The following is a 123742-nucleotide window of genomic DNA, read 5'->3' as shown; positions in this document are numbered from 1 at the left end:
TTTCCCTTTTCCCAACACACCTGATTCAACTCATCAGATAATTAACAAAGCAGACATGAGTGTGTTACAGCAGGAAAATGCTATATAAGATAACATTAGTCCTGTAGCAGGACTCAGAAACATGACAATAGGTGTGGGCCACATGACCAAAATATCAAATCACACTTCATACCATACATGAAGACATTTTCAGGGTACACAATATGTATCACTATATAAACACTTGCTAAGGAACTGTCAGCAAAATAGAAAAAGAAAAAACAAAAAAACAATGAAACTGCTACTACACTTACTATGGCCTGTCAGTCAGTCTGTGCATTACCATGGCAACATGCAGCCTTGGCTTCTTTGGGAACTATTTCTATCGAAGGAGCAAAAATAACCAAAATATTTGGCCATATTGTGTCTGACATGTCAGTTACTTGATATTGATTTCTTATTAATAGAACTGTCACACTTGCAATCGTGCTGTTTATCTGTGGCCTCGTGCCTACGGCCACATCACAGCCACGCCCATATTCAGTTTAACAGTTTAACACATTCTTGCTCATGTCTTATTGCTTAATTAATTTTAAAAATAATTATTTATCATTAAAGGTAAGGAAACAAAAAATATTAGTAAAAAATTGCAACATTTTGCCATTTTAAATATTCAATACAAATATTTTAACATCGAGTTTGAAATTATTATAAAAAGAACACAAAAAGCCACAATTATCTCAGACACAATTCATCATGAAATCAGTATTATATCCATAATTCCCAGCACAGATAAGCGATCGGTAAAATCGATAAAAGTTGCCAAAAGTCACGTAGTTCCCAATTTAACAACACAAACTACAACCGTGTTGGAAAAACAACACTGAGCCTCTCTATGTTCAGGAAATGTACATATACTGAGGAAATTTAGTAAAATATTAAACATTCTTACTGTGCCTTCTCGACCTTCATGTCCAGCAACCAAACTACGACTAAAGAAAAGCGTGAGAGAAAGAATGTGTGGTTAAGAGGTGTTGCTGATGTGTGTGAAAACACGCCTTTTTGTTTCCTCTTTATTGCTCCCTAAATATATTTTTAAGAAACCCTAAGAGACTAGCACTGAAGCAGAGAGTTTTCGCCTCGAGTAGGATGAAGTCATTTTTGGGTAATGTGCTGCGTGCTTGTGCATTAATTACCTCAGATGTTTGATACAAAAGCAAATTAATTACAATAGATTACTTTTTATTAATTAAGCCAAAAAAAAAAACTTTACTAGCATTTTCAAACATGTGTTATTGCATCAGCAAGACTGTCTTTGCACCAGAGTAAAAACTATGCATGCATTGTGTACAGTACATTTTAACACATCAGTCCAATGTGTGAATGAATCAACCCATTGCCATGCCAACTGAGGAAGTGAAACAACACCCCAAACCACAAAACACACACTACACAATGTTTAAAACTGTCTGTTTTATTTTTAAAATGAGTAATTTATAAATATTATGAGTATTTATCTAATTGTGTGGTATATTTTATCTTTCTGTCTTTCTTAGACTTTCTATCCTCCCTAATGTGATACAACAAGCATTAGGTATTTTTATCATCTATATCTAAATTACGAAGTAAGCCAATACCCTTTATAAATAAACAGCTTAGCTCATTGCTTGAAAGTGATCTAATGCTGATGCTAATCTTTGCTAATGCTAACTCTAGTTGAAATCTACTCTAGGGGCCTCCGTACATCCTGGGGCAGATCTCTGTGAACATGGGCAGGAATGGGGTCAGCTCAGGGGGAAAAAAAAAATCATTCAAATGTTGAACCCAGCTACTTAACCTTTAGACTCTGGACTAATGCAGCTTTAACAGGAAGTGTTGGTGTTGAATTGTCCTGTAGTGCAGTACCGCTGCTCTGCCACGGGGGCAGTCATGAGCAGTTACTTTTCTAAACACTAATCTCACGTGTCAATCCTGTCTTCAATGTCTCCCTTCATCACTCGGAAGTGTGTATCACCTACATCACATGTCTATGAGTGTGTAGTTTCGAGAAGATTTATAATATAATATTGAATATAATAGCAAAATACCAAAAGTAATACTGTAATACTGAATATTGCATCACTATAAGTTTAGGATGTTGTGACAGGAAAAAGTTCACTTCCTGAGAAGACAGATTTTTATTTAATAGTGAATGAATGTGTTGTGATATGAAAGTTTCTGAAATGAACTCAACAGCTCCTCCTTCAGGCCAAAGGAGTCACAGCAGGAGATGGTCATAGAGAGAAACACATTAACCCAGTGTTAATTATGGCTTTACAGGACTGTAAACACTGATACACACCGGCATGATTAAGTAAAATAAAAAAAAAGTAGATGGTCATTTATCATACACACTTCAAGTAAATGACCTCATTTAAAGACACACTGCACCAGTGTATACATGATAAACATTATACACAATTATCCATAACATTAAAACCACCTGCCTAATATTACGTAGTTCCCCCTTGTGCTGCCAAAACATCTCTGACCTGTCGAGGCATGGACTCCACAAGACTTCTGAAGATGTGCTGTGGTATCTGGAACAAGATGTTAGCAGCAAATCCTTTAAGTCCTGTAAGGGGCCTCCATGGATCAGACTTGTTTGTCCAGCCCATCACAGATGCTCGATCAGATTGAGATCTGGGGAATTTGGAGGCCAAGTCAACACCTTGAACTCTTTGACATGTTCCATAAACTTTTCCTGAACAATTTTTGCAGTGTGGCAGGGTGCATTATCCTGCTGAAAGATGCCACTGCCATTACGGAATAGAGTGGCCATGAAATATTGTACTTGGTCTGCAACTATGCACATGGTCCGTTTCAAAGAAACATCCATATGAATGCCAGAACCCAAAGCATCACACTGACTCTGCCGGCTTGTCTTCTTCCCATAGTGCATCCTGGTGCCATCTCTTCCCAAGGTAAGCAACGCACACACACCCTGCCATCTACATGATGGAAAAGAAAACTTGATTCATCAGACCAGGCCACCTTCTTCTATTGCTCGATGGTCCAGTTTTGAGGCTCACATGCCCATTGTAGGTGCTTTCGGTGGTGGACAGGGGTCAGCATGGGCACTCTGACAGGTCTGCAGCTACGCATCCCCATATGCAGCAAGTTGCTATGCACTGTGTGTTCTGACACCTTTTTATTAACTTTTTTCAGCAATTTGTGCTATAGTAGCTCTTCTGTGGGATCAGACCAGATGGACTAGTCTTCGCTCCCCACGCACATCAATGAGACGTCCATGACCCTGTCACTGGTTCACTGGTTGTCCTTCCTTGGACTACTTTGGTACACACTAACCACTGCATACTGGAAACACCCCACAAGACCTGCCGTGACCTGACCCAGTCATTCAGCCATCACAATGTGGCCCTTGTCAAAGTCACTCAGACTCTGACGCTTGCCCATTTTTCCTGCTTCCAACACGTCAACTTCTAGAATTGACTGTTCAATTCAATTCAGTTCAATTTGTTTCCAGAAATAAATACATTCAAATTGAATTAAATGATAATAAATTGTAAATATGTGAATTTATCCCTAATGAGCAAGCCAGAGGCAACGGTGGCAAGAAAAAAAATTCCCTGAGACGATATGAGGAAGAAACCTTGAGAGAAACCAGGCTCAAAAGGGAACCCATCCTCATCTGGGTGCTAACGGATAATGCAATTATAAATAAATCCCTTCTACAACTGTGTACTACATGGACATAGTGCAATTGTGCAATCAGTAAATTCATATTCATATTTCAAAATATAATTGTTATAAACTTATAAATGAGCAAAAGCATTTATTATCATATAGCATGTTGCATGTAACTGTCGTCGCTATTCCGTCATGTTGGTGGCTTTCCCAGACTTTGTAAGGAAGGAATTTTTGAAACTGGACCTTTATGAATTTTAATTGAATACTCATGCTTTAGAAGGAAGCTCTTTGGATTAAAGATTTTTTCTGGAATTATATTGATCTTTAACCTGGATTTTTAAGTAGGATGCAGAGTTCATAATGAGTCCTTCACATATCCAAACTGTGAATGGCAGCTAACAGATTAATCCTGACAAATGTTTACACTTTACACAATATTCTCCAGTTCTGTTGTTTAAAGTTGTCATGATTTGATTTCTTGTCGATTTCATAAAGCAAGTGTCCAGAAGACATCAGAAAGTCTAAAGACGGCTTTACACTGTATGATTTTCAGCCCGATTTTGCTGACACAGACAAAACTTACACGTTGTAAAAGAAATGTTTGTTTGTGAGCTGAGACCGGAGGTCTTACAACGCACAATGCGACACGCTCACCAGCGGATGATTAAGTGCCACTGGTCTGGCAGGATGAGATCTGTTAAAGCACTGCTGAAATCGTACAGTGTAAAACCAGCTTAATTTACAAATTAGCCATCGATGTTTCTAGAAGCTTTCCACTGACCAAGTAGGTGTTGTGATGAGGTTGAATAAACGGATGAATGGAAACTTTGTTGAGTACTTATCATTGTGCCTCGTGTCTCATGCGGTGAAATTAACGTTCTGCTGCAGATGTAGCATCAGATGGCTAAATGGAATACATTCACTTACCCTTAATGAGGGAGTTTGTTCATTTTATGTTTTTCTTATTTCAGTGGTTTATGTCTGCAGTGTTTTCACCCTGTCTAATAATACATTTTGATGTATTCCTCAGACACGATTATCATTGCTGCGGAGAATAAAAGAAGGAACAGACAACCAGATTATTGTGTGCGTCGTCCATTTAAAGTTTGTGACGGTTGTGTGGGATGTGTTAAGGCCACATTGGGGACAACAATCGTTACAGCAACACACCTGATTCAACTCATCAGATGATTAACAAAGCAGACATGAGTGTGTTAAAGCAGGAAAATGCTATATAAGATAACATTACTCCTGTAGCAGGACTCAGAAACATGACAACAGGTGTGGGCCACATGACCAAAATATCAAATCACACTTCATACCATACATGAAGACATTTTCAGGGTACACAATATGTATCATTATATAAACACTTGCTAAGGAACTGTCAGCAAAATATCAAAAAAAAAAGAAACTGTTTTAGAAACTACACTTACTACGGCCTGTCAGTCAGTCTGTGTGTTACCATGGCAACATGCAGCCTTGGCTTCTTTAGGAACTATTTCCATTGACGGAGCAAAAATAACCAAAAAATTTGGCCATATTTTGTCTGACATGTCAGTTACTTGATATTAATTTCTTATTAATAGAACTGTCACACTTGCAATCGTGCTGTTTATCTGTGGCCTCGTGCCTACGGCCACATCACAGCCACGCCCATATTCAGTTTAACAGCATTCTTGCTCATGTCTTATTGCTTAATTAATTTTAAAAATAATTATTTATCATTAAAAAAATAAGGAAATATAAAAAAAAATATTAGCAAAAAATTGCAACATTTTGCCCTTTTAAATATTCAATACAAATATTTTAATATTGACTTTGAAATTGTTATAAAAATACACAAAAAGCCACAATTGTCTCAGACACAATTCATCATGAAATCAGTATTATATCCATAATTCCCAGCACAGATAAGCAATCGGTAAAAGTTGCCAAAATTCACGTAGCTCCCAATTTAACAACAAAAACTACAACCGCATTGAAAAAAAACCAACACTGAGCCTCTCTATGTTCAGGAAATGTACATATACTGAGGAATAAATATTAAAATATTATTAAAATTAAATTAAAAAATTAAAATATTAAACATTATGTTTTCTTACTGTGCCTTCTTGACCTTCATGTCCAGCAACCAAACTACGACTAAAGAAAAGCGTGAGAGAAAGAGTGTGTGGTTAAGAGGTGTTGCTGATGTGTGTGAAAACACCCCCTTTTTGTTTCCTCTTTATTGCTGAATTAGTCCCTACGTCAGAATAGGAGAAAATATTCAGACAAAGAAAGATAAAAGATATACATTTTAAATGAATCTAAAGAAAATTCTCTATAGTAATCTGTAGTGCTTGTGCATTTATTACCTCAGAAGTTTTATACAAAAGCAAATTAAATACACCAGACTTTTTTTATTAATTAAGGCAAAAATAAAACTTTACTAACATTTTCAAACATGTGCTATTGCATCAGATTGTGTTTGCACCAGAGTAAAAACTGTGTATGCATTGTGTACAGTACATTTTAACACATCAGTCCAATGTGTGAACAAATGAACCCATTGCCATGCCAACTGAGGAAGTGAAACTACACCCCAAACCACAAAACATACACTACACAATGTTTAAAACTGTCTGTCCTATTTTTAGGTATTATGGGTATTTATCTAATTGTGTGGTATATTTCATCTTGGGGCAGATCTCTGTGAACATGGGCAGGAATGGGGTCAGCTCAGGGAGTGGAAAAAAAAACAAATATATTCAAATGTTGATCCCAGCTACATAACCTTTAGACTCTGGACTAATGCAGCTTTAACAGGAAGTGTTGGTGTTGAATTGTCCTGTAGTGCAGTACCACTGCTCTGCCACAAGGGGCAGTCATGAGCAGTTACTTTTCTAAACGCTAATCTCACATTTCAATTTCTGTTTGTGTAAGCAGAACTCAGATGGCAGTCCAAGTCCAAGATGGCGGCGCGGCAGTAGCACGCAGCGACCACTCCGGATACAAAATGGTGCTTTTTTCGTCCTTAGGCCGACTTTTTAACAGCACATGGACATCGGAGCTACCGGTGTTCGTGTATACCACCGCCAGACAGACACAACAATACAGCCACTCTGCAGGATGATCTGGTGGAGAAGCTAGGCGATCTCGGCTTGCTGCGGGGACCAGGCCTCCAGCCCTCGGCGTCGCCTGATGCCGGTGGCCGGGGGAGGGGACGTCGCAAGCGGTGCGCGAGAAAGCAGAAGCGCGACAAGAGGGCGGGGGTTCGTACTAGGCTAAAAACAAACCCTAGCCGTCCGGCTCTCCCATCCATCCTGCTCTCCAATGTCTGCTCCCTGGACAATAAACTGGATTACATCCGACTCCAGAAAACTACGTGGCGTGAGTTCAGAGACTGCTGCGTCTTTGTTTTCACGGAGACGTGGCTCAGCGACAGAGTTCCGGACGCTGCCATTCAGCTAGACGGGCTAGCCTCGTTTCGAGCCGACAGAAACACTGCTCTGTGCGGTAAGGCTCGCGGCGGTGGCTTGTGTTTACATCAACACGGAATGGTGCAAGAACTCTGTACTAGTCTCTAGTTACTGCTCATCGCTGGTGGAGTTTGTGACTGTTAGATGCAGACCTTTCTATTTACCACAGGAATTCACTATCATCCTCATAATTGGTGTATACATTCCCCCCAGTGCTAACGCTAATGCTAAGGAGGCGCTCTGTGAACTGTATGGGGCTATTAGCGAGCTGCAGAACTCAAACCCTGACGGACTGTTTATTGTTGCCAGAGATTTCAACTATTCAAATCTCAAGTCAGTGCTCCCTAAATTCCATCCGCATGTGGACTTTGCAACAAGAGGGAAGAACGTGCTGGACCTTGTTTACACAAACATCCCAGGCGCATACTGGGCGGAGCCCCGCCCCCACCTCGGCTACTCAGACCACATCTCTGTTATGCTAATCCCAGCATACAGACCGCTAGTCAGACGAACCCAACCGATTCTGAAGCAGGTGAAAACCTGGCCAGCAGGAGCCATCTCTGCTCTTCAGGACTGTTTTGAACACACTGACTGGCACATGTTCAGGGAAGCGGCAACTGACGGCGACTTCACCGACTTGGAAGAATACACGACATCAGTGACCTGCTATATCAGCAAGTGCATTGATGACGTCACTGTCTCCAAGACCATCACCTCACGCTCCAACCAGAAGCCATGGATGACTGCAGAGGTGCGCGCGCTACTGAGGACCCGGGACTCTGCTTTCAGAGCAGGCGACAAGGTGGCCCTAAGAACAGCGAGGGCCAAACTGTCCCGGGCCATCAAAGAAGCAAAGCGCGCACACGCTCAGAGAATCCACAACCACTTCAAAACCAGCAGAGACACACGGCGCATGTGGCAGGGCATCCAGAACATCACAAATTACAGGACACCACCATCTCCCTGTGACAGTGATGCCTCCCTCCCAGATGCGCTGAACGACTTCTACGCCCGGTTCGAGGCACAGAACGGCGTGACGGCGAGGAAGACCACCCCTTCTCCCAATGGCCAGGTGCTGTGTCTAACCACGGCCGACGTGAGAAAGACAGATCTACACAGAGTCAACCCACGAAAGGCTGCTGGACCAGACAACATTCCTGGCAGGGTGCTCAGGGGATGTGCAGACCAGTTGGCAGATGTTTTCACGGACATCTTCAACACCTCCCTGTGCAGCACCGTTGTTCCGACGTGCTTCAAGGCCACCACCATCGTCCCCGTGCCAAAGAAGTCTTCAGTGTCCTGCCTCAATGACTACCGTCCCGTTGCACTTACACCCATCATCATGAAGTGCTTCGAGAGGCTCGTCATGAGGCACATCAAGACCCTGCTGCCTCCCTCACTGGACCCCCTGCAATTCACTTACCGCCCCAACCGCTCAACAGATGACGCCATCACCACCGCCCTCCATCTGGCCCTCACCCACCTGGACAATAAAGACACTTATGTTAGAATGCTGTTCATAGACATTAGTTCAGCATTCAATACAATCATTCCTCAGCACCTGATTGGAAAGCTGAACCTGCTGGGCCTGAACACCTCCCTCTGTAACTGGATCCTGGACTTCCTGACCGGGAGACCTCAGTCAGTCCGGATCGGGAACAGCATCTCCAACACCACCACACTGAGCACTGGAGCCCCACAGGGCTGTGTGCTCAGTCCATTGCTGTTCACTCTGCTGACTCACGACTGTGTAGCAATGCACGGCTCAAATCACATCATCAAGTTCGCCAATGACATGACCGTGGTGGGTCTCATCAGCAAGAACGACGAGTCAGCATACAGAGATTAGGTGCAGCGGCTAACGGACTGGTGCAGAGCCAACAACCTGTCCCTGAATGTGGACAAAACTAAAGAGATGGTTGTTGACTTCAGAAGAGCACAGAGTGACCACTCTCCGCTGAACATCGGCGGCTCCTCCATGGAGATCGTCAAGAGCACCAAGTTTCTTGGTGTTCACATGGCGGAGAACCTCACCTGGTCGCTCAACACCAGCTCCATAACAAAGAAAGCCCAGCAGCGCCTGTACTTTCTGCGAAGGCTGAGGAAAGCGCATCTCCCTCCCTCCATCCTCACCATGTTCTACAGAGGGACTATCGAGAGCATCCTGAGCAGCTGCATCACTGCCTGGTTTGGGAATTGCACTGTCTCAGATCGCAAGACCATGCAGCGGATAGTGAGGACAGCTGAGAAGATCATCGGGGTCTCTCTTCTCTCCTTCTCGGACATTTACACCTCCCGCTGCATCCGCAAAGCCACCAGCATTGTGGATGACCCCACACACCCCTCACACACACTCTTCACCCTCCTGCCGTCTGGTAAACGGTATCGAAGCATTCGGGCCCTCACAACCAGACTGTGCAATAGTTTCTTCCCTCATGCCATCAGACTCCTCAACACCTAGAACTGGACTGAAGGAAGGAACACACACACACATACATATACACACATACACACAACTGAACATCTTCCATGCACATGTTTTACACATGTTTTGCACATGTTTTATGCTGCTGCTGCTACTATTATGTTTACACATAATACATTATGTTTACATTACTTCAGTTATTTATATCAAACTCTGTATTATTTGCACTATTGTCACTTGGTCAATTTCAAACAGAACTGCGTACTGGTTGGTGTTGTAGTTACTGTACTGTCTTGTTCTGTCTTGTGCGTCCGCACGTTTGCACTTGTGCACTTTATGTTCAATTTATGTAGTCCCCGTAGTTCTGTGTCGTTCTGTGTTGTCTTATGTAGCACCTTGGTCCTGGAGAAACGTTGTTTCGTTTCACTATGTACTTGTATATGGCTGAAATGACAATAAACTCCACTTGACTTAAATGCGTGTAAAGCAGTTCTTTCCACATGACTGAGTGAAATAAACTGAACAGCTCCTCCTTCAGGCCAAAGGAGTCACAGCAGGAGATGGTCATAGAGAGAAACTCATTAACCCAGTGTTAATTATGGCTTTACAGGACTGTGACACTGATACACACCGGCATGATTAAGTAAAAAAAAAAAAAAAAAAAGATGGTCATTTGTCATACACACTTCAATAAATGACCTCATTTAAAGACACACTGCATCTCAATGCACCAGGGTATACATGATAAACACTATATATTTATATATTTGACTGAATCTTGTAAGACATATTGAGGATGAGCATTCCTTTTTATTACGCTGAGTTACAAATAAAGGAAAAAATAAACCAACAAAACAAAATAATGCTAAAGTAACAGATATACACCAAACAAAGTAATAAACAGTAATAAAATACACTTAGGTTTAGGGGTAAATATTTAAAATATTCCAGCATACTCTATATGATAAACATAAAAAGATAAACTATAAAAATACAGTATAACCATATATTTATACATTATAAATCAACACAACAATTATCATATAGCATGTTATAGATAAGGGATTTCACCCCTGAACCTAGAGAAATGATGAACACCCCCTTAACATGAAATTTCAACTCGTTAACTTGGGGTAGTCTTCTCAAGTACCCGTTCCTTCCCCTTTTACGGAGTTACAGCACAACAACACGGCCGCTCGTTCTGTGAACAGTGTAAAGTTGGTCTTCTCTACTTTTAAATGAGTTTAAAGCAGTACTGGCTTTAGATCAGTTAATATATAGACAGTATAGTTTTGAGAAGGTAATCATCAACATTACAGTAATCACTAATGTACTCTAGCTTATTGCTAAGCTACTTACTGTTGTCTGCTGTAAGTGCTGTGATGCAATTTTAGTCCAAAATGTTGCATGAATGTTTATAGGGAACAGAACCAATAGTGCGGTTATAGTAGCTGTTTATGAGCTTCTGCTCTGACAGAACAAACAAAAGACACGCTTTTATGGAGATGTCCATGTTTTTTTTTTTCTCCACTTTGCGAATTGCAAATTAGCTATCGATAAATGAAAAACAAATACGTTTTTAGATTTCCAGTATGTACAGGCAGAAGTTTTATCAAAGTCTGGTGATGTTGATCATAATAAGCTGAATTTAACCAGGTGCTATATTTTCATTGGGCCTAACTGGATTTTGAGTTAGGATCCGCAAGTGAGTCACATTTACATTTACATTTATCTCATGGGGCTGAGGCTTTAAATATTCAAAATGTGAACGTTAGCTAACAGTTTAGTCCAAATATTTTTTTTAGTTATCCAATGTTCTCCAGTTACACTTGGTTGCACATGATATACACATCAAGACATCAGAAGGTATCAAAAAATAAAAAATAAAAAAGCTCATGTGGCATCTGGAGAGTTTCTAGAAGCTTTCCACTGACCAGGTGGGAGCTGTGGTGAGGTTGAATAAATGGGTGAATGTTGATTAATTCACTCTGCTGTAGATCACAGTGGGATCCTCAGCATTGGAAGGCCTGCAGAAAAAGAGTAAATGATCAGAGTAAGATCCAGCAGAAGATCATTTCCAGCTCTGTTGGAGTGGAGGAAACAGACGGGCTCCTCTCACCTGTAGTCAGCACCGGTGCGAGTAAATCTAATACTAGCGTACTGAACCTCCTTGTCCTCAGAGCCAGAAGCTTTCACAGCAGAACTCTCAGCGCTTCCGGGGTCACCGGCACTCCGGCGTACAACTCTGGCATACAGGACTTCATCCTGATCGGCCGAGGCTGAATCAGGTACAGTGTTGATTGGATTTGTCATTGCTACATTGGCATAAACATCATCCTGAGGTGGGAGAACATGACATCACAGAGACAGAGGAGTGAAAATGGTGAACATCTACATCACATTGTCGTTGAATTCTGGATTGTGATTGGTCAGAAGGTATTGATTAATTTTCTATAACAGCAGCTCCGACAGTAGGGCAGCTGCAAATCACAGGTTTATAGTAATGCACTCATTCGTTATACGTTATCGTTTCTATAGTAACGGCTCATTCACAGGGGTGTGTACAGTGGATGCTGCACATAAACAGATTAAAAAATGGGTATAATCATTGATATGGTTAAGTCTTCTGTAAGGAGACATGTATTTAACATTTATGGAAGGAGTCTCCAGTGTCATTGTAGCAGTCAGAGGTAAAGCTGTAACTTTAAGTTTTTTTGACATCTTCAGGACAGAGGAGTTTACGCTTTGCAGTATCTGAGGGAACGACTGTTTATAGCTGCGATAACATAAATGTGAACAGGAACTAACTTGTTTCACGGATGTCCCACAACATTAAATGTAACTATAAACAGATAAAAGTATGAAGTGTGGTACTGAAATAAATAAACAAGTAGAACTGGGGATGCCTCTGTTACATAAAGCAGGTCCAGGCAAGTTGAGATGGATGCAAATGCAGTAAAGGTTTTACTGAAGAGAGGCAGGCAGAAGAATCCAAAACGACAGACAGAATCAGCATCAATGAATATGCGTGGGTCAGACAATCAGCAAACAGAGAACGCTGGGCAAAGGCAGAACACGAAAACCATGTAATAAACAAAGTCGAGAAACCAGGAAAACAAACACAGAACAAAGGCTTGGTATGGATCAGGCCACAAAACACTGAAACAATACTTTGCAACTTTACAACGAAACACGAGGGTATAAATAAACAGACTAATCAAGGTCAAATCTATTTCAAGGTCAAATCAAGGTCGAAGCTATTGACGAAAACATATTTCTGACATTTGACCTTGATATGACCTTGACCCTGATTGGATCAATTCCAAAATGTATTCAAGTAAAAATCTATTCATCTACAGCTTATAATGTTAATGCCAAATAAACAAACACTCAACACTTGTTCTTGAGATTTTTTGCTTACAAGAATCTCAGATGTATGCACAGAAGGACCTAGTGGCGGGGGCAAAAAAATTGTAATCCCTGGCAAATCGCTGTTGTATAAGAGGAAAAAAACACTTAGGCACATGCTGTTATAGGAAATTAATCACAGTTGGGGTGGTAACAATAACTCACCACTCCGTTGTTGGTTATTTTGCTATAATAGAAATACACTGGAGTTTTTAAATGATAGTATAAACACACTTCTGAACAATTATCTGTACATTTACCTGTTTTGAACTTTGGTCTGCTGTTGAACCATTTCTTTTCTTTTTCCTGTTGAAAAAAAAAACAACAATAAAATATCTACATTGAATGAAATATAATAAATCCATTAGTCCTGTCACAGTAAACACTAAACATACACAATATGGCCAAAAGTACGTGCACCCCAACCATCACACCCATATGTGGTTCTTCCCCAAACTCTAACCACAAAGTTGGAAGAACACAATTGTATAGAATGTCTCTGTATGCTGTAGCATTACAATTTCCCTTCACTGGAACTAAAAGGCCCAGAAATGTTCCAGCATGACAATGCCCCTGTACACAAAGCGAGCTCCATGAAGACATGGTGTGTTAAGGTTGGAGTGGAAGAACTCGAGTGTCCTGCACAGAGCCCTGACCTCAACCCCACTGAACACCTTTGGGATGAACTAGAACACCGACTGCACCCCAGACCTCCTTGACATCCCAACATCATTGGCTGATCTCACTAATGCTCTTGTAGCTGAATGAACACAAATCCCCACAGCCACGCTCCAAAATCTAATTTAAAAGCCTTCCCAGAAGAGTGGAGCTTATTATAACAGCATAATAAAGATGTTCAACAAGCACATATGGGTGTGTTGGTCAGGAGACACATACTTTTGACCATGTAGTGTACATAAAACTTGGTCAATTAAAAACAGGAGTGTTTACTAGAAAAATATTCAAACGTGCAGAGCTGTACAACAGAAAATATTGTAAAAATTCTGACTATGACCTCACTCCAATTTTTATATTAAGGTGAAAAAGAAATCTTGTATTTTCTTACCTTATAAACATGAAGGTGATAATCAGACAAACACACACAAACACAACAGCCCCAACACCTGCGTACACACCTAAGCTCTGAAACCCTGTGTGGACGATGATGTGATAATGATTCAGTGTTAAATATTTATCAGTGTGATTCTGAGTTATCGATTTACATCATCGCTCTCACCGTTTAAAGTGACGGACACTGCAGCTGATCTCTCAGAGCCGTGTTTATTCTGAGCCTCGCAGTAGTACTGTCCACTCTGTAGAGCTCTGAAACTCTGTCCAGATCCTACAGGTGATGATTCTTTCTCCTTAAACCAGGTGTAGTTCTCCACAGGTGGGTTAGCATCACTGCTGCAGGTCAGAGTCACTGAACTGCCCTCCACTATCTCACCAGAGGAGTTGATGGACACTGAGACATTCTTTGGAGGATCTAAAATGGGTAGGGAAGTTAGACTTTAAATTAAATCTATGATAGTTTTATCTCTTATTGGCTGTGAGGAGATCTTCAGCTTTAACTTACACAGAACATTCAGAGTTACACCGATGGAGTCCTGATGTCCGACTTCATTACTGCACTTGCACTTGTACTCTCCACTGTCCTCAGTTCTGATCTTGGAGATGATGTAGGCCTTTCCTTTTCCTACTGATGTCTTCCCCTTAAACCAGGTGTAAATCTCAACAGGTGGGTTAGCATCACTGCTGCAGGTCAGAGTCACTGAACTGCCCTCCACTATCTCACCAGAGGAGCTGATGGACACTGAGACGTTCTTTGGAGGATCTAAAGTGTTCCATGGTAAGAGTGAGGAAATCAGTTCATGATCATAATCAATGTTTTTCTTGATTCCTTTACGTTCATTAAATATCATGTGCTTCATCATCAATTGAGTTACACTATATATAAGAAAAGATAAATAAAGCTCACATCTGACGCTGAGGGTTTGAGCAGGAGAGGGGAGATGTTCATATCCTCTTACAGCACAGCTATAACTGCCTGCATCCTCACTGCTGACCCGCTGCAGGTGGACTTCATTGCTCTTGGTGGTCTTTGTGGTTAAACCACGTCTGTTTTTGTACCAGATGAATGTGGGATCAGTCAGATTGCAGGTGTTTTTACAGGTCAGAACGGCTGATTGTCCCTCTGTCACTTCTGCAGGAGCGATCACCTGAAGATCTTAAACAATGAGAGAAACATTAATCTGCTTCAGTGAATAATCTACCAGCTCGTTTCCCTCAATCAGTCCTTCACAGTTTTTATGCAGATAAAGAAAGTAAACTCTGTGTTTTCCTCAACCATCAGTAAAGCTAAATGTTGTCAAACAAATAAACAAACAAACAAACAAGTAAATAAATACTAGGCCCTGATTTACTAAGTGTTTGTGCGTGTGTGTGTGTGATAACAATGGCAAATTGTCAATTTTGTGTTCGAATATGAGATTTGGAGGTTTTCTAACTAGTAAAAACTAGTGGGTGGAGTCAATGCAAATAAAATAATTTAGCACCTACAGTGTAAGTTATTGTCTTATAGAAATGAAAAACTGGTTTACAATTCTCACAGTAAAGTTTTAGATTAGATATTCACCACAATTTTAATCATATCTACCTTATTAACAGAAATATGCTAACGTCTATGCTCTTTCATTTTTCCTTCATATTGTGGTTTGAAGTTTTCAGCACATCATATGACTTTTTATTGACATTATACTCGACCCGTAATTACACATACATGTGGCTGATATTAAATATAAAACCAACTTTATCACAGAAATATAATCTTTATTCTGAGAATCTTTCTTACTGAGATTATTTCTAGGAAGTGAACATAAAGTCTGTATAAATGTATATTTTTCCTTTAAGTGGTGAACATGGGATGACATGATGAAGCTGTTATAATGATTATGTAATTATCTTCTTAAGCTCTGACTGGAACTTTTTGTTTAGCTGTTTATGTATTTGTTTTTGTTTTGTTTGTTTTAGCACTTTAATAAACTGTAATTAACATTTAATTCTGTCTTCTGAAATTTCATTTTACATTTCTGATCTAACAGCTGATGAGAAAATTTAACACACAGAAACTTTTGTAAATCACCTGTAAAACAAGCAGCAATTTGTCAGATCCATGACAAAATTAGTGTCTGAGTTTGTAATCTTAGTAAATCAAAGCTTTTAAGTGTTTAATTTTAAAAAATAATCATAATTCAATAAGAACATGTTAGAGAGCTTCATTAATCTGCAACAAAACTCTCACACTCCTGTATCTAAAGAGAGATTATGGCCTGAGTGATATATGTAGAAAATAAGATGATTTTATTTACCTGTAACAGTGAGTGTAACTCCGGGTTCACCCATCCATCTTTCTGTTTCTTTGTTTGTTCTGATTCTGAAGTAGTACTTGTGTTCATCTGTTTTCTTCACGTCACTCAGTCTGAGGGAGAAGTGTTTCTGCTCATCTCCTAAATACTTCACTCTGTCTGAGTAACCTGATTCCTTACACAGATCAGTCGGCTCTTTACCCTTAACTGGGTTTATTAACCAAAAACTGTTCTCCACTGTAAGACCTGTTGGGTGTGTGTAAGTGCCGTTCATAAACACTGTAGATCCTTTTATAGCACAGAGATTTAGTTGGCTGTATTTCACACTCCATTTATTCCCAAGAGCTCCTGAAACATGATATATGAAAGAGGTGATTAGAGGTCATTATCCTGAGCCCCATAAAACACTGAGTTAGCTTACAGCTTCACTTCTTTCCTCTGGAACTCCGGGTTGGAGAAATAAAACCAGTTCTTTACCACTGGAAGAAAACCGTGTGCAGGATTTGGACATAGTGGTGTGTTTTAAATTCAGAGCTTGTAATGTGAAATTAACATTTAACAGCATCCACTACTATTCAGTCGTCACTTACGTCTGTTTTTCTTTAAATCCAGCGTCACTGATAGACAAATTGTAACAAGAATATTTCACCTGGACTTCAGGTTTTGGGGGCAGGAGATGATGTTATTGTTTATTCCATTTTATATCTTACTAAGAGTTGAGTTAAGCACGCACACATCAGTATTCAGACCTCAGATTTAACTGCAGACTAAAACACTATTCACACGTTATGTGAGAGTTATGCACGGGGGCGGAGTTTTTCAAAAACACAGGCGTGTCTTAGTTAAACGTGATTCTGACCACGAACTTAATCCCATTTTTCTCACGTTATATCAGCTCAAGGGAGGAGCAGTGTTATATTTATAATGTTACAGTTATAACAAGTATCAAAATATACTGGTGGTTAAAGATTTATTTATTGTCTCTGGGGTGTGTAGTTGTGATGATGTTAATGTGTGACTCACCTGAGATCATGAACAGAAAGATCAGATAAAGTGGAGAAGCCATTTTGAGGGACATCATTGCTGGAAAGCTTCTATAGGAAAAAAAAAAAAAAAAATATATATATATATATATATATATAATCTGAGAATTGAAGGAGAAATGTTCTGGAAAGATGTCTAAAGTAGAATAGTACACAAAAATCACACATATTTTACAAACCAGGATGCTTCAAAAGAAAAAGATGCAGTGCTATCAGTTAAGATAAAGAATCGGGTAAAAAGAGAATAATTATGTAGATTTATTAGTTGTGCATGAAGCTAAGTAAATATTTCGAGTTTAAATAGTGCATGCACTCATGGGACAAACAGCAGTGATGATTGATTCGTGGTCTCGCTGGTTCATAAGTTTCAATATTGTCACCAATAAACTCAATTAAACAGCAGAAGATTTAATCAGAAACTAAGAATAGAAAGAGCAGGTATATAGAAGACAAACTGAACATGAAACTCTAGCTGTATGAAACACATTTGATAAATGAATAGAGCTACATGTATTGGCCCCGATGGCCTTCCACACTACATCACCACAGTACCACCTACAGCCACAGCTACATAATCAGCCTTTCTCCTCTCTGCTCCTGGAGTACTCCTGCTCTACTAATGTCAGTGCTTTCCCTTTTCCCAACACACCTGATTCAACTCATCAGATAATTAACAAAGCAGACGTGAGTGTGTTACAGCAGGAAAATGCTATATAAGATAACATTACTCCTGTAGCAGGACTCAGAAACATGACAATAGGTGTGGGTCACATGACCAAAATATCAAATCACACTTCATACCATACATGAAGACATTTTCAGGGTACACAATATGTATCACTATATAAACACTTGCTAAGGAACTGTCAGCAAAATAAAAAAAAAAACCCAAAAAAAAAAAAAAAAAAAAAAACACAATGAAACTGCTACTACACTTACTACGGCCTGTCAGTCAGTCTGTGTGTTACCATGGCAACACGTAGCCTTGGCTTCTTTGAGAACTATTTCCACTGACTGAGCAAAAATAACCAACATATTTGGCCATATTGTGTCTGACATGTCAGTTACTTGATATTAATTTCTTATTAATAGAAATGTTACATTTGCAATCGTGCTGTTTATCTGTGGCATTGTGCCTACGGCCACATCACAGCCACGCCCATATTCAGTATAACAGCATTCTTGTTCACTGTTACAAATATTTTAACATTGTTAAAACCATTATCTCAGACACAATTCATCATGAAATCAGTATTATATCCATAATTCCCAGCACAGATAAGCGATCGGTAAAAGTTGCCAAAAGTCATGTAGCTCCCAATTTAACAACACAAACTACAACCGCATTGAAAAAAAAAACAACAGTGAACCTCTCTGTGGTCAGGAAATGTACATATACTGAGAAAATTTAGTAAAATATTAAACGTTAATGTTTTCTTACTGTGCCTTCTCGACCTTCATGTCCAGCAACCAAACTACGACTAAAGAAAAGCGCGAGAGAAAGAGTGTGTGGTTAAGAGCTGTTGCTGATGTGTGTGAAAACACGCCTTTTTGTTTCCTCTTTATTGCTGATTCAGTCCCTACTTCAGAATTGGACAAAATATTCAGACAAAGAAAGATAAGAGATACACATTTTTAATGAATCTAAAAGAAAATACTCTACATGCTCTCTAAATATATTTATAAGAAACCCTAAGAGACTTGCACTGAAGCAGAGAGTTTTCGCCTCGAGTAGGATGAAGTCATTTTTGGGTAATGTGTTGCGTGCTTGTGCATTTTTTTAATAAAACTGATCCATTTCAAAATTAATTACACCAGAATTTTTAAAATTATTATTAAATAAGCAAAACAAAACTTTACTAGAATTTGCACACATGTGTTACTGCATCAGCAAGACTGTCTTTGCACCAGAGTAAAAACTGTGAATGCGTTGTGTACAGTACATTTTAACACATCAGTCCAATGTGTGAACAAATGAACCCATTGCCATGCCAACTGAGGAAGTGAAACAACACCCCAAATGACAAAACACACACTACACAATGTTTAAAACTGTCTGTTTTATTTTTAAAACGAGTACTTTATAGGGTAAAAATTATATGTATTATGGGTATTTATCTAATTGTGTGGTATATTTTATCTTATTATGAGACTTTCTGTCCTCCCTAATGTGATACAACAAGCATTAGGTGTTTTTATCATCTATATCTAAATTACGAAGTAAGCCAATGCCCTTTATAAATAAACAGCTTAGCTCATTGCTTGAATGATCTAATGCTGATGCTAATCTTTGCTAATGCTAACTCTAGTTGGAATCTACTCTAGGGGCCTCCGTACATCCTGAGGCAGATCTCTGTGAACATGGGCAGGAATCGGGTCAGCTCAGGGAGTAAAAAAAAAAATCATTCAAATGTTGAACCCAGCTACTTAACCTTTAGACTCTGGACTAATGCAGCTTTAACAGGAAGTGTTGGTGTTGAATTGTCCTGCAGTGCAGTACCGCAGCTCTGCCACAAGGGGCAGTCACAAGGGGCAGTTACTTTTCTAAACACTAATCTCACATTTCAATCCTGTCTTCAATGCCTCCCTTCATCACTCGGAAGTGTGTATCACCTACATCACATGGGTGTGAGTGTGTAGAAGATTTTTAATATAATATTGTATATAATAGCAGAATACCGAAAGTAATACTGTAATACTGAATATTGCATCAGTATAAGTTTAGGATGTTGTGACAGGAAAAAGCTCTCAATTCCTGAGAAAACAGATTTTTATGTAATAGTGAATGAATGTATTATGAAATGAAAGTTTCTGTTTGTGTAAGCAGAACTCAGAATAAATGTGTGTAAAGCAGTTCCCCTTCAGGAACTCGAGCTGCGTCACAAAACGCTATGGGAATGCCCCCGCGTGACCGCGCTCTCAATCACGTGTCTAATCCGTCCAATGGATGGGCGAGACGTCACGGGCAGGGTGACGTAGCGACCCGGAAGCATAATAGCCCGAGCGGCGAGCCCCACGTTAGCTTCCTGTTTTCAGCGAGTGCTCTATGTATATTGTTTGTCTTTGTTCTGTCTATTTTGTGTTTTATCGGCGGCATACCAAAGGCCAAAGATAAAACTAAGGGCGAGAGCGGGCAGCGCTTCAGGCTGTGTGTTCCTCCCTGTCCGCGATATATTACGGGCGGGGATACACACAGTCTGCGCGTTGCCTGTTTGGGAGCGGAGCACGCTCAGTTGGCTCTCGAGGGAGCCGGCTGCGCACATTGCGAGCGTTTACCGCTGCGCACTCTCCGCTCCTGCTGGGCTCTCTTTGAGGAGAGAGCCCTCACTAGCGTGCCTCGCGGTGCCGGCCCCGCTTCTGCCGAGGCAGAGCGGCGGTTGCGCTCGTGGGGCTCGCAGATGGACCTGGCGGAGGGAATGAAGACGGGCCCGTCCCTTTCTCCTTCCTCACCCTCCAGGTCCACTGTCCCCTCCCTGGGTTCGGAAGCACGCTCTGAGGTTTCTTCCCCCCGGGGAGCGGACTCTGCGCTCCACCTATCGTCCTCCGAGGAGGTCGATGTGGAGAGCGTCGACCCAGAGCCGCAGTCTCCTCAATACGGGGAGCTGCTCGAGGTGGTTACGCGGGCAGTCGCTAAGCTGAACATTGACTGGCCCACTGAGACACTGCCTGAGCCTCAGTGGTCTAAGCTGGATGAGCGCTTTTTGCGCAGTAGGCCGCCACCTCCGCCCCGGAGCCTGCCCTTTTTTCCAGACCTCCACACTGAGGTGTCGAGGTCCTGGAATAGGCCTTTTTCAGCCCGGTTGTTCAGCCCCACTCCCTCCTATTACGCTAATGTTGCGGGGCTGGACTACTCCGGTTACAGGGCGATGCCCAGGGTTGAACAGACGCTAGCCAGCTATTGGTCCCCTGCTGCTGCATCGTCCCTGAAGGCTCCGGCGTTGCCTACCAAGCCGCTGCGGACCACCGCTGGTCACGAAGTGCGAAGTGCGTGGATGCTGCCTTGGCTCCTATGCGAGTACAGGGCATCCGCATACTGAATTACAACACGACGGTGGTCTCTTACATCAACCGCCAGGGAGGTCTGCGTTTGCGCCCCCTTTACAGGCTGGCGCGCCAGATCCTTGTGTGGTCCCAAGGGAAGCTCCTCTCATTGAGAGCAGCCTACATCCCTGGTTATCTCAACGTGGGAGGAGACGCCCTGTTGAGGCAGGGGCCGGTGCCCGGGGAATGGAGACTCCACCTCGAGATGGTGGAGCTCATATGGCGTATGTTCGGCAGAGCCCAGGTGGATCTGTTTGCGACGCAGAAGACGTCGCACTGTCCCCTTTGGTTCTCTCTGACTCATCCAGCTCCTCTTGGACTGGATGCCATGGTACAGCCGTGGCCGAGGCTGCGTCTGTACGCCTTTCCTCCGGTCGCTCTGCTCCCGGGAGTTCTGGAGAGAGTGCGCCGGGACGGAATTCGCCTACTGTTAGTAGCCCCGTTCTGGCCGGGTCGAGTATGGTTCTCGGACCTGATTTCCCCCCTAGACGGCTCCCCATGGGAGATTCCGATCAGGAGGGATCTCCTCTCACAGGCAGGGGGCCATCTTCACCCCCGCCCGGAGCTGTGGAAGCTGTGGCTGTGGCCTCTGAGGGGGCACAACTCCGCGCTTACAGTCTCTTACCCGAGGTTGTGGAGACCATCCTCCAGTCCAGAGCTCCCTCTATGAGGAAACTGTACGCCCTGAAGTGGAAACTTTTCACTTCCTGGTGACCGCCGGCTTGACCCTGTTCACTGCCCAGTTGGTACAGTGCTGAAGTTCTTGCAGGCCCGCCTCTCTGTGGGGCTGACCCACTCCACCCTGAGGGTGTACGTGGCAGCTATTGCGGCCTGCCACGCCCCTCTCGATGGCCAATCAGTGGGCAGACACCCCTGGGTGACAGATTTCCTCCGCGGTGCGCTGAGGATCAGACCTCCAGCTCGATCTCGGGTCCCCTCGTGGGACCTGGCCGTGGTTTTAGAGGCTCTCTGCAAACCCCCCTTCGAGCCCATTGAGGAGATTTCGGACCATCTTCTGACGTTGAAAACTGCCTTTCTCTTGGCAATTTCCTCTCTTAGGAGAGTGGGGGATCTTCAGGCCCTCTCTGTGGCCCCTTCCTATTTAGACTTTGCGCCTGGGTTGGCCAAAGCGTTCTTGTACCCCCGTGCGGGGTACGTACCGAAAGTCTCCTCCTCGGCACCACGGCCGGTCGTGCTGCAGGCTTTCTGTCCTCCTCCCTTCAGGGAGCCCGACCATCGGAAGCTCAATTGTACCTGTCCAGTGCGAGCACTGGACGCGTACGTCCACAGAACTGCCCTGTGGAGAAAGGCGGACCAATTGCTTGTGTGCTTTGGTCCCCCTAAGAGGGGTTTTCCTGCTTCTAAGCAGACCCTCAGCCGGTGGATTGTAGAATCCATTTCTCTGGATTTCGAGTCCTCTGGTCTCGCCAGTCCCCTGGGGGTCAAGGCTCACTCTACCCGAGCGGTGGCAGCCTCTAAGGCCTTTCTGGCAGGTGTGTCCTTACAGGACATCTGCAACGCGGCGGGATGTCCACGCTCCTGACCTTTGCCAGGTTTTATGACCTAAATACGCGAGCCACTCCCGGCTCCTCTGTCCTTGTGCCTTAGGCTTGCCTCCTCCTGGAGGCAGGGACTTGTAAGTCTGGCAGCGTGGGTATACTCGTTCCCATAGCGTTTCGTGACGCAGCTCGAGTTCCTGAAGGGGAACGTCTCCAGGTTACGTATGTAACCATGGTTCCCCGAGGGAACGAGACGCTGCGTCTCGGTGCCACACTTCCGGCGTCCCTGCGGCGCTTGCTTCACTTTCCAGTAAGCTAACGCGGGGCTCGCCGCTCGGGCTTTTATGCTTCCGGGTCGCTACGTCACCCCACCTGTGACGTCTCGCCCATCCATTGGACGGATTAGACACGTGATTCAGAGCGCGGTCACGCGGGGGCATTCCCATAGCGTTTCGTGACGCAGCGTCTCGTTCCCTCCGGGAACCATGGTTACATACGTAACCTGGAGACGTTCTTTCCACATGACTGAGTGAAATGAACTCAACAGCTCCTCCTTCAGGCCAAAGGAGTCACAGCAGGAGATGGTCATAGAGAGAAACACATTAACCCAGTGTTGCATGATGAAGTGAAAAAAAGAAAAAAAAAAATGGTCTTTTATCATACACACTTCAAGTGAATGACCTCATTTAAAGACACACTGCATCTTAATGCACCAGTGTATACATGATAAACACTATATATTTACGTATTTCACTCAATCCTGTAAGTCTTATTGAGGATGAGGCTTCTTTTTAATATACTGAGATACAAATAAAGAAATAAAACAGAAAACACAAAATAGTCATAAAATACCAGATATAAACTAGCAAATGTAATATTTACAATAAAATATACTAAGGCTTGTAATTAAATATTTAATAATACTACTACATATGTAATAAACATAATGATGGTAAATTATTATAAATATATTACAAAATATAATTGTAACTTATAAATGAGCAAAAGCATTTATTATCATACAGCATGTTGCAGGTAACTGTCGTCGCCATTCCATCATGTTGCTGGCTTTCCCAGACTTTGTAAAGAAGAAATTATTTTAAACTGGCCCTTTATCAATTTTAATTGAATACTAAAGCTTTAGAAGAAAGCTCTTTGGATTAAAGATCATCTCAAGAATTTTAAAGACCAATAAAATTCTAGAGAGGATCTTTAATCCAAATAGCTTTCTTCTATTATAAAGTGGGGTACTTTCTGATTAAGTCAACAACATTGTAATGCTGGTCGTTGGGTAGATAAGAAAGGCATGACTCCAAAGTAGTCAGGACAGCAGAATTTGGCAATTTCCCACAAGAGATTTCAGCATTTTTATCTTCCAATCCATCTACTTCAGGGGTATATGGACGATCAACTACATTAACCACTGATACTGGTTTAATCATATCCATTGAGTAATAAGAGAAATAAGTCTTTAACATATTTATGTGACACACTCTGCTTTTACGATGTCGATCAGGTGTACGGATGGCGTAATCAATGTCACTTAGCTTTTTCTCAATCACATATGGACCAGAGAATCTTCCCTGCATGGCAGAGCCAGGAAGAGTGAGTAGCACCAACACAGCATCACCTGGTTGAAAACTGCACACAATACGTTTCTGGTCGTAATGGGTCTTCATCTTAGATTGAGCTTCAGAAAGATGGGCTTTAGCAATATCCCAAGCCTTGTGAAGTTGCTCATCAAAAGAACTAACATCATCTTAGATAGACACACTTTTTATACGCAAACCCAAATCTATTCCTTTTTATTGATGCAACTCTCTAATCAGTCACTGAAACACTGGAAGCCTGATTTATGATCTGTAGCCCAGAAACCCCACAGCAGCCTGCAGCTGGACACACCACAATAACACATGAACTTCATCCTTTTGACCACCAGGTGTCACAATCACACATTGTGATGAAAAGCTTTGCGTAATCAGCAATTTATTGATACGGTTGGCTGCTATCACTAGTTACTGCACTTTTTATAAAATGAAATTTCAAGCATTTTTCCAGCACTTTACAGTAAATTTTCAGAAGGCATTGATTAATTTTCTATAACAGCAGCTTTGACAATATCAGCAGTAGTAGTAGTAGTAGTAAAGACTTGTATGATGCTCCAGTAGCACCCTGAAGTTGATTATTTTCCTAAAAACAATAAGCCAACAATAAGCCTGCTTGTCTCTTAAGTCTATACCTAATGATATTTTATATTTTATTTGAATGAGCTTAGCCTTGTCTCCATTTCTGACTAATTCAACAAAAAAGGAAACAAAATGGTGTTTGGATGTTGGACGTAGTTAAGGAGGCACAGTAAGAAAATATAGTTCAATATATTTTAGCTAATAAATGCACTCATAAGACTAATATCTACATTTCCTGAACATGGAAAGTCTCAGTGTAGTTTTTTAAAGCAGTTAACTTTGTGTTGCTGACTTTCAGAAGCTTTTAATGGTCACCTCTCAGTGCTGTGAGATATAGATTTAGAATATTGACATCATGATAAATAATGGCTGAGATAATTGTGTTAATGTTAGTATTTTTATAACACATTTAAACTCTGATTGGAGGCAGAAGATTAAATGTTAAAATATTTGTATTAAATATGTAAAATTGCAAACGGTTAACTCATTAGTTATTTATATTTTTTTCTCATTTTCAGTGGCAATTAATAATATTTTATGCTAAATAAAATGAACTTTTTTTTGCTATTTTGCAGTTTGTCATATCGTGTACCCCAATACGTCTACAAGTATCATGATATTATTTAGATATTTTGGACCTACTTCCTCGTGTCCTGCTACAGGAGTAATCTTGTCTTGTCTCATATAGAGTTTTTGTATTATATAGCATTTTCCTGCTTTAACACACTCACCTCTGTTAATTATCTGATGAGTTGAATCAGGTGTGTTGGGAAAAGGGAAAACACTGACATTAGTAGAGCAGGAGTACTCCAGAAGCAGAGAAGAGAAAGGCTGATTATGTAGCTGTGGCTGTAGGTGGTACTGTGGTGATGTAGTGTGGAAGGCCATCGGGGCCAACACATGTAGCGCTAGTCATTACTGTTGTTTGTCCCACGAGTGCATGCACTATTTAAACTTGAAATATTTACTTAGCTTCATGCACAAGTAATAAATTTACATAATCATTCTCTTTTTACTCAATTCTTTATCTTAACTGATAGCACTGCATCTTTTTGTTTTAAAGCATCCAGGTTTATAAAATATGAGTGATTTTTGTATACTATTCTATGTTAGACATCTTTCCAGAAAAGTTCTCCTTCAGATATCAGATACTAATATGTAAATAATGACAATTCTATGAATATGCAAATTAGACCATGACAAGTAAGCAATGTTTTAAGCATGTGTTAACAGCAGTTGTTCTCAAATGGGGCAGAGGTTGCTGGGCAGAGGTTTGCTCTCGTCTTCCTTGCTGACGTCAGCCTCTAAGTGAGAGAGAGACAGAGATTAAGGCGCTGCATCACCTCACCTAATCTACCTTGAGAATGGCCGCTGGCTCCTTTTACACTGTCCAGTCTTCTGCTGGAGGGTAGATGATTGCTGCCGCACTCATTGACTGCCAGTCAAGTTGTATTTCCTTGCTCTGCCTCTCAGCCACGCGCACTCAAGCTCTCCAAAACAATAGGGGTGCTGAACCGGCACTGTCCGTTCAGCAACCTTGCAGCAATCATGCGAAGAACATTGTGCTTCTTTTGTGCGTGGGCTGCTGGGCCACCATCAAAGTGCCCCCCCAAAATCTGAGCCTACTTCCGGCATGCGATGTGCCCAGAGGGAGAATCGACGGGAGAGCCCATCTGCATTACCGTGCTCAGCCCCTGCTCAGTGTTGCACGGTGAAATTAAAGTCCTGCAGGGAGAGAAACCACAGTGTTACCCGGGCATTGGTGTCTTTGGCCTTGGCCATCCATTGCAGGGGGGCATATTCGGTGACCAGGGTGAAGAGTCGGTCAGCCATTTAGTACCTCAGTACCACTACTGCCCACTTGATAGCCAGGGCCTCCCTCTCCACCGGAGTATACTTCCTCTCAGCTGGGGTCAGCTTTCGGCTCACCTAGAGGACCGGGTGCACCTCCCCTTCAAAGGTTTGCAACAACACATATCCCAGTCCTGTCTCCAATGCATCCATATGTACTGTGAAGGGGAGGTTGAAGTCGGGGTTTCTCAGAACGAGAGAGCATGTCAGCGCCTGTTTCAGCATCTCGAAGGCCTCTTCGGTCTCTTGACTCCAGCACATCTGGTCCAGCTGGCCTTTCCTGGTATGGTCTGAGTGGGGAGAGGCAATCAAGGAGTTTTTTGTGGCTGGATGTGGGTAGGCTCTGACAACCTCCACCTTCTTGTCCTGTGGCATCAGGAGACCCCTGTTGATGCGGTACCCTAGGTACTGTGCCTGCATAAGTCCCAGGTGGCATTCCGGAGCTCGCCCAGGACCTCCCTGAGATGGTGGAGGGGGTCGGACCAGGTGGAAGAGTGGATCACTACATCGTCGATATACGAGGTGGCGTATTGGCGATGGGGCAGCAAGACGATGTCCATCAGTCCCTGGAACATAGTTGGAGCCCCATGAAGACTCAATAGGATGACCTGGTACTGCCATTGGCAGCCAGAGGTGGAGAACACCATCTTTGGTTTGTCCTCTGTGCTCAGGGCCACCTGCCAGTATCCTTTGGTCAGATCTAGGGTGGAGATGAACCGGGCCCTCCCAAGTGGTTGACCCTAGGGATGGGGTAGGTGTCAAATTCTGAAACCTGGTTGAGCTGCCAGAAGTCATTTCACAAATAGATGCTTCTGTCGGGCTTGGGCACCATGACTATGGGGCTCGAACAGTGGCTGGTGGACTCCTAGATGACTCCATCATGAAGCATCCTGCTGACCTCCTCCTCAATTGCCTTACGGCGGGCTTCTGGGACGTGGTAGGGCTGCTGTCTGACCACAACTCCCGGTGGGCTTTTAATGTTGCAGTGGACCAGATGCGTCAGGCCCAGGGTGGAGGAGAAGACATCAGCAAACTGGTCCACCAGCTCAGACAACTTCTGACTCTCGGCCAGGGTGAGCGGTCCATTGGAAAGACTCGCAAATGCAGACACTGCAGTGGCAGGTTCAGTCCACTTTTTCAGTAGGTTGATATGATACAATTGCGTGTCTGCATGATTAACAGGCTTCTGCAGGCGGTAGTTGATGGGGCTTACCTTCTCAAGGACTGTAGGACTACGGGCCTTGTCAGTGAGCCAGGAAACTACAGGAGGCATCGGGAAGGAGGAAGAGGACCTGGTCTCCGGGCTGGAACTCTCGGGGTTGTGTGGGAAGATTGGAGGTCCACCTCTTTTCTTGTTGGGCAGCCTCCATATGCTGATGATGGGAATCACCGGGTCGATTCGTTCTTGCATCTCCTGAACATAATCGTGGAGGGAGCACTAGGGGGAGGGTTGCTTTTCCTATGCCTCCCAGGGCACATCCAGCAGTCCTCGAGGTCACCGTCCGAAGAGGAGCTCAAAGGGGGTGAATCGGTGGATGCCTGGGGGGTCTCTCGGACTGCAAAGAGGACGGAGGGGAGGAGAAGGTCCCAGTTCCTCCTCTCCTTGTCAACCATCCTCTGGAGCATCCTCTTCAATGTTTAGTTGAAATGTTCCAACAGCCTATCTGTCTAGGGGTGGTAGACGGATGTCCTCAGGTGCTTCATCTGCAACAGCCAACACAGATCCGCCATTACTTTTGACATAAAGGACACACCTTGGTTGGTGAGGACGTCCTTTGGATTCCAACCCGGCTGAATAGGAGCAAGAGCTCACGGACGATGTCCCGGGAGGTGGCCTTCCGAAGTGGGACTGCCTCAGGGTACCAAGTGGCATAGTCCATGATGACCAATATGTATTCGTGGCCCCAGGCAGACTTCAGCAGTGGCCCCATGAGGACCATGCCTATCCTCTCGAAGGGGACGCCGATAATGGGGAGAGGGATGAGAGGCTCCAGAGCAGGCTTGTACGGGTAGCCCTTTGACACTGGGGGCACTGCTGGCAGAACACACGGACCTCAGCATCCATCCCAGGTCAGAGAAAGTGATCCTTCAGTTTCTCCAGTGTGTTGTGGGCCCCCAGAAGTCCCCATGTGCATGAGGGCTTCGCTTCAGCTCCGGGGGACCACCAGCAGCTCACAGAGCTGGCCTCACCTTTCTGTCTTGTCGTACAGGAGACCCCCACAAACAAGGAAGTGGGCAGCTGGGAGTCGCTGCTCAGGATTCTGAAGGATCCCCTCAGTGACTTGCACCTGGCCCCAACAGTTCTTCAGTCTGGCATCGTCCATCTGCTCCTGGCCAAAAGTCCCCTCCCGGGTGACCTGGGAAAACACAGAAGTGACAGGGTTAGTAGGGATAGAGGTCTCACCTGCTGAGGTCGCCTCGGTGTCTCCTTTGCCCTGGGCCAAGCAGGCCTGCCGGACTCGCAGCCATGTTGCTCTGGTTCTGGTGACTGTCAGGGAGCCAATGGCCTTGGGGTTGAACAGGAGGGAAGGCCAGGCTAGGGTGATGGTGCTCCCTGAGTCTAGGAGGGCCTGCCGTTGACCTCGACAGGGATAGTAGGGAGGCTGGGAGGGGTGACTTTGTGGAGGGTGCATCCAATGAGCCAGCGCTTGTCAGCATGTTGAGGGGCAGCGGTTCCGGTGTGGGGGGCATGGACTCATCCCTGCTGATTCTGTAGGTAGATCAATTTTGGCTGGGTCTCCCCTCCCCTTCAAAGTTCTGTTAAAGGCATCTCATCAGTGAAGGCTGGGAGTACTCTCAACGCTCACCCCTGCCAATATCCAGGGTGGCCACCGCTCGCTCCAGTGTCTCCACCATCTCCACATCTCCCCTCAGGCCTACAGCTTTCCGCTCTTTGGGCGGCAAAACCCTCGGGAACCGAGGACCTCGGCAGCAGAGAGGGTCTCCGGCTGTAGCCACCAAAAGGTGGTGCATTGGAGTATGTTAATTTGGCCGCTAGGGGTGGCTTTTGGGTTATAATTCCACCGGTGGAACTCTGCCACTGCACTGGTGGGAGAGAGGCCGCAGCATAGATGGATCTCCTTCTTCATCAGGTCATAGTGGGCGGCCTTGTCAGGGGAAAGCACGTGGTAGGCCAGCTGCGCTTCCCCCATGAGGAAGGGTGCAAGGGCGTGGGCCCAGTCCTCCCTGGGCCAGTTTTGACGCTGAGCAGCTCACTCAGATGTGACTAGGTAAGCCTCGACTTCATCTTCGTGGGTGAGCTTGGTCAAGCGGTGCTGGACCTCTCGGCAGGGTTTGAGGGGGACTGAAGGGGCAGATGGCCCTTTCCTCAGTTTCAGGAGCTCTTGGGACCTGGAGACTTTTTTCGGCCAACTCCTGGGTCACTGCCTGCTGCTGTAGATGGGTCTGCAGAAACTGTTTAAATATGGGGTCCATCTTGATGCTGGGGTCTGTGTTCATGCCCACATCCTCCACCACTGTGACAGCACGGGACCACAGAAAGGCAGAACACAGACACCATGAGGCAGGAGTGAGGGGAATGTGCTCTTTATTTTAGAAGTGGATGCAGCAGCAAGTGACTGGTGAAGTGGGGTGAGGGCATGGTCATCCCGGAGATGAGCGTGGCGAGCAGACAGCAGCAGCGTGGCGGGGGGACGTAGAGGGCACAGTGGTCACTCTCAAACGGGGTGGAGGTCAATGGGCAGAGGTTTGTTCTTGTCTTCCTCCCTGACGTCAGCCTCTAAGTGAGAGAGAGAGACAGAGATTAGTGCACTGCATAACCTCACCTAATCTACCTTGAGAGTAACCGCTGGCTCCTTTTATTCTCTTCAGTCTTCTGCTGGAGGGTAAATGATTGCCGCCGCTATCATTGGCTGCCAGCCTAGTTGAATTTCCTCACTCTGCCTCGTAGCCACGTCCACTCAAGCTCTCCAAAACAATAGGGGTGCTGAACCGGCGCAGTCCGTTCAACACCCTGGTGGCAGTCGTTCAAGGAGCGTTGTGCTTCTTTTGTGCGCAGGCTGCAAGCCAGCTGTCACAACAACTTTAACGACTTTCATTCTATATCAAACTTTTCTTTCCTTTCGAAAATTCTAGAACGCTCTGTTGTTTCTCAATTACACAATCACCTCATTGCTAACATTCTTTTCGAGCCCCTTCAATCCAGTTTCTGTAAACTCCACAGTACTGAAACAGCTTTAGTTAAGGTCATTAATGACTTGTTAATGGCTTCTAATTCTGGTTCAATTTCTATCCTCGTCCTTCTTGATCTCAGTGCCGCTTTTGACACTGTTGATCACACTCTTTTACTTACCTTTCTTGGAACTGTCTTTAGTGTCTCAGTGACTGCTTTAAATTGTTTTAGAGCCTATCTCTCAGATTGTAGGCAGGTTGTCTCTCTGGGTGGATGCAGGTCAGAAATGGGTTCAGTTCGCTGTGGTGTCCCTCAGGGTTCATTCTTGGGCCCCTTACTTTTTGCTTTTATATTTTTCCTCTTGTTCAACTCTTAAGATCTGTCTGTCTTAATTATCATCTTTATGCAGATAACACACAGATTTACATTCATTCTAAACCTGGTGATAACATGGCAGTCACTTTTCTTTCACATTGTATTTCTGAGATAAAAATATGGATGGATCAAAATTTTCTCTGTCTTAACAATAATACTGAAGTAATGCTCATTGGCTCTCGTCACCAGCTTCGTAAAGCTGCCGCTTTAAATTTAACAATGGATGGCTCTGCTTTAGAGTTTCAAACAAAATTCAAAAACCTAGGAGTTTTGATCCATACGTGCGGAATACTTTTAAAACATTCTTCTTTCATCTCAGAAATATTGCAAGATTGTGGCCTATGTTATGTTTTTCTGTGGCTGAAAAGTTGATCAACACTTTTGTCTTCTCTCACAGTGATTATTGCAATGTTCCTTGCTGAGGTCTCTAAGTCTACAATAAATAAACTGCTTTATGTGCAAAATTCTGCAGCTAGAATCCTGACTAGGTCTAGGACAAGTGATCACATCACTCCTATTTTGGAATCCTTGCACTGGCTCCCTGTCAGGTTTCGTGTAGATTGTAAAATTCTTATGCTTTGCATGGTTTGGGTGGTTTTGCATGGTTTTAACCCATTACACCCCAAAATGTGGTCTTTTAACTGCCCCTCAGACTTGTTGGCGTACTATGGTTGATAGCGCGTTCTCTTCTTATGCTCCAAAACTGTGGAACTTACTACCATCTGATCTTAGAGAAGCCCAGTCTGTTAGTATATTTAAATCTTCTCTTGAAACTTATTTCTTTAAGATTATTTTTACTTGATTACTTTGTTTTGTTTTTTGTTATGTAATTATTATTATTACTATTATTATTATTAATACTTGTTTATATTTGATTATTAACTGTTTTTTGATACATGTTTGTATACTCTTATGTAAAGCACCTTGAGAGGCCTTTTTAAAGGCACTATATAAAATAAATATAAAATAATATAAAATATTATTATTATTATTATTATTATGTAAAGTATCAGATTATGGACTGGATAAGATCAGCGCTATAAATCTGGACACAACGTGTAACTGCACTCACAGTCTAAGGAATGTGCATATCAAACATCTCCACTTTTTATGTGCAAGTTTATTTAAGTGTGTTAGAGCCTCTGTAACATGGAGTTTTACTTGAGTATGATATTTCAGAACTGTTTCCATCTACAAACTCCACAGCAGCCTGCAGCAGGATGCAGTACAATAACAGATGCACTTCATCCTTTTGACCACCAGGTGTCACTGTCACACACTGCAATGAAAAACTTTGGGTAATGAATCGACAGAGTAGGAAGGAAAGCTTCATTCTGCCATCACTAGTTAGTACACTTTTCAAAAGTCAAATTTGAAACATTTTCAGCACTTTAATGTCAATAGTCAGAGTTTTTCCCACTATAATGCAGATCAACACTTTTTAAACTAAGGTTTAATTTATTTTATATTAAACTATGTTAAATACACTTCACGATTGTCCTTACTCCAGAAGTGTGTGTGTGTGTGTGTGTGTGTGTGAGAGAGAGAGAGAAAGAGAGAGAGAGAAAGTGTAAATAATTAATTTTTAAGATTGAATAGTTCTGTGAGGTTGCTGTGAATGTTTTGCCTTTATCAATAACAACTGACATGTGATTAATGAAATCACTCACACAGACCCGAAGTATAACTTTTGTAATTGATACGACACCAAATTTATGTCTCTCTGCTCCAAATCTCAATAGTGACATGAGCACTTCACATACAAAGTGATATAATATGTTCATTTGGAGTGAGACAAATTTAAACAACAATGTATATGAACAGCTTTGGCTAGTTGAAGTGTCTGTAGTGTGATATATACAAGCACTTTATCCTGGTCAGAGTCACAGCGAATCAGGAGTCTATTCCAGAAACACTGGGTGCCAGTCAGGACCTATAACTATTACAGCGCACACACACACACACACACACACACACACACGCACGCACACACTGTTTAATTTCTTACTAAATACACATTCTCTGCTGAATATTTACATTCTGGACATAAGTTGAGCTTCAATGCCTTTATTCGTTTCAAATATTCACAATAAAGAAATAATCACTAATAAGTGAAAACTCAACAGCTGACTGGAACAGTCCTAACCTGCTGGCAGTAGAAAAAAGCACTTCACACACTGCTATAAAATGATTAAAGCTGCTTTAAATGTCTGTAAGTTGCTGATGTTGCTGGTGTAAAGGAGCGATTCAGTTTCTCCACTTCAGTGAGGAGCTCTCTCTATTTATCAGCTGTTTCAGGACTCAATTTATTCATGTTCCTCAAAGTCTGAAAGGAAACACACAGAAAAATCAGAAATGTGTGTTACAGCAGAACATTACTAACATTTATTTACATCAGTCATCATCACACACACTCTGATTTACTTTTATTAATATTACTGATTAAGAAATAAATATAAATTTACTGTTGTAGCTCTCACATCTTCAAATTACAATAAGTAATATGTTCACATTACTCTAATCTAATGGTGATTTTGTGTTTAAAAGCTAAAACTCACTGCTGCAGTCTAGTAGTCAGAGGATGTGGGTGTGTCAGCAGCAGGACGGGGATGAAAAGTCTGTGAAAAAAGAGGCCATGCCTTGTTGACTTTGAATAATCAGGTGTGTAACTCCATATTAAAATCAAAAACAGAAAAAACAACTTGCGCTGCATAAATCTGAATTTAATAGAACATAGATTTACAACAATAAAATACATAATCGTTTGCTTAGACCATCATCATCAAACATACTACAAGTGACTGTAAACACTTTTTCAGTAACCACTTACTGCAAGTGTGTGATACACATCATCAGCTGTCCGGCCTGCGAGATCGAGAGCTGCGTACGTGTCGTCTTTAGCACTCGGCCCAGCGGTCTGCAGAGAGGAGGGGAGGAGAACGTGAGCAGGTTCGGCTGAAGATCTTTACAGTAAGAGTTTATTATGAACAAAGAAATCACCTGATGGATATTTCTGTAATTACTCACCTGATAGTCACCATCATCTTCCTTTTTCTTCTTTCTCTTGCATCTGCTCACACAAAGTCGAATATTTATTCAATTCAATTCAATTCAGTTTATTTCTAGAGCACATTTAAAACAGCTGAATCGGATCAAAGTGCTGTACAGCTGAGAGGAATTGAGGTCAAAAAGGCACCTCAACATTACAGCACAAGACAGGGTAATATAAAACAAAACACACTAAAAGATAATAAAATATACAAAGTATAAATCTCCTCATTAAAATGACTAATTAGACACATGACTTAAAAAAACAAGGGTTAGATACAGTCGTATGCCAAAGAGAAAAGATGGGTCTTAAGACAAGATTTAAATTCTTCAGTAGTTGAAGCAGATCAGGTAGTGTATTCGACAGTCTAGAGGCAGCTACTGAGAACGCACAGTCACCCTTGTATTTTAATCGTGAACAAATTTATCCATCAGAAACATCTTAAGAGGAATTAGTGATGAATTTATCAGCATTAATATTCTCACCTCAGCCAGAAGAGTGCAGAGAGAAGAGCTGCAAGCCCAAAAAGTCCAACTCCAACAGCCACATACACAATCAAAGAACCATGATAGAAACCTGATAGTACCCACACACACACAGGAATAGCAGAAGTGAAAAGATTTTTTAAAAAGAAAATCCATAGTGTATGATGTATAACAGAGCAGAGATCAAACATGGACGTATAATCATCGCTCTCACCGTTTAAAGTGACGGACACTGCAGCTGATCTCTCAGAGCCGTGTTTATTCTTAGCCTCGCAGTAGTACTGTCCACTCTGTAGAGGTCTGTAACTCTGTCCAGATCCTACAGGTGATGATTCTTTCTCCTTAAACCAGGTGTAGTTCTCCACAGGTGGGTTAGCATCACTGCTGCAGGTCAGAGTCACTGAACTGCCCTCCACTATCTCACCAGAGGAGCTGATGGACACTGAGACGTTCTTTGGAGAATCTAGAGAGTTCCATGATAAGAGTGAGGAAATCAGTTCATGATCATAATCAGTGATTTTCTTGATTCCTTTACTTTCATTAAATATCATGTGCTTCATCATCAATTGAGTTACACAATATATAAGAAAAGATAAATAAAGCTCACATCTGACACTGAGGGTTTGAGCAGGAGAGCGGAGATGTTCATATCCTCTTACAGCACAGCTATAACTGCCTGCATCCTCACTGCTGACCCGCTGCAGGTGGACTTTATTGCTCTTGGTGGTCTTTGTGGTTAAACCACGTCTGTTTTTGTACCAGATGAATGTGGGATCAGTCAGACTGCAGGTGGTTTTACAGGTCAGAACGGCTGATTGTCCCTCTGTCACTGCTGCAGGAGCGATCACCTGAAGATCTTAAACAATGAGAGAAACAGTAATTCAGGAAAGCTGTCCTGAAGCAAGGAAAGCATCTAATTTAAAACTCTGCTCTCTCATAGTCTTTTTCAATTTAATGGTACTCATTTCAGTATTATTTTCAGTGTTTATAATCTTCTTAACTCTGGAGGCTAGTCACTTTTTGTCAAATTAATGATCAGATCAATCAGAGAAAACACTTTGTACTTTGACAAAAAATATTGACATAAGCAGTATGAATGTTTCAGAGACTCTCATTAATCAGGTATAAAACTCTCAAACCTTTTTCAGTATGAACATAATAATGACATTCATAAGTTTCAATAATCTGGTACAAAACTCTGACACTTCTGTGTGTAAAGAGAGATTATCACCTGAGTGACATTCAGTGGCCCTAAAAATACTTGAACACTGAAGCCACACAAACATATGAATTTCACTACATTAGAAATCAACATTTCAAACCAAATGGCATTTATTTTAAAGAAGGATACCACAAGCACACTTTTTAAGCAAAACATTTCCCACAAAAAAAATTATTTTTAAAAATATAAAATAATAAATATACTGTTCAAAATTAGACAAAAAATTATTTGGACGCTTAATATGATGAATTTGTACAGTTAATATGATGAACTACACCACGTGTTACTCTGCTAGGAGCATCTGTATGAAATTAAATGTAATTAGCTACATACATCCACTATAAATTAGCTTGGGAGCGGTTAAAGTTCAAAGATGAAGGACTTGTGAGTGAAAACAGACGACATACAGACAGACCCTGAAAGCCCACTAACAGCCTGAACAGGATAATTGTGAGTAAAATCAAGAAAAACAGATGAGAAACAGCAGCAAGGATTGCTTCAGACATCAATGATACAGATACAATGTGCACAAACTATTCAAAACAGGATCAACGAGCATGGCTACAGAGGGAGAGTAGTGCAGCGGAAACCATTCATCAGCCTCAAGAATAAGAAAGCAAGGGTGAAATGTGCAAAAGAACATGCACAAAAAGAAAGCAGCTTCTGGCCATCTATCTTATTTTCAGATGAATCCTAATGGAACTTGGATGGATCTGATGTTGGAGTGTTTGTGTGGAGAAAGTCAGGATAAGAACTCCAAACACAGCACTAAGGGTATTATAAAGCACAGAGGAGGCTGGGGCTGTTTTTCCTACAGTGGTGTTGCTGAGCTTGGGTTCATTGATGGCATCATGAACTCAGAAGTGGACTGAGGTATTCTGGATGGAAACTTGCAGAAATCAGCAAAGAAATTATTCATGAGACAGAAATGGATTTTTCAGCAGGATAATGATCCAAAGCACCAGCTGCTTTTTCAAAGAACACTTCCCAGAACACTGACCTAAACTTTATAAAGCATCCATGGTTGCAGTGGAGAAGAAATTAACAGATTGTCAATGTCAGTGGATGAACTGAAAGATTTGTTGGTTGAAACTTAAAGAAAATTCCACCAAAATTTACAGAAACAGGCTGATTTCAGGCCCAGGCATTGTCAAGAAGTTCAGCAAAACAAAAGACAAACTAAACACTGGAACTGTGATCTTTAATGAAGGAACTATTGAGTGTCTACATACTTTTCCTCTAAATATTATTTTAATACTTTTAGCGTAATATAGTTTTGGGAAGTGTTTTGCTTTAAAATTAATGATATTATGTTTGACAGGTTGTTTTCTAATGCAATGAAGATTATAATTGTGAAATTAATTTTAAAAAGGTTGTTAAATTGTAAGTGTGGCTTAAGTGTCAAAATGCTTTTTAGGACCACTGCATGTAGAAAATGAAATGATTTTATTTACCTGTAACAGTGAGTGTAACTCCGGGTTCACCCATCCATCGTTCTTTTTGATCATTTGTTATGACTCTGACGCAGTACATGTGTTCATCTGTTTTCTTCACATCACTCAGTCTGAGGGAGAAGTGATTCTGTTCATCTCCTAAATACTCCACTCTGCCTGAGTAACCTGATTCATTACGCAGATCAGTCGGCTCTATACCTGGAACTGGGTTTATTACCCAAAACCTGTTCATCACTGTAAGACGTGCTGGGTGTGTGTAAGTGCCGTTCATAAACACTGTAGATCCTTTTAAAGCACAGAGATTTAGTTGGCTGTATTTCACACTCCATTCATTCCCAAGAGCTCCTGAAACATGATACATGAAAGAGGTGATTAGAGGTCATTATCCTGAGCCCCATAAAACACTGAGTTAGCTTACAGCTTCACTTCTCTCCTCTGGAACTCTGGGTTGGAGAAATAAAACCAGTTCTTTACCACTGGAAGAAAACCGTGTGCAGGATTTGGATATAGCAGTGTGTTCTAAATTCAGAACTCGTAATGTGGAATTAACATTTTTACAGCATCCACTACTATTCAGTCGTCACTTACGTCTGTTTTTCTTTAAATCCAGTGTCACTGATAGACAAATTGTAACAAGAATATTTCACCTGGACTTCAGGTTTTTGGGCAGGAGATGATGTTATTGTTTATTCCATTTTATATCTTACTAAGAGTTGAGTTAAGCACACACACATCAGTATTCAGACCTCAGATTTAACTGCAGACTTAAACACTATTCACACGTTATGTGAGAGTTATGCACGGGGGCGGAGTTTTTAAAAAACAGAGGCGTGTCTTAGTTAAACGTGATTCTGATCACGAACTTAATCCCATTTTTCTCACGTAATATCAGCTCAAGGGAGGAGCAGTGTTATATTTATAATATTACAGTTATAACAAGTATCAAAATATACTGGTGGTTAAAGTTGTATTTATTGTCTCTGGGGTGTGTAGTTGTGATGATGTTAATGTGTGACTCACCTGAGATCATGAACAGAAAGATCAGATAAAGTGGAGAAGCCATTTTGAGGGACATCATTGCTGGAGAGCTTCTATAAAAAAAAAAAAGGAAAACCTATAAAATTTGCTTATAATAAGTCACAACAACAACATACAACCTACTAAGCTGTTAATCCTCCTTTTCTTTGGAGAAATAATTAAGTAATGACATACAATTATCACAGCATCCATCAGAAGTCTTTCATTAGCTGAGGGATTATTTATTTTAATACCACAGTGCAGTTGAATTCTGGTTTTCTGACATCATCAGGACAGAGAAGTTTATGCTTTACATTACACAGAACATTAAATATAACAATAAACAGGTAAAAAGTATGATGTTTATGACAAATATTCACAAGCCACAAAAGAAAACCTGTACATGAATTCACTGTTACCAAATCTACTCAGAGAAGCTCACACATGCTTAAAACATTGCTTACTTGTCATGCACTAATCTGCATAGTCATAGAATTGTCATTATTTGCATATTGGAATCTGATACTTCAAGGAGGAATTTTCTGGAAAGATGTCTAAAGTAGAATAGTACACAAAAATCACACATATTTTACAAACCAGGATGCTTTAAAACAAAAAGATGCAGTGCTATCAGTTAAGATAAAGAATCGGGTAAATATAGAATAATTATGTAGATTTATTACTTGTGCATGAAGCTAAGTAAATATTTCAAGTTTAAATAGTGCATGCACTCGTGGGACAAACAGCAGTGATGATTGATTCGTGGTCTCACTGGTTCATAAGTTTCAATATTGTCACCAATAAACTCAATTAAACAGCAGAAGATTTTATCAGAAACTAAGAATGGAAAGAGCAGGTATATAGATGATAAACTGAACACGAAACTCTAGCTGTATGAAACACATTTGATAAATGAATAGAGCTACATGTATTGGCCCCGATGGCCTTCCACACTACATCACCACAGTACCACCTACAGCCACAGCTACATAATCAGCCTTTCTCCTCTCTGCTCCTGGAGTACTCCTGCTCTACTAATGTCAGTGTTTTCCCTTTTCCCAACACACCTGATTCAACTCATCAGATAATTAACAAAGCAGACGTGAGTGTGTTAAAGCAGGAAAATGCTATATAAGATAACATTACTGCTGTAGCAGGACTCAGAAACATGACAATAGATGTGGGCCACATGACCAAAATATCAAATCACACTTCATACCACACATGAAGACATTTTCAGGGTACACAATATGTATCACTATATAAACACTTGCTAAGGAACTGTCAGCAAAATTTAAAGAAAAAAAAGTGCTACTACACTTACTACGGCCTGTCAGTTAGTCTGTGCGTTACCATGGCAACATGCAGCCTTGGCTTCTTTGGGAACTATTTCTATCGACGGAGCAAAAATAACCAAAATATTTGGCCATATTTTGTCTGCCATGTCAGTTACTTGATATTGATTTCTTATTAATAGAACTGTCACACTTGCAATCGTGCTGTTTATCTGTGGCCTCGTGCCTACGGCCACATCACAGCCACGCCCATATTCAGTTTAACAGCATTCTTGCTCATGTCATATTGCTTAATTAATTTTAAAAATAATTATTTATCATTAAAAAAATAAGGAAACATAAAAAATATTAGTAAAAAATTGCAAAATTTTGCGATTTTAAATATTCAATACAAATATTTTAATATTGACTTTGAAATTGTTATAAAAAATACAGAAAAAGCCACAATTATCTCAGATACAATTTATCATGAAATCAGTATTATATCCATAATTCCCAGCACAGATGAGCGATCGGTAAAAGTTGCCAAAAGTCACGTAGCTCCCAATTTAACAACACAAACTACAACCGCATTGAAAAAAAACAACACTGAGCCTCTCTATGTTCAGGAAATGTACATATACTGAGGAAATTTAGTAAAATATTAAACATTATGTTTTCTTACTGTGCCTTCTCGACCTTCATGTCCAGCAACCAAACTACGACTAAAGAAAAGCGTGAGAGAAAGAGTGTGTGGTTAAGAGGTGTTGCTGATGTGTGTGAAAACACCCCCTTTTGTTTCCTCTTTATTGCTGATTCAGTCCCTACTTCAGAATAGGAGAAAATATTCAGACAAAGAAAGATAAAAGATATACATTTTTAATGAATCTAAAGAAAATGCTCTATAGTAATCTGTAGTGCTTGTGCATTTATTACCTCAGAAGTTTTATTCAAAAGCAAATTAATTACACCAGACTTTTTTATTAAATAAGCCAAAAATAAGCTTTATTAGCATTTTCAAACATGTGTTATTGCATCAGCAAGACTGTGTTTGCACCAGAGTAAAAACTGTGCATGCATTGTGTACAGTACATTTTAACACATCAGTCCAATGTGTGAACAAATGAACCTATTGCCATGCCAACTGAGGAAGTGAAACAACACCCCAAACCACAAAACACACACTACACAATGTTTAAAACTGTCTGTCCTATTTTTAGGTATTATGAGTATTTATCTAATTGTGTGGTATATTTTATCTTGGGGCAGATCTCTGTGAACATGGGCAGGAAAGAGGTCAGCTCAGGGAGTAAAAAAAACCCAAATATATTCAAATGTTGAACCCAGCTACTTAACCTTTAGACTCTGGACTAATGCAGCTTTAACAGGAAGTGTTGGTGTTGAATTGTCCTGTAGTGCAGTACCGCTGCTCTGCCACAAGGGGCAGTCATGAGCAGTTAAGCAGAGTTACAGCACATCAACACGGCCGCTCGTTCTGTGAACAGTGTAAAGTTGGTCTTCTCTACTTTTAAATGAGTTTAAAGCAGGTCTGGCTTTAGATCAGTTAATATATAGACAGTATAGTTTTGAGAAGGTAATCATCAACATTACAGTAATCACTAATGTACTCTAGCTTATTGCTAAGCTACTCACTGTTGTCCGCTGTAAGTGCTGTGATGCAATTTTAGTCCAAAATGTTGCATGAATGTTTATAGGGAACAGAACCAATAGTGCAGTTAAAGTAGCTGTTTATGAGCTTTACGTGCTCTGACAGAACGAACAAAAGACATGCTTTCATGGAGATGTCCATGTTTTTTTTTTCCCACTTTGCGAATATCTTATGTGGGAAATGACTTAATTACAACTTACACATTACCACTTACAAGGAACTACAAATGCAGCATCAGTTCTCCAAAACGATCTTGTGGCTTTTTTGTCGAGCAGACTACTTTACAAATTAGCTATCAATAAACGAAAAACAAATACGTTTTTAGATTTCCAATATGTGCAGGCAGAAGTTTTATCAAAGTCTGGTGATGTTGTGATGTTGATCATGATAAGCTGAATTTAACCAGGTGCTATATTTTCATTGGGCCTAACTGGATTTTGAGTTAGGATCCGCAAGTGAGTCACATTTACATTTACATTTATCTCATGGGTCTGAGGCTTTAAATATTCAAAATGCAAAAGTTAGCTAACAGTTTAGTGCAAATATTTTTTTTAGTTATCCAATGTTCTCCAGTTACACTTGGTGCACATGATATACACATCAAGACATCAGAAGGTATCAAAAAATAAAAAAAATAAAAAAGCTCATATGACATCTGGAGAGTTTCTAGAAGCTTTCCACTGACCAGGTGGGAGCTGTGGTAAGGTTGAATAAATGGGTGAATGTTGATTAATTCACTCTGCTGTAGATCACAGTGGGATCCTCAGCATTGGAAGGCCTGCAGAAAGAGAATAAATGATCAGAGTAAGATCCAGCAGAAGATCATTTCCAGCTCTGTTGGCGTGGAGGAAATAGACCGGCTCCTCTCACCTGTAGTCAGCACCAGTGCGAGTAAATCTAACACTAGCGTACTGAACCTCCTTGTCCTCAGAGCCAGAAGCTTTCACAGCAGAACACTCAGCGCTCCCGGGATCACCAGCACTCCGGCGTACAACTCTGGCATACAGGACTTCATCCTGATTGGCCGAGGCTGAATCAGGTACAGTGTTGATTGGATTTGTCATTGCTACACTGGCATAAAGATTATCCTGAGGTGGGAGAACATGACATCACAGAGACAGAGGCGTGAAAATGGTGAACATCTACATCACAGTGTCGTAGAATTCTGGGTTGTGATTGGTCAGAAGGTGTTGATTAATTTTCAGCAGCTCAGTCAGTAGGGCAGCTGCAAATCACAGGTTTATAATAATGCACTCATTCATTATACGTTATCGTTTCTATAGTAACGGCTCATTCACAGCGTGTGTACAGTGGATGGTCCACATAAACAGATTAAAAAATGGGTATAATCATTGATATGGTTAAGTCTTCTGAAAGAAGACATGTATTTAACATTTATGGAAGGAGTCTCCAGTGTCTTTGTAGCAGTGAGAGGTAAAGCTGTAACTTTAAGTTTTTTTGACATCTTCAGGACAGAGGACTTTACGCTTTGCAGTATCTGAGGGAACGACTGTTTATAGCTGCGATAACATAAATATGAACAGGAACTGATTTGTTTCACGGATGTCCCACAACATTAAATGTAACTTTAAACAGATAAAAGTATGAAGTGTGGTACTAAAATAAATAAACAAGTAGAACTGGGGATGCCTCTGTTACATAAAGCAGGTGCAGGCGAGACTGAGACTGATGCAAATGCAGTAAAGGTTTTACTGAAGAGAGGCAGGCAGACAAATCCAAAACGACAGACAGAATCAGCATCAATGAATATGCGTGCGTCAGACAATCAGCAAACAGAGAACGCTGGGCAAAGGCAGGACACAAAAAACGGAGAACTAAACGAAGTCGACAAATCAGGAAAACAAACAAAGAACAAAGGCTTGGTATGGATCAGGCTGCAAAACACTGAAACAATACTTTGCAACTTTACAAACACAAGGGTATAAATAGACAGACTAATCAAGGGCAAATCAAGAACAAGTGATAACGATGATTACACATTAGGAACACAACCGATAACAAGACAGGAACCAAAACCCGGACGTGTGCTGTCGCGGTCCGAGCTGCATAACGTACTGACACTCAGCGTGGGGGGTAAACCTGACTGCCACGCCCACCAGCAAGTCCAGTCCTTCTTGTCACTAATTTGTGTTTCTGATATATCTATAAAATATAATTCTAACATTATGGAAGCTATCAATGAAAACATATTTCTGACATTTGACTTTGATGTGAGCTTGACCCTGTTTGGATCAATTCCAAAATGTAATCTATTCATCTACTGCTTATAATGATAATGCCAAATAAGTCCTACAAACACTCAACACTTTTCGCTTAGAAGAATCTCAGATGTATGCACAGAAGGACCTAGTGGCGGGGGCAAAAAAAATTGTAATCCCTGGCAAATAGCTGTTGTATAAAACACTTAGGCACATGTTGTTATAGGAAATTAATCACAGTTGGGGTGGTAACAGTAACTCACCACTCCGTTGTTGGTTATTTTGCTATAATAGAAATACACTGAAGTTTTTAAATGACAGTATAAACACACTTCTCAACAATTATCTGTACATTTATTTACCTGTTTTGAACTTTGGTCTGCTGTTGAACTATTTCTTTTCTTTTTCCTGTTGAAAAAAAAAATCAACAACAAAATATCTTCATTGAATGAAATATAATAAATCCATTAGTCCTGTCACAGTAAACATTAAACATACACAATATGGCCAAAAGTACGTGCACCCGGACCATCACACCCATATGTGGTTCTTCCCCAAACTCTAACCACAAAGTTGGAAGAACACAGTTGTATAGAATGTCTCTGTATGCTGTAGCATTACAATTTCCCTTCACTGGAACTAAAAGGGCCAGAACTGTTCCAGCATGACAATGCCCCTGTACACAAAGCGAGCTCCATGAAGACATGGTGTGTTAAGGTTGGAGTGGAAGAACTCGAGTGTCCTGCACAGAGCCCTGAGACCTCAACCCCACTGAACACCTTTGGGATGAACTGGAACACCGACTGCACCCCAGACGTCCTTGACATCCCAACATCAGTGGCTGATCTCACTAATGCTCTTGTAGCTGAATGAACACAAATCCCCACAGCCACGCTCCAAAATCTAATTTAAAAGCCTTCCCAGACGAGTGGAGCTTATTATAACAGCATAATAAAGATGTTCAACAAGCACATATGGGTGTGATGGTCAGGAGACACATACTTTTGACCATGTAGTGTACATAAAACTTGGTCAATTAAAAACAGGAGTGTTTACTAGAAAAATATTCAAACGTGCAGAGCTGTACAACAGAAAATATTGTAAAAATTCTGACTATGACCTCACTCCAATTTTTATATTAAGGTGAAAAAGAAATCTTGTATTTTCTTACCTTATAAACATGAAGGTGATAATCAGACAAACACACACAAACACAACAGCCCCAACACCTGCGTACACACCTAAGCTCTGAAACCCTGTGTGGATGATGATGTGATAATGATTCAGTGTTAAATATTTATCAGTGTGATTCTGAGTTATAGATTTACATCATCGCTCTCACCGTTTAAAGTGATGGAAACTGCAGCTGATCTGTCAGAGCCGTGTTTATTCTGAGCCTTGCAGTAGTACTGTCCACTCTGTAGAGCTCTGTAACTCTGTCCAGATCCTACAGGTGATGATTCTTTCTCCTTAAACCAGGTGTACTTCTCCACAGGAGGGTTAGCATCACTGCTGCAGGTCAGAGTCACTGAACTGCCCTCCACTATCTCACCAGAGGAGCTGATGGACACTGAGACGTTCTTTGGAGGATCTAAAATGGGTAGGGAAGTTAGACTTTAAATTAAATCTATGATAGTTTTATCTCTTATTGGCTGTGAGGAGATCTTCAGCTTTAACTTACACAGAACATTCAGAGTTACACCGATGGAGTCCTGATGTCCGACTTCATTACTGCACTTGCACTTGTACTCTCCATTGTCCTCAGTTCTTATCTTGGAGATGATGTAGGCCTTTCCTTTTCCTACTGATGTTGTCCCCTTAAACCAGGTGTAGATCTCTACAGGAGGGTTAGCATCACTGCTGCAAGTCAAAGTCACCGAACTGCCCTCCACTATCTCACCAGAGGAGCTGATGGACACTGAGACATTCTTTGGAGGATCTAAAATGGGTAGGGAAGTTAGACTTTAAATTAAATCTATGATAGTTTTATCTCTTATTGGCTGTGAGGAGATCTTCAGCTTTAACTTACACAGAACATTCAGAGTTACACCGATGGAGTCCTGATGTCCGACTTCATTACTGCACTTGCACTTGTACTCTCCATTGTCCTCAGTTCTTATCTTGGAGATGATGTAGGCCTTTCCTTTTCCTACTGATGTTGTCCCCTTAAACCAGGTGTAGATCTCTACAGGAGGGTTAGCATCACTGCTGCAAGTCAAAGTCACCGAACTGCCCTCCACTATCTCACCAGAGGAGCTGATGGACACTGAGACATTCTTTGGAGGATCTAAAATGGGTAGGGAAGTTAGACTTTAAATTAAATCTATGATAGTTTTATCTCTTATTGGCCGGGAGGAGATCTTCAGCTTTAACTTACACAGAACATTCAGAGTTACACCGATGGAGTCCTGATGTCCGACTTCATTACTGCACTTGCACTTGTACTCTCCACTGTCCTCAGTTCTGATCTTGGAGATGATGTAGGCCTTTCCTTTTCCTACTGATGTCTTCCCCTTAAACCAGGTGTAGTTGTCCACAGGTGAGTTAGCATCACTGCTGCAGGTCAGAGTCACTGAACTGCCCTCCACTATCTCACCAGAGGAGCTGATGGACACTGAGACGTTCTTTGGAGGATCTAGAGAGTTCCATGATAAGAGTGAGGAAATCAGTTCATGATCATAATCAATGATTTTCTTGATTCCTTTACTTTCATTAAATATCATGTGCTTCATCATCAATTGAGTTACACTATATATAAGAAAAGATAAATAAAGCTCACATCTGACGCTGAGGGTTTGAGCAGGAGAGGGGAGATGTTCATATCCTCTTACAGCACAGCTATAACTGCCTGCATCCTCACTGCTGACCCGCTGCAGGTGGACTTCATTGCTCTTGGTGGTCTTTGTGGTTAAACCACGTCTGTTTTTGTACCAGATGAATGTGGGATCAGTCAGACTGCAGGTGGTTTTACAGGTCAGAACGGCTGATTGTCCCTCTGTCACTTCTGCAGGAGCGATTACCTGAAGATCTTAAACAGCGAGAGAAACATTAATCTGCTTCAGTGAATAATCTACCAGCTCGTTTCCCCTCAATCAGTCATTCACAGTTTTTATGCAGATAAAGAACATAAACTCTGTGTTTTCCTCAACCATCAGTAAAGCTAAATGTTGTCAAACAAACAACTAAACAAACAAACAAACAAGTAAATAAATAGTAGGCCCTGATTAATTGAGAGAGAGAGGGAGTGTGTGTATGTGTGTGTGTGTGTGTGTGTGATAACAATGGGAAATTGTAAATTTTGTGTTCGAATATGAGATTTGGAGGTTTTCTATGTACTAACTAGTAAAAACTAGTGGGTGGAGTCAATGCAAATAAAATAATTTAGCACCTACAGTGTGAGTTATTGTCTTATAGAAATAGAAAAACTGCTTTAAAATTCTCACAGTAAAGTTTTAGATTAGATATTCACCACAATTTTAATCATATCTACCTTATTAACAGAAATATGCTAACGTCTATGCTCTTTCATTTTTCCTTCATATTGTGGTTCGAAGTTTTCAGCACATCATATGACTTTTTATTGACATTATACTCGACCCGTAATTACATATACATGCGGCTGGTATTAAATATAAAACCAACTTTATCACAGAAATATAATCTTAATTCTGAGAATCTTTCTTACTGAGATTATTTCTAGGAACTGAACATAAAGTCTGTATAAATGTATATTTTTCCTTTAAGTGGTGAACATGGGATGACATGATGAAGCTGTTATAATGATTATGTAATTATCTTCTTAAGCTCTGACTGGAACTTTTTGTTTAGCTGTTTATGTATTTGTTTTTGTTTTGTTTGTTTTAGCACTTTAATAAACTGTAATTAACAGTTAATTCTGTCTTCTGAAATTTCATTTTCCATTTCTGATCTAACAGCTAATGAGAAAATTTAACACACAGAAACTTTTGTAAATCACCTTTAAAACAAGCAGCAATTTATCAGATCCACAACAAAATTAGTGTCTTAGTTTGTAATCTTAGTAAATCAAAGCTTTTAAGTGTTTAATTTTAAAAAATAATCATAATTCAATAAGAACATGTTAGAGAGCTTCATTAATCTGGTACAAAACTCTCACACTCCTGTGTCTAAAGAGAGATTATGGCCTGAGTGATATATGGAGAAAATAAGATGATTTATTTACCTGTAACAGTGAGTGTAACTCCAGGATGACCCTGGAATTTTTCTTTGTCTATGTTTGTTATGATTCTGAAGCAGTACATGTGTTCATCTGTTTTCTTCACGTCACTCAGTCTGAGGGAGAAGTGTTTCTGTTCATCTCCTAAATACTCCACTCTGTCTGAGTAACCTGGTTCCTTAAGCAGATCAGTCGGCTCTTTACCCTTAACTGGGTTTATTAACCAAAACCTGTTCTCCACTGTAAGACCTGTTGGGTGTGTGTAAGTGCCGTTCATAAACACTGTAGATCCTTTTAAAGCACAGAGATTTAGTTGGCTGTATTTCACACTCCATTCATTCCCAAGAGCTCCTGAAACATGATACATGAAAGAGGTGATTAGAGGTCATTATCCTGAGCCCCATAAAACACTGAGCTAGCTTACAGCTTCACTTCTGTCCTCTGGAACTCCAGGTTGGAGAAATAAAACAATTCTTTACCACTGGAAGAAAACTGTGTGCAGGATTTGGACATAGCAGTGTGTTCTAAATTCAGAACTCGTAATGTGGAATTAACATTTAACAGCATTCACTACTATTCAGTCGTCACTTACGTCTGTTTTTCTTTAAATCCAGTGTCACTGATAGACAAATTGTAACAAGAATATTTCACCTGGACTTCAGGTTTTGTGGGCAGGAGATGATGTTATTGTTTATTCCATTTTATATCTTACTAAGAGTTGAGTTAAGCACACACACATCAGTATTCAGACCTCAGATTTAACTGCAGACTAAAACACTATTCACACGTTATGTGAGAGTTATGCACGGGGGCGGAGCTTTTAAAAAACAGAGGCATGTCTTAGTTAAACATGATTCTGACCACGAACTTAATCCCATTTTTCTCACGTAACATCAGCTCAAGGGAGGAGCAGTGTTATATTTATAATGTTACAGTTATAACAAGTATCAAAATATACTAATGGTTAAAGTTGTATTTATTGTCTCTGGGGTGTGTAGTTGTGATGATGTTAATGTGTGACTCACCTGAGATCATGAACAGAAAGATCAGATAAAGTGGAGAAGCCATTTTGAGGGACATCATTGCTGGAAAGCTTCTATAGAAAAAAAAAAAAAAAAATATATATATATATATATATATATATATATATATATATATATATATATATATATAATAATTCACAACGACAATCTACTAAGCTGTTAATCCTCCCTTTTCTTTAGAGAAATAATTAATGACAGACAATTATCACAGCATCCATCAGACGTCTTTCATTAGTTGAGGGATTATTTATTTTTATACCACAGTGCTGCTGAATTCTGGTTTCTGATTGGTCAGAAGGTGTTGATTAATTCTCTATAACAGCAGCTCTGATAGTAGCGCGGCTGTAAATCACAGGTTTATTTTAATGTGCTTGTTCTGATACATTATCATTTCTATAGCAACAGCTCATTCACAGGGACTTGTACAGTTAACGCTCCACATAAATGGATTAAACAAATGACTATAATCATTGATAATAAGAAATATTCTATAAGGAGACATTTATTTAATGGAAGGAGTCTCCAGTGTCAGAGCTTTGTAACAGTAAGAGGTAAAGCTGTAACATTATGTTTTCTGACATCTTCAGGACAGAGGAGTTTATGCTTTACATTACACACAACATTAAATATAACAATAAACAGATAAAAAGTATGATGTGTCATTTGTTAAGAAAAAAGGTACTTATTGGCAAATCGTTGTGGTGTAAAAGGAATAAACATTGGGAACGTACTGTTATAAGAAAAGAATGAACTTTAGGGTGGTAACAGTAACTCCACTTCATCGCACCACGCCATCACTCAGTATTTTACATCACACACACACTGTTTTATTTTTTCTTTACATAATAATCATATTATATTCTCTGAATATGAGGACTGCTCTTTTTAACTGTTTATAGAGCTTTTAATTAATCACAATAATCAAACATTCACAAACCACAAAAGAAAACCTGTACATGAATTCACTGTTATCAAATCTACTCAGAGAAGCTCACACATGCTTAAAACATTGCTTACTTTTCATGCACTAATCTGCATAGTCATAGAATTGTCATTATTTGCATATCAGAATCTGAGAATTGAAGGAGAAATATTTTGGAAAGATGTCTAAAGTAGAATAGTACACAAAAATCACATATATTTAACAAACCAGGATGGTTTAAAACAAAAAGATGCAGTGCTATCAGTTAAGATAAAGAATCGTCTAAAAAGAGAATAATTATGTAGAATTATTACTTGTGCATGAAGCTAAGCAAATATTTCAAGTTTAAGTAGTGCATGCACTCATGGGACAAACAGCAGTGATGATTGATTCGTGGTCTCGCTGGTTCATAAGTTTCAATATTGTCACCAATAAACTCAATTAAACAGCAGAAGATTTTATCAGAAACTAAGGATGGAAAGAGCAGGTATATAGAAGACAAACTGAACATGAAACTTTGGCTGTATGAAACACATTTGATAAATGAATAGAGCTACATGTATTGGCCCCGATGGCCTTCCACACTACATCACCACAGTACCACCTACAGCCACAGCTACATCATCAGCCTTTCTCCTCTCTGCTCCTGGAGTACTCCTGCTCTACTAATGTCAGTGTTTTCCCTTTTCCCAACACACCTGATTCAACTCATCAGATAATTAACAAAGCAGACGTGAGTGTGTTAAAGCAGGAAAATGCTATATAACATTACTCCTGTAGCAGGACTCAGAAACATGACAATAGGCGTGGGCCACATGACCAAAATATCAAATCACACTTCATACCATACATGAAGACATTTTCAGGGTACACAATATGTATCACTATATAAACACTTGCTAAGGAACTGTCAGCAAAATAAAAAAAAAACAATGAAACTGCTACTACACTTACTACGGCCTGTCAGTCAGTCTGTGCGTTACCATGGCAACATGCAGCCTTGGCTTCTTTGGGAACTATTTCCATTGACTGAGCAAAAATAACCAACATATTTGGCCATATTGTGTCTGACATGTCAGTTACTTGATATTAATTTCTTATTAATAGAAATGTTACATTTGCAATCGTGCTGTTTATCTGTGGCCTCGTGCCTACGGCCACATCACAGCCACGCCCATATTCAGTATAACAGCATTCTTGTTCACTGTTACAAATATTTTAACATTGAGTTTGAAATTGTTATAAAAAATACACAAAAAGCCACAATAATCTCAGACACAATTCATCATGAAATCAGTATTATATCCATAATTCCCAGCACAGATACGCGATCGGTAAAAGTTACCAAAAGTCACGTAGCTCCCAATTTAACAACACAAACTACAACCGCATTAAAAAAAAAACAACACTTAGCCTCTCTATGTTCAGGAAATGTACATATACTGAGGAAATTTAGTAAATATTAAACCTTAATGTTTTCTTACTGTGCCTTCTCGACCTTCATGTCCAGCAACAAACTACGACTAAAGAAAAGCGTGAGAGAAAGAGTGTGTGGTTAAGAGCTGTTGCTGATGTGTGTGAAAACACGCCTTTTTGTTTCCTCTTTATTGCTGATTCAGTCCCTACTTCAGAATAGGACAAAATATTCAGACAAAGAAAGATAAGAGATACACATTTTTAATGAATCTAAAAGAAAATGCTCTACATGCTCCCTAAATATATTTTTAAGAAACCCTAAGAGACTAGCACTGAAGCAGAGAGTTTTCGCCTCGAGTAGGATGAAGTCATTTTTGGGTAATGTGCTGCATGCTTGTGCATTTATTAATAAAACTTATGTATTTCAAAATTAATTACATCAGACTTTTTTAAAAATTATTATTAAATTAGGCCAAAAAAAAACTTTACTAGCATTTTCAAACATGTGTTACTGCATCAGCAAGACTGTCTTTGCACAGAGAGTAAAAACTGTGCATGCATTGTGTACAGTACATTTTAACACATCAGTCCAATGTGTGAACAAATGAACCCATTGCCATGCCAACTGAGGAAGTGAAACAACACCCCAAACCACAAAACACACACTACACAATGTTTAAAACTGTCTGTTTTATTTTTAAAATGAGTAATTTATAGGTATTATGGGTATTTATCTAATTGTGTGGTATATTTTATCTTATTAAGAGAGTTTCTATCCTCCCTAATGTGATACAACAAGCATTAGGTATTTTTATTATCTATATCTAAATTATGAAGTAAGCCAATGCCCTTCATAAATACACAGCTCAGCTCATTGCTTAAAATGATCTAATGCTGGTGCTAATCTTTACTAATGCTAATCTTTGCTAATCCAAATTCTAGTTAAAATCTACTCTAGGGGCCTCCGTACATCCTGGGGCAGATCTCTGTGAACATGGGCAGGAATGGGGTCAGCTCAGGGAGCAAAAAAAAAATTAAAAATATTCAAATGTTAAAACCAGCTACTTAACCTTTAGACTCTGGACTAATGCAGCTTTAACAGGAAGTGTTGGTGTTGAATTGTCCTGTAGTGAGAGTACCACTGCTCTGCCACAAGGGCCAGTCATGAGCAGTTACTTTTCTAAACACTAATCTCACATTTCAATCCTGGCTTCAATGCCTCCTTTCATCACTCTGAAGTGTGTATCACCTACATCACACGAGTGTGAGTGTGTAGTTTGGAGAAGATTTTTAATATAATATTGTATATAATAGCAGAATACCGAAAGTAATACTGTAATACTGAATATTGCATCTGTATAAGTTTAGGATGTTGTGACAGGAAAAAGGTGGTAAATGGTAAATTAGGTGCTTGATGGTAAATTATCATGATGGTAAATTATCAGAAATATATTACAAAATATAATTGTAACTTATAAATGAGCAAAGCATTCATTATCGTATAGCATGTTGCAGGTCACTGTCGTCGCTATTCCGTCATGTTGGTGGCTTTCCCAGACTTTGGAAGGAAGGAATTTTTTAAACTGGCCCTTTATGAATTTTAATTGAATAGTAAATCTTTAGAAGAAAGCTCTTTGGATTAAAGATCTTCTCAAGAATTTTAAAGACCAATAAAATTCTAGAGATGATCTTTAATCCAAATAGCTTTCTTCTATTACAAAGTGAGGTACTTTCTGATTAAGTCGACAGCACTGTCATGTTGGTCGTTGGGTAGATAAGAAAGGCATGACTCCAAAGTAGTAAGGACAGCAGAATTTGGCAATTTCCCACAAGAGATTTCAGCATTTTTATCTTCCATTCGTCTACTTCAGGGGTATATGGACGATCAACTACATTAACCACTGATACTGGTTCAACAGGAGCAACAGGTTTAATCATATCCCTTGAGAAATAGGTCTTAACATATTTATGTGACACACTCAGGCATGATGAAGTAAATTTTAAAATTAAAAAATTTTAGATGGTTATTTATTGCATGTGTGTAAAGCTGTTCCTGTTGAATTTCTTGTCACACCACCCTAAACTTATACTGGTGCAATATTCAGTATTACAGTAAGCAAAGTAAATAAAAAATAAAAAATGTTTTTTTTTTTACATTGCTTCCACTGAAAACCACAACCAGAGGTGTTCATAATCTACAAAGTTTTGAAACACTACTTCATTGAAAAAAAACATTCCCATTGAAAATCTGGTGTCTTTAACAGCTGATGGAGCACCAGCTATGATGAGCGCAACTTGAACTACATACCCAGACATTCCTACATTTCTGAACTATCACTGCATCATTCATCAGCAGGCTATATGTTTCCAGGTTATAGGGTTAGAACGTGTAATTGCACCTGTTTTTAAAATGATTAACTCCATTCTCACAAAGACAAACAACGCAGAAGCTTCAACTTTTTTCTTGAGGAATTATGTGCTGAGTATGATGACGTTCTTCTCCTCACTGAAATCAGACAGCTAAACAGAGATTTAGAGGGAACTATATTCCCAACATTTCTGGATCTTGCTCGACTCAGAAAACTACAAGAATAATCAGCAGGCAGCCCTGAAAATACATGCTTTATGTGTCTCCATATACCTTTGTGAAGCAGCTCTTTCTGAGATGAATTTAATTAAATCTAAATTCAGAACAAGGCTAACAGATGAACATTTAAATGACTCTATAAGAGTCAGCGTAAGTAGATACACTCCAGCATACACCTTTCTTGTGAACTCAATGCGGTGCCAGTCGTGTCACTAACAGTGCAAGAATGAATGAACGTACTTCTTGCACACATACAAACTCTAAAATGAGACGGAGCCACATGATTGGCTTATATTAAGGGAAGTGATGCATGATGTATTGATTATTGTGCATTTAGTTTTGGAATTTCATATGAATTTAAGCTGGGTTGATGTGAGCTTGATACATAGGAATATGAATAAATGACCTCATTTAAAGGCAGACTGGATCATAATGCACCAGCGTATACATTATAAACACTATATATTTATATATTTGACTGAATCCTGTAAGTCATATTGAGGATGAGCATTCCTTTTTATTATGCTGAGTTACAAATAAAGGAAAAAATAAACGAACAAAACAAAATAATGCTAAAGTAACACATATATACACCAAACAAAGTAATAAACAGTAATAAAATACACTTAGGTTTAGGGGTAAATATTTAAAATATTCCAGCATACTCTATATGATAAACATAAAAAGGTAAACTATAAAAATACACTATAACCATATATTTATACATTATAAATCAACACAACAATTATCATATAGCATGTTATAGATAAGGGATTTGACACCTGAACCTACATAAATGATGAACACCCCCTTAACATGAAATTTCAACTCGTCAACTTGGGGTAGTCTTCTCAAGTACCCGTTCCTTCCCCTTTTACGGAGTTACAGCACATCAACACGGCCGCTCGTTCTGTGAACAGTGTAAAGTTGGTCTTCTCTACTTTTAAATGAGTTTAAAGCAGTTCTGGCTTTAGATCAGTTAATATATAGACAGTATAGTTTTGAGAAGGTAATCATCAACATTACAGTAATCACTAATGTACTCTAGCTTATTGCTAAGCTACTCACAGCTACTCAATATCCATGTTTTTTTTTCTCCACTTTGTGAATTGCAAATTAGCTATCGATAAATGAAAAACAAATACGTTTTTAGATTTCCAATATGTGCAGGTAGAAGTTTTATCAAAGTCTGGTGATGTTGATCATAATAAGCTGAATTTAACCAGGTGCTATATTTTCATTGGGCCTAACTGGATTTTGAGTTAGGATCTGCAAGTGAGTTACATTTACATTTACATTTATCTCATGGGGCTGAGGCTTTAAATATTCAAAATGTGAAAGTTAGCTAACAGTTTAGTCCAGATATTTTTTTAGTTATCCAATGTTCTCCAGTTATGCTTGGTGCACGTAATATACACATCAAGACATCAGAAGGTATCAAAAAAAATAAAAAATAAAAAAGCTCATGTGGCATCTGGAGAGTTTCTAGAAGCTTTCCACTGACCAGGTGGGAGCTGTGGTGAGGTTGAATAAATGGGTGAATGTTGATTATTTCACTCTGCTGTAGATCACAGTGGGATCCTCAGCATTGGAAGGCCTGCAGAAAGAGAATAAATGATCAGAGTAAGATCCAGCAGAAGATCATTTCCAGCTCTGTTGGAGTGGAGGAAACAGACCGGCTCCTCTCACCTGTAGTCAGCACCAGTGCGAGTAAATTTAATACTAGCATACTGAACCTCCTTGTCCTCAGAGCCAGAAGCTTTCACAGCAGAACACTCAGCGCTCCCGGGGTCACCGGCACTCCGGCGTACAACTCTGGCATACAGGACTTCATCCTGATCGGCCGAGGCTGAATCAGGTACAGTGTTGATTGGATTTGTCATTGCTACATTGGCATAAACATCATCCTGAGGTGGGAGAACATGACATCACAGAGGAGTGAAAATGGTGAACATCTACATCACAGTGTCGTAGAATTCTGGATTGTGATTGGTCAGAAGGTATTGATTAATTTTCTATAACAGCAGCTCAGACAGTAGGGCAGCTGCAATTCACAGGTTTATAATAATGCATTCATTATACGTTATCGTTTCTATAGTAACAGCTCATTCACACGGGTGTGTACAGTGGATGCTGCACATAAACAGATTAAAAAATAGGTGTAATCATTGATATGGTTAAGTCTTCTGTAAGGAGACATGTATTTAACATTTATGGAAGGAGTCTCCAGTGTCATTGTAGCAGTCAGAGGTAAAGCTGTAACTTTAAGTTTTTTTGACATCTTCAGGACAGAGGACTTTACGCTTTGCAGTATCTGAGGGAACGACTGTTTATAGCTGCGACAACATAAATGTGAACAGGAACTAACTTGTTTCACGGATGTCCCACAACATTAAATGTAACTTTAAAAAGATAAAAGTATGAAGTGTGGTACTGAAAAAAATAAACAAGTAGAACTGGGGATGCCTCTGTTACATAAAGCAGGTGCAGACAAGTTGAGACGGATGCAAATGCAGTAAAAGTTTTACTGAAGAGAGGCAGGCAGACAAATCCAAAACGACAGACAGACAATCAGCATCAATAAACATGCGTGGATCAGGCAATCAGCAAACAGAGAACGCTGGGCAAAGGCAGAACACGAAAACCGAGAACTAAACGAAGTCAAGAAACCAGGAAAACAAACACAGAACAAAGGCTTGGTATGGATCAGTCCACAAAACACTGAAACAATACTTTGCAACTTTACAACGAAACACGAGGGTATAAATAAACAGACTAATCAAGGTAAAATCTATTTCAAGGTCAAATCAAGGTCGAAGCTATTAATGAAAACCTTGATATGACCTTGACCCTGATTGGATCAATTCCAAAATGTATTCAATTAAAAATCTATTCATCTACAGCTTATAATGCTAATGCCAAATAAACAAACACTCAACACTTGTTCTTGAGATTTTTCACTTACAAGACACTCAGATGTATGCACAGAAGGACCTAGTGGTGGGGGCAAAAAAATTGTAATCCCTGGCAAATCGCTGTTGTATAAGAGGAATAAAACACTTAGGCACATGCTGTTATAGGAAATTAATCACAGTTGGGGTGGTAACAGTAACTCACCACTCCGTTGTTGGTTATTTTGCTATAATAGAAATACACTGAAGTTTTTAAATGACAGTATAAACACACTTCTGAACAATTATCTGTACATTTATTTACCTGTTTTGAACTTTGGTCTGCTGTTCAACCATTTCTTTTCTTTTTCCTGTTGAAAAAAAACAACAACAATAAAATATCTACATTGAATGAAATATAATAAATCCATTAGTCCTGTCACAGTAAACATTAAACATACACAATATGGCCAAAAGTACGTGCACCCCGACCATCACCCCTATATGTGGTTCTTCCCCAAACTCTAACCACAAAGTTGGAAGAACACAATTGTATAGAATGTCTCTGTATGCTGTAGCATTACAATTTCCCTTCACTGGAGCTAAAAGGCCCAGAACTGTTCCAGCATGACAATGCCCCTGTGCACAAAGCGAGCTCCATGAAGACATGGTGTGTGAAGGTTGCAGTGGAAGAACTCGAGTGTCCTGCACAGAGCCCTGACCTCAACCCCACTGAACACCTTTGGGATGAACTGGAACACCGACTGCACCCCAGACGTCCTTGACATCCCAACATCAGTGGCTGATCTCACTAATGCTCTTGTAGCTGAATGAACACAAATCCCCACAGCCACGCTCCAACATCTAGTGGAAAGCCTTCCCAGAAGAGTGGAGCTTATTATAACAGCAAAGGGGGAATAAATCTGGAATAAGATGTTCAACAAACACATATGGGTGTGTTGGTCAGGGGTGCACATACTTTTGACCATATAGTGTACATAAAACTTGGTCAATTAAAAACAGGAGTGTTTACTAGAAAAATATTCAAACACGCAGAGCTGTACAACGGAAAATAATGTAAAAATTGTGACCTCACTCCAATTTTTATATTAAGGTGAAAAAATTCTTGTAATTTCTTACCTCATAAACAAGAAGGTGATAATCAGACAAACACACACAAACACAACAGCCCCAACACCTGCGTACACACCTAAGCTCTGAGACCCTGTGTGGACGATGATGTGATAATGATTCAGTGTTAAATATTTATCAGTGTGATTCTGAGTTATAGATTTACATCATCGCTCTCACCGTTTAAAGTGACGGAAACTGCAGCTGATCTCTCAGAGCCGTGTTTATTCTGAGCCTTGCAGTAGTACTGTCCACTCTGTAGAGCTCTGTAACTCTGTCCAGATCCTACAGGTGATGATTCTTTCTCCTTAAACCAGGTGTACTTCTCCACAGGTGGGTTAGCATCACTGCTGCAGGTCAGAGTCACTGAACTGCCCTCCACTATCTCACCAGAGGAGCTGATGGACACTGAGACATTCTTTGGAGGATCTAAAATGGGTAGGGAAGTTAGACTTTAAATTAAATCTATGATAGTTTTATCTCTTATTGGCTGGGAGGAGATCTTCAGCTTTAACTTACACAGAACATTCAGAGTTACACCGATGGAGTCCTGATGTCCGACTTCATTACTGCACTTGCACTTGTACTTTCCACTGTGCTCAATTCTGATCTTGGAGATGATGTAGGCCTTTCCTTTTCCTACTGATGTTGTCCCCTTAAACCAGGTGTAGATCTCTACAGGAGGGTTAGCATCACTGCTGCAAGTCAAAGTCACTGAACTGCCCTCCACTATCTCACCAGAGGAGCTGATGGACACTGAGACGTTCTTTGGAGGATCTAAAGAGTTCCATGATAAGAGTGAGGAAATCAGTTCATGATCATAATCAATGATTTTCTTGATTCCTTTCATTAAATATCATGTGCTTCATCATCTATTGAGTTACACAATATATAAGAAAAGATAAATAAAGCTCACATCTGACGCTGAGGGTTTGAGCAGGAGAGGGGAGATGTTCATATCCTCTTACAGCACAGCTATAACTGCCTGCATCCTCACTGCTGACCCGCTGCAGGTGGAATTTATTGCTCTTGGTGGTCTTTGTGGTTAAACCACGTCTGTTTTTGTACCAGACGAATGTGGGATCAGTCAGACTGCAGGTGGTTTTACAGGTCAGAACGGCTGATTGTCCCTCTGTCACTTCTGCAGGAGCGATCACCTGAAGATCTTAAACAATGAGAGAAACATTAATCTGCTTCAGTGAATAATCTACCAGCTCGTTTCCCTCAATCAGTCCTTCACAGTTTTTATGCAGATAAAAAAAGTAAACTCTGTGTTTTCCTCAACCATTAGTAAAGCTAAATGTTGTCAAACAAACAAATAAACAAACAAATAAACAAATAAATAAATACTAGGCCCTGATTTACTAAGTGTTTGTGCGTGTGTGTGTGTGTGTTGTGATAACAATGGCAAATTGTAAATTTTGTGTTTGAATATGAGATTTGGAGGTTTTCTATGTACTAACTAGTAAAAACTAGTGGGTGGAGTCAATGCAAATAAAATAATTTAGCACCTACAGTGTGAGTTATTGTCTTATAAAAATGAAAAACTGGTTTAAAATTCTCACAGTAAAGTTTTAGATTAGATATTCACCACAATTTTAATCATATCTACCTTATTAACAGAAATATGCTAGCGTCTGTACTCTTTCATTTTTCCTTCATATTGTGGTTTGAAGTTTTCAGCACATCATATGACTTTTTATTGACATTATACTCGACCCGTAATTACACATACATGCGGCTGATATTAAATATAAAACCAACTTTATCTCAGAAATATAATCTTAATTCTGAGAATCTTTCTTACTGTGATTATTTTTAGGAACTGAACATAAAGTCTTTATAAATGTATATTTTTCCTTTAAGTGGTGAACATGGGATTATATAAAGATCTATTTATACCAAAGTCAGCATTTTTAAATTGCTTAAAACTTGTTAGTCTTCAAATTTATCGGTTTTTATTACATGCTAATATAATAAATTCATCTTTTGTGTCCTCTGTTATCATATGTAATGGTAGCGTGGAACTACATTACCCATCAGCCCCTGCATGTCACGTCACCCTCAGCTGTGTCTCAATATACCTTCTTATGCTATTTAAGTTCTGGTGGTTGTGTGTTTCTTGGTCAAGCTTTTTGTTGTTGTTAGTTGTTATCTTTGTAAATCTAAGCTTTTAAGTGTTTAATTTAAAAAAAAAATAATAATAATTCAATAAGACCATGTTAGAGATCTTCATTAATCTGCTACAAAACTCTCACACTCCTGTATCTACAGAGAGATTATGGTCTGAGTGATATATTTAGAAAATAAGATGATTTTATTTACCTGTAACAGTGAGTGTAACTCCAGGAAAACCCAGGAATTTTTCTTTCTCTTCGTTTGTTATGATTCTGAAGCAGTACATGTGTTCATCTGTTTTCTTGACGTCTCTCAGTCTGAGGGAGAAGTGTTTCTGTTCATCTCCTAAATACTCCACTCTGTCTGAGTAACCTGGTTCATTACGCAGATCAGTCGGCTCTATACCTGGAACTGGGTTAATTAACCAAAACGCCTTCTTCACTGTAAGACGTGTTGGGTGTGTGTAAGTGCCGTTCATAAACACTGTAGATCCTTTTATAGCACAGAGATTTGGTTGGCTGTATTTCACACTCCATTCATTCCCAAGAGCTCCTGAAACATGATACATGAAAGAGGTGATTAGAGATCATTATCCTGAGCCCCATAAAACACTGAGTTAGCTTACAGCTTCACTTCTCGTCCTCTGGAACTCCGGGTTGGAGAAATAAAACCAGTTCTTTACCACTGGAAGAAAACCATGTGCAGGATTTGGACATAGCAGTGTGTTTTAAATTCATAGCTCGTAATGTGGAATTAACATTTAACAGCATCCACTACTATTCAGTCGTCACTTATGTCTGTTTTTCTTTAAATCCAGTGTCACTGATAAACAAATTGTAACAAGAATATTTCACCTGGACTTCAGGTTTTGCGGGCAGGAGATGATGTTATTGTTTACTGCATTTTATATCTTACTAAGAGTTGAGTTAAGCACACACACATCCGTATTCAGACCTCAGATTAAAGTTGTATTTATTGTCTCTGGGGTGTGTAGTTGTGATGATGTTAATGTGTGACTCACCTGAGATCAGGAACAGAAAGATCAGATAAAGTGGAGAAGCCATTCTGAGGGACATCATTGCTGGAAAGCTTCTATAGAAATGAAAATATATAAAATTTACTTATAATAAGTCACAACAACAACATACAATCTACTAAGCTGTTAATCCTCGAAATAATTAAGAAATAACAGACAATTATCACAGCATCCATCAGAAGACTTTCATTAGCGGAGGAATTATTTATTTTTATAGCACAGTTCAGTTGAATTCTGGTTTCTGATTGGTCAGAAGGTGTTGATTGATTCTCTATAACAGCAGCTCTGACAGTAGTGCAGCTGCAAATCACAGGTTTATTTTAAGGCGCTAGTTCTGATACATTATCGTTTCTATAGTAACAGCTCATTCACAGGGACTTGTACAGTGAACGCTCCACATAAACGGATTAAACAAATGACTGTAATCATTGATAAGGAGAAATATTCTGTAAGGAGACAATTATTTAATGGAAGGAGTCTCCAGTGTCAGAGCTTTGTAACAGTAAGAGGTAAAGCTGTAACATTATGTTTTCTGACATTTTCAGGACAGATGAGTTTATGCTTTACAGTACACAGATTAAACAGATAAAAAAGTATGATGTGCCATTTGTTAAGAAAAAATTTAATTGTGGGCAAATTATTGTGGTATAAAAGGAATAAACAGTGGTGACGTGCTGTTATAAGAAAAGAATCAACTTGAGGGTGGTAACAGTAACTCCGCTTCATCACACCACCCCATCACTCAGTATTTTACACCACACACACACTGTTTTATTTTTTCTTCAACAATAATCATATTATATTCTCTGAATATGAGGACTGCTCTTTTTAACTGTTTATAGAGCTTTTTAATTAATCACAATAATCAAACATTCACAAGCCACAAAAGAAAACCTGTACATGAATTCACTGTTACCAAATCTACTCAGAGAAGCTCACACATGCTTAAAACATTGCTTACTTTTCATGCACTAATCTGCATAGTCATAGAATTGTCATTATTTGCATATCAGAATCCGAGAATTGAAGGAGAAATGTTCTGGAAAGATGTCTAAAGTAGAATAGTACACAAAAATCACATATATTTTACAAACCAGGATGCTTAAAAACAAAAAGATGCAGTGCTATCAGTTAAGATAAAGAATCGGCTAAAAAGAGAATAATTATGTAGATTTATTACTTGTGCATGAAGCTAAGCAAATATTTCAAGTGTAAATAGTGCATGCACTTGTGGGACAAACAGCAGTGATCACTGATTCATGGAAAGAGCAGGTATATAGAAGACAAACTGAACATGAAACTCTAGCTGTATGAAACACATTTGATAAATGAATAGAGCTAAATGTATTGGCCCCGATGGCCTTCCACACTACATCACCACAGTACCACCTACAGCCACAGCTACATAATCAGCCTTTCTCCTCTCTGCTCCTGGAGTACTCCTGCTCTACTAATGTCAGTGTTTTCCCTTTTCCCAACACACCTGATTCAACTCATCAGATAATTAACAAAGCAGAAAGCAGGAAAATGTTATATAAGATAACATTACTCCTGTAGCAGGACTCAGAAACATGACAATAGGTGTGGGTCACATGACCAAAATATCAAATCACACTTCATACCATACATGAAGACATTTTCAGGGTACACAATATGTATCACTATATGAACACTTGCTAAGGAACTGTCAGCAAAAAAACCCCAAAAAAACAATGAAACTGCTACTACACTTACTACAGCCTGTCAGTCAGTCTGTGCGTTACCATGGCAACATGCAGCCTTGGCTTCTTTGGGAACTATTTCTATCGACGGAGCAAAAATAACCAAAATATTTGGCCATATTGTGTCTGACATATCAGTTACTTGATATTAATTTCTTATTAATAGAACTGTCACACTTGCAATCGTGCTGTTTATCTGTGGCCTCGTGCCTACGGCCACATCACAGCCACGCCCATATTCAGTTTAACAGCATTCTTGCTCATGTCATATTGCTTAATTAACTTTAAAAATAATTATTTATCATTAAAAAATAAGGAAACATAAAAAATATTAGCAAAAAATTGCAACATTTTGCCATTTTAAATATTCAATACAGATATTTTAATATTGAGTTTGAAATTGTTATAAAAAATACACAAAAAGCCACAATTATCTCAGACACAATTTATCATGAAATCAGTATTATATCCATAATTCCCATCACAGATAAGCGAAAAAAAAAAAAGTTACCAAAAGTCATGTAGCTCCCAATTTAACAACACCAACTACAACCGCACTGAAAAAAACCAACACTTAGCCTCTCTATGTTCAGGAAATGTACATATACTGAGGAAATTTTGTAAAATATTAAACGTTAATGTTTTCTTACTGTGCCTTCTCGACCTTGATGTCCAGCAACCAAACTACGACTAAAGAAAAGCGTGAGAGAAAGAATGTGTGGTTAAGAGCTGTTGCTGATGTGTGTGAAAACACGCCTTTTTGTTTCCTCTTTATTGCTGATTCAGTCCCTACTTCAGAATTGGAGAAAATATTCAGACAAAGAAAGATAAGAGATACACGTTTTTAATGAATCTAAAAGAAAATGCTCTACATGCTCCCTAAATATATTTTTAAGAAACCCTAAGAGACTTGCACTGAAGCAGAGAGTTTTTGCCTCGAGTAGGATGAAGTCATTTTTGGGTAATGTGCTGCATGCTTGTGCATTTATTAATAAAAGTGATGTATTTCAACATTAATTACATCAGACTTTTTTAAAAATTATTATTAAATTAGCCAAAAAAAAACTTTACTAGCATTTTCAAACGTGTTATTGCATCAGCAAGACTGTCTTTGCACCAGAGTAAAAACTATGCATGCATTATGTACAGTACATTTTAACACATCAGTCCAATGTGTGAATGAATCAACCCATTGCCATGCCAACTGAGGAAGTGAAACAACACCCCAAACGACAAAACACACACTACACAATGCTTAAAACTGTCTGTTTTATTTTTAAAATGAGTAATTTATAGGTATTATGGGTATTTATCTAATGTTGTGGTATATTTTATCTTATTATGAGACTTTCTATCCTCCCTAATGTGATACAACAAGCTTTAGGTATTTTTATCATCTATATCTAAATTACGAAGTAAGCCAATGCCCTTTATAAATAAACAGCTCAGCTCATTGCTTGAAAATGATCTAATGCTGGTGCTAATCTTCACTAATGCTAATCTTTGCTAATGCTAACTCTAGTTGGAATCTACTCAAGGGGCCTCCGTACATCCTGGGGCAGATCTCTGTGAACATGGGCAGGAATGGGGTCAGCTCAGGGAGTAAAAAAAAAAAAATCATTCAAATGTTGAACCCAGCTACTTAACCTTTAGACTCTGGACTAATGCAGCTTTAACAGGAAGTGTTGGTGTTGAATTGTCCTGTAGTGCAGTACCACTGCTCTGCCACAAGGGTCATGAGCAGTTACTTTTCTAAACACTAATCTCACATTTCAATCCTGTCTTCAATGCCTCCCTTCATCACTCGGAAGTGTGTATTACCTACATCACATGGGTGTCAGTGTGTAGTGTGGAGAAGATCTTAAAGTATCAACACAGGAGTGAAGATCATTAAATTAAATACCGAAATTAAATACAATGAAGATAATGCTGTAATATTGAAGATAATAATATAATACTGAATATAATACTGTAATACTGAATATTGCATCAGTATAAGTTTAGGATGTTGTGACAGGAAAAAGTTCACTTCCTGAGAAAACAGATTTTTATTTAATAGTGATTGAATGTATTATGAAACGAAAGTTTCTGTTTGCGTAAGCAGAAGTCAGAATAAATGTGTGTAAAGCAGCTCTTTCCACATGACTGAGTGAAATGAACTCAACAGCTCCTCCTTCAGGCCAAAGGAGTCACAGCAGGAGATGGTCATAGAGAGAAACACATTAATCCAGTGTTAATTATGGCTTTAAAGGACTGTGACACTGATACACACTGGCATGATGAAGTAAAAAAAAAAAAAAAAAAAAAGATGGTCATTTATCATACACACTTCAAGTAAATGACCTCAATTAAAGACACTGCAACTTAATGCACCAGTGTATACATGATAAACATTATATATTTATATATTTATATATGTGTCTGTTCCCCGAGCTAAACAAAATTATAGACATACTCAGACAGTTTGTTTTAGTAACCTAATTACCTTAAAATTAAACCAAACCGAATGCATAGCCAGCACAGTTGATCTCAATCTAGGACTGTTGAATATTAGATCTCTTGCGTCTAAAGCGCTTATTGTTAATGAAACCATTACTGATCAGGAGTTTGATGTACTGTGTTTAACAGAAACGTGGATTAAACCAAACGAGTTTGTAGCATTAAATGAAGCTAGTCCTCCCGGGTACAGGTACATACATCAGCCCCATCTAACTGGCAGAGAAGGAGGCGTCGCAGTCATTTATAATGATAATCTAGCCGTCACACAAAAACCTAGTCATAAATTCAACACATTTGAAGTTCTTTATTCTAACATAACATACGTAGCCACTAAAAATAAGTCTACCCAGGTGATTCCAGTAATTATTATTTACAGACCCCCAGGGCCATATTCTGAATTCCTGTGTGAATTTGCGGATTTCATCTCTAACCTGGTTGTTCCTTTAGACAAGGCATTAATTGTTGGAGACTTAACAATAAAATATTCATTTTGATAATCCAGATGATCCTCTGAGAACAGCAGTTGTGTCCATTCTAGATTCAGTAGGGGTTAATCAGAATGTAATAGGACCCACCCATAGTGGTGGTCACACTCTTGATTTAATACTAACATTCGGATTAAATATAGAAAATATAGTCTCATGTTCACAGTCTGAAGCTATCTCAGATCATTACCTCATCTCATTTAAAATGTGTATTAATCATAGTATATGCACCTTGCCACATCACCATGTCAAACGTACGTTCACGTCAACAACTGCACAGTTTTATCAGTAATCTCCCAGATTTATCAACCATGATTGGATCACCGTCTGATCCCGAAGAACTTGACCAGGCAACTGAATGTTTAGAATCAACGTTCTGCAACTCGCTAGATAAGGTAGCTCCACTTAAAAGAAAAATAATTAGGGAGAAAAAGCAAGCACCCTGGTATAGCGATCACACACGAACTTTAAAACAGACCACTCGAAAACTAGAACGTAAATTGCGTCAAACTAACTTGGTAGTATTTCAAATAGCATGGAAGGAGAGCCTTTTGAGCTATAAGAAAGCTCTTAGTGCTGCTAGATCAATGTATCTCTCCACCCTAATTGAAGATAACAGAAATAATCCTAGATTCTTATTTAATACTGTAGCAAAATTAACTAGGAATAAGACCACAATAGAAACATGCACACAATCATTATATAGCAGCCATGACTTCATGAATTTTTTCAATGGTAAAATTGAAAATATCAGGCTAGAAATTCAGACTATTAATTTAAAACCGGACAGTTCTATAACTAACCCTGTAGATGATAATATGATAATATTAGATAAACAACTACAACGCTTTAGTCCCCTTGAAGAGACTGAACTAATTTCACTAATTTCATCATCAAAATCATCAACCTGTATGCTAGATCCTTTACCTACTTGTTTCCTCAAACAGATCATTCCTGAAACAATCAAACCTCTTTTAAAGATAATCAATTCTTCCCTTAGCATTGGCTATGTACCTAAATCTTTTAAATTAGCAGTTATCAAGCCCCTGATTAAAAAACCTTGACCCCTGTCAGCTGTCTAACTATAGACCAATATCAAACCTCCCCTTTATTTCCAAGGTCCTAGAAAAGGTTGTAGCACATCAGCTATGCTCATACTTACATAGGAATAACATTCATGAAATGTACCAGTCAGGATTTAGGCCTCATCATAGCACAGAGACAGCACTGGTAAAAGTTGTAAATGACTTACTACTGGCCTCTGATCAGGGTTGTGTCTCCTTGCTGGTGCTGCTTGACCTTAGTGCGGCTTTTGATACCATTGATCATGCTATTCTCCTCAATAGACTAGAAAATGTAGTAGGCATTAAGGGAACAGCCCTTTCCTGGCTCAGGTCTTATTTGACTGATCGTTATCAGTTTGTAAACCTAAATGGTGACTTCTCTTCTCAAGCTAAGGTAAAGTTTGGTGTCCCGCAAGGCTCTGTTTTAGGCCCACTGCTCTTTTCTCTATATATGCTACCTCTGGGTAAAATTATCCGTAAGCATGGTATTAGCTTCCACTGTTACGCTGATGACACACAGTTGTATGTTTCAGCAAAGCCAGATGACAGACACCAGCTTAATAAAGTTGAGGAATGTGTAAAAGACATTAGAAACTGGATGCTTATTAACTTTCTCTTTCTTAATTCTGACAAGACAGAAGTACTTGTACTAGGACCACATGCAGCTAGAAGTAAGCTTTCTGATTACATAATAACGCTGGATGGTCTTTCTGTTTCATCATGTGCAGCAGTAAAAGACCTTGGTGTGATTATCGACTCTAGTCTTTCTTTTGAAGCTCATGTAGATAATATAACTAGGATTGCTTTCTTTCATCTCAGAAATATTGCTAAAATAAGAAATATATTGTCACTACACAATGCAGAAAAATTTGTTCATGCTTTTGTTACCTCTAGGTTGGATTATTGTAATGCCTTACTGTCTGGATGTTCCAGTAGATGCATAAACAAGCTCCAGTTAGTCCAGAATGCAGCAGCGAGAGTCCTTACTAGAACCAGAAGATATGACCACATCACCCCTATCTTATCCACACTGCATTGGCTCCCAGTCAAATTTCGTATTGATTATAAAATACTACTATTGACCTATAAAGCACTAAATGGTCTCACGCCACAGTACCTGAGCGAACTTTTGGTCTTTTATGATCCGTCACGCCTACTCAGATCAAAAGGTGCAGGCTATTTGTTGGTACCTCGAATAATGCGGGCTACAGCTGGGGGTAGAGCTTTCTTTTACAAAGCCCCACAGTTATGGAACAGCCTTCCACTTAGTGTTCGGGGCTCAGACACAGTCTCAGTGTTTAAGTCTAGGCTGAAAACATATTTGTTTAGTCAAGCCTTTTGTGAAAAGTTTTCTTAGGTACAGGGGGAGGTCTGGAGGGTTTCACAGGCATAGAGTGTTGTGGTGAACTGGGATGTTTGGATGCTGTCGCCCCCCCCACTCTCACACGTTCACTCAGGTTTGTCGACGGTGGAGTGGCTGGCTGCTTTATGTCCCAGGACTCCCTCATGTCTGTGTTAGCTTCTGGCTCTCCCTTTTAGTTATGCTGTCATAGCTAGTCTTGCCGGAGTTCCTGCTTGCACTCTGCATGCAAAGTACATCGTGCTTAACCATTAGAGGACAAAAGCTCACCTAACAATCTCTTCCTTTCTCTCCATCTCTCTCTCTCCCTCACTCTCTGTCGAGCTACACATGCTACTTCTGAGATGCCAGTGATGCCAGTGATCCTGACCCCTTCTGCTCCTCCTCGCTGCCTGACCCATCCTGATGCCCTACTTTTGGATGGAGTTCTCATTGGTTGAGTTCGCTCGCTGCTGCTGGGGGTGGCCCCATATGGACTGCCTGAAGAACTGATTGGATTGCTGGGGATGGTGCCACCTGGGGGCTGTGGAGATGGCTTGAGGATCACATATGGGGAGCTGTACTGTAATGGCTTGGGACTGCGATTGCTGTAGTGGCTTTGAGGCCGCAGTTGCCACGAGCAGCTTCGTACTCAGGACTCCATCAGTGGACAGTGGATAGATTTAACCAGCCGGACTTCTTGCAAAAACTGCCATGAATTTATTGGTTGCACAATTGCACTATTTGTCCATATAGTACACAATAGAAGGGATTTATTTATAATTGCACTATCCGTTGCACCCAGATGAGGATGGGTTCCCTTTTGAGTCTGGTTCCTCCCAAGGTTTCTTCCTCATATCATCTCGGGGAGTTTTTCCTTGCCACCGTTGCCACTGGCTTGCTCATTAGGGATAAATTCACAGTGATAAATTCAAATATTTACAATATATTTTTGTGAATCCATTTATTTCTGTAAAGCTGCTTTGTGACAATGTCCATTGTTAAAAGCGCTATACAAATAAAATTGAATTGAATATATATTTGACTGAATCCTGTAAGTGTTACTGAGGATGAGGCTTCTTTTTTAATATGCTGAGATACAAATAAAGGAAAAAATAAACCAACAGAACAAAATAATTCTAAAGTAACAGATATACACCAAACAAAGTAATAAACAGTAATAAAATACACTTTTATTTAGGGGTAAATATTTAAAATATTCCACCATACTCTATATAATAAACATAAAAAGATAAACTATAAAAATACAGTATAACCATATATTTATACAAAATAAATCAACACAACAATTAGCATATAGCATGTTATAGATAAGGGATTTCAGACCTGAACCTACATAAATGATGCATATTCCTTTGATTATCCTCCACACACACACACACACACACACACACAATGCTATTAGACTTAATTAAATTCTATAAATACATTTGTCTTTTTTAATAAAGCTTGACTCCATGTTACAGCTGTTCTAAATGACAGTCTCCTGCCCCCTTCCCCCAGTTCACTCTAGTAACCCTAACACTAATGCTGTGTTCGAGGCAAAGGTGCAACTTGTAATTTCCCGCCTACAACCAGTAAAAAAAACAAAAAAACCATTGAAAACACCCCCTTTACATGAAATTTCAACTCGTTAACTTGGGGTAGTCTTCTCAAGTACCAGTTCCTTCCCCTTTTACAGAGTTACAGCACATCAACACGGCCGCTCGTTCTGTGAACAGTGTAAAGTTCGTCTTCTCTACTTTTAAATGAGTTTAAAGCAGTTCTGGCTTTAGATCAGTTAATATATAGACAGTATAGTTTTGAGAAGGTAATCATCAACATTACAGTAATCACTAATGTACTCTAGCTTATTGCTAAGCTACTCACTGTTGTCCGCTGTAAGAGCTGTTATGCAATTTTAGTCCAAAATGTTGCATGAATGTTTATAGGGAACAGAACCAATAGTGCGGTTAAAGTAGCTGTTTATGAGCTTCTGAGCTTCTGCTCTGACAGAACAAACAATAGACATGCTTTCATGGAGGTGCCATGTTTTTTTTCCCACTTTGCGAATGTCTTTAGGTGGGAAATGACTTAATTACAATTTCCACATTACCACTTACAAGGAACTACAAATGCAGCATCAGTTCTCCAAAACGATCTTGTGGTTTTTATGCAGGAAGTGTCCAGCAGACTACTTTACAAATTAGCTATTGATAAACGAAAAACAAATACATTTTTAGATTTCCAATATGTGCAGGCAGAAGTTTTATCAAAGTCTGGTGATGTTGTGATGTTGATCATAATAAGCTGAATTTAATCAGGTTCTATATTTTCATTGGGCCTAACTGGATTTTGAGTTAGGATCCGCAAGTGAGTTACATTTACATTTACATTTATCTCATGGGGCTGAGGCTTTAAATATTCAAAATGTGAAAGTTAGCTAACAGTTTAATCCAGATATTTTTTTTTAGTTATCCAATGTTCTCCAGTTACACTTGGTGCACATGATACACATCAAGACATCAGAAGGTATCAAAAAAATAAAAAATAAAAAAGCTCATGTGGCATCTGGAGAGTTTCTAGAAGCTTTCCACTGACCAGGTGGGAGCTGTGGTGAGGTTGAATAAATGGGTGAATGTTGATTAATTCACTCTGCTGTAGATCACAGTGGGATCCTCAGCATTGGAAGGCCTGCAGAAAGAGAGTAAATGATCAGAGTAAGATCCAGCAGAAGATCATTTCCAGCTCTGTTGGAGTGGAGGAAACAGACCGGCTCCTCTCACCTGTAGTCAGCACCGGTGCGAGTAAATCTAATACTAGCGTACTGAACCTCCTTGTCCTCAGAGCCAGAAGCTTTCAGAGCAGAACTCTCAGCGCTCCCGGGGTCACCGGCACTCCGGCGTACAACTCTGGCATACAGGACTTCATCCTGATTGGCCGAAGCTGAATCAGGTACAGTGTTGTACAGGATTAGATTATCCTGAGGTGGGAGAACATGACATCACAGAGACAGAGGAGTGAAAATGGTGAACATCTACATCACAGCGTTGTAGAATTCTGGATTGTGATTGGTCAGAAGGTGTTGATTAATTTTTTATAACAGCAGCTCTGACAGTAGTGCAGCTGCAAATCACAGGTTTATAATAATGCACTCATTCATTATACGTTATTGTTTCTATAGTAACGGCTCATTCACAGGGGTGTGTACAGTGGATGGTCCACATAAACAGATTAAAAAATGGGTATAATCATTGATTTGGTTAAATTTTTTGTAGGGAGACATGTATTTAACATTTATGGAAGGAGTCTCCAGTGTCTTTGTAGCAGTCAGAGGTAAAGCTGTAACTTTAAGTTTTTTTAACATCTTCAGGACAGAGGAGTTTACACTTTGCAGTATCTGAGGGAACGACTGTTTATAGCTGCGATAACATAAATGTGAACAGGAACTGATTTGTTTCACGGATGTCCCACAACATTAAATGTAACTATAAACAGATAAAAGTATGAAGTGTGGTACTGAAATAAATAAACAAGTAGAACTGGGGATGCCTCTGTCACGTAAAGCAGGTGCGGGCGAGTTGAGACGGATGCAAATGCAGTAAAGGTTTTACTGAAGAGAGGCAGGCAGCCAAATCCAAAACGAACGACAGAATCAGCATCAATAAACATGCGTGGGTCAGACAATCAGCAAACAGAGAACGCTGGGCAAAGGCAGAACACGAAAACCGAGTAATAAACAAAGTCGAGAAACCCGGAAAACAAACACAGAACAAAGGCTTGGTATGGATCAGGCTGGAAAACACTGAAACAATACTTTGCAACTTTAAAATGAAACACGAGGGTATAAATAAACAGACTAATCAAGGTCAAATCAAGAACAAGTGATAACGGTGATTACACATTAGAAACACAATCGATAACAAGACAGGAACCAAAACCCGGACGTGTGCTGTCGCTGTCCAAGCTGCATAACGTACTGACACTCAGTGTGGGGGGTAAACCTGACTGCCACGCCCACCAGCAAGTCCAGTCCTTCTTGTCACTAATTTGTGTTTCTGATATATCTATAAAATATAATTTAAACAGGATGGAAGCTATTGATGAAAACATATTTCGGACATTGATGTGACCCTGTTTGGATCAATTCCAAAATGTATTCAAGTAAAAATCTATTCATCTACAGCTTATTAGGATAATGCCAAATAATTCCTACAACACTCAGATGTATGCACAGAAGGACCTAGTGGCGGGGGCAAAAAAATTGTAATCCCTGGCAAATCGCTGTTGTATAAGAGGAATAAAACACTTAGGCACATGCTGTTATAGGAAATTAATCACAGTTGGGGTGGTAACAGTAACTCACCACTCCGTTGTTGGTTATTTTGCTATAATAGAAACACAGTGAAGTTTTTAAATGACAATATAAACACACTTCTCAACAATTATCTGTACATTTATTTACCTGTTTTGAACTTTGGTCTGCTGTTGAACCATTTCTTTTCTTTTTCCTGTTGAAAAAAAACAACAACAAAATATCAACATTGAATGAAATATAATAAATCCATTAGTCCCGTCAAAGTAAACACTAAACATACACAATATGGCCATCACACCCATATGTGGTTCTTCCCCAAACTCTAACCACAAAGTTGGAAGAACACAATTGTAAAGAATGTCTCTGTATGCTGTAGCATTACAATTTCCCTTCACTGGAACTAAGAGGCTCAAATCTGTTCCAGCATGACAATGCCCCTGTACACAAAGCGAGCTCCATGGAGACATGGTGTGTTAAGGCTGGAGTGGAAGAACTCGAGTGTCCTGCACAGAGCCCTGACCTCAACCCCACTGAACACCTTTGGGATGAACTGGAACACCGACTGCACCCCAGACCTCCTCAACATCCCAACATCAGTGCCTGACCTCACTAATGCTCTTGTAGCTGAATGAACACAAATCCCCACAGCCACGCTCCAACATCTAGTGGAAAGCTTCCCAGAAGAGTGGAGCTCATTATAACAGCAAAGGGGAATAAATGTGGAATGAGATGTTCAACAAACACATATGGGTGTGTTGGTCAGGGGTGCACATACTTTTGACCATATAGTGTACATAAAACTTGGTCAATTAAAAACAGGAGTGTTTACTAGAAAAATATTAAAAAATGCAGAGCTGTACAACAGAAAATAATGTAAAAATTGTGACTATGACCTCACTCCAATTTTTATATTAAGGTGAAAAAATTCTTGTATTTTCTTACCTTATAAACAAGAAGGCGACAATCAGACAAACACACACAAACACAACAGCCCCAACACCTGCGTACACACCTAAGCTCGGAGACCCTGTGTGGACGATGATGTGATAATGAATCAGTGTTCAATATTTATCAGTGTGATTCTGAGTTATAGATTTACATCATCGCTCTCACCGTTTAAAGTGATGGAAACTGCAGCTGATCTGTCAGAGCCATGTTTATTCTGAGCCTTGCAGTAGTACTGTCCACTCTGTAGAGCCCTGTAACTCTGTCCAGATCCTACAGGTGACGATTCATTCCCCTTAAACCAGGTGTAGTTCTCCACAGGAGGGTTAGCATCACTGCTGCAGGTCAGAGTCACTGAACTGCCCTCCACTATCTCACCAGAGGAGCTGATGGACACTGAGACCTTCTTTGGAGGATCTGGAGAGTTCCATGATAAGAGTGACGAAATTAGTTCACGATCATAATCAATGATTTTCTTGATTCCTTTCATTAAATATCATGTGCTTCATCATCTATTGAGTTACACAATATATAAGAAAAGATAAATAAAGCTCACATCTGACGCTGAGAGTTTTAGCAGGAGAGGGGAGATGTTCATATCCTCTTACAGCACAGCTATAACTGCCTGCATCCTCACTGCTGACCCGCTGCAGGTGGACTTCATTGCTCTTGGTGGTCTTTGTGGTTAAACCAGGTTTGTTTTTGTACCAGAGGAATGTGGGATCAGTCAGACTGCAGGTGGTTTTACAGGTCAGAACGGCTGATTGTCCCTCTGTCACTTCTGCAGGAGTGATCACCTGAAGATCTTAAACAATGAGAGAAACATTAATCTGCTTCAGTGAATAATCTACCAGCTCGTTTCCCTCAATCAGTCCTTCACAGTTTTTATGCAGATAAAGAAAATAAACTCTGTGTTTTCCTCAACCATCAGTAAAGCTAAAAGTTGTCAAACAAACAAATAAACAAACAAACAAACAAATAAATAAATAGTAGGCCCTGATTTACTAAGTGTGTGTGTGTGTGTGTGTGTGTGTGTGTGTGTGTGTGTGTGTGATAACAATGGGAAATTGTCAATTTTGGGTTTGAATATGAGATTTGGAAGTTTTCTATGTACTGACTAGTAAAAACTAGTGGGCGGAGTCAATGCAAATAAACTAATTTAGCACCTACAGTGTGAGTTATTGTCTTATAGAAATGAAAAACTGGTTTAAAATTCTCACAGTAAAGTTATAGATTAGATATTCACCACAATTTTAATCATATCTACCTTATTAACAGAAATATCTTTCATTTTTCCTTCATATTGTGGTTTGAAGTTTTCAGCACATCATATGACTTTTTATTGACATTATACTCAAAGGCTCATATTAAATATAAAACCAACTTTATCACAGAAATATAATCTTAATTCTGAGAATCTTTCTTACTGGGAAGTGGTAGCTCAGTGGTTAAGATGTTGGACTTCTGATCCGAAGGCTTGTGATCAGTGGCAGGCTGCCGCTGCTGGGCCCTTGAGCAAGGCCCTTAACCCTCAACTGCTCAGTTGTTTAAATGAGATAATTGTAAGTCGCTCTGGATAAGTGGCTTTGGCGTTTTTGCCAAATGCCATGAATGTAAATGTCTTACTGAGATTATTTCTAGGAACTGAACATAAAGTCTGTATAAATGTATATTTTTCCTGTAAGTGGTGATCTTGGGATTATATAGAGATCTATTTGTACCATAATCAGCATTTTTTAAATTTGCTTAAAACTTGTTAGTCTTCAGTTTTATCAGTTTTTATTACATGCTAATGTAATAAATTCATCTTTTGTGTCCTCTGTTATCATGTGTAATGGTGGCGTGGAACTACATTACCCATCAGCCCCTGCATGTCACGTCACCCTCAGCTGTGTCTAATTATACCTCCTTACGCTATTTAAGTTCTGGTGGTTGTGTGTTTCTTGGTGAAGCTTTTTGTTGTTGTTAGTTGTTATCTCAGTAAATCAAAGCTTTTAAGTGTTTAATTTAAAAAATAATAATAATTCAATAATAACATGTTAGAGATCTTCATTAATCTGACACAAAACTCTCACACTCCTGTATCTAAAGAGAGATTATGGCCTGAGTGATATATGTAGAAAATAGAATGATTTATTTACCTGTAACAGTGAGTGTAACTCCGGGAAAACCCAGGAATTTTTCTTTGTCTTTGTTTGTTATGATTCTGAAGCAGTACATGTGTTCATCTGTTTTCTTCACGTCTCTCAGTCTGAGGGAGAAGTGTTTCTGTTCATCTCCTAAATACTCCAATCTGCTTGAGTAACCTGGTTCATCATACAGATCAGTCGACTCTTTACCCTTAACTGGGTTAATTAACCAAAACGCCTTCTTCACTGTAAGACCTGTTGGGTGTGTGTAAGTGCCGTTGATAAACACTGTAGATCCTTTTAAAGCACAGAGATTTAGTTGGCTGTATTTCACACTCCATTTATTCCCAAGAGCTCCTGAAACATGATACATGAAAGAGGTGATTAGAGGTCATTATCCTGAGCCCCATAAAACACTGAGTTAGCTTACAGCTTCACTTCTCGTCCTCTGGAACTCCGGGTTGGAGAAATAAAACCAGTTCTTTACCACTGGAAGAAAACCGTGTGCAGGATTTGGACATAGCGGTGTGTTCTAAATTCAGAGCTCGTAATGTGGAATTAACATTTAACAGCATCCACTACTATTCAGTCGTCACTTACGTCTGTTTTTCTTTAAATCCAGTGTCACTGATAGACAAATTGTAACAAGAATATTTCACCTGGACTTCAGGTTTTGTGGGCAGGAGATGATGTTATTGTTTATTCCATTTTATATCTTACTAAGAGTTGAGTTAAGCACACACACATCAGTATTCAGACCTCAGATTTAACCGCAGACTAAAACACTATTCACATGTTATGTGAGAGTTATGCACGGGGGCGGAGTTATTCAAAAACACAGGCGTGTCTTAGTTAAACGTGATTCTGACCACGAAATTAATCCCATTTTTCTCACGTAATATCAGCTCAAGGGAGGAGCAGTGTTATATTTATAATGTTACAGTTATAACAAGTATCAAAATATACTGGTGGTTAAAGTTGTATTTATTGTCTCTGGGGTGTGTAGTTGTGATGATGTTAATGTGTGACTGACCTGAGATCATGAACAGAAAGATCAGATAAAGTGGAGAAGCCATTTTGAGGGACATCATTGCTGGCAAGCTGAAAAAAAGTATATATATATATATATATATACATATATATATATATATATATATATATATATATATATATATATGTTCATATATACAGTCAGGTCCCGAAGTATTTGTACAATGACAGAGTTTTTGTGATTTTGCCTTTATACAACACCACAGTGGATTTGAAATAAAACAATCAAGATGTGATCGAAGTGTAGACTTTCAGCTTTATTTTAAGAGGTTCCACAAAAATATGGCATTCACCATTTAGGAATTACAGCCATTGTCAACAAAGTACCTCCATTTTCAGGGGCTCAAAGGTGTTTGGACAACTGACTGGCAAGAAGTTAATTGACCAGGTGCGGTCCATTCCTTCGTTACTTCAAGACAAATGAAGCAGATAAAAGGTCTGGAGTTCAGATCAGGTATTGAGTTGGCATTTGGCAGCTGTTCGACTGGAGCTACCAATATGAAGTCCAAGGAGATCTCAATGCAAGTGAAGGAGACCATCATTAGGCTGAAAAAACAACATAAATCTATAAGAGAGATAGCAAAAACTCTTTTCTACACTAATCTAAAAAGATTAACTTGTACCAGAATGATGGGAAGAGAAAAGTATGGTGAAAGAAAGGAACACCTCATGATCCAAAGTATACCACATCATGTGTCAAACATGGTGGAGGCAGTGTTATGGCATGGGCATGTATGGCAATGGAATAGGCATTTTAACGGGCTCACTGGTGTTTATTGATGATGTGCCTGCTGACAGAAGTAGCAAGATGAATTCCGAGGTGTATAGGGCTATACTCTCTGCTCACATTCAGCCAAATGCTACAAAACTGATAGGATGCCGCTTCACAGTGCAGGTGGATAATGACCCTAAACATACTGCGAAAGCAACTCAAGACTTTTTGAAGGCAAAGAAATGGAATATTCTTCAATGGCCAAGTCAGTCGCCTGATCTCAACCCAACGAAGACAAGACTGAAGGCAGAAAGATCCACAAACAAGCAGCAACTGAAGGGGGCTGCAGTGAAGGCCTGGCAAAGCATCTCCAGGGAGGAAACTCAGAATTTGAGTTTTGAGAACATGGGCTCCAGACTTCAAGCAATCATAGACTGCAAAAGATTTTCATCCAAGTATTAAAATTATGGTTATATTTACTATTATGTCACTTTGTCCAAATACCTTTGAGCCCCTGAAAACGAGGTACTTTGTTGAAAATGGCTGTAATTCCTAAATGGTAAATGCCATTTTTTTGTGGAACCTCTTAAAATAAAGCTGAAAGTCTACACTTATTATTATTTCAAATCCATTGTGGTGGTGTATAAAGGCAAAATCACAAAAATTCTGTCATTGTCCAAATACTTCCGGACCTGACTGTGTATATATATATATTAAGTAACAACAGATAATTATCACAGCATCCATCAGAAGACTTTCATTAGCTGAGGAATTATTTATTTTTATAATTGATTGATTAATTCTCTATAACAGCAGCTCTGACAGTAGTGCAGCTGCAAATCACAGATTTTAATGCGCTAGTTCTAATACATTATCACTTCTATAGTAACAGCTCATTCACAGGGACTTCTACGGTGAATGCTCCACATAAACAGATTAAGCAAATCACTAAAATCGTTGACAAGGAGAAGTTTTGTAAGGAGACATTTACTTCTGTAAGGAGACATTTACTTAATGGAAGGAGTCTCCAGTATCAGAGCTTTGTAACGGTAAGAGGTAAAGCTGTAACATTATGTTTTCTGACATCTTCAGGACAGATGAGTTTATGCTTTACATTACACAGATTAAACAGAAAAAAAGTATGATGTGTCATTTGTTGAGAAAAAATTTACTTATTGGCAAATTATTGTGGTATAAAAGGAATAAACAGTGGTCACGTGCTGTTATAAGAAAAGAATCAACTTCAGGGTGGTAACAGTAACTCCACTTCATCACACCACCCCATCACTCAGTATTTTACACCACACACACACACTGTTTACTTTCTTCTTACATAATAATCATATAATATTCTCTGAATATGAGGACTGCTCTTTTTAACTATTTATAGAGCTTTTAAATTAATCACAATAATTAAACATTCACAAGCCACGAAAGAAAACCTGTACATGTATTCACTGTTACCAAATCTACTCAGAGAAGCTCACACATGCTTAAAACATTGCTTACTTGTCATGCACTAATCTGCATAGTCATAGAATTGTCATTATTTGTATATCAGAATCTGAGAATTGAAGGAGAAATGTTCTGGAAAGATGTCTAAAGTAGAATAGTACACAAAAATCACTTATATTTTACAAACCAGGATGCTTTAAAACAAAAAGATGCAGTGCTATCAGTTAAGATAAAGAATTGGGTAAAAAGAGAATAATTATGTAGATTTATTACTTGTGCATGAGGCTAAGTAAATATTTCGAGTTTAAAGAGTGCATGCACTCGTGGGACAAACAGCAGTGATGATTGATTCGTGGTCTCGCTGATTCATAAGTTTCAATATTGTCACCAATAAACTCAATTAAACAGCAGAAGATTTCATCAGAAACTAAGAATGGAAAGAGCAGGTATATAGAAGACAAACTGAACATGAAACTCTAGCTGTATGAAACACATTTGATAAATGAATAGAGCTACATGTATTGGCCCTGATGGCCTTTCACACTACATCACCACAGTACCACCTACAGCCACAGCTACATAATCAGCCTTTCTCCTCTCTGCTCCTGGAGTACTCCTGCTCTACTAATGTCAGTGTTTTCCCTTTTCCCAACACACCTGATTCAACTCATCAGATAATTAACAAAGCAGACGTGAGTGTGTTAAAGCAGGAAAATGCTATATAAGATAACATTACTCCTGTAGCAGGACTCAGAAACATGACAATAGGTGTGGGCCACATGACCAAAATATCAAATCACACTTCATACCATACATGAAGACATTTTCAGGGTACACAATATGTATCACTATATAAACACTTGCTAAGGAACTGTCAACAAAAAACACCAAAAAACAATGGAACTGCTGCTACACTTACTATGGCCTGTCAGTCAGTCTGTGCGTTACCATGGCAACATGCAGCCTTGGCTTCTTTGGGATCTATTTCTATCGACGGAGCAAAAATAACCAAAATATTTGGCCATATTGTGTCTGACATGTCAGTTACTTGATATTAATTTCTTATTAATAGAATTGTCACACTTGCAATCGTGCTGTTTATCTGTGGCCTCGTGCCTACGGCCGCATCACAGCCACACCCATATTCAGTATAACAGCATTCTTGCTCATGTCATATTGCTTAATTAACTTTAAAAATAATTATTTATCATAAAAAAATAAGGAAACATAAAAAATATTAGCAAAAAATTGCAACATTTTGCCATTTTAAATATTCAATACAAATATTTTAATATTGAGTTTGAAATTGTTATAAAAAATACACAAAAAGCCACAATTATCTCAGACACAATTTATCATGAAATCAGTATTATATCCATAATTCCCAGCACAGATAAGCGAAAAAAAAAAAAGTTACCAAAAGTCATGTAGCTCCCAATTTAACAACACCAACTACAACCGCACTGAAAAAAACCAACACTGAGCCTCTCTATGTTCAGGAAATGTACATATACTGAGGAAATTTTGTAAAATATTAAACGTTAATGTTTTCTTACTGTGCCTTCTCGACCTTCATGTCCAGCAACCAAACTACGACTAAAGAAAAGCATGAGAGAAAGAGTGTGTGGTTAAGAGCTGTTGCTGATGTGTGTGAAAACACGCCTTATTGTTTCCTCTTTATTGCTGATTCAGTCCCTACTTCAGAATAGGAGAAAATATTCAGACAAAGAAAAATAAGAGATACACATTTTTAATGAATCTAAAAGAAAATGCTCTACATGCTCCCTAAATATATTTTTAAGAAAGCCTAAGAGACTAGCACTGAAGCAGAGAGTTTTCGCCTCGAGTAGGATGAAGTCATTTTTGGGAAATGTGCTGCGTGCTTGTGCATTTATTAATAAAAGTGATGTATTTCAAAATTAATTACATCAGACTTTTTTAAAAATTATTATTAAATAAGCCAAAAAAAAACTTTACTAGTATTTTCAAACATGTGTCACTGCATCAGCAAGACTGTCTTTGCACCAGAGTAAAAACTGTGAATGCGTTGTGTACAGTACATTTTAACACATCAGTCCAATGTGTGAACAAATGAAACCATTGCCATGCCAACTGAGGAAGTGAAACAACACCCCAAACCACAAAACACACACTACACAATGTTTAAAACTGTCTGTTTTATTTTTAAAATGAGTAATTTATAGGTATTATGGGTATTTATCTAATTGTGTGGTATATTTTATCTTATTATGAGACTTTCTATCCTCCCTAATGTGATACAACAAGCATTAGGTATTTTTATCATCTATATCTAAATTACGAAGTAAGCCAATGCCCTTTATAAATAAACAGCTCAGCTCATTGCTTGAAAATGATCTAATGCTGGTGCTAATCTTTGCTAATGCTAATCTTTGCTAATGCACACTCTAGTTAAAATGTACTCTAGGGGCCTCCGTACATCCTGGGGCAGATCTCTGTGAACATGGGCAGGAATGGGGTCAGCTCAGGGGGCAAAAAAAACAAAAAAATCATTCAAATGTTGATCCCAGCTACTTAACCTTTAGACTCTGGACTAATGCAGCTTTAACAGGAAGTGTTGGTGTTGAATTGTCCTGTAGTGCTCTGCCACAAGGGGCAGTCATGAGCAGTTACTTTTCTAAACACTAATCTCACATTTCAATCCAGTCTTCAATGCCTCCCTTCATCACTCTGAAGTTTATATTGTAATACTGTAATACTGAATATTGTATCAGTAAAAGGTTAGAATGTTGTGACAAGAAAAAGCTCCCAATTCCTGAGAAGACAGATTTTTATTTAATAGTGATTGAATGTATTATGAAATGAAAGTTTCTGTTTGTGTAAGCAGAACTCAGAATAAATGTGTGTAAAGCAGCTCTTTCCACATGACTGAGTGAAATGAACTCAACAGCTCCTCCTTCAGGCCAAAGGAGTCACAGCAGGAGATGGTCATAGAGAGAAACACAATTAACCCAGTGTTAATTATGGTTTTACAGGACTGTAAAGACTGATACACACCGGCATGATGAAGTAAAAAAGAAAAGTAAATAAATACATAAATAAAGATGGTCATTTATCACACACACTTCAAGTGAATGACCTCATTTAAAGACACACTGCATCTTAATGCACCAGTGTATACATGATAAACACTATATATTTATGTATTTGACTGCATCCTGTAAGACTTATTGAACATGAGGCTTCTTTTTTAATATACTGAGATACAAATGTAACCAGGTAGTATTTGGATATATAACCCCGAAAAGAAAAAAAGTGTACTTCCCCTTTAAGAGAGCGGCCGCTGAATATGACGCGTTAAGAGTGCGATCTAGAGACAGACGGCTTAAGCAGTGCATGAGAGACGGATCCGATAGTGTATCATCCTGAGTTAAATCCATTGTCTACGTGAGTAAATGTGATGATAATCATTTAATCTGGCGTAATAGGCTGTGTTTATTTCATCCTGTGTATGTAACATGTGTATTTTATGGTTAGGGTTCGGGATGATCGCAGATTGTACGTCGTTGCACGTGAGTGTTATGAGTTCTCGGTAAAACAGAATTCGGTGACTGGCCAATGTAATGTTTATGTGCATAAGTTCATGTGCATGTTATATTTGATTTTTGTGTAATAGTATTGGAATGGACGTGAGGAAAATGCTGACGGTGGGTTCTGTGTTTATGTGTAGGGTGCCACTACCGTGTTTGTGTGATTCTAAAGAGTATTGTTTCACCCTAAAAGTGTGCCCTAACATTGGTAATAATTCAAAGTTCGGAAGAATTGACACTTTATTTTAGTTAGCTGTAATGTTCGTAGGAATATTTGTGTGAAATCTGAGTTTGAAGATTATACTCTATTATAGTGGTGAATTTGAGTATTGCTATCTTTGAATGTAATTTCAGTGATACTGAATTATCACCTGTAATTTGTTTAACTATTCATTTGAAATCATTTAAAATCACAACAAAAGAAATCTAAACAACTGATTGAGTTAGAATAAAATATGCAAATATAAAACGTGATTCAGTGTCAGTTGATTTATTTTGTTAACTGGCAACACAATTAAAGAAATAAAACAGAAAACACAAAATAGTCATAAAATAACAGAGATAAACTAGTAAATGTAATATTTCCGATAAAATATACTAAGGCTTGTGATTAAATATTTAAAAATGCTACTATATATGTAATAATTCACCATCATTATGTTTATCATAAATATATTGCAAAATATAAATGAAACATATAAATGAGCAAACGCATTTATTATCATGTAGCATGTTGCAGGTAACTGTCGTCGCTATTCCGTCATGTTGGTGGCTTTCCCAGACTTTGTAAGGAAGGAATTTTTTTAAACTGGCCCTTTATGAATTTTAGTTGAATACTAAAGCTTTAGAAGAAAGCTCTTTGGATTAAAGATCATCTCAAGAATTTTAAAGACCAATAAAATTCTAGAGAGGATCTTTAATCCAAATAGCTTTCTTCTATTATAAAATGGGGTACTTTCTGATTAAGTCGACAACATTGTCATGCTGGTTGTCTGGTAGATAAGAAAGGCATGACTCGAAAGTAGTCAGGACAGCAGAATTTGGCAATTTCCCACAAGAGATTTCAGCATTTTTATCTTCCAATCCGTCTACTTCAGGGGTATATGGACGATCAACTACATTAACCACTGATACTGGTTCAACAGGAACAACTGGTTTAATCATATCCCTTGAGATATAAGTCTTTAACATTTTTATGTGACACACTCAGCTTTTACGATGTCGATCAGGGATACGGATGGCATAATCAGTGTCACTTAGCTTTTTCTCAATCACATATGGACCAGAAAATCTTCCCTGCATGGCTGAAAACTCGAAAAAACTTGAAAACTGCTCACAATACATTTCTTATGTTAGCACCAACGCAGCATCACCTGCGCCCAATACGTTTCTGGTCATAACGGGTCTTGATCTTAGATTGAGCTTCAGAAAGATGGGCTTTAGCAATATCCCAAGCCTTGTGAAGTTGCTGACCAAAAGACCTACTAATCTTAGATAGACACACTTTTTATATGCAAACCCAAATCTATTCCTTTTTATTGATTCAACTCTCTAATCAGTCACTCAAACCTTTATATTCAACTTTCATTTTCTAATGCATTCATGCGGCTTCAGAATAAACTCAGGACATCACTGTAGAATTGTAAGACATTTTTTTCCCCCATCACATCAACCTAAACTCACTCAACTATCAAATCCTCCTCTAGAGGGTAGTGTAGCTCTGCTGTGTGTGGAACGGAGCAGTGGACATCTTTAACTCCAGCTGTTACACTCCATAAAAATAAAACAAGCAGCTGCATATTCACAAACAACAGCAACCTGTGAGCTCTTATGTTGACGTGCAGTGAAGAGTGATGAGTGAACTGCGTTTGTCTGATCATATAACATTCTCGATCAGATTTACAGAATGGTATGAAATGCTTCATGTGATTTACGCTGATGATGTTGTTAGACTCCTCTCCATGTGGTGTTCAGTCAGAAGAATACGTGTTATCTTTCTTACTAATCCTTTTTTTTAGCACATATATTTCTAATGGTTTTTATCTTTCAATATTTCTTTGTTGTGTTTTGCCCAAATCCATTTCTTTATCTGTGCTGGTGCTCTGTACACAGTTCAAATCACTGGAATCACCTGATTTATGATCTATAGCCCAGAAACCCCACAGCAGCCTGCAGCTGGACGCACTACAATAACAGATGCACTTCATCATTCTGACCACCAGGTGTCACTATCACACACTGAGGTGAACATATTTGCGTAATGAACTCTTTATCGATACATTTGGCTGCCATCACTAGTTACTGCACTTTTTATAAAGTGAAATTTCAAGCATTTTTTCATCACTTTACAGTAAATATTCAGAAGGTGTTGATTAATTTTCTATAACAGCAGCTCTGTTAATAGTAGTAGTAGTAGTAGTAGTAATGACTTGTATGATGCTCCAGTAGCACCCTGAGGTTGATTATTTTCCTAACAAAAGTTAGCCAACAATGACTATTTTTGAGTTTGGGCGTATATGTGTGTGTGTGTGTGTGTGTGTGTGTGTGTGTGTGTTTGTGTGTTGTAGTTAATAGAAATAAAATAAGTATTCAGCAGTTCAATGGTTGAGCAGGAAAAAGTGAAAGACTGAATATATTACAGTTTCTAGTTTTAGATTTAGTCTTATTTTAATCCATCTTGGCTCAACATCTTACCGTCCAGAGCTGTGAAGATGACCTCAGTGTACACATCACTACTCACTCTGTCCTCTGCACACTAGTTATTATAATAAACAATTATGAGCTACACAAAGATGAAAATTAGAATCGCTGAAGATGAACAACTGACAACGTGTGGTTTGGTTTAAGGAAGTGAAGATGCCCTACTTTTACATTGGGTTAATCAAGTGAAACAACAGAGCCCCCCTTTCTCAAGAAATATTAACGTAGGGGATAAGTCAGATGATTCAGGGCCATATTTAATTATATTTATATTTATATACTTATATTTAATTGGCCACAGCAGACACCCATGCTCTGTTTGTACAGATGAAGAAATGAAAGTTTTATCTAGCAACATCAAATGTCACTGCAGCCCAAATTCACACTTATGGTGTTTGGATGTTGGACGTAGTTAAGGAGGCAAAGTAAGAAAATATAGTCCAATATATTTTAGGTAATAAATGCACTCACAAGACTAATATCTACATTTCCTGAACATGGAAAGTCTCAGTGTAGTTTTTTAAAGCAGTAAAGTTTGTGTTGCTGACTTTCAGAAGCGTTTAATGGTCACCTCTCAGTGCTGTGAGATATAGATATAGAATATTGACTTTATGACAAATAATGGCTGAGATAATTGTGGTAATGTCAGTATTTTTGTAACACATTTAATCTCTGATTGGAGGCAGAAGATTAAATGTTAAAATATTTGTATTAATATGTAAAATTGTAAATGATAAATAAAATGAACTTTTTTTTTTTTTTTTGATATTTTGCAGTTTGTCATAAAACTGTTTATATTTTGATACTTATCTTGTACCCTAATATGTCTACAAGTATCATGATATTTTTTTAGATATTTTGGACCTACTTCCTCATGCTGTGATTCTGAGTCCTGCTACAGGAGTAATCTTGTCTTGTCTCATATAATGTTTTTGTCTTATATAGCGTTTTCCTGCTTTAAGACACTCACCTCTGCTTTGTTAATTATCTGTTGAGTTCAATCAGGTGTGTTGGGAAAAGCGAAAACACTGACATTTGCAGGAATTTACAGGAGGCATCGGAATGGAGGAGGAGGACCTGGTCTCCAGGCTGGAACTCTCGAGGTTGTGCGGGACGATTGGAGGTCCTCCTCTGTTCTTGCTGGGAAGCCTCCATATGCTCCCGGACAATGGGAATCACCCGGTCGATCTGTTCTTGCATCTCCTGAACGTAAACGTGGAGGGAGCACTAGGGGAAGGGTTGCTTTTGCCATGCCTCCCGGGCCACGTCCAGCAGTCCTCGAGGTCGCCGTGTGAAGAGGAGCTCAAAGGGGGTGAACCCGGTGGACGCCTGTAGGGTCTGTCGGACAGCAAAGAGGTCAGAGGGGAGGAGAAGGTCCCAGTTCCTCTTCTTCTCGTCAACCATTCTCCGGAGCATCCTCTTCAATGTTTAGTTGAAATGTTCCAACAGCTTATTTGTCTGGGGGTGGTCGACGGACGTCCTCAGGTGCTTCATCTGCAACAGCCACAGATCCGCCATTAGTTTTGATATAAAGGGCACACCTTGGTCGGTGAGGATGTCCTTTGGGATTCCAACCTGGCTGAATAGGAGCAGGAGCTCACAGACGATGTCCCGGGAGGTGGCCTTCTGTAGTGGAACTGCCTCAGGGTATCGAGTGGCATAGTCCACGATGACCAGTATGTATTTGTGGTCCCAGGCAGACTTCGGCATCAGCCCTACGAGGACCATGCCTATCCTCTCGAAGGGGACGCCGATAATGGGGAGAGGGATCGGGGCACGGGAGCAAGCTTGTAGGGGGAGGTCCTTTGACACTGGGGGCACTGCTGGCAGAACACACGGACCTCAGCTTCCATCCTAGGCCAGAGAAAGTAATCCTTCAGTTTGAGTCTGAGGTCTGAGTGGGCCAGGTGCATGAGGGCTTCGGTTCGGCTGAGGGGGACCACAAGCAGCTCGCACGGCTGGCCTTGCCGCTCTGTCTTGTAGTACAGGAGGCCCCCATGAACCAGGGAGTGGGCAGCTGGGAGTCACTGCTCGGGATTCTGAAGGACCTCCTCGATGACTTGCACCTGGCCCCAACAGTTCTTCAGTCTGGCGTAGTACATCTGCTCCCGGCCGAAATTCTCCTTCTGGGTCACCTGGGAAAACACAGAAGTGACAGGGTTAGTAGGGAAGCAGGTCTCACCTGCTGAGTTTGCCTCGGAGTCTCCTTCGATCTGGGCCAAACAGGCCCGCCGGACTCGTGGCCACGTTGCTCTGGTTCTTTGCCTCCTTGGTGATCTGGGGGCCTTGGCAGTGGAGAATCCAGGCCAGTCTCATCCCAGGACCCAGGGCACGGGGAGTTCTGGGATGAGGCCTTCGAGGAGCGGTCGTTCCCTGGTTTCAGGTCTCATGCTGACTCGGTTTGCTGGTACCTCGTGGATGTCCCCGTGCACACAGGTGACTGTCAGGGAGCCATTGGCCTTGGGGTTGGACGGGAGGGAACGCAGGGCCAGGGTGATGGTGCTCTCTGAGTCTAGGTGGGCCTGCTGTTGACTTCGACAGGGATAGTAGGGAGGCTGGGAGGGGTGACTGTGGAGGGTGCATCCAGCGAGCCAGGGCTTGTTAGCATGTCGGGGGCAGCGGGTCCGGTGTGGTGGGTATGGACTCGTCCCTGCTGGTTCCTTAGGCAGAGTGATTTTGGCTCGGTCTCTTATCCCCTTGGGAGTGCTGTTCAAGGCGTCTCATCTGCGAAGGCTGGGAGTACTCTCATCGCTCACCCCTGCCAATATCCAGGGTGGCCACCGCTTGTTCCAGTGTCTCCATCATCTCCCGGGGGTTGCGGGCACCCCTCAGGCCTACAGCTTTCCGCTCTTCGGGCGGGAGAGCCCTCGGGAACTGGTCCATGGCCACCCTCTCGATGACCTTGGCAGCAGAGAGAGTCTCCGGCTGTAGCCACCAACGGGCGGTGCAGAGGAGCATGTCCATTTGGCCGCGAGGGGTGGCTTTTGGGTTATAATTCCACCGGTGGAACTCTGCCGCCGCACTGGTGGGAGAGAGGCCACAGCATAGGAGGATCTCCTTCTTCACCATGTCATACTGTGTGGCATGTTGTCGCGGGAAAGTGCGTGGTAGGCCAGCTGGGCCTCCCCCATGAGGAAGAGCAACTCGGTCATACGTGCTTAGGTAAGTCTCAATGTCATCTTCGTGGGTGAGCTTGGTGAGGAGGCGCTGGGCCTCAGCTCCAGGAGCTCTTGCGTGGTGACCTGAAGGTTTTTGGCCAACTCCTGGGTCACTGCCTGCTGCTGTAGATGGGTCTGCAGGAACTGTTGGAATATGGGGTCCATCTTGATGTTGGGGTCTGTTTTCATGCCCGCATACTTCACCACTGTGACAGCACGGGACCACAGAAAGGCAGAACACACGAGGCAGGAGTGAGGGGAACATGCTTTTTATTTTAGAAGGGGGTGCAGCAGCAAGTGGGGGTGAAAGTGAAAGTTGTTGGTGAAGTGGGATGAGGGCGTGGTCGTCCCAGAGATCACACTCTTTTACTTCCCTCTCTTGGAACTGTCTTTAGTGTCTCAGCAACTGAATTAAATTGTTTTAGAGCCTATCTCTCACATCGTAGGCAGTTTGTCTCTCTGGGTGGATGGAGGTCAGAAATGGGTTCAGTTCGCTGTGATGTCCCTCAGGGTTCAATCTTGGGCCCCTTACTTTTTAGCAATTATATTTTTCCTCTTGTTCAACTCTTAAGATCTCTCAGTCTTGATTATCATTTTTATGCAGACGACAAATTGATTTGCATTCATTCTAAACGTGGTGATAACGTGGCAGTCACTTTTCTTTCACGTTGTATTTCTGAGATAAAAATACGCATGGCTGAAAATTTTCTCTGTCTTAACAGTAATAAGACTGAAGTAATGCTCACTGGCTCTCGTCACCAGCTTCGTAAAGCTGCCGCTTTAAATTTAACAATGGATGGCTCTGCTTTAGAGTTTCAAACAAAATTCAAAAACCTAGGATTTATATTTGATGCAAGTCTGTCTTTTGATCCATATGTGTGGAATACTTTTAAAACATTCTTCTTTCATCTCAGAAATATTGCAAAATTGTGGCCTATGTTATCTTTTTCTGTGGCTGAAAAGTTGATCAACACTTTTGTCTTCTCTCACAGTGATTATTGCAATGCGTTCCTTGCTGAGGTCTCTAAGTCTACAATAAATAAACTGCTTTATGTGCAAAATTCTGCAGCTAGAATCCTGACTAGGTCCAGGACAAGTGATCATATCACTCCTATTTTGGAATCCTTGCACTGGCTCCCTGTCAGGTTTCGTGTAGATTTTAAAATTCTTATGCTTACATACAAGGCTTTGCATGGTTTGGATGGTTTTTCATGGTTTTAACCCATTACACCCCAAAATGTGGTCTTTTAACTGCCCCTCAGACTCGTTGGCGTACTATGGGTGATGGCGCGTTCTCTTGTTATGCTCCAAAACTGTGGAACTTACTACCATCTGATCTTAGAGAAGCCCAGTCTGTTAGTATATTTAAATCTTCTCTTGAAACTTAGTTCTTTAAGATTATTTTTATTTGATTACTTTTTGTTTTTTGTTATTTAATTATTACTATTATTATTATTATTATTATTATTATTATTAATACTTGTTTATATTTGATTATTAACTGTTTTTTGATACATGTTTATATACTCTTATGTAAACCATCTTGAGAGGCATTTTTAAAGGCACTATATAAAATAAAGTTTTATTATTATTATTATTATGTAAAGTATCAGATTACGGACTGGATAAGATCAGCGCTATAAATCTGGACACCACGTGTAACTGCACTCACAGTTTAAGGAATGTGCATATCAAACATCTCCACTTTTTATGTGCAAGTTTATTTAAGTGTGTTAGAGCCGCTGTAACATGGAGTTTTACGTGAGTATGATATTTCAGAACTGTTTCCATCTAAAAACTCCACAGCAGCCTGCAGCAGGATGCAGTACAATAACAGATGCACTTCATCCTTTTGACCACCAGGTGTCACTATCACACACTGCAATGAAAAACTTTAGGTAATGAATCGATATAGTAGGAAGGAAAGCTTCATTCTGCCATCACTAGTTAGTACACTATTCAAAAATCAAATCTGAAACATTTTCAGCACTTTAACTTAAATATTCAGACTTTTTCCCACTATAATGAACATCAACACTTTAAGTTTAATATAAAATAAATTAAACCTATGTTAAATACACTTCAGGATTGTCCTTACTCCAGAAGTGTGTGTGTGTGTGTGTGTGTGTGTGTGTGTGTGAGAGAGAGAGAGAGAGAGAGAGAGAGAGAGAGAAAGTGTAAATAATTAATTTTTATAACTGATATGACACCAAATTTATGTCTATCTGCTCCAAATCTCAATAGTGACATGAGCACTTCACATACAAAGTGATATAATATGTTTATTTGGAGTGAGACAAATTTAAACAACAATGTATATGAACAGCTTTGGCTAGTTGAAGTGTCTATAGTGCGATATATACAAGCACTTTATCCTGGTCAGAGTCACAGTGAATCAGGAGTCTATTCCAGAAACACTGGGTGCCAATCAGGACCTATAACTATTACACACACACACACACACACACACAAACACACACACACACACTGTTTAATTTCTTACTAAATACACATTCTCTGCTGAATATTTACATTCTGGACTTCAGTTGAGCTTCAATGCCTTTACTCGCTTCAAATATTCACAATAAAGAAACGATCACTAATAAGTGAAAACTCAACAGCTGACTGGAACAGTCCTAACCTGCTGGCAGTAGAAAAAAGCACTTCACACACTGCTATAAAATGATTAAAGCTGCTTTAAATGTCTGTAAGTTGCTGATGTTGCTGGTGTAAAGGTGAGATTCAGTTTCTCCACTTCGGTGAGGAGCTCTCTTTATTCATCAGCTGTTTCAGGACTCAATTTATTCATCATGTTCTTCAAAGTCTGAAAGAAAAAACACACAGAAACATCAGAAATGTGTGTTACAGCAGAACATTACTAACATTTATTTACACCAGTCATCATCACACACTCTGATTTACTTTTATTAATATTACTGATTAAGAAATAAATATAAATTTACTGTTGTAGCTCTCACATCTTCAAATTACAATAAGTAATATGATCACATTACTCTAATCTAATGGTGGTTTTGTGTTTAAAAGCTAAAACTCACTGCTGCAGTCTAGTAGTCAGAGGATGTGGGTGTGTCAGCAGCAGGACGGGGATGAAAAGTCTGTGAAAAAAAGAGGCCATGCCTTGTTAACTTTGAATAATCAGGTGTGTAACTCCATAGTAAAATCAAAAACAGAAAAAACAACTTGCGCTGCATAAATCTGAATTTAATAGAACATAGATTTACAACAATAAAATACATAATCGTTTGTTTAGACCATCATCATCATCAAACATACTACAAGTGACTGTAAACACTTTTTAAGTAACCACTTACTGCAAGTGTGTGATACACATCATCAGCTGTCCGGCCTGCGAGATCGAGAGCTGCGTACGTGTCGTCTTTAGCACTCGGCCCAGCGGTCTGCAGAGAGGAGGGGAGGAGAACGTGAGCAGCTTCGGCTGAAGATCTTTACAGTAAGAGTTTATTATGAACAAAGAAATCACCTGATAGATATTTCTGTAATAACTCACCTGATAGTCACCATCATTTTCCTTTTTCTTCTTTCTCCTGCATCTGCTCACACAAAGTCGAATATTTATTCAATTCAATTCAATTCAGTTTATTTCTAGAGCACATTTAAAACAGCCGAATCTGATCAAAGTGCTGTACAGCTGAGAGGAATTGAGATAAAAAAGGCACCTCAACATTACAGCACAAGACAGTGTAATATAAAACAAAACACGCTAAAAGAAAATAAAATAGTATAAAAAAAAAGTATAATTCTTCTCATTAAAATGACTAATTAGACACATGACTTAAAAAAACAAGGGTTAGATACAGTCATACGCCAAAGAGAAAAGATGGGTCTTAAGGCAAGATTTAAATTCTTCAGTAGTTGAAGCAGATCAGGTAGTGTATACGACAGTCTAGAGGCAGCTACTGAGGACGCACAGTCACCCTTGTATTTTAATCATGAACAAATTTATCCATCAGAAACATCTTAAGAGGAATTAGTGATGAATTTATCAGCATAAATATTCTCACCTCAGCCAGAAGAGTGCAGAGAGAAGAGCTGCAAGCCCAAAAAGTCCAACTCCAACAGCCACATACACAATCAAAGAACCATGAAGGAAACCTGATAGTACCCACACACGCACACAGACACACAGGAATAGCAGAAGTGAAAAGATTTTTTAAAAAGAAAATCCATACTGTATGATGTATAACAGAGCAGAGATCAAACATGGACGTATAATCATCGCTCTCACCGTTTAAAGTGACGGACACTGCAGCTGATCTCTCAGAGCCGTGTTTATTCTGAGCCTCGCAGTAGTACTGTCCACTCTGTAGAGCCCTGTAACTCTGTCCAGATCCTACAGGTGATGATTCTTTCTCCTTAAACCAGGTGTACTTCTCCACAGGTGGGTTAGCATCACTGCTGCAGGTCAGAGTCACTGAACTGCCCTCCACTATCTCACCAGAGGAGCTGATGGACACTGAGACGTTCTTTGGAGGATCTGGAGAGTTCCATGATAAGAGTGAGGAAATCAGTTCACGATCATAATCAATGATTTTCTTGATTCCTTTACTTTCATTAAATATCATGTGCTTCATCATCTATTGAGTTACACAATATATAAGAAAAGATAAATAAAGCTCACATCTGATGCTGAGGGTTTGAGCAGGAGAGGGGAGATGTTCATATCCTCTTACAGCACAGCTATAACTGCCTGCATCCTCACTGCTGACCCGCTGCAGGTGGACTTCATTGCTCTTGGTGGTCTTTGTGGTTAAACCACGTCTGTTTTTGTACCAGAGGAATGTGGGATCAGTCAGACTGCAGGTGGTTTTACAGGTCAGAACGGCTGATTGTCCCTCTGTCACTTCTGCAGGAGCGATCACCTGAAGATCTTAAACAATGAGAGAAACATTAATCTGCTTCAGTGAATAATCTACCAGCTCGTTTCCCTCAATCAGTCCTTCACAGTTTTTATGTAGATAAAGAAAATAAACTCTGTGTTTTCCTCAACCATCAGTAAAGCTAAAAATTGTCAAACAAACAAATAAACAAACAAACAAACAAATAAATAAAAAGTAGCCCCTGATTTACTAAATGTGTGTGTGTGCGCAATAACAATGGGAAATTGTCAATTTTGGGTTTGAATATGAGATTTGGAAGTTTTCTATGTACTAACTAGTAAAAACTAGTGGGTGGAGTCAATGCAAATAAAATAATTTAGCACCTACAGTGTGAGTTATTGTCTTATAGAAATAAAAAACTGGTTTAAAATTCTCACAGTAAAGTTTTAGATTAGATATTCACCACAATTTTAATCATATCTACCTTATTAACAGAAATATGCTAACGTCTATACTCTTTCATTTTTCCTTCATATTGTGGTTTCAAGTTTTCAGCACATCATATGACTTTTTATTGACATTATACTCGACCTGTAATTACACATACATGCAGCTCATATTAAATATAAAACCAACTTTATTCCAGAAATATAATCTTAATTCTGAGAATCTTTCTTACTGAGATTATTTCTAGGAACTGTACATAAAGTCTGTATAAATGTATATTTTTCCTTTAAGTGGTGAACATGGGATTATATAGACATGTATTTATACCAAAGTCAGAATTTTTAAATTGCTTAAAACTTGTTAGTCTTCAATTTAATCAGTTTTTATTACATGCTAATATAATAAATTCATCTTTTGTGTTCTCTCTACTACATTACCCATCAGCCCCTGCATGTCACGTCACCCTCAGCTGTGTCTCATTATGCCTTCTTACGCTATTTAAGTTCTGGTGGTTGTGTGTTTCTTGGTCAGGCTTTTTGTTGTAGTTGTTGTTGTTCACCCATGTTGCAGGTTGTTTCTTGGCTTGTTTTGGTTATTTGTTAGTGTATGACTTGTTAATTTAATAAAACGTCTGCACTTGCATCCACCTCAGCTACCCATTCCTGACATGATGAAGCTGTTATAATGATTATGTAATTATCTTCTTAAGCTCTGACTGGAACTTTTTGTTTAGCTGTTTATGTATTTGTTTTTGTTTTGTTTGTTTTAGCACTTTAATAAACTGTAATTAACATTTAATTCTGTCTTCTGAAATTTCATTTTACATTTCTGATCTAACAGCTAATGAGAAAATTTAACACACAGAAACTTTTGTAATCACCTGTAAAACAAGCAGCAATTTATCAGATCCATGACAAAATTAGTGTCTGGGTTTGTAATCTTAGTAAATCAAAGCTTATAAGTGTTTAATTTTAAAAAATGATAATAATTCAATAAGAACATGTTAGAGAGCTTCATTAATCTGGTACAAAACTCTCACACTCCTGTGTCTAAAGAGAGATTATGGCCTGAGTGATATATGTAGAAAATAAGATGATTTTATTTACCTGTAACAGTGAGTGTAACTCCGGGTTCACCCAGCCACCTTTCTGTTTCTTTGTTTGTTCTGATTCTGAAGTAATACATGTGTTCATCTGTTTTCTTCACGTCACTCAGTCTGAGGGAGAAGTGTTTCTGTTCATCTCCTAAATACTCCACTCTGCCTGAGTAACCTGGTTCCTTACACAGATCAGTCCACTCTTTACCAGGAACTGGGTTTATTGACCAAAACCTGTTCATCACTGTAAGATGTGTTGGGTGTGTGTAAGTGCCATTCATAAACACTGTAGATCCTTTTAAAGCACAGAGATTTAGTTGGCTGTATTTCACACTCCATTTATTCCCAAGAGCTCCTGAAACATGATACATGAAAGAGGTGATTAGAGGTCATTATCCTGAGCCCCATAAAACACTGAGTTAGCTTACAGCTTCACTTCTGTCCTCTGGAACTCCAGGTTGGAGAAATAAAACAATTCTTTACCACTGGAAGAAAACCGTGTGCAGGATTTGGACATAGCAGTGTGTTCTAAATTCAGAGCTCGTAATGTGGAATTAACATTTAACAGCATCCACTACTATTCAGTAATCACTTATGTCTGTTTTTCTTTAAATCGAGTGTCACTGATAGACAAATTGTAACAAGAATATTTCACCTGGACTTCAGGTTTTGGGGGCAGGAGATGATGTTATTGTTTATTCCATTTTATATCTTACTAAGAGTTGAGTTAAGCACACACACATCAGTATTCAGACCTCAGATTTAACTGCAGACTAAAACACTATTCACACGTTATGTGAGAGTTATGCACGGGGGCGGGGTTTTTAAAAAACAGAGGCGTGTCTTAGTTAAACGTGATTCTCTCCTCGAACATTTTTCTCAAGTAATATCAGCTCAAGGGAGGAGCAGTGTTATATTTATAATGTTACAGTTATAACAAGTATCAAAATAAACTGGTGGTTAAAGTTGTATTTATTGTCTCTGGGGTGTGTAGTTGTGATGATGTTAATGTGTGACTCACCTGAGATCATGAACAGAAAGATCAGATAAAGTGGAGAAGCCATTTTGAGGGACATCGTTGCTGGAGAGCTTCTATAAAAAAAAATATATAAAATTTGCTTATAATAAGTCACAACAACAACATACAACCTACTAAGCTGTTAATCCTCCTTTTCATTGGAGAAATAATTAAGTAATGACATACAATTATCACAGCATCCATCAGAAGTCTTTCATTAGCTGAGGGATTATTTATTTTAATACCACAGTGCAGTTGAATTCTGGTTTCTGATTGGTCAGAAGGTGTTGATTAATTCTCTATAATTAATGAACATCTTGTACAGCAAACGCTCCACATAAACAGATTAAACAAATGACTATAATCATTGATATGGTGAAGTTTTCTGTAAGGAGAAATTTATTTAATGGAAGGAGTCTCCAGTGTCAGAGCTTTGTAATAGTAAGAGGTAAAGCTGTAACTTTAAGATTTATTACTTGTGCATGAAGCTAAGCAAATATTTCAAGTGTAAGTAGTGCATGCACTCATGGGACAAACAGCAGTGATGATTGATTCGTGGAAAGAGCAGGTATATAGAAGACAAACTGAACATGAAACTCTAGCTGTATGAAACACATTTGATAAATGAATAGAGCTACATGTATTGGCCCCGATGGCCTTCCACACTACATCACCACAGTACCACCTACAGCCACAGCTACATAATCAGCCTTTCTCCTCTCTGCTCCTGGAGTACTCCTGCTCTACTAATGTCAGTGTTTTCCCTTTTCCCAACACACCTGATTCAACTCATCAGATAATTAACAAAGCAAACATGAGTGTGTTAAAGCAGGAAAATGTTATATAAGATAACATTAGTCCTGTAGCAGGACTCAGAAACATGACAATAGGTGTGGGCCACATGACCAAAATATCAAATCACACTTCATACCACACATGAAGACATTTTCAGGGTACACAATATGTATCACTATATGAACACTTGCTAAGGAACCGTCAGCAAAATAGTAAAAGAAAAAACAAAAAAACAATGAAACTGTTACTACACTTACTACGGCCTGTCAGTCAGTCTGTGCGTTACCATGGCAACATGTAGCCTTGGCTTCTTTGGGAACTATTTCTATCGAAGGAGCAAAAATAAACAAAATATTTGGCCATATTGTGTCTGACATGTCAGTTACTTGATATTAATTTCTTATTAATAGAACTGTCACACTTGCAATCGTGCTGTTAATCTGTGGCCTCGTGCCTACGGCCACATCACAGCCACGCCCATATTCAGTATAACAGTTTAACACATTCTTGCTCATGTCATATTGCTTAGTTGACTTTAAAAATAATTATTTATCATTAAAGGTAAGGAAACAAAAAATATTAGTAAAAAATTGCAACATTTTGCCATTTTAAATATTCAATACAAATATTTTAACTTCGAGTTTGAAATTATTATAAAAAGAACACAAAAAGCCACAATAATCACAGACACAATTCATCATGAAATCAGTATTATATCCATAATTCCCAGCACAGATAAGCGATCGGTAAAATCGATAAAAGTTGCCAAAAGTCACGTAGTTCCCAATTTAACAGCACAAACTACAACCGTGTTGGAAAAAACAACACTGAGCCTCTCTATGTTCAGGAAATGTACATATACTGAGGAAATTTAGTAAAATATTAAACATTCTTACTGTGCCTTCTCGACCTTCATGTCCAGCAACCAAACTACGACTAAAGAAAAGCGTGAGAGAAAGAGTGTGTGGTTAAGAGGTGTTGCTGATGTGTGTGAAAACACGCCTTTTTGTTTCCTCTTTATTGCTCCCTAAATATATTTTTAAGAAAGCCTAAGAGACTAGCACTGAAGCAGAGAGTTTTCGCCTCGAGTAGGATGAAGTCATTTTTGAGTAATGTGCTGCGTGCTTGTGCATTTATTACCTCAGATGTTTCATACAAAAGCAAATTAATTACAATAGATTACTTTTTATTAATTAAGCCAAAAAAAAACTTTACTAGCATTTTCAAACATGTGTTACTGCATCAGCAAGACTGTGTTTGCACCAGAGTAAAAACTGTGCATGTGTGTACAGTACATTTTAACACATCAGTCCAATGTGTGAATGAATCAACCCATTGCCATGCCAACTGAGGAAATGAAACAACACCCCAAACCACAAAACACACACTACACAATGTTTAAAACTGTCTGTTTTATTTTTAAAATGAGTACTTTATAAATATTATGAGTATTTATCTAATTGTGTGGTATATTTTATCTTTCTGTCTTTCTTAGACTTTCTATCCTCCCTAATGTGATACAACAAGCATTAGGTATTTTTAAGTTCTATATTTAAATTACGAAGTAAGCCAATGCCCTTTATAAATAAACAGCTTAGCTCATTGCTTGAAAGTGATCTAATGCTGATGCTAATCTTTACTAATGCTAATCTTTGCTAATGCAAACTCTAGTTAAAATCTACTCTAGGGGCCTCCGTACATCCTGGGGCAGATCTCTGTGAACATGGGCAGGAATGGGGTCAGCTCAGGGAGTAAAAAAAAATCATTCAAATGTTGAACCCAGCTACTTAGTCATGAGCAGTTACTTTTCTAAACACTAATCTCACATTTCAATTCTGTCTTCAATGCCTCCCTCCATCACTCTGAAGTGTGTATCACCTACATCACTTTACTTTACTTTTTACTTTTATGGCATTTGGCAGACGCCCTTATCCAGAGCGACTCACAATCACATGGGTGTGAGTGTGTAGTGTGGAGAAGATTTATAATATAATATTGAATATAATAGAAGAATACCGAAAGTAATACTGTAATACTGAATATTGCATCAGTATAAGTTTAGGATGTTGTGACAGGAAAAAGCTCCCAATTCCTGAGAAGACAGATTTTTATGTAATAGTGAATGAATGTATTATGAAATGAAAGTTTCTGTTTGTGTAAGCAAAACTCAGAATAAATGTGTGTAAAGCAGCTCTTTCCACATGACTGAGTGAAATGAACTCAACTGCTCCTCCTTCAGGCCAAAGGAGTCACAGCAGGAGATGGTCATAGAGAGAAGCACATTAACCCAGTGTTAATTATGGCTTTACACGACTGTGACACTGAGCATTCCTTTTTATTATGCTGAGTTACAAATAAAGGAAAAAATAAACTAACAAAACAAAATAATGCTAAAGTAACAGATATATACACCAAACAAAGTAATAAACAGTAATAAAATACACTTAGGTTTAGGGGTAAATATTTAAAATATTCCAGCATACTCTATATGATAAACATAAAAAAGATAAACTATAAAAATACAGTATAACCATATATTTATACATTATAAATCAACACAACAATTATCATATAGCATGTTATAGATAAGGGATTTGACACCTGAACCTACAAAAATGATGAACACCCCCTTAACATGAAATTTCAACTCGTCAACTTGGGGTAGTCTTCTCAAGTACCCGTTCCTTCCCCTTTTATGGAGTTACAGCACATCAACACGGCCGCTCGTTCTGTGAACAGTGTAAAGTTGGTCTTCTCTACTTTTAAATGAGTTTAAAGCAGTACTGGCTTTAGATCAGTTAATATATAGACAGTATAGTTTTGAGAAGGTAATCATCAACATTACAGTAATCACTAATGTACTCTAGCTTATTGCTAAGCTACTCACTGTTGTCCGCTGTAAGTGCTGTGATGCAATTTTAGTCCAAACTGTTGCATGAATGTTTATAGGGAACAGAACCAATAGTGCGGTTAAAGTAGCTGTTTATGAGCTTCTGAGCTTCTGCTCTGACAGAACAAACAAAAGACACGCTTTCATGGAGATGTCCATGTTTTTTTTTTTCCTCCACTTTGCAAATTACAAATTAGCTATCAATAAACGAAAAACAAATACGTTTTTAGATTTCCAGTATGTACAGGCAGAAGTTTTATCAAAGTCTGGTGATGTTGACCATAATAAGCTGAATTTAACCAGGTGCTATATTTTCATTGGGCCTAACTGGATTTTGAGTTAGGATCCGCAAGTGAGTCACATTTACATTTACATTTATCTCATGGGTCTGAGGCTTTAAATATTCAAAATGTGAAAGTTAGCTAACAGTTTAGTCCAGATATTTTTTTTAGTTATCCAGTGTTCTCCAGTTACACTTGGTGCACATGATATACACATCAAGACATCAGAAGGTATCAAAAAAATAAAAAATAAAAAAGCTCATGTGGCATCTGGAGAGTTTCTAGAAGCTTTCCACTGACCAGGTGGGAGCTGTGGTGAGGTTGAATAAATGGGTGAATGTTGATTAATTCACTCTGCTGTAGATCACAGTGGGATCCTCAGCATTGGAAGGCCTGCAGAAAGAGAGTAAATGATCAGAGTAAGATCCAGCAGAAGATCATTTCCAGCTCTGTTGGAGTGGAGGAAACAGACCGGCTCCTCTCACCTGTAGTCAGCACCAGTGCGAGTAAATCTAACACTAGCGTACTGAACCTCCTTGTCCTCAGAGCCAGAAGCTTTGAGAACAGAACTCTCAGCGTTCCCGGGGTCACCAGCACTCCGGCATGCAACGCTGGCATACAGGACTTCATCCTGATTGGCCGAGGCTGAATCAGGTACAGTGTTGATTGGATTTGTCATTGCTACATTGGCATAAAGATCATCCTGAGGTGGGAGAACATGACATCACAGAGACAGAGGAGTGAAAATGGTGAACATCTACATCACAGTGTCGTAGAATTCTGGATTGTGATTGGTCAGAGGGTGTTGATTAATTTTCTATAACAGCAGCTCTGACAGTAGGGCAGCTGCAAATCACTGGTTTATAGTAACGCACTCATTCATTATACGTTATCGTTTCTATAGTAACGGCTCATTCACAGGGGTGTGTACAGTGGATGCTCCACATAAACAGATTAAAAAATGGGTATAATCATTGATATGGTTAAGTCTTCTGTAAGGAGACATGTATTTAACATTTATGGAAGGAGTCTCCAGTGTGATTGTAGCAGTCAGAGGTAAAGCTGTAACTTTAAGTTTTTTTGACATCTTCAGGACAGAGGAGTTTACACTTTGCAGTATCTGAGGGAACGACTGTTTATAGCTGCGATAACATAAATGTGAACAGGAACTAACTTGTTTCACGGATGTCCCACAACATTAAATGTAACCTTAAACAGATAAAAGTATGTAGTGTGGTACTGAAATAAATAAACAAGTAGAACTGGGGATGCCTCTGTCACATAAAGCAGCTGCAGGCGAGTTGAGGCCGATGCAAATGCAGTAAAGGTTTTATTAAAGAGAGGCAGGCAGACAAATCCAAAACGACAGACAGAATCAGCACCAATGAGTATGCGGGGCTCAGGCAATCAGCAAACAGAGAACGCTGGGCAAAGGCAGAACACGAAAACCGAGAACTAAACGAAGTCGAGAAACCCGGAAAACAAACACAGAACAAAGGCTTGGTATGGATCAGGCCACAAAACACGGAAACAATACTTTGCAACTTTACAACGAAACACGAGGGTATAAATAGACAGACTAATCAAGGGCAAATCAAGAACAAGTGATAACGATGATTACACATTAGAAACACAATCGATAACAAGACAGGAACCAAAACCCGAACATGTGCTGTCACGGTCCAAGCTGCATAACATGCTGACACTCAGCATGGGGGGTAAACCTTACTGCCACCACCACCAGCAAGTCCAGTCCTTCTTGTCACTAATTTGTGTTTCTGATATATCTATAAAATATAATTCAAACAGGATGGAAGCTATTGATGAAAACATATTTCTGACATTTGACCTTAATGTGACCTTGACCCTGATTGGATCAATTCCAAAATGTATTCAAGTAAAAATCTATTCATCTACAGCTTATTATGATAATGCCAAATAAACAAACACTCAACACTTGTTCTTGAAATTTTTCGATTACAAAAATCTCAGATGTATGCACAGAAGGACCTAGTGGTGGGGGCAAAAAAAATTGTAATCCCTGGCAAATCGCTGTTGTATAAAAGGAATAAAACACTTAGGCACATGCTGTTATAGGAAATTAATCACAGTTGGGGTGGTAACAGTAACTCACCACTCCGTTGTTGGTTATTTTGCTATAATAGAAACACAGTGAAGTTTTTAAATGATAGTATAAACACACTTCTGAACAATTATCTGTACATTTATTTACCTGTTTTGAACTTTGGCCTGCTGTTGAACCATTTCTTTTCTTTTTCCTGTTGAAAAAAAAACAACAATAAAATATCTACATTGAATGAAATATAATAAATCCATTAGTCCTGTCACAGTAAACATTAAACATACACAATATGGCCAAAAGTATGTGCACACCGACCATCACCCCCATATGTGGCTCTTCCCCAAACTCTAACCACAAAGTTGGAAGAACACAATTGTATAGAATGTCTCTGTATGCTGTAGCATTACAATTTCCCTTCACTGGAACTAAAAGGCCCAGAAATGTTCCAGCATGACAATGCCCCTGTAGACAAAGCGAGCTCCACGAAGACATGGTGTGTTAAGGTTGGAGTGGAAGAACTCGAGTGTCCTGCACAGAGCCCTGACCTCAACCCCACTGAACACCTTTGGGATGAACTAGAACACCGACTGCACCCCAGACCTCCTTGACATCCCAACATCATTGGCTGATCTCACTAATGCTCTTGTAGCTGAATGAACACAAATCCCCACAGCCACGCTCCAACATCTAATTTAAAAGCCTTCCCAGAAGAGTGGAGCTTATTATAACAGCATAATAAAGATGTTCAACAAACACATATGGGTGTGATGGTCAGGAGACACATACTTTTGACCATGTAGTGTACATAAAACTTGGTCAATTAAAAACAGGAGTGTTTACTAGAAAAATATTCAAACGTGCAGAGCTGTACAACAGAAAATATTGTAAAAATTCTGACTATGACCTCACTCCAATTTTTATATTAAGGTGAAAAAATTCTTGTATTTTCTTACCTTATAAACATGAAGGTGATAATCAGACAAACACACACAAACACAACAGCCCCAACACCTGCGTACACACCTAAGCTCTGAAACCCTGTGTGGACGATGATGTGATGATGATTCAGTGTTAAATATTTATCAGTGTGATTCTGAGTTATCGATTTACATCATCGCTCTCACCGTTTAAAGTGACGGACACTGCAGCTGATCTCTCAGAGCCGTGTTTATTCTGAGCCTCGCAGTAGTACTGTCCACTCTGTAGAGCTCTGAAACTCTGTCCAGATCCTACAGGTGATGATTCTTTCTCCTTAAACCAGGTGTAGTTCTCCACAGGTGGGTTAGCATCACTGCTGCAGGTCAGAGTCACTGAACTGCCCTCCACTATCTCACCAGAGGAGCTGATGGACACTGAGACGTTCCTTGGAGGATCTAGAGAGTTCCATGATAAGAGTGAGGAAATCAGTTCATGATCATAATCAATGATTTTCTTGATTTCTTTACTTTCATTAAATATGATGTGCTTCATCATCTATTGAGTTACACTATATATAAGAAAAGATAAATAAAGCTCACATCTGACGCTGAGGGTTTGAGCAGGAGAGGGGAGATGTTCATATCCTATTACAGCACAGCTATAACTGCCTGCATCCTCACTGCTGACCCGCTGCAGGTGGACTTCATTGCTCTTGGTGGTCTCTGTGGTTAAACCACGTCTGTTTTTGTACCAGATGAATGTGGGATCAGTCAGACTGCAGGTGGTATTACAGGTCAGAACGGCTGATTGTCCCTCTGTCACTTCTGCAGGAGCAATCACCTGAAGATCTTATTCAATGAGAGAAACATTAATCTGCTTCAGTGAATAATCTACCAGCTCATTTCCCTCGATCAGTCCTTCACAGTTTTTATGCAGATAAAGAAAATAAACTTTGTGTTTTCCTCAACCATCAGTAAAGCTAAATGTTGTCAAACAAACAAATAAACAAACAAACAAACAAACAAATAAATAGTAGGCCCTGATTTACTAAGTGTTTGTGCGTGTGTGTGTGTGTTTGTGATAACAATGGCAAATTGTAAATTTCGTGTTTGAATATGAGATTTGGATGTTTTCTATGTACTAACTAGTAAAAACTAGTGGACGGAGTCAATGCAAATGAAATAATTTGGCACGTACAGTGTGAGTTATTGTCTTATAGAAATGAAAAACTGGTTTAAAATTCTCACAGTAAAGCTTTAGATTAGATATTCACCACAATTTTAATCATATCTACCTTATTAACAGAAATATGCTAACGTCTATACTCTTTCATTTTTCCTTCATATTGTGGTTTCAAGTTTTCAGCACATCATATGACTTTTTATTGACATTATACTCGACCCGTAATTACATGCGGCTCATATTAAATATAAAACCAACTTTATCTCAGAAATATAATCTTAATTCTGAGAATCTTACTGAGATTATTTCTAGGAACTGAACATGAAGTCTGTATAAATGTATATTTTTCCTTTAAGTGGTGAACATGGGATTATATAGAAATCTATTTGTACCATAATCAGCATTTTTAAATTGCTTAAAACTTGTTAGTCTTCAATTTTATCAGTTTTTATTACATGCTAATATAATAAATTAATCTTTTATGTCCTCTCTTATCATGTGTAATGGTAGCGTGGAACTATATTACCCATCAGCCCCTGCATGTCACGTCACCCTCAGCTGTGTCTCATTATGCCTTCTTACGCTATTTAAGTTCTGGTGGTTGTGTGTTTCTTGGTCAAGCTTTTTGTTGCTGTTAGTTGTTATCTTTGTAAATCTAAGCTTTTAAGTGTTTAATTTAAAAAATAATAATAATTCAATAAGAGCATGTTAGAGATCTTCATTAATCTGGTACAAAACTCTCACACTCCTGTGTCTAAAGAGAGATTATGGCCTGAGTGATATATGTAGAAAATAAGATGATTTTATTTACCTGTAACAGTGAGTGTAACTCCGGGTTTACCCAGCCATCTTTCTGTTTCTTCGTTTGTTCTGATTCTGAAGTAGTACATGTGTTCATCTGTTTTCTTCACATCACTCAGTCTGAGGGAGAAGTGTTTCTGTTCATCTCCTAAATACTCCACTCTGTCTGAGTAACCTGGTTCCTTACGTAGATCAGTCGACTTTTTACCCTTACCTGGGTTTATTAACCAAAACCTGTTCTTCACTGTAAGACGTGTTGGGTGTGTGTAAGTGCCGTTCATAAACACTGTAGATCCTTTTAAAGCACAGAGATTTAGTCGGCTGTATTTCACACTCCATTCATTCCCAAGAGCTCCTGAAACATGATACATGAAAGAGGTGATTAGAGGTGATTATCCTGAGCCCCATAAAACACTGAGTTAGCTTACAGCTTCACTTCTCTCCTCTGGAACTCCGTGTTGGAGAAATAAAACCAGTTCTTTACCACTGGAAGAAAACCGTGTACAGGATTTGGACATAGCAGTGTGTTTTAAATTCATAGCTCATAATGCAGAATTAACATTTAACAGCATCCACTACTATTCAGTCGTCACTTACGTCTGTTTTTCTTTAAATCCAGTGTCACTGATAGACAAATTGTAACAAGAATATTTCACCTGACTTCAGGTTTTGCGGGCAGGAGATGATGTTATTTTTTATTCCATTTTATATCTTACTAAGAGTTGAGTTAAGCACACACACATCCGTATTCAGACCTCAGATTAAAGTTGTATTTATTGTCTCTGGGGTGTGTAGTTGTGATGATGTTAATGTGTGACTCACCTGAGATCAGGAACAGAAAGATCAGATAAAGTGGAGAAGCCATTCTGAGGGACATCATTGCTGGAAAGCTTCTATAGAAATGAAAATATATAAAATTTACTTATAACAAGTCACAACAACAACATACAATCTACTAAGCTGTTAATCCTCGAAATAATTAAGAAATAACAGACAATTATCACAGCATCCATCAGAAGACATTCATTAGCTGAGGGATTATTTATTTTTATACTACAGTGCTGCTGCATTCTGGTTTCTGATTGGTCAGAAGGTGTTGATTGATTCTCTATAACAGCAGCTCTGACAGTAGTGCAGCTGCAAATCACAGGTTTATTTTAAGGCGCTAGTTCTGATACATTATCGTTTCTATAGTAACAGCTCATTCACAGGGACTTGTACAGTGAACGCTCCACATAAACGGATTAAACAAATGACTGTAATCATTGATAAGGAGAAATATTCTGTAAGGAGACAATTATTTAATGGAAGGAGTCTCCAGTGTCAGAGCTTTGTAACAGTAAGAGGTAAAGCTGTAACATTATGTTTTCTGACATTTTCAGGACAGATGAGTTTATGCTTTACAGTACACAGATTAAACAGATAAAAAAGTATGATGTGCCATTTGTTAAGAAAAAATTTAATTGTGGGCAAATTATTGTGGTATAAAAGGAATAAACAGTGGTGACGTGCTGTTATAAGAAAAGAATCAACTTGAGGGTGGTAACAGTAACTCCGCTTCATCACACCACCCCATCACTCAGTATTTTACACCACACACACACTGTTTTATTTTTTCTTCAACAATAATCATATTATATTCTCTGAATATGAGGACTGCTCTTTTTAACTGTTTATAGAGCTTTTTAATTAATCACAATAATCAAACATTCACAAGCCACAAAAGAAAACCTGTACTTGAATTCACTGTTACCAAATCTACTCAGAGAAGCTCACACATGCTTAAAACATTGCTTACTTGTCATGCACTAATCTGCATAGTCATAGAATTGTCATTATTTGCATATCAGAATCTGAGAATTGAAGGAGAAATGTTTTGGAAAGATATCTAAAGTAGAATAGTACACAAAAATCACATATATTTTACAAACCAGGATGCTTTAAAACAAAAAGATGCAGTGCTATCAGTTAAGATAAAGAATCGGCTAAAAAGAGAATAATTATGTAGATTTATTACTTGTGCATGAAGCTAAGCAAATATTTCAAGTGTAAATAGTGCATGCACTAGTGGGACAAACAGCAGTGATTATTGATTCATGGAAAGAGCAGGTATATAGAAGACAAACTGAACATGAAACTCTAGCTGTATGAAACACATTTGATAAATGAATAGAGCTACATGTATTGGCCCCGATGGCCTTCCACACTACATCACCACAGTACCACCTACAGCCACAGCTACATAATCAGCCTTTCTCCTCTCTGCTCCTGGAGTACTCCTGCTCTACTAATGTCAGTGTTTTCCCTTTTCCCAACACACCTGATTCAACTCATCAGATAATTAACAAAGCAGAAAGCAGGAAAATGTTATATAAGATAACATTACTCCTGTAGCAGGACTCAGAAACATGACAATAGGTGTGGGTCACATGACCAAAATATCAAATCACACTTCATACCATACATGAAGACATTTTCAGGGTACACAATATGTATCACTATATAAACACTTGCTAAAGAACTGTCAGCAAAAAAACCCCAAAAAAACAATGAAACTGCTACTACACTTACTACAGCCTGTCAGTCAGTCTGTGCGTTACCATGGCAACATGCAGCCTTGGCTTCTTTGGGAACTATTTCTATCGACGGAGCAAAAATAACCAAAATATTTGGCCATATTGTGTCTGACATGTCAGTTACTCGATATTAATTTCTTATTAATAGAATTGTCACACTTGCAATCGTGCTGTTTATCTGTGGCCTCGTGCCTACGGCCACATCACAGCCACGCCCATATTCAGTTTAACAGCATTCTTGCTCATGTCATATTGCTTAATTAACTTTAAAAATAATTATTTATCATTAAAAAATAAGGAAACATAAAAAATATTAGCAAAAAATTGCAACATTTTGCCATTTTAAATATTCAATACAGATATTTTAATATTGAGTTTGAAATTGTTATAAAAAATACACAAAAAGCCACAATAATCTCAGACACAATTCATCATGAAATCAGTATTATATCCATAATTCCCATCACAGATAAGCGAAAAAAAAAAAAGTTACCAAAAGTCATGTAGCTCCCAATTTAACAACACCAACTACAACCGCACCGAAAAAAACCAACACTGAGCCTCTCTATGTTCAGGAAATGTACATATACTGAGGAAATTTAGTAAAATATTAAACATTAATGTTTTCTTACTGTGCCTTCTCGACCTTCATGTCCAGCAACCAAACTATGACTAAAGAAAAGCGCGAGAGAAAGAGTGTGTGGTTAAGAGCTGTTGCTGATGTGTGTGAAAACACGCCTTTTTGTTTCCTCTTTATTGCTGATTCAGTCCCTACTTCAGAATTGGACAAAATATTCAGACAAAGAAAGATAAGAGATACACATTTTTAATGAATCTAAAAGAAAATACTCTACATGCTCCCTAAATATATTTTTAAGAAACCCTAAGAGACTAGCACTGAAGCAGAGAGTTTTCGCCTCGAGTAGGATGAAGTCATTTTTGGGTAATGTGTTGCGTGCTTGTGCATTTCTTAATAAAACTGATGTATTTCAAAATTAATTACATTAGACTTTTTATTTTTATTAAAAAAGCCAAAAAAAACCCTTTATTAGCATTTTCAAACATGTGTTATTGTATCAGCAAGACTGTCTTTGCACCAGAGTAAAAACTGTGAATGCGTTGTGTACAGTACATTTTAACACATCAGCCCAATGTGTGAACAAATGAACCCATTGCCATGCCAACTGAGGAAGTGAAACAACACCCCAAACGACAAAACACACACTACACAATGTTTAAAACTGTCTGTTTTATTTTTAAAATGAGTAATTTATAGGTATAATGGGAATTTATCTAATTGTGTGGTACATTTTATCTTATTATGAGAGTTTCTATCCTCCCTGTTGTGATACAACAAGCATTAGGTATTTTTATCATCTATATCTAAATTACGAAGTAAGCCAATACCCTTTATAAATAAACAGCTTAGCTCATTGCTTGAAAATGATCTAATGCTGATGCTAATCTTTGCTAATGCTAATCTTTGCTAATGCAAACTCTAGTTAAAATCTACTCTAGGGGCCTCTGTACATCCTGGGGCAGATCTCTGTGAACATGGGCAGGAATGGGGTCAGCTCAGGGAGCAAAAAAATTATTCAAATGTTGAACCCAGCTACTTAACCTTTAGACTCTGGACTAATGCAGCTTTAACAGGAAGTGTTGGTGTTGAATTGTCCTGTAGTGCAGTACCGCTGCTCTGCCACAAGGGGCAGTCATGAGCAGTTACTTTTCTAAACACTAATCTCCCATTTCTGACTGTAAACACTGATACACACAGGCAAGTAAAAAAAAAATATAATATAATATAAAAATAAAAATAAATAAAAAAAGATGATCATTTATCATACACACTTCAAGTGAATGACCTCATTTAAAGACACACTGCATCTTAATGCACCAGTGTATACATGATAAACACTATATATTTATGTATTTCACTGCTTCCTGTAAGTCTTATTGAAGATGAGGCTTCTTTTTTAATATACTGAGATACAAATGTAACCAGGTAGTATTTGGATATATAACCCCGAAAAGAAAAAAAGTGTACTTCCCCTTTAAGAGAGCGGCCGCTGAATATGACGCGTTAAGAGTGCGATCTAGAGACAGACGGCTTAAGCAGTGCATGAGAGACGGATCCAATAGTGTATCATCCTGAGTTAAATCCATTATCTACGTGAGTAAATGTGATGATAATCATTTAATCTGGCGTAATAGGCTGTGTTTATTTCATCCTGTGTATGTAACATGTGTATTTTATGGTTAGGGTTCGGGATGATCGCAGATTGTACGTCGTTGCACGTGAGTGTTATGAGTTCTCGGTAAAACAGAATTCGGTGACTGGCCAATGTAATGTTTATGTGCATAAGTTCATGTGCATGTTATATTTGATTTTTGTGTAATAGTATTGGAATTGACGTGAGGAAAATGCTGACGGTGGGTTTTGTGTTTATGTGTAGGGTGCCACTACCGTGTTTGTGTGATTCTAAAGAGTATTGTTTCACCCTAAAAGTGTGCCCTAACATTGGTAATAATTCAAAGTTCAGAAGAATTGACACTTTATTTTAGTTAGCTGTAATGTTTGTAGGAATATTTCTGCGAAATCTGAGTTTGAAGATTATACACTATTATAGTGACCCCGTGTGGTGAATTTGAGTATTGCTATCTTTGAATGTAATTTCAGTGATACTGAATTATCACCTGTTATTTGTTTAACTATTCATTTGAAATCATTTAAAATCACAACAAAAGAAATCTAAACAACTGATTGAGTTAGAATAAAATATGCAAATATAAAACATGATTCAGTGTCAGTTGATTTATTTTGTTAACTGGCAACACAATTAAAGAAATAAAACAGAAAACACAAAATAGTCATAAAATAACAGAGATAAACTCGTAAATGTAATATTTACAATGAAATATACTAAGGCTTGTGATTAAATATTTAAAAATGCTACTATATATGTAATAATTTACCATCATTATGTTTATCATAAATATATTGCAAAATATAACTGAAACATATAAATGAGCAAAAGCATTTATTATCATGTAGCATGTTGCAGGTAACTGTCGTCGCTATTCCGTCATGTTGGTGGCTTTCCCAGACTTTGTAAGGAAGGAATTTTTTTAAACTGGCCCTTTATCAATTTTAATTGAATACTAAATCTTTAGAAGAAAGCTCTTTGGATTAAAGATCTTCTCAAGAATTTTAAAGACCAATAAAATTCTAGAGAGGATCTTTAATCCAAATAGCTTTCTTCTATTATAAAGTGAGGTACTTTCTGTTTAAGTCGACAACATTGTCATGCTGGTTGTCTGGTAGATAAGAAAGGCAAGACTCCAAAGTAGTCAGGACAGCAGAATTTGGCAATTTCCCACAAGAGATTTCAGCATTTTTATCTTCCAATCCGTCTACTTCAGGGGTATATGGACGATCAACTACATTAACCACTGATACTTGTTCAACAGGAACAACAGGTTTAATCATATCCCTTGAGAAATAAGTCTTTAACATATTTATGTGATGCACTCAGCTTTTACGATGTCGATCAGGGGTACGGATGGCGTAATCAATGTCACTTAGCTTTTTCTCAATCACATATGGACCAGAGAATCTTCCCTGCATGGCTGAAAACTCAAAAAAACTTGAAAACTGCTCACAATACGTTTCTGGTCATAACGGGTCTTCATCTTAGATTGAGCTTCAGAAAGATAGGCTTTAGCAATATCCCAAGCCTTGTGAAGTTGCTCACCAAAAGACCTAACATAATCTTAGATAGACACACTTTTTATATGCAAAGCCAAATCTATTCCTTTTTATTGATTCAACTCTCTAATCAGTCACTCAAACCTTCATATTCAACTTTCATTTTCTAATGCATTCGTGCGGCTTAAGAATAAACTCAGGACATCACTGTAGAATTGTAAGACATTTTTTCCCCCCATCACATCAACCTAAACTCACTCAACTATCAAATCCTCCTCTAGAGGGTAGTGTAGCTCTGCTGTGTGTGGAATGGTGCAGTGGACATCTTTAACTTCAGCTGTTACACTCCATAAAAATAAAACAAGCAGCTGCATATTCACAAACAACAACAGCCTGTCAGCTCTTATGTTGACGTGCAATGAAGAGTGATGAGTGAACTGCGTTTGTCTGATCATATAACATTCTCGATCAGATTTACAGAGTGATATGAAATGCTTCATGTGATTTACGCTGATGATGTTGTTAGACTCCTCTCCATGTGGTGTTCAGTCAGAATAATACGTGTTATCTTTCTTACTAATCCTTTTTTTCCCCCCATATATTTCTAATGGTTTTTATATTTCAATATTTCTTTGTTGTGTTTTGCCCAAATCCATTTCTTTATCTGTGCTGGTGCTCTGTACACAGTTCAAATCACTGGAATCACCTGATTTATGATCTGTAGCCCAGAAACCCCACAGCAGCCTGCAGCTGGACGCACTGCAATAACAGATGCACTTCATCATTCTGACCACCAGGTGACACTATCATACACTGAGGTGAAAATATTTGCATAATGAACTCTTTATCGATACAGTTGGCTGCTATCACTAGTTACTGCACTTTTTATAAAGTGAAATTTCAAGCATTTTTTCAGCACTTTACAGTAAATATTCAGAAGGTGTTGATTAGTTTTCTATAACAGCAGCTCTGGTAATAGTAGTAGTAGTAGTAGTAGTAGTAGTAATGACTTGTATGATGCTCCAGTAGCACTCTGAGGTTGATTGTTTTCCTAACAAAAGTTAGCCAACAATGACTATTTTTGAGTTTGGGAGAATATGTGTGTGTGTTTGTGTGTTGAAGTTAATAGAAATAAAATAACTATTCAGCAGTTCTATGGTTGAGCAGGAAAAAGTGAAAGACTGAGTATATTACAGTTTCTAGTTTTAGATTTAGTCTTTTTTTAATCCATCTTGGCTCAACATCTTACCGTCCAGAACTGTGAAGATGACCTCAGTGTACACATCACTACTCACTCTGTCCTCTGCACACTTGTTATTATAATGAACAGTTATGAGCTACACAAAGATGAAAATTAGAATCACTGAAGATGAACAACTGACAACGTGTGGTTTGGTTTAAGGAAGTGAAGATGCCCTACTTTTACATTGGGTTAATCAAGTGAAACAACAGAGCCCCCCTTTCTCAAGAAATATTAACGCAGGGGATAAGTCAGATGATTGGGGACCATATTTAATTATAAATATGGCCACAGCAGACACCCATGCTCTGTTTGGACAGATGAAGAAACAGAAGTTTTATCTGGCATCATCAAATGTCACTGCAACCCAAAATCACACTTAAGTCAGTGTAACCCAGAAAACTTTCTGCTTGCCTTTGAAGTACGTATGTATATGTATATATATGTGTGTGTGTGTGTGTGTGTGTATATGTATATATATATATATATATATATATATATGATATGATATTTTATATATTATTTGTCTGAGCTTAGTCTCATCTCCATTTCTGAAGAAGAGACTAATTCAACAGAAAAGGAAACAAAATGGTGTTTGGATGTTGGACGTAGTTAAGGAGGCAAAGTAAGAAAATATAGTCCAATATATTTTAGGTAATAAATGCACTCATAATACTAATATCTACATTTCCTGAACATGAAAAGTCTCAGTGTAGTTTTTTTAAAGCAGGTAAGTTTGTGTTGCTGACTTTCAGAAGCGTTTAATGGTCACCTCTCAGTGCTGTGAGATATAGATATAGAATATTGACTTTATGACAAATAATGGCTGAGATAATTGTGGTAATGTCAGTATTTTTGTAACACATTTAATCTCTGATTGGAGGCAGAAGATTAAATGTTAAAATATTCGTATTAATATGGAAAATTGTAAAAGGTTAACTCGTTAGATTTTTATATTTTTTTCTCATTTTCAGTGGCAAATAATATTTTATGATAAATAAAATTAACTTTTTTTTGGATATTTTGCAGTTTGTCATAAAACTGTTTATATTTTGATACTTATCTTGTACCCTAATATGTCTACAAGTATCATGATATTTTTTAGATATTTTGGACCTACTTCCTCGTGCTGTGATTCTGAGTCCTGCTACAGGAGTAATCTCGTCTTGTCTCATATAATGTTTTTGTCTTATATAGCATTTTCCTGCCTTAACACACTCACCTCTGCTTTGTTAATTATGTGCTGAGTTCAATCAGGTGTGTTGGGAAAAGGGAAAACACTGACATTTACAGGAATTTACAGGAGGCATCGGGATGGAGGAGGAGGGCCTGGTCTCCATGCTGGAACTCTCGGGGTTGTGCGGGACGATTGGCGGTCCTCCTCTGTTCTTACTGGGAAGCCTCCATATGCTCGCGGACAATGGGAATCACCCGGTCGATCTGTTCTTGCATCTCCTGAACGTAAACGTGGGGGGAGCACTAGGGGGAGGGTTGCTTTTCCCATGCCTCCTGGGCCACGTCCAGCAGTCCTCGCTGTCGCCGTGTGAAGAGGAGCTCAAAGGGGGTGAACCCGGTGGACGCCTCGGGGGTCTCTCGGACAGCAAAGAGGTCGGACGGGAGGAGAAAGTCCCAGTTCCTCCTCTCCTCGTCAGCCATCCTCCGGAGCATCCTCTTCAATGTTCTGTTACAACCCCAATTAGTCTAGGGGTATGTGGGGAATAACACTTATTTGATTATTAAAAATATGAGTGGTGTGTGGGTAATCACGGACCAGTAACCAGTAGTGCAAAACGATCCAAGTGATTTATTTATCTATATACAAGTGGTAACGTGTGTAGTGCCGGGTGAGAGTGGTAATATTTGCAAACTATTTACAGTAACACTGAACAGGACACCAAAGGGGAAAAAGGGACGCGAGCGGCACCAAAGCAAAGAAATGAACAAAACAAAACAAGTCTGCCTATTTTAAACCCTTTAACCTAACTACAACAAAAAATAGAAAATAAATCTTCAGCATCCAGGACGCTCTAACTACCTATTCTAATTAGCAAAACCAAAAGTACAGAGGGTAGTGCTCGCTCCTAACCTAGTGTGTCTAATACCAAAAACGGACCTCCTGCGTGATGTACTTACCTGTTCCCTTTTCCCCAACACTAAGAGTCACAACCACGGTAACAAACAACAAATTAACCATACAAACAAGTGACTAGAACAAAGCGGGGAAAACTGGAACAATTGACATACAAGGACAAACACAGTAAGGCAGCGTAATTCAACACAGAACAAAACAGAGGTACAATAGGGTTTTAGTTTTACGCGACCAGGACAACAACGACTTCTCATGAATGAATGGCAGCAGGTTTTAAATAGGCGGGGTAAGAGGTTGATTGGATGTCACGGCCGTTGACATCAGCGGGGTTAATTGAGACAGACAGGAACGTTATCTAATGAGGCAACCGCTGCAGAGAGAGAGAAAGAGAGGGAGGGCGAGAGAAAAGGGGGAGAGAAGAAAACACAAAAAACACGCGGACATACCCCAGAACGTAATATGTTCCAACAGCTGATTTGTCTGGGGGTGGTCGACAGACGTCCTCAGTTGCTTCATCTGCAACAGCCAACACAGATCCACCATTAGTTTTGATATAAAGGGCACACCTTGGTCGGTGTGGATGTCCTTTGGGATTCCAACCCGGCTGAATAGGAGGAGGAGGTCACGGACAATGTCCCGGGAGGTGGCCTTCTGAAGTGGAACTCCCTCAGGGTATCGAGTGGCATAGTCCACGATGACCAGTATGTATTCGTGGCCCCAGGCAGACTTCGGCATCTGCCCTACGACGACCATGCCTATCCTCTCGAAGGGGACGCTGATAATGGGGAGAGGGATTAGGGGCACAGGAGCAAGCTTCTAGGGGGTGGTCCTTTGACACTGGGGGCACTGCTGGCAGAACACACGGACCTCAGCTTCCATCCTAGGCCAGAGAAAGTGATCCTTCAGTTTGAGTCTGAGGTCTGAGTGGGCCAGGTGCATGAGGGCTTCAGTTCGGGTGAGGGAGACCACAAGCAGCTCGCAGGGCTGGCCTTGCCGCTCTGTCTAGTAGTACAGTAGGCCCCCATGAACCAGGGAGTGGGCAGCTGGGATTCTGAAGGACCTCCTCGATGACTTGCACCTGGCCCCAACAGTTCTTCAGTCTGGCGTAGTACATCTGCTCCTGGTCAAAATTCCCCTTCCGGGTGACCTGGGAAAACACAGAAGTGACAGGGTTAGTAGGGATGGAGGTCTCACCTGCTGAGGTTGCCTCAGAGTCTCCTTCGCTCTGGGCCACGCTGCTCTGGTTCTCTGCCTCCTTGGTGATCTGGGGGCCTTGGCAGTGGAGAATCCTGGCCAGTCTCATCCCAGGACCCAGGGCACGGGGAGTTCTGGGATGAGGCCTACGAGGAGCGGTCGTTCCCTGGTTTCAGGTCTCGTGCTGACTCGGGCCGCTGGTACCTCGTGGATGTCCCCGTGCATACAGGTGACTGTCAGGGAGCCATTGGCCTTGGGGTTGGACAGGAGGGAATGCAGGGCCAGGGTGATGGTGCTCTCTGAGTCTAGGTGGGCCTGCTGTTGACCTTGACAGGGATAGTAGGGAGGCTGGGAGGGGTGACTGTGGAGGGTGCATCCAGCGAGCCAGGGCTTGTCAGCATGTCGGGGGTGGCCGGTCCGGTGTGGTGGGTATGGACTCGTCCCTGCTGGTTCCTTAGGCAGAGTGATTTTGGCTGGGTCTCCTATCCCCTTTGGAGTGCTGTTCAAGGCGTCTCTTCAGTGAAGGCTGGGAGTACTCTCATCACTCACCCCTGCCAATATCCAGGGTGGCGACCGCTTGTTCCAGTGTCTCCATCATCTCCCGGGGGTTGCGGGCACCCCTCAGGCCTACAGCTTTCCGCTCTTCGGGCGGGAGAGCCCTCGGGAACCGGTCCATGGCCACCCTCTTGATGACCTTGGCAGCAGAGAGAATCTCCGGCTGTAGCCACCAATGGGCGGTGCATAGGAGCATGTCCATTTGGCCGCGAAGGGGTGGCTTTTGGGTTATAATTCCACCGGTAGAACTCTGCCGCCGCACTGGTGGGAGAGATGCCACAGCATAGGAGGATCTCCTTCTTCACCAGGTCATAATGTGTGGCATGTTGTTGGGGGAAAGTGCGTGGTAGGCCAGCTGGGCCTCCCCCATGAGGAAGGGTGCGAGGGCCAATGCTCCCTGGGCCAGGTTTCACGCTGAGCAACTCGGTCAAACGTGCTTAGGTAAGTCTCAACGTCATCTTCGTGGGTGAGCTTGGTGAGGAGGCGCTGGGCCTCAGCTCCAGGAGCTCTTGCATGGTGACCTGAAGGTTTTTGGCCAACTCCTGGATCACTGCCTGCTGCTGTAGATGGGTCTGCAGGAACTGTTGGAATATGGGGTCCATCTTGATGTTGGGGTCTGTGTTCATGCCCGCATACTTCACCACTGTGACAGCACGGGACCACAGAAAGGCAGAACACACGAGGCAGGAGTGAGGGGAACATGCTTTTTATTTTAGAAGGGGGTGCAGCAGCAAGTGGGGGTGAAAGTGAAAGTTGCTGGTGAAGTGGGATGAGGGCGTGGTCGTCCCAGAGATCACACTCTTTTACTTGTCTCTCTTGGAACTGTCTTAAGTGTCTCAGCAACTGAATTAAATTGTTTTAGAGCCTATCTCTCAGATCGTAGGCAGTTTGTCTAGGAGTTATATTTGATGCAAGTATGTCTTTTGATCCATATGTGTGGAATACTTTTAAAACATTTTTCTTTCATCTCAGAAATATTGCAAGATTGTGGCCTATGTTATCTTTTTCTGTGGCTGAAAAGTTGATCAACACTTTTGTCTTCTCTCACACTGATTATTGCAATGTGTTCCTTGCTGAGGTCTCTAAGTCTACAATAAATAAACTGCTTTATGTGCAAAATTCTGCAGCTAGAATCCTGACTAGGTCGAGGACAAGTGATCACATCACTCCTATTTTGGAATCCTTGCACTGGCTCCCTCTCAGGGTTTGTGTAGATTTTAAAATTCTTATGCTTACATACAAGGCTTTGCATGATTTGGATGGTTTTGCATGGTTTTAACCCATTACACCCCAAAATGTGGTCTTTTAACTGCCCCTCAGACTTGTTGGCGTACTATGGGTGATAGCGCCTTCTCTTCTTATGCTCCAAAACTGTGGAACTTACTACCATCTGATCTTAGAGAAGCCCAGTCTTTTAGTATATTTAAATCTTCTCTTGAAACTTAGTTCTTTAAGATTATTTTTACTTGATTACTTTGTTTTGTTTTTTGTAATTTAATTATTATTATTACTATTATTATTATTATTATTATTATTATTATTAATACTTGTTTATATTTGATTATTAACTCTTTTTTGATACATGTTTATATACTCTTATGTAAAGCACCTTGAGAGGCCTTTTTAAAGGCACTATATAAAATAAAGTTTTATTATTATTATGTAAAGTATCAGATTACGGACTGGATAAGATCAGCGCTATAAATCTGGACACCACGTGTAACTGCACTCACAGTCTAAGGAATGTGAATATCAAACATCTCCACTTTTTATGTGCAAGTTTATTTAAGTGTGTTAGAGCCACTGTAACATGGAGTTTTACTTGAGTATATTTCAGAACTGTTTCCATCTAAAAACTCCACAGCAGCCTGCAGCAGGATGCAGTACAATAACAGATGCACTTCATCCTTTTCAAAACCAGGTGTCACTATCACACACTGCAATGAAAAACTTTGGGTAATGAATCGATAGAGTAGGAAGGAAAGTTTCATTCTGCCATCACTAGTCAGTACACTTTTCAGAAGTCAAATTTGAAACATTTTCAGCACTTTAACGTAAATATTCAGACTTTTTCCCCGCTATAATGCAGATCAACACTTTAAGTTTAATATAAAATAGGTTTAATTTATGTTAAATACACTTCAGGATTATCCTTACTCCAGAAGTGTGTGTGTGTGTGTGTGTGTGTGTGTGTGTGTGTGAGAGAGAGAGAGAGAGAGAGAGAGAGAGAGAGTAAATAATTAATTTTTAAGACTGAATAGTTCTGTGAGGTTTCTGTGAAAGTTTTGCCTTTATCAATAACAACTGACATGTGATTACAGAAATCACTCACACAGACCCAAAGTATAACTTTTGTAATTGATACGACACCAAATTTATGTCTATCTGCTCCAAATCTCAATAGTGACATGAGCACTTCACATACAAAGTGATATAATATGTTTATTTGGAGTGAGACAAATTTAAACAACAATGTATATAACTAGCTTTGGCTAGTTGAAGTGTCTGTGGTGCGATATATACAAGCACTTTATCCTGGTCAGAGTCACAGTGAATCAGGAGTCTATTCCAGAAACACTGGGTGCCAATCAGGACCTATGACTATTACAGCACACACACACACACGCGCACACACTGTTTAATTTCTTACTAAATACACATTCTCTGCTGAATATTTACATTCTGGACTTCAGTTGAGCCTCAATGCCTTTAATCGCTTCAAATATTCACAATAAAGAAACAGTCACTAACAAGTGAAAACACAGCAGCTGACTGGAACAGTCCTAACCTGCTGGCAGTAGAAAAAAAGCACTTCACACACTGCTATAAAATGATTAAAGCTGCTTTAAATGTCTGTAAGTTGCTGATGTTGCTGGTGTAAAGGAGCAATTCAGTTTCTCCACTTCAGTGAGGAGCTCTCTCTATTCATCATGTTCCTCAAAGTCTGAAAGAAAACACACAGAAACATCAGAAATGTGTATTACAGCAGAACATTACTAACATTTATTTACATCAGTCATCATCACACACTCTCTGATTTACTTTTATTAATATTACTGATTAAGAAATAAATATCAATTTACTGTTGTAGCTCTCACATCTTCAAATTACAATAATTAATATGTTCACATTACTCTAATCTAATGGTGATTTTGGGTCTAAAAGCTAAAACTCACTGCCTTAGTCTAGTAGTCAGAGGATGTGGGTGTATCAGCAGTAGGACGGGGATGAAAAATCTGTGAAAAAAGAACGAGGCCATGCCTTGTTGAATTTGAATAATCAGGTGTGTAACTCCATAGAAAAATCAAAAACAGAAATAACAACTTGCGCTGCATAAATCTGAATTTAATAGAACATAGATTTACAACAATAAAATACATAATCATTTGCTTAGACCATCATCGTCAAACATACTACAAGTGACTGTAAACACTTTTTCGGTAAACACTTACTGCAAGTGTGTGATACACATCATCAGCTGTCCGGCCTGCGAGATCGAGAGCTGCGTACGTGTCGTCTTTAGCACTCGGCCCAGCGGTCTGCAGAGAGGAGGGGAGGAGAACGTGAGCAGGTTCGGCTGAAGATCTTTACAGTAAGAGTTTATTATGAACAAAGAAATCACCTGATAGATATTTCTGTAATAACTCACCTGATAGTCACCATCATCTTCCTTTTTCTTCTTTCTCTTGCATCTGCTCACACAAAGTCGAATATTTATTCAATTCAATTCAGTTTATTTCTAGAGCACATTTAAAACAGCTAAATCTGATCAAAGTGCTGTACAGCTGAGAGGAATTGAGATAAAAAAGGCACCTCAACATTACAGCACAAGACAGTGTAATATAAAACAAAACACGCTAAAAGAAAATAAAATAGTATTAAAAAAAAGTATAATTCTTCTCATTAAAATGACTAATTAGACACATGACTTAAAAAAACAAGGGTTAGATACAGTCATACGCCAAAGAGAAAAGATGGGTCTTAAGGCAAGATTTAAATTCTTCAGTAGTTGAAGCAGATCAGGTAGTTTATTTCGACAGTCTAGAGGCAGCTACTGAGAACGCACAGTCACCCTTGTATTTTAATCGTGAACGAATCTATCCATCAGAAACATCTTAAGAGGAATTAGTGATGAATTTATCAGCATAAATATTCTCACCTCAGCCAGAAGAGTGCAGAGAGAAGAGCTGCAAGCCCAAAAAGTCCAACTCCAACAGCCACATACACAATCAAAGAACCATGAAGGAAACCTGATAGTACCCACACACGCACACAGACACACAGGAATAGCAGAAGTGAAAAGATTTTTTAAAAAGAAAATCCATACTGTATGATGTATAACAGAGCAGAGATCAAACATGGACGTATAATCATCGCTCTCACCGTTTAAAGTGACGGACACTGCAGCTGATCTCTCAGAGCCGTGTTTATTCTGAGCCTCGCAGTAGTACTGTCCACTCTGTAGAGCCCTGTAACTCTGTCCAGATCCTACAGGTGATGATTCTTTCTCCTTAAACCAGGTGTACTTCTCCACAGGTGGGTTAGCATCACTGCTGCAGGTCAGAGTCACTGAACTGCCCTCCACTATCTCACCAGAGGAGCTGATGGACACTGAGACCTTCTTTGGAGGATCTGGAGAGTTCCATGATAAGAGTGAGGAAATCAGTTCATGATCATAATCAATGTTTTTCTTGATTTCTTTACTTTCATTAAATATCATGTGCTTCATCATCTATTGAGTTACACAATATGTAAGAAAAGATAAATAAAGCTCACATCTGATGCTGAGGGTTTGAGCAGGAGAGGGGAGATGTTCATATCCTCTTACAGCACAGCTATAACTGCCTGCATCCTCACTGCTGACCCGCTGCAGGTGGACTTCATTGCTCTTGGTGGTCTTTGTGGTTAAACCATGTCTGGTTTTGTACCAGATGAATGTGAGATCAGTCAGATTGCAGGTGGTTTTACAGGTCAGAACGGCTGATTGTCCCTCTGTCACTGCTGCAGGAGCGATCACCTGAAGATCTTAAACAATGAGAGAAACAGTAATTCAGGAAAGCTGTCCTGAAGCAAGGAAAGCATCTAATTTAAAACTCTGCTCTCTCATAGTCTTTTTCAATTTAATGGTACTCATTTCAGTATTATTTTCAGTGTTTATAATCTTCTTAACTCTGGAGGCTAGTCACTTTTTGTCAAATTAATGATCAGATCAATCAGAGAAAACACTTTGTACTTTGACAAAAAATATTGACATAAGCAGTATGAATGTTTCAGAGACTCTCATTAATCAGGTATAAAACTCTCAAACCTTTTTCAGTATGAACATAATAATCACATTCATAAGTTTCAATAATCTGGTACAAAACTCTGACACTTCTGTGTGTAAAGAGAGATTATCACCTGAGTGACATACAGTGGCCCTAAAAATACTTGAACACTGAAGCCACACAAACATATGAATTTCAATACATTAGAAATCAACATTTCAAACCAAATGGCATTTATTTTAAAGAAGGATACCACAAGCACACTTTTTAAGCAAAACATTTCCCACAAAAAAAATTATTTTAAAAAATATAAAATAATAAATATACTGTTCAAAATTAGACAAAAAATTATTTGGACGCTTAATATGATGAATTTGTACAGTTAATATGATGAACTACACCACGTGTTACTCTGCTAGGAGCATCTGTATGAAATTAAATGTAATTAGCTACATACATCCACTATAAATTAGCTTGGGAGCGGTTAAAGTTCAAAGATGAAGGACTTGTGAGTGAAAACAGACGACATACAGACAGACCCTGAAAGCCCACTAACAGCCTGAACAGGATAATTGTGAGTAAAATCAAGAAAAACAGATGAGAAACAGCAGCAAGGATTGCTTCAGACATCAATGATACAGATACAATGTGCACAAACTATTCAAAACAGGATCAACGAGCACGGCTACAGAGGGAGAGTAGTGCAGCGGAAACCATTCATCAGCCTCAAGAATAAGAAAGCAAGGGTGAAATGTGCAAAAGAACATGCACAAAAAGAAAGCAGTTTCTGGCCATCTGTCTTATTTTCAGATGAATCCTAATGGAACTTGGATGGATCTGATGTTGGAGTGTTTGTGTGGAGAAAGTCAGGATAAGAACTCCAAACACAGCACTAAGGGTATTATAAAGCACAGAGGTGGCTGGGGCTGTTTTTCCTACAGTGGTGTTGCTGAGCTTGGGTTCATTGATGGCATCATGAACTCAGAAGTGGACTGAGGTATTCTGGATGGAAACTTGCAGAAATCAGCAAAGAAATTATTCATGAGACAGAAATGGATTTTTCAGCAGGATAATGATCCAAAGCACCAGCCGCTTTTTGAAAGAACACTTCCCAGAACACTGACCTAAACTCTATAAAGCATCCATGGTTGCAGTGGAGAAGAAATTGACAGATTGTCAATGTCAGTGGATGAACTGAAAGATTTGTTGGTTGAAACTTAAAGAAAATTCCATCAAAAGTTACAGAAACAGGCTGATTTCAGTCCCAGGCATTGTCAAGAAGTTCAGCAAAACAAAAGATGACAGACTAAACACTGGAACTGTGATCTTTAATGAAGGAACTATTGAGTGTCTACATACTTTTCCTCTAAATATTATTTTAATACTTTTAGCGTAATATAGTTTTGGGAAGTGTTTTGCTTTAAAATTAATGATATTAGGTTAGACAGGTTGTTTTCTAATGCAATGAAGATTATAATTGTGAAATTAATTTTAAAAAAAAAGGTTGTTAAATTGTAAGTGTGGCTTAAGTGTCAAAATGCTTTTTAGGACCACTGCATGTAGAAAATGAAATGATTTTATTTACCTGTAACAGTGAGTGTAACACCGGGTTCACCCATCCATCGTTCTTTTTGATCATTTGTTATGACTCTGAAGCAGTACATGTGTTCATCTGTTTTCTTCACATCACTCAGTCTGAGGGAGAAGTGATTCTGTTCATCTCCTAAATACTCCACTCTGCCTGAGTAACCTGATTCATTACGCAGATCAGTCGGCTCTATACCTGGAACTGGGTTTATTAACCAAAACCTGTTCATCACTGTAAGACCTGTTGGGTGTGTGTAAGTGCCGTTCATAAACACTGTAGATCCTCTTAAAGCACAGAGATTTAGTTGGCTGTATTTCACACTCCATTTATTCCCAAGAGCTCCTGAAACATGATACATGAAAGAGGTGTTTAGAGGTCATTATCCTGAGCCCCATAAAACACTGAGTTAGCTTACAGCTTCACTTCTGTCCTCTGGAACTCTGGGTTGGAGAAATAAAACCAGTTCTTTACCACTGGAAGAAAACCGTGTGCAGGATTTGGACATAGCAGTGTGTTTTAAATTGAGAACTCGTAATGTGGAATTAACATTTAACAGCATCCACTACTATTCAGTCGTCACTTACGTCTGTTTTTCTTTAAATCCAGTGTCACTTATAGACAAATTGTAACAAGAATATTTCACCTGGACTTCAGGTTTTTGGGCAGGAGATGATGTTATTGTTTATTCCATTTTATATCTTACTAAGAGTTGAGTTAAGCACACACACATCCGTATTCAGACCTCAGATTTAACTGCAGACTAAAACACCATTCACACGTTGTGTGAGAGTTATGCACGGGGGCGGAGTTTTTCAAAAACAGAGGCG

The 123742-nt window shown here is 39.3% G+C and overlaps 4 protein-coding genes across 4 annotated transcripts; all 4 read right to left on the bottom strand.

Moving 5' to 3' along the window:
* Positions 1 to 14174: 14174 nt before the first annotated feature.
* Positions 14175 to 24590, bottom strand: LOC128317542 (B-cell receptor CD22-like). Its single transcript, XM_053229897.1, has 5 exons — positions 24416 to 24590; positions 16332 to 16676; positions 14942 to 15190; positions 14540 to 14797; positions 14175 to 14449 (listed from the first exon to the last, which is right to left on the bottom strand). Exons 1-5 carry the CDS (start codon positions 24588 to 24590, stop codon positions 14175 to 14177), a joined length of 1302 nt encoding a protein of 433 aa, XP_053085872.1.
* A 5601-nt stretch (positions 24591 to 30191) lies between these two features.
* On the bottom strand, positions 30192 to 38740 carry LOC117596164 (hemicentin-1-like). Its single transcript, XM_053229896.1, has 9 exons — positions 38686 to 38740; positions 37666 to 38010; positions 35597 to 35845; positions 35204 to 35452; positions 34990 to 35080; positions 34483 to 34525; positions 34286 to 34372; positions 30528 to 30687; positions 30192 to 30424 (listed from the first exon to the last, which is right to left on the bottom strand). The coding sequence occupies exons 1-9, from the start codon at positions 38738 to 38740 to the stop codon at positions 30192 to 30194; spliced, it is 1512 nt and encodes a 503-aa protein (XP_053085871.1).
* A 6356-nt stretch (positions 38741 to 45096) lies between these two features.
* On the bottom strand, positions 45097 to 49119 carry LOC113537672 (B-cell receptor CD22-like). Its single transcript, XM_053229895.1, has 7 exons — positions 49065 to 49119; positions 48046 to 48390; positions 46624 to 46872; positions 46222 to 46479; positions 45874 to 46131; positions 45526 to 45783; positions 45097 to 45435 (listed from the first exon to the last, which is right to left on the bottom strand). The coding sequence occupies exons 1-7, from the start codon at positions 49117 to 49119 to the stop codon at positions 45161 to 45163; spliced, it is 1698 nt and encodes a 565-aa protein (XP_053085870.1). The 3' UTR covers positions 45097 to 45160.
* A 9064-nt stretch (positions 49120 to 58183) lies between these two features.
* Positions 58184 to 76771, bottom strand: LOC128317541 (sialoadhesin-like). The gene is made up of 10 exons (XM_053229894.1): positions 76717 to 76771; positions 75696 to 76040; positions 74111 to 74359; positions 73709 to 73971; positions 71078 to 71274; positions 61169 to 61239; positions 60355 to 60699; positions 58946 to 59194; positions 58549 to 58806; positions 58184 to 58458 (listed from the first exon to the last, which is right to left on the bottom strand). Exons 1-10 carry the CDS (start codon positions 76769 to 76771, stop codon positions 58184 to 58186), a joined length of 2307 nt encoding a protein of 768 aa, XP_053085869.1.
* Between the last annotated feature and the right edge of the window lie 46971 nt (positions 76772 to 123742).

The sequence above is a fragment of the Pangasianodon hypophthalmus genome, chromosome 26 (assembly GCF_027358585.1).
Source record: "Pangasianodon hypophthalmus isolate fPanHyp1 chromosome 26, fPanHyp1.pri, whole genome shotgun sequence".
Taxonomy (NCBI): Eukaryota; Metazoa; Chordata; class Actinopteri; order Siluriformes; family Pangasiidae; genus Pangasianodon; species Pangasianodon hypophthalmus.
The sequence above is the reverse complement of the archived record's forward strand: the minus strand, read 5'-3'. Positions and strand labels throughout refer to the sequence as shown.

Coding starts and splice junctions, on each gene's coding strand:
- LOC128317542 (XM_053229897.1), bottom strand. CDS start 24,590: ATGAAGACCCATTACGACCAGAAACGTATTGTGTGCAGTTTTCAACCA. Junction 16,677..24,415: donor CCGTACACCTGATCGACATC/GTAAAAGCAGAG, acceptor ATCATGTTTCAG/GAGCTCTTGGGAATAAATGG. Junction 14,450..14,539: donor TGTAACTCTGAATGTTCTGT/GTAAGTTAAAGC, acceptor TACCCATTTTAG/ATCCTCCAAAGAATGTCTCA.
- LOC128317541 (XM_053229894.1), bottom strand. CDS start 76,771: ATGTCCCTCAAAATGGCTTCTCCACTTTATCTGATCTTTCTGTTCATG. Junction 76,041..76,716: donor CTTTCTGTTCATGATCTCAG/GTCAGTCACACA, acceptor ATCATGTTTCAG/GAGCTCTTGGGAATAAATGG. Junction 61,240..71,077: donor CGCACCGGTGCTGACTACAG/GTGAGAGGAGCC, acceptor TCATTTCTATAG/AAGCTTTCCAGCAATGATGT.
- LOC117596164 (XM_053229896.1), bottom strand. CDS start 38,740: ATGTCCCTCAAAATGGCTTCTCCACTTTATCTGATCTTTCTGTTCATG. Junction 35,846..37,665: donor AGTTACACTCACTGTTACAG/GTAAATAAAATC, acceptor TCATTGTTTAAG/ATCTTCAGGTGATCGCTCCT. Junction 34,526..34,989: donor TCTGCACTCTTCTGGCTGAG/GTGAGAATATTA, acceptor TTGTGTGAGCAG/ATGCAAGAGAAAGAAGAAAA.
- LOC113537672 (XM_053229895.1), bottom strand. CDS start 49,119: ATGTCCCTCAAAATGGCTTCTCCACTTTATCTGATCTTTCTGTTCATG. Junction 46,132..46,221: donor TGTAACTCTGAATGTTCTGT/GTAAGTTAAAGC, acceptor TACCCATTTTAG/ATCCTCCAAAGAATGTCTCA. Junction 45,436..45,525: donor TGTAACTCTGAATGTTCTGT/GTAAGTTAAAGC, acceptor TACCCATTTTAG/ATCCTCCAAAGAACGTCTCA.